Here is a 118,058-nt window from a genome sequence, read left to right on the forward strand (position 1 = left end):
TTTGACAGTCACCAGAAACTGCTTTCAGACAGATTTGCAGGTCTTCAATAGGCCAGTATGGATACTTCTCCTTGTCCAGTTTGGTTTCAGGGAAGACCTCATTCAAGTCCTCAAAAGTCATCTGATCAAATGGAATCATGGTTCTGAACTTCTCAAGCTTGGAGTGGGAGGAGAGACAAGAAAATCTTAAAGTCAGATGTAAGCCAGCATTCAAATTAAACTAGATGTACAATTAGAAATTAAAACAAGGTTTCATACCAAACTGCCTTAAACATGAAATTCACAGGGTAGAACCCGTCAAACCTACCTGTTTCTCATGCTGGACAATACGGGATTTAGAAGCCTGCACATATTCAGCAGCACTCTTAGTCTGCAAGAGAACAAAGGGTTTGGTGAGCCCATTAATTCTAGATTGTTTAATGCAGTGAAGCTGTGACTCTCATCCTGTTTCACTTTAACCATTCTCATCTTACTTCTTCCTTAAAGAGGCACTGACCTTAAAATAGCATCTGTTTTAAATAAAACAGGTACAAGCTCTTGACGTCTTTAGCCAGAGAATTTGCCAGCCTCAATAACCTGAGTACAACCCCTGGAGTTTATGTTACACCCACCCTCCTCTTTTGCACAGAGGAGGAGCCCATAGAATAGAATTCACACTATGCAATGCTCCATCTTGACCCATGCAATCTCCAAGAACTCCAGCTCCACATTAAAAAGGAGTCAGGCCTATTTTATGCAACTTAGGTGCATCCTTTGGGCTGCTGACAAGATGCCAGTAAGATCCTCAGTGGATCGGTTTGGCAGCCTTTGTCTTACACTAATTTCAAGTTTATTACACCAGAAGAGCAAGCTGAACTGCAATCAAGTCCCAGACCCTAAATCCCCAAGTGTGGTCATGTATAGGTAGAGAGAACCTATTCTTGCTCAAAAGCTGCCTGTATGCACAAACCCAGACTTTGCAGCTCTTGTACTTCAGCACAATTAATTACCCACCAGCAGACTCCAAGTCAGAATTATTCTATTCCACTACAAAGATCAAAGAGAAACCATGTGGCAGGGAAGAGTTTTTAAATACTTACAGCTTCCTGTTCCTGGGCATTTATCTTGTCTGTTTGTGTGTCCACAGGCTCAGGAACCTCTAGAGCATTGTACTGTAAATTCAAAAAATAAATTCTAAACATGTTGCCGCTCAATTCTGTTGAAGCCCTGCATGCTCCCAGAGCGAATATTTCCCCAGTAGCCAGACTAGTGCTCTTTGGATATTGGGAATCAGGAGAGAATAGGAAAGCTCTGACCATATACTCTTTCCTCACCTAGCAGCCTGCTCGAGGAAAAGTTCACAGTTCTGGGTCTTTGACATCAGACATGAGCAGCCTCCACTTGGATTTCAAATCAGCAGCAACATCTAATTGAGGACGAGAATCTCACCTTCTTTTCAAACTCATCCACCATGCCAGCCTTAGCAACTGCAGCCTTGTAATAAACCCAGTCAATAGCGGGGGGCTTCTCTGGCAAGGAGGTCAACCTGTACAGGTGGAGCAGAACAGCTGATAGCGAGTTCCACACCGAGCAACTCTGCAGTCTCCATTGCCCCGCCCATCATCAGGCCCCAGGGTAGCAACTATGCTCATTTTAGTTGCCAGTATTTTCAGTCTCCTCATTAAGGGGGAAATGGCAATAAAGCAGCCACACAAAATTCTACACGCCTACATTTGGTTCTCTCTTTTTTTGGCTGGATGGGCAAGTGCAATACTCAGTTTTTTCATCATGAACACTGGTAGGCGCAGACAACGAGAGTTTGTGAATGTGGTGGTTAGTTTTCATTACAGTTTTGCAAGCCTGACAAAGGGTTTAAAAAAAAAAAGAAAGATAATAACCATGGAAACCACTTCAAGCCAGGGGGTGTAGGAGCACCCCTAGTTCCAGCACCGGTGTACCAGACATCCAGAAGCTCTGAAAGCCAATCTGCCCTTTTAGCCACATGGCTGAGGGTTTGTTCACCATACAGCTGTTGGGAGCTGGGGGTCGGTATTCAACACATGCACCCTGGGAGGTTTGATTCTTCTGGGTGAGGTTGCACCATCCTAGCCCAGCGAATTCATGCCTTGGTTGTTACCACACTGACTCCCTGAAGGGGGGGAGGGGAATGCACTGGGGTGGAATTTGGCCCATGATGTACCAGTTTATGGTGCTCCTGGGACTCACCCTCCTTTCCATCTGCTCTCAGTTTAAGCTCAGCCATGCATGGGCTGTTTGGCTAGTTTCATTTTTCCAAGGCACACAGGCCATGGGGGAGAGTAGAAAAGGCTAGTCCCAGCTCCCATTCCTTTAGATCAGCCTCCATGGGGGAAAGACCCCTGGCTGGGCACCAAGGCTCATCCCCACACTGGCTGGCCATGCAGCATAGTGAGGGGCTGAGACGTGGAACCCTTCCCCCCCACCCCCCTGCTGGTCTGGGCTGAGCGAGGGAGTTCAGCATCTAAGATCTAGCTGGGTTAGAGACATGGTCATTCTGGGGGTGGAGTCCCCGCCCTTGGGGAGCTCTGCCAGGACCTAACAGGAGCAGGATTTGGCTCCATAGGCTACAGAAGCAAAGGATTGCGTGGTGGGCAATGCTACAGAGGCTGCCGTAGAGCCTGGCTCCACTGTGGTGGCCCTTACTCTCTCTATATACACCGGTTGTTGGATCGTATTAAAGTTCTGTATTAAAATCACAAATGAGTTTGATTCCCCATAGTTTAAATTCCAGGGAATTACTAATTAAGAGGTCTCTTGGTTTTTGATACTGTTTCTCTCCCTCTATGTGTGAAACTTGCAGAGTCTGTTCTCAAAGCAATTCACAGAGAGAGAGAGACCCAAAGCAATACTCTAACAACAGAAACAGCACCCAGAGACTCCCCCCCCTTTTGTTGTATTAACAATTGTGATTAAAATAGAGATAGAGGATGTATGTGGATGGATGCTTGGTGTGGATAATAACTGAATGATCAGGGAGGTGCCGCCTAAGAATCCAGTGTCCATCGGCTGAAGAAGGCGTCAAGTGGAAATAACCAGAGGACCCCAGGGGGCAGATTGGAATCCACCCAGCAGCCTCAAGAATGGGAGAACCAAAGAACAAGATAACATCTAGCAGCACGGAGCCGTCAGGAATGTGCTATCTGCTGATTGATTCAGCAACAGCATGAAGCAGCAATTCCCATAGACTGGCATAGGAAGAAATTCCTATGAAAATAGACTCTAAAAAGTGAGAACTTTGGGGTCTGATTCTGCAAACCAACTTCCAGGAGCATCAGATGAGCATCTGACAAGGCCCTGCTCCCTCCTCATGTCCAGGCCACCTGGCCAGTGGTTTGGCATGAGCAACTCTGAGGCTGGTAACTATGATAACAACCTTGCAGAACCTGTGTGTGTGTGTTTGTATAAATGAATGTGTGAATGAATATGAGATTGAATGGAATGTTATAGCTATAACTAACTGCTTACTATGATTCTTTCTGTATTCACAATAAATGTGGTATTTTGCCTTTTTCTCTTTAATAAGATCCTGCTGGTTTTTAATTTATTGGTATAACACAGTGTGGGGTATGAGCCTATTTACATACATATAGACACACATCCCCAGTTGAACCTCAGACATACACCTCAGACATACAGGCATAAGAGCCAGCTGTGTTTGCCGGCCAATAAACAAGTGAAGGAACAGCCGTGTCCAGCATGGAAGGATCGTCCACATCAAACAACAAACCAGAGAATGCAGAGACAGTCAGGGGGACCATGGCAGGCACATGAGAGCTTTGCAAAGTCTCACTAACGACCAGTCTATCCTCTCCCTCCACAGCCCCTAAGGAAGAGCTCCCCTCCACAGGCCTTTTTAGTATTGGATGGGTGTGTTTTATAAGAGGGATCTGGGGTCATGAGCCTCTGGGGTTTCTAAGCTTTGCTTAGCCTGCAAAGCACAAGCATTGGGGATGCAGAGAATCGTACGTCAGGAAGGGTGTGTTAGAGCAGCACCGAGTGAAGCAGGGCCGGGCAGTTGTGAAGGCACAAAGCCTCTGGAATCTAAACAGTGCAGGGAGCGGACGGGTGGTGAAGAATGTACGTCAGGACGCATCTGGCACTTTAAGCAGAGGCAGCTAAGGTGGATAAACTGCCAGCACTGAGAGACCATGTAACTTTCTTACCAGGAGGGTAGTCTGTTAACTTCATACTACTTTAGAGCTAGGTGATGTTGTTACAGCAAGAGATTGGGGGATGGGGGTGGAAAACACGTTATCTTTTCAGCACTTTATCTTTTCACAACAAAATCCAAAAGTCATGAAAAATGTCAGTGAATCAAAAAATTTTATTTCAGTTCAAACAAAACATGTTTAACCCAGAACATTTTGTTCCCAAGTGTTTTCAAAGAGCTACAGTCACAAGACTGCCAAAAGACAGCCATCCTTAGTTCTTGGGGCACTTACCGGAGATATGGAAGACCAGGGGTCAATTCCCCTGTGGCAGCGTGCAGCAGCAAGACCAACTTTGGACAAATTTAAAAACAAAAAAGCCTGGATTTATTTTAAATAAATAAATCCCACCAGCAAGGAATACCTTCTATGACACACCTCCAACAAGCCTAGAGTGCACCACCAGATCTTCCCTCCTGCAATTCTCTCACTCTCAACTGGAAGCTGATTTATAAAGGGCTTCCCTACCCAGGACGCTTTGTAGGGAAAGAAAGTCCCTCAAGTGTCTCTTTGTGCGATTGACAGCCCAGGCGGCCAGCCAGCTCTCTTTCCCCTGCTCCTGGTTTGAAAAGAGCTTCACAACATTACATCCTCTGTACTTTCACACCCCATACATTTTGGGGTGCTCCACTTTTCATAGGTTGCCCCCTTTGTCTCATTAGCATCTCCTTAGTATCTAGGTAAACGTGTTTACCTAGATACTTTCAGTAAGAGAAGAACTTTCCATAATGCTACAGTCAGGTGTCTTGTGGTCTAGACAGGTACAGGCAGCATATTTCCCTGACCGTCACCTATTGGCACATTCTTTACATAATCTTGTAACTTGACTGGCAAAGGGTTAGTCCTAGGTCACCTTTATATCATGCCTCCTTAAGTCTGAGGCCTAGCATGGTTAAGCTAAACTCTTACAAACCTTAGCCTGTAGGCCTTGCATATTACAGCCTTGCTTTACTTATATACGCAATACACACTCATCCAGGCCTACCAACAGAAATTCCGGGCCCCAGGGCCAGAGCCGTACCTAGGTGGGGCGGGGCCCAAGTCACTTCCGGGACCACCACGCAGGTCCGTGGGGCCCCCCAAAACATGGGGCCCGGAGTGGTCTCACATACCTATGTGCCCTGCGGCCCACCTAGGTGACTTAAAAGGGCCTGGGGCTACCACAGCAGCAGCCAGGGACCTCTGAGCCCTTTTAAATCACCTGGGCCCCTGGCCAATAGCCCCCTTTGCCCCCCCCCCCATATCGATGGGCCTGCACTTATCACACTTAACTGCTTATCAGTCTCACACTCCTATGATGCTATCTTACTTGTATCTCTACCTATACCTACAACCTATATCTGTTTATCACACATTGATTACGTAGGGACTAACAGAAGAGTTTGCCATGACAATAGATAACACAGTTAAATGATACAATGAACTAATTGGTTACATAATGCATCGGCCAAATCACCCCTAATGTAACTCCATGGACTTAAACGCTTTTGGAGATGAAACTATATCCTGCTGTTGCTTCTCCAGCTCTTGCCAAAGTCTCCCAGGGGTCAACCACAGTAGACATGTAGAAGTTAGATGGATTTTTTAAATAAAGAAAGTGACATAAAGGGAAGTGACAAACCCGCACTGGGAATTAGGGCTAGGAAGTTTTAGGGAATGATGTCTAGGTGCTGAAATTGTCTGTTCACCCCACAAAATGTAAAAGAGATAAGGGTGGAGTGAATGTGTAAAAGGACTGATGGTTTAGAAAATGGAGAATTTCTACCACAGGGTCACTCATTCCCCCCCACCCCGACCCGAGCAGCCTACATATGGGGACAGGAATGCAGAGAGATAAAAGAGAATCTCAACTGGGCTGTGTAGCCCCAAACGATGCTCTGTCAGACCAGTGAAAACTTAGAGGGACTCCATTTCCAGAGAAAACCCATGCAGGTCAGTGGAGGGGGATCAGATTTAAACCTGACACATAAAAATGCACAACATTTGGCCCTTAAAGGACTAAAGCTTTTAGCATTACACTTTGTGAGGCTGAATCCTTCCTTTTTTCTCTCTGCATAAGGGTTTTTTGCTTTTTGCCTGGGGGCTATGGGATTAGTGGTGAAAGTCGAAAGGAAGCCACTAGCATGAAGACTGAAGTGCTCAACACCAAGACAAAAACCAGACTTGGGTTTTGGAACTTACGGACATTGTATGAAACAGGGAAGCTAGCTCAGGTCACAGCAAGATGAGACTCTACAGCTGACACATCTACAGCTGTCAGCAAGAGCAGATAGACGGGATCAGGAAGATTAACAACAGCCTCCGGAGAAACTTTGCTGTATTCTGGATGGGATGATAGACAACGCCATGAGGGTGTTGCCATCCTTTTGAAGAAGAGAGTGAAGCAGTCCCTGCTTGAGTGGAAGTCCATCAGTAGCAGACTTATGAGAGCCAAACTGAAAGGGAAACACAATAATATTGCCCTGATTCAGTGCTATGCTCTGACAAATGACAGTGTTGAAGAAGCAAAGACAAATTCTACCTTACATTACAGGCAGAGTTAGAGAGAGTACCATGCCACAACCTAACTAGCATCATGGCGGACCTGAGTGCCAAGGTCGATAAGGACAACACAAACAACAACAGAGCAATGGGAAGACATGGGTGTGGCACCATGAATGAAAACAGAGAGAGGCAATATGAACAACCTAGTCATCAGCAGAACCCTAATTCAACATCGTGAAATTCACAAGCTGACATGGTGTTCCCCAAATGGCAGACATAAGAGACCATATGATGATCAATGACAAATGGCGACGCTCACTGACAGATGTGAAAGTGAAAAGGGGAGCAGATGTTGGCAGTGACCACCACCTTGTGACAGATTCCATCAAGCTAAAACTGAGATGTGTGGGTCCACCAGAAGAAGGACATAGCTGTTATGATGTTGTCAAGCTCAAGCCCCCCAAAATACAGAAAGCCTTCATTCTGTAGTTAAAGAACAGGTCTCAGGTGTTTGCAGACCTTGATGAAGAGGAGGGGAATGCAGATGAGGAGGGTGACGGGTTAGACTCCCCCTTTTTGGGGTGCCATCTGATGTGCTGGGGTCTCACTGAGCCTGCCCTTTCCATCAGCCTGGGTTTCCTCACCCTGTTCTTGCTGTGCTAGGCTCTCAAGCCTTCTCCAGCACACACACAGGTAAGGCCACACCCAGCTGCCGACACAGACTGAAATCAGCTGTGTGTGGGAGGGCTTAGCTAGGGGAATGGCCAGCACTCACGTGCACACCTCCTTTGGGGTATAAAACCCAAAATAATATTGTCTTGCTCTGTATAGAAAGATCTGCACAGTGCAAGCTCATAAAAGTTTGCCCTCTCCCTCAATGTGGAAAGAGATATGCACAGCTTTTTGTCTCCCCATGATATGAATTGCACAAAATGGGTTTTGAACTAAACAAGAAATAAGTTTATTAACTACAAAAGGTAAATTTTAAGTGATTATAAGGGATAGCAAACAGAACAAAGCAGATTACTGAGCAAATAAAACAAAACACAGAAACTAAGCTTAATACACTCAAGAAACAGGTTACAAAATGTAATATCTCACCCTAAATGTTGTTTTAGGCAGGTTGCAGAGTTTCTGTAGCTTAGAGTTCCAGTTATTTGTCTTTACAGACTGGACCCCTATCTCAGCCTGGACTTAATCCTGCCTTTCCCTTCAGGTGTTTTTAGCAATCTTCCTTCTTGGATGGGGAGGCAATGGAGAAGAGTCCTGATTGACTTACTCCCCAGCCTTAAACATAAGGTGGGAATCTTTCGTTTCCCAGTCTGATCCCCCATCCCATCTTAATGGAAAAACACTGAAAGCCCAAGATGGGTGTCTAGTACCTGGTGGCACAATCACCTGACCCTGTACAGTCAAAGCAGCAACCCCGGGGAACTGCCAAGTCTTATTGTTCTTCTTAATGGCCCATTGAGGCTGCTGTCTGGTGGGCGTTCCCCCAAATACACACACAGTTGTAATTGTTACATAGTCAATATTCAGATACAGACATGATACATGTATACAAATTGGATAGGTTTCAGAGTAACAGCTGTGTTAGTCTGTATTCGCAAAAAGAAAAGGAGTACTTGTGGCACCTTAGAGACTAACCAATTTATTTGAGCATGAGCTTTCGTGACCTACAGCTCACTTCATCGGATACATACTGTGGAAAGTGTAGAAGATCTTTTTATATACACATAAAGCATGAAAAAATACCTCCTCCCACACCACTCTCCTGCTGCTAATAGCTTATCTAAAGTGATTACTCTCCTTACAATGTGTATGATAATCAAGCTGGGCCATTTCCAGCACAAATCCAGGTTTTCTCACACACACACACACCCCCTACACACACACAAACCCACTCTCCTGCTGGTAATAGCTTATCTAAAGTCTGGGGGGGGAGTAGGAAAAAAACAAGGGGAAATAGGTTACCTATTTCCCCTTGTTTTTTTCCTACCCCCCCACAGACATTCTTGTTAAACCCTGGATTTGTGCTGGAAATGGCCCACCTTGATTATCATACACATTGTAAGGAGAGTGGTCACTTTAGATAAGCTATTACCAGCAGGAGAGTGGGTTTGTGTGGGGGGGGGGGTGTGAGAAAACCTGGATTTGTGCTGAAAATGGCCCAACTTGATTATCATACACATTGTAAGGAGAGTAATCACTTTAGATAAGCTATTAGCAGCAAGAGAGTGGGGTGGGAGGAGGTATTTTTTCATGCTTTGTGTGTATATAAAAAGATCTTCTACACTTTCCACAGTAGGCATCCGATGAAGTGAGCTGTAGCTCATGAAAGCTTATGCTCAAATAAATTGGTTAGTCTCTAAGGTGCCACAAGTACTCCTTTTCTTTTTACAAATTGGATAATCACATTCAGCAAATCATAACCTTTCCAAAGATACCTTACATGACCCATCGTGCATAAAACATATCTCAGTTATGCCATGTTCATATCACAACAATATTTCCATGAAGAAATGGGATGTAAAATCACAAGGAGGTCAGCAAGAACTGGGACAAAGTAACAACAATCTATAAACAGAGTAGTGAAGCCTGTCTAGGCAACAGGCAGAAGAGAAGAAAGGAGTGGATTACACCCAGCACTTGGAATGCCATAGAAACCAGATGAGCTCTGAAGAAAAAAGTTTTAGACACAAAATCCCAGAAGCTAAAGGATAAATACCACAAGCAGTATAGCCAGGCACACTGGGAGGTCAAAGGCCTTGTGGGAGCAGAGAAATGACATTATATTGATCAGCTGGCAACACAAGCAGAGGATGCAGCTTCTCATGGTGAACAAGGAACTGTCTCCAAAATGATGCAGCTTATCAGTGGTAAATGATAGAGACCAACAAACACTCTCATCAGGGACAAACAAGGCCACCTACTGACAACAGAAAAAGAACAAGAAATGCGCTGGACAGAACATTTCAGAGAATTGCTGAACAGGGAGCCACCTAAAGAGGAAACAAACATCCGGGGGGCAGAAGAAGTTCTTGATATCAACACAACACCACAACTAAGGAAGAGATCATTCAAGCCATCAAATCCTTAAAAAATGGGAAAGCTCCTGGCAAGGATAACTTGAATGCAGAAGTGTTCAAGGTAAATCCTGAGGGCTTGGCTACACTTATATTTTATAGCGCTATAACTTGCTGGCTCAGGGGTGTGAAAAATCACCCCCCTGAGCGCAGCAAGTCAGAGTACTTTAAAGCGCTAGTGTAAACAGGCTCCGAGAGCTCGGAGCTAATCCCCTCGTGGAGGTGGAGTACCAGGGGCGCTGGGAGAGCTCTCTCCTAGCGCTCGCGTGCGATCACACTTGCACTTCAAAGCGCTGCTGGGAAGCATTCCCGTGACAGCGCTTTGAAGTTTCCAGTATAGCCATGCCCTGAGTTAGCAGCATCTATCCTGGCCCCTCTATTTACATCAGAAAGGGGGAAAAGTGCCAGATGTGTGGACCAGTGGGGTTATAGTGAAGATACCAAAGGAAGGAATTCTCAGTGATTGTAATAACTGGCTTGGTATCACACTTATCTGTGCCAAGCAAGATATTGTGCAAGATCATAGTCCAGTGTATATCAGAGGCAATTGATAGCATTCTAAGAAAAAAGCAAGCTGGTTTTCGGAAAGGGCGTGGATGCACAGAGCAGATCTTCACTCTATGAAACATAATAGAACAATGCTTAGAATGGCAACGGCAACTCTACATAAACTTCATAGACTGAGTGGGCTTTTGACAGCATTCACAGGTCTAGCCTATGGTACATTCTGTGGGCATATGGGAGCCCTCTCTGTAAACTCAACTTAATCAAAAGCTTCTATTCCAACTTTACATACAGTGTTGATCAGTTCTGAAGTCAAAACAGGAGTACATCAAGGGTGTATCATGTCTACAAGCCTCTCCAACATTGCCATTGACTGGATAAGGTGGCATACAACAGTAATATGACAAGAGGTATTAAATGGACACCCTTCTCATCCCCTGAAGACCTGGACTTTGCAGATGATCTCGCTCTCCTAACACATACCCAACACCCTATACAAGAAAAAACAACTCGATTCAACATGTTCAGCCAGCAAATTGGATTGAAAATCAACCGCAATAAGACAGCTGTCATGACCTTTAACATTACCTCACTATCACCAGTACAGATAGAGGATCATGTTCTCACCAGCGTAGAAACATTCACATACTTGGATAGCGCCATCAGCCAGGATGGTGGAACAAGCGATGACATCCAAAACAAAATCAATAAAGTCAGGAACACCTTCAGGAGCTTAAATACAGTCTGGAAATCATCAAAATACAACACCAAAACCAAACTCAAGATTTATCAGAGCTGTGTACTTTCAACACTACTTTATAGTGCAGAATGCTAGGGAATGAGAAAGCATGACATGTCCAAACTATCTTCATTCCATACAACCCGCCTCAGAAAAATCCGTCGTATCTTTTGGCCCCAAACAATCTCAAACCAAGACCTGTTCACTCAGTGCAGCCAAGGGGATCTGAGCACCATCATTGCTAGGAGTCATTGGAGATGGATCGGTCATGTGCTTCGGATGGAAACTGATTGCATCACCAGAATAGCATTAAGATGGACACCTGAAGGAAAGCGAAAACGAGGCCTCCCGAAAACAACATGGCAGAGAGCTGTGGCAGTTGGACTGAGAAACCTGGGGCACAACTGAGGAACCACTGAAAGACTTGCCAGAAACAGACAGGAGTGGAGGAGCTTCGTTGCTGCCCTAAATGCCAGAGACATAATGGGAACACGATGTGATATGATGGGGTTAAAGCAAATTATTCCTACCACAGCATTGGCCCCATAACATCAATTCATTAACAATAATTTGACGAGCTGATCCCAAGAGCCAGCTGAGTACATTGTGCCATTATCACTGAATTTTTCATAAAAAAAACAAGGCTTCAATTACATAAGCTTCCTCCCTACATCGATTAATATCAAACCACCAGCTGCATATCAGCCGATAGCCACTGGCAACTAGCTGTAGCATCAACTTCACCATTTGCCTCATTAGGAAAAGGGGAACAATGTGGGAAGCATTCTTAGCTATTCTCACGTTGCCTTTGGCAACAGGTAAGTCTGTTAGGGAAAAAGGGTTCCCCTCCCGTCTAGGGTTAGGAGGGTAGCCTTCCCTGGACTTCTGTATTAGCCAAACAAAACACAGAGTCTTGGCTCTTTGATAAAGTGAGGCACTTTATTGCTAGCAAATACGACAGCTGAAGGGCTCACCAATTCCTTTTCAGAGGAAAATGGTGAAGCCCCGAACAAAGAACAGGGATGAGCTTTTATAGCTTGGTTCAACATACATTGTGATATCTCTTCCAGTTCGAACCGGTTAACCCAGTCTGTTTGAAGTTCTGGGGTAGGTAAGAGCATGGAGGCTTATCTGTATAAGGAATTCTCTCCCCAAAAGCAGGGAGTGCAGGTTACACACAGTTCACATTCTTTCTATCCATAAACAAAGTAGAAAGGACAGATAAGCATAGAAAAAAGACAGCAGCGTAGCTTTACATGATTATAGGGTCGTTTTCTGGGTTTTTTTCCCTATCAGTTCCCCCCTTTGAGCCTGAAGATAATTATCTTACATGGCTCATTATTCATTGTTTAACATGTTCATATGTTTCTCATCTTGGTTAACACCACCCTTCTTTACATATAGTATCTTTGCTGGGCTCATGGTTTTGGTACATACCCGGTGGAAGAGGGCACAACAACTGGACGCACAGCAAAACAGCAGACCCACAATCATAAGGAATCCCACTCCATACACAAACAAGGTTTTTAGCCATCCAAAGTTAGGCAACCAGCTGGTGAGCCAGCCCCACAAGTCAAAGCCCACACTGGGAGAAATAGAGGCCTGCTTATGAAAGAAGGCTGACACGTTTGCAATTATGTTAGTATCTGTGACTATGCGTCCGCTTTGATTTACATAAAGGCAGCATGTGGCATTGAGAAATGTGCACACCCCTCCCTGTGCACTTAAAAGCTGATCCAGGGCCAACCTGTTTTGCATACTGTAGCGAGCTAGTGAGCTTATTTCTTCTTGCAAAGCTTGGATTGCATCTCGAGTGGCGTTAGTAAATATTTCCATTTCGGCTGACATATTTTTTAGCGCGTATTCAAGTTGGCCCACCCCCACCCACGGAAACAGAATACGGAAGGCGTGCATACCTGTACTGCCTTCCTCGACAATAGGATTATAACTGGTATCTCGACGGGTTCGTCGGGTTGTGTCTCTGATTTCTATTAAGTCTCTACGATGCATCCCTCCTGGCCAGGCAAAGGCCACCGTGCATCTTCCCAACCACCTTGGGGGCAAGGTCTTTCCTGCCCAAGTGCCACATACCCACCATAAGTGATGATCTCCTAATACTATGCTATAGTTGCCTTTATTGCCCCCTGAGTTCTGAGATACTTCCTGCAATCGTCCCACCAGGGATGCAGCATTATCAGGATTGGGTCCTATTCCCCCCCATTTCCATAATGTAAGGCCGGCAAATTGAGTCGCATTTTCTCTGAGAATGTACCCCACATAGCCTCCAGCACAGGCATAGTTGGCTACCTCAGTACCATTGGGATACAGCAAAAGAGTAGTACTTGCATTGTTTCCCAAAATTAGAATTTTCTCACAGTGGGTTTTCGGGTATTTTCCCAGAGTAGTTTTGCCTCGGGTGCATAGCGACCTTTTTTCTACGCACAAGGGGGCCTTAACGAGCAAGTCTGGGCGATGGTTCGGGATCCAGGTCCTAAAATCTATGGGTCCCCTTCCCCTTTTTCCCTTTTGGCCGTACCACGCCAAACCATTTTGCCAAGAATTGAGGAGCGCTGGAACCGGCAAAATGGGGAACCCTTGCAGTGAATGGGAAGAGAAGTGGGAACACACCCAACAGTCACTAACATTCCATGCGTTGGTTAAATTTTGGGCTAATTGTAGAAACGTATTTTTATCCCAACCCCCCAGGGCAGAGGTCCAGGTTAACGCCCATAGCCATACATACATTATAAACACTACCAGCTACTAACAACTCTAAAAAAAAATAATATTAATACAATATTTGTAACAGTATACTAATACTCCAGAGTTCTGTAACTGCTTCTGATTCCGCTGATTGACCGGTACCCAGTTCATGTAGAAGCGGCGGTCGTGATGGGAGTCGTTGGGGATGTTGGAGCAGGAACCTTTTTACAGTGGCTGCAGTGCACCCATCTATCGATGCCCTCGACCTTCACTGCAGTTGGAGTAGTCAGAAAGACTTGGGCCGGGGCCGACCACCTTGGTTCCAGGCAATGCTTCCTTCGATGGATTTTAACACAGACAAAGTCTCCTGGAAAAAGAGAGTGCGCACAAGTATCAAGCGGTAAAGGTTGGGCATCTTTTACTCTGGCCCATGCATCACTCAAGGCATCTTGCAACATGCGACAATAACCCGCCAACTTATCTTGCCCAGCCATTAATGAAGTTTTTGCTGGGGCAAACCCGTCTACACTGGTTAGAGGAATCGGCAAGGGTCGGCCAAATAGAATTTCGAACGGTGTCAACGAATGCTTCCTATGGGGTGTATTACGAAGATTGGTTAACACTATGGGTAACACTTCAGGCCACTTTAATCCAGTCTGCTCGCATAGCTTTGCCAATTGGGTTTTTATCAGGCCATTCACCCTTTCTACTTTTCCTGAACTTTGTGGATGATAGGGGGTATGCAAGGCTTGTTTTATGCCGAGGGCCTTTGCTAAGTGTTGAATAATTTGGGAAGTGAAATGGGGGCCTTGGTCACTTTCCAAACGAGTCATTATCCCGAAGCGGGGCACTATCTCCTTGAGGAGACACTTCGCTACGGATACTGCATCTGCCCTTCGAGTGGGGAAAGCCTCAACCCACCCTGAAAAAAGATCAACCAGGACAAGCAAGTGTTTTAGTCCTGTCACTGGTGGTAAGTCCATGAAGTCCATCTGGACCACAGCAAATGGGTACTCAGGCAGTTTGCAATGTCCCATAGCTTGTGGTTTGACTGCTCCTTGGTGATTGTACCGTTGACACAATTCACACTGTGCAGTGACGGTCTTCGCAGCTGCATGGACCCCCGGAGCAAAAAACAACTTCTCCATTTGAGCCACTAATCCCCCCTTTCCCAGGTTCGAGGCCAGGTGGAGTGCCTGGGAAACCTGAGGGAGGAGTTGTCTTGGGAGAACCGGACGACCGTCCGGGCTGACGTAGAGGTTGTCCTCATTTAGGTGGCATCCAATGGATTTCCAACGGCTAACTTCGGCCGGGGGCGTCGTCTGCTGGGCAGAGAGCAAAACGGCTGGCGTCACTGGTTGCAGTAGCAGGGGTGCCAAAAAAGGAAAAGGGGCTGGAGCCCCACAGAGGGCAGCATGACGGGCCGCCGAATCGGCTGCAGCATTTCCCTTGGAAACCTCGTCCGAGGCGCGGGAGTGGCCCTTACAGTGTGTAACCGAAACAGCTGCAGGAAGTTGAATAGCCTCTAACAAGGCAGAAATCAAGGCAACATGGGAGATCTGAGAGCCACTGGAGGTAAGGAACCCACGATGCTTCCAAAGTTGTCCAGTAGAGTGGCATACCGAAAAGGCATATTTGGAGTCAGTATAGATGGCCACAGTTTTGTTTTCAGCTAATTGACAGGCCCTAACAAGCGCCACAAGTTCTGCTGCTTGCGCTGACTTTTGTGTAGGTAAGGCATGCGCTTCAAGCGTTGCCATCAGGGTAACAATTGCATAGCCAACTCGTAAGGCCCCAAACTCGTCCCGACAGGCGGAACCATCACAAAATAATTGGAGGTCAGGATTCTGCAATGGAATATCAGAGAGGTCAGGACGAGGCGTGGAGATCAAATCCACCACGTGGAGGCAATTATGAGGTTCCCCATCCTCAGGCAGAGGCAAAAGGGTTGCAGGATTCAGGACTTCGCAGCGGCGTAGGGTAACAGCCTGATTGGCGAGCAAGGCCAATTCGTACCTGGTCAGTCTGGCTGCTGTGAGGTGCTGCGTGGATCCACGATTAAGAAGTGCTGCAACGGCATGAGGCACTTGAACTAGAAGAGGGTGGCCCAAGGTAAGCCCCGAAGCTTTCTCGACCAACACAGCAGCAGCCGCAACAGCGCGGAGACAGGGCGGAAGACCCTGAGCCACTGGGTCAAGAAGGACCGAAAAATAAGCCACTGGTCGCTGGCCAGGCCCAAAGGGCTGAGTTAGTACACCAGACGCCGTGCCAGATTGTTCATGGCAAAATAAGGTGAAAGGCTTTGCGTAATCCGGTCTGCCCAGGGCTGGTGCAGAAGTTAATGCTTGTTTGAGGGCGGTAAGGGCATTGTTGTGTAGAGTCGTCCATGGTAAGGGTTCGGGAACGGAATCCAGCAGCAAATCGGTGAGGGGGTGCACTAACTCCGCATAAGCCGGAATCCAGGCTCTACAATAGCCACTTGCTCCCAGTAACTGGCGGAGTTGCTTTTTAGTGGTAGGCCTTGGCATACTCAGAACGCTTTCAATCCTGTCCTGAGTAAGTGCAGTAGAAGCATATGAAATACGATGCCCCAAATATTCCACCTCGGGTTGGGCAAACTGTAGCTTGGAGAGTGCCACCTTGTGACCTTTTTCGGCCAATGCAAAAAGAAGGATTCGAGTGTCCTGTACACAGGCAGCCTTGGCTGTAGAGCACAATAACAGATCATCAACGTATTGAATCAAAGTAGAACCCATAGTCAACGAAATAGAGTCCAGATCTCGCTTTAAATACTGGCTGAAGATGGTAGGGCTCTCCCTGTAGCCCTGAGGGAGGCGGGTCCATACGTATTGACATCCGTCAAAGGTAAAGGCAAATAGGAACTGTGAGTCTGGGTGCACAGGGATGCTGAAAAATGCTGAAGACAGATCAATCACAGTAAAATAAGTAGCCCCTGGGGGAATAGCAGTTAAAATAGTTGCTGGATTGGGAACAACCGGAGCTCTCGGGATCACAATAGCATTAATTAGTCGGAGGTCATGCACGAAACGGTAAACAGGTTTGCCATCGGGGCCAGGCTTGGGTTTCTTAACAGGAAGAATAGGTGTATTGCAAGGGCTGGTAGCCTCCTTAATGATTCCTTGAATTAAAAGCTGTTGTAGGACTGGCCGAATGCCCTCTATGACCTCTTTAGGCAATGGATATTGCATTTTTCGGGGCAGAGGGACATCTGTATGGTAATTGATATACACCGGTTCTGCTGACTTTAAAAGTCCAGTTTCAGTGGATGCCGAGGCCCACAATGCTTCAGGAATATCAGATAACTCAGCAGGGACAAAGGGGGCGGTGGGTGTAGTGGCTAACAATGCCATTACCGTAGCTTCAGGGACCGAAGTAGGGACTGAGAGATATAGCCCCTCCGGGCTGCAAGTTATAGTTGCTCGTAGTTTACATAACAGATCTCTACCTAATAAATTTGCAGGACAGGAAGTTGCAATTAAAAAGCTATGATCCTCTGATAACGGGCCAAGCTGGACCGTTTGCTCCGCAGTTAGAGGAAGGGCGCACACGGTGCCACCAACGCCTATAGCTTTTACGGTTGCAGAAGTGGTAGGAAGGGTGGGGTCCTGTAGAGTACTTCTATCTGCCCCGGTGTCGATTAACATTGAATAAGTTTTTCCTCCCACCACAACTGGAAGCTCCGGATGGTTTGCATCCAACTGCACTGTCCAAGAAGTGGAGGGGGTTCCTGGCGAGGGGGACGAAGCATTGTGGGCGGCTAGCTTTCAATCAGTACTTCCTTTTTCTTCCCCCCTTTCCTGTACCCTCTGGTAGGCTTGCATAAGAGGGTCAGCTGGCTGGAGGGGGTAATTTGGGCACTGGGCAGCCCAGTGTCCTTTTTGTCGGCACCGCCGGCACTCATCTGGCCCTGCCCTCCCGGGCCGTGGCTGGAAGTTCTGACCTTGTGGTCCCCATCCCTGGGTAGAGCTGCCTCCTCTTCCGCCTCGTCCCCGAAAGCCTCCCCTCCTGCGGCTTGCATCCCGTCCCCAAGAGCCGTCTTGGAAACCTTGCAACTGCAGATTAAGGAGCTTTTCGGACCTCCTAGTGTCTAATTCCTTCCTATTCCTCCAGGCATGGGCTGCTAACCCCACCACCTCCTCCAGCGTTTTGTTTTCATAAGCTGGTTGACTACACACATACTTCCGAGCGAATGGTAATAAATTTTTTACATACTGGCCGATCACTTGTGTTTTCGCTACAGGGGAGGTTGGATCTAAGCCGCCGTGGTTTTTCAAAACCTTACAAAGGCGGTGGAAGAATTCCCCTGGGTGCTCATCGTGCTTTTGAACACATGCATCTACCTTTCCCCAATCATACACAGGCTTAGACATATCCTCTAATGCTTCTAAGATTCGCTTTCTCATTTTATCCCACTCTTGAACGGTCTCTGGAACATCCCAATCCATTTCAGGTTTCTCTTGCGGATAAGCCGCCCTGCCTTGCACCGTCTCTCTAGCTTTCTTATACACCGTTTCCTTCTCACCCTCGCTTAGCACTTGATTTAAAATCATTTCCACATCGTCATAATTACAATTATACATTGTGAAAATACCCTTTAACTTTTTAATAAATTCTTCCGGACACTGTCGAAATGAGGGAAAAGTAGATGACCAATTCATTAGATCCGTGCTGGTAAAAGGGACATACACCATCTGTGTCCCCCCCTACCGCTCGGCAGTTGTCGCATAGGCATTTGGACTGCACTAGCTATTGCAGCTCCAAAAACTTTTGCCTTAGGGGTGCCTAGAGAACCGTGAGACCGGGTCTTTGCAGGGGTTGCATCACTGGGGTGTCGCGGATCAGGACGTGTCAACCCCCTGGTAGAGGTGCCAGCCTCCGGATCGCCCCCCCGCTCTGCGTTAATTGTGGGGGTATCGGTAGCTAGTGGGAGAGTGGGACCGCTCCTTTCCCCGGTTGGGGGCGTGGGTGCATCAGGGTCAGGCTGCGGTACCCCACCCCATAGCCAGCTACATTCTTCCAATGGTATAGGATCCCCCGCTTCTTTCAATGGGAGTTGGGGATAAATAGACTTTGACGTTTTTAGCTTCTGGTCAGCATGACTAGATTCTGGATTGTATGGTGGGGGCCGCATGGCTTTAAGTTTTTCTACCTCAGCACGTAAACTAGTAGTTACACTGGCACTTTTGCGCCGTTCGGCCTCCCTTATCCATACATCAGAATACTTAAGTTGCCGCGGTTGTAAATCATACAATACTTTTCGTAATTGAACAATGTTATGTAACTCAAATGTTCCTTCCCCCGGCCAGCGATTTCCTGGTTCCGGGTCGTCTTGCGTCATTCCCACCCAGGGACCTTGACACAAAAATATAAACTTATACAAAGCTTTGTTGCCATCCGATTGTAAGGCCTTGATATCCCTATCATAATGTTTTAACATATAGCCCAGAGGCGTAGAAGGATCAACAGTTCTACTGGACCCCCCCCCATCTTTTCCCAAAGACGGGACCCCCGGCTGTTGTCTAGACAATCACAAAGGAAAAATTCAGAACTCACCAAGTTCCCACCGGCCGGTGTTCACCAATAGGTCCGGACCCTAGTGCCTTCGGGATGCCTTATTTCGCCGAAGCGGCGGGTGGAAGCGAGACGGGAAGCCTTCAGGGTTAAAGCAACCCGGGTGCCGGCAAGAAGGATTCAGAGTCCCGACCGTCCACCGGTCCGGAGAAGAGGCGATCCCGGACGAGCCCCCAAATTGTTAGGGAAAAAGGGTTCCCCTCCCGTCTAGGGTTAGGAGGGTAGCCTTCCCTGGACTTCTGTATTAGCCAAACAAAACACAGAGTCTTGGCTCTTTGATAAAGTGAGGCACTTTATTGCTAGCAAATACGACAGCTGAAGGGCTCACCAATTCCTTTTCAGAGGAAAATGGTGAAGCCCCGAACAAAGAACAGGGATGAGCTTTTATAGCTTGGTTCAACATACATTGTGATATCTCTTCCAGTTCGAACCGGTTAACCCAGTCTGTTTGAAGTTCTGGGGTAGGTAAGAGCATGGAGGCTTATCTGTATAAGGAATTCTCTCCCCAAAAGCAGGGAGTGCAGGTTACACACAGTTCACATTCTTTCTATCCATAAACAAAGTAGAAAGGACAGATAAGCATAGAAAAAAGACAGCAGCGTAGCTTTACATGATTATAGGGTCGCTTTCTGGGTTTTTTTCCCTATCAAGTCAAATTATAGTAGGACCAGGGGAAAACCCCTGAGTAATTTATATTCTCATACATGTATGAGGAAGATTAAAACGGGCACCCTAGTCCTGCCAGTGTGAAAGGGGACAAAGATCTGACAGTGGTTTTCTAGCAGCTACAGCCCAATGTCTTTTAATCCTCTGATGCATTCCTATTCCATAAGCTGGCTGTGTGGTGTATGCTGAGATCCTGCCCAGTATTGCTCTGATAAAATGATTTGGACATAACCAGACTCATTTTATTTCCACAGGTGCTGCCCCAGAACAGCTCTGTAAATACGACGACGTTCTTCAGTACCTGAATATCTCCTCTGAAAAGGCACCCGCACTACATACAATACCCAAGGAAAATTGGGAAGAGCCGTTGAAAGTGGAGGTACAATTTATATTGATGTCCATCCTCTCAGTGGTAAGGAAACAAACTCTTTATTATTCTGTATAGTAGGAAATATTGTGGAGATTGAAAAGCTGAGGCAGCTGATGATCCTAAAGTGAGTGAATGACTTCTCTCATTCATACCAGCACAAATCAGGAGTAACCCCAGTTACTGTCACTGATCTGAAAAGGTAGAACCCGAACCTTAGGTCTTCTTCTGACCTTCTCCAGACTTCATGGCTGTGGTTTGAAAGTAGAATCCAGAGCAATGTTTGGAGGTGCCAGGTGTAAAATAGTTTGTCACATCCGCACAAATGTGAGAGTTGTTTAAAACTGTTTTAGTGATCACATGTTGAACAGGTGTCACATTAAAATGAGCTCTAAAAGATCAAAGTCCAGGGCAAGATTCATTTCTATAGCAGCCTCTTATCCACTTTTTAATTGACCTGTTAAGCTACACTGTGTTGCCAAAGTAATGCAAAGTTGTCCAAAAATACTCAGGAACTTGATCCTTGATTTGGATTTCATCAAAATGTCTTTCTTTTTCTGTTTCCTGCACACGCATAAAAAGCACCTCTTACAAGGGAAACACCGCCCTCTGCTTAGCCTGGGTGAAGGAAACACACATTATTATCTGATGTTACAGCAAAGTGGAGTTGGGGGGAGCGGGGAGAGTCAGTAAGGACTTGTGCAGTTCTTGTTTGGTTTTTCCCTCCTTATATACCAAGAACCTGTTTGTCAGAAGCTGGGAATGAGCAACAGGGGATGGATCACTTGATGATTACCTGCTCTGTTCATTCCCTCTGGGGCACCTGGCACTGGCCACTGTTGGAAGACAGGATACTGGGCTAGATGGACCTTTGGTCTGACCCAGTAGGGTCATTCTTATGTTCTTATGATCAGAGTCTGAAGACTATTTCCCTGAGCCATGTTGTAATTTTTCTCCCATTCTACTGCTCTGGATCCTCTCCTAGCGCAGATTTGCATAGAGAGGTGTACTCTATCAGGCAACTATTTTTTCCAAACATTGAATCTTACCGTCCCAATCTACTCCCCAGTTTGTAAGACCAACAACAGTAAGTTATTGGCTTGACCTGATTTTCTCATATCTCTGACACCCTTCTGAACAGCCCCCAAGCTCCGTACCTACCTTAGTTAAGGAAATCATGATAATCACTTTCCCATTTCGTTTCTCTAGACTGAAAAGCTACAAACTGTCACTGTCTATTTCTTAGTGACCATGGTAAGAGATTTTTTTTCTGTAAAATCAAAGCTATTTCCTGTGTGCTGTGAGTCCAGAAATTGTTTCCATTCCGTGATTTTTCTTTCCTCTAGAAGTGGAAAAATGTCTTTGTGACTTGGAATCCTCAGGATTTCTGTAACATTTCCAACCTCGTTCTGCCAGTGGATACATTTTGGTCCCCATATATCATCATTTATGAACAGTAAGACTCTCCTTGGCCAATTTCAACTTGCTTCTGTAAGAAGGGTAATTATGAGGGACATGATGGGAGCCACTGAAATCAATGCGACTAACTCATCTGAGTGAGGATTATTCACACAAGGAAAGGTTTTGCTGGGTGAATTGTATGTGTGTGGGGGTGTGCGAAATAGCTAAGAATCAATTAACTGATCTCATGCTACAGTAAGAAAACATTCATTACATAAAACGGGGATTTTTAGTCCCGAAGCAAGGGGGCACTAGTAGAGAAAGTTTTCCCATAGGCTGCACAATCTGACAGACAGGGAAGCCAATCAAAAGGAGACAGACTCCAACAGTATATCTTAGAGGCTCCTGTTACTTTTTATTCTGGAAGTCCAGGAGATGCCCACTGTACTATGATATTTGGTATTGTCCCTAAATGGTTAATTATTCATGATTATTTGTTAAGAAGCAGCTGTGTGCTCAGCACTGCACAAGATACAAATAAAGACATAGGGCCTGATTCTGCTCTTACTTACATGGTGGAAATCAGGAGTAATTCAGCTGAAGTCAATAGTTAGGGGGTGGAAGCTGTGTGAGATCAGAATTAGGCCAACAGTGCCTGGTCCAATGGGGCAAGAGGTTCATATATGCTTGAATGTATTTTCTGTCTCATCTAGCCCGCTAATGGGGTGCACTACAAATCTTGGTGTAGATTGGGGTTATCAGCCCTTCTCTTCGCCCCAGACTTTCTCTGTTTGTTTTCTCTCTTCCCGTCTCTCCTATCTCCTCCCACAGCTTTTTTGTCCTCTCCTGTTTATTTTAAATCTCTTATCCCTTGTTACTCGCTGTCACTCATCCTTTCTCTTCTGTTTCCTGTTGTGTGTGTAGTAAGGTTCACTGACCATTCAAAGTCAGACTAACAGCGAGTTTGCAAATAAAATATTGTCTTCGATCTGCAACAAGTGTTTCGTCATTTTACTTTTCATTGTTGTTCAATCATTGGTTCCTTCAGAGTGGATGAAGAGAAATCGCTCAGCAGGCCCTTTCTGTCCATCACTCACAACGGCATCGTTAGCAAAACCCAACAGCAACAGGTCACCATAACGTGCAGCTTGGAGATGCACCAGTTTCCATTTGACACCCAAACGTGCAACATGAGCATATTCTCATTTATGAATTCAGGTATGTCCATTCTTATTCACTTTTTTACAACTAGACTGGATTGGCTGGTGCTGGCCCCTGGCCCCAGTTAGACAATGGACTAGATGGATCACAGGTCTGAGCTACTATTGACATTTTTATGTTCACTACTCAATAGTGTACATTGTGTTAAAAAAAATTATGGCGCAAGGTGAAAACAGGGCCATAGCATGATCTCCCACTATGGAGTCTCCTATATATATATATATGTCTGGAAGAATCCAGGACCTGCCCCTGCAAACCCTTTATTCCCAGGAGTGGTCATCCTAGTCAAATGATTAGTCCCACTGACTGCAGTAGGGATTACTTGTATAAGAGTTTGCAAGGTCTAGTCCTTAAAATGTGCATGAGGGTCTAGATTAAAAATAGAACTCCAGCAGCTGAAGTTGAGAGGACTAATCACATGACTGAGAAAGGGCTGCAGGATGGGACCCAGACTTAGAGCTCTGAGCTCCAGGCTAGAGATCTAGGGTCTGGACTGCTGCATTCTTTCTTATTTTATCCCCATGGTAGTCGCAGAAATGGAGAGGCAAGACTTATTTTCAGGCATGATCTTTTATTGTTTGCATAGCACAGGTTTCTATTTAGCTACAAATATTCTAATAACTCAGTTTCATTTGAAAAGCAATTGGCTTAGTTAAAGTAAGGTATCAAATGTTTCATGACATTCCTAGACTTTAAAGCCAGAAGGGATCATTAGATCATCTAATCTGACCTTCTGTGTATCACAGGCCATTAAATGTCACCCGGTTACCCCTGAATTGAGCCCAATAACTTGTGTTTGGCTAAAGCAGCTCTTCCAGAAAGTCAGCCAGTCGCAATTGGAAGAGAAAATTCTTTGCTAGGAATGCAAGTAGTAAACACGCCCAGTTCACATCTGGGAGTAAAACATTCCAGGGAAGGGGGCTAGTCATGTCGGTATCGAGACCTCGATATTTTTCCCAAGAAAATGCTCCATTTGCACAATTGCCACCTTAAGGATCATCCTTCTGTAGCTAAAGGAATGTGCTTGCAATAGTGAGTCTGTGCAGAAGAGGGCCAGATAGTAGCTACTCCTAAGTATTTATGGAAGCACAGGGAAGAGACAGACACTGCCAACTGCTCCTCCAAATGCTTGATCTAAAGCTCACTGAAGTCAGTGGAAAGACTCCCACTGACTTCAATAGGATTTGGATCCAGGCCATAAGATGGGAGACAGAATTCAACCAAGTATCCAAGACCAATGGAGTTATGAAACTCCTACTGTCAGCAGACATTTGTTCCCATTTAAGCAGTGACCACTGGGCCAGATTCTGATCTCAGACTGATATAAGTCCATTGATTTCAATGAAGTTATTGCCAGTTTATCCTGGAGTAAGAATCAAGCTCCAAGTACATGACTAGTTCTGTTTTGGGCAAGAGATATAATTTTCCCACCAGGGGGATCTTAACCTTCTCTTCCCTTCTTCTGAATACACACCTGGACTATGGCAGCAGATCTGAACTCCCTGCACTGAGAAAGGAACCACCTTTAAACCACTCTGTCCTCATTTTCTTTCTTCAAACAGAAACAGACATTATACTCCTGTCCAGTCAGACAACAGAAGAGGCGAATAAACAAAGCCAACTTTATCACCTGACCAATGGAGAATGGAAGTTCATGAACATAAACATCATACAACACACAGAGTCATTGGAGGAGGAGGAGTTTGCTGTGATCACCTATGAGGTATTGCATCATCAGTGTCTTTCACACACTATATATTTCATTCATTCATTGACTTATCAAAAACACACCCTTCAGAACATCAGGGCTCACCTACAAAAACTAAAAACACAACCCAAGCAAAATCTAGTCATCTTTAAAGGACTAACCCCCACAATTACAAATGCACATTTCCCTCACCAGGCAAAGAGCTTTATAAACTATAGGTATTTTAACAAAAGGTCCAGCAAGATACAGATTATTTACTTATGTCCAAGGCTTAGTATTGCTACGTTAGCAACTTTGTGAGAGTTTAAAATCTCAAAACACAATGATCTGATAAAAATGAAAGTTACTTACTGTACCTCTAAATGGAGGTCTCGGAATGTGGCACCTCTGCAGGGTCAGAGTATTGTGCCAGGCCTGCCTGAACCCTACAATGTAGATCTGTTGAGCTAAATCAAGAAAGAGCTCAATTTGCTGCTCATGCCAAGTGCTGCATTCTACAAGGAGTTCATGGGGGAAATACATAACTCCCATGTCTAAATGGGAGAACTACAGCAGTCTCACAAATCCAGAAGCACATGTGCCCAAGACAACTCATGCTAGTTCCACTGCCACATTCCTAGCATCTCTCACCTAACAGTGCAGGAGACAATGCCAAAAAGAGTGTGGAACCAAAGCCAGATCATGCTTTACAGTACAGCTCTCATAGGAGCATATGGGGTCAGACACTAATGCTGGCAAGTCACTGGATTCCTTCATAGCTGGTAACAAAAACATATTTTCATGCTATAGAACACCACAATCCTGGGGCCAGATCCTCAGTAGGTACAAACTGCTATAGCTCCACTGACATCAATGGAGCTACCCTGATTTATACCAGCTGAGGATGTGGTCTAAGGCAGTTTCCTCTTCCTGTGAGATCTACTATAGGCCACTCTAAGACAGCTCACTGCACTAGATGGACCTTTTTGTCCGCTCCAGTTTTAGCGTGTGTGTTTAGGGGAGTAGAAGAAAAAAAACAGACATGTGAGGGCATAGGTATTCAATGGGCACATGTGCATGAATATTCATACAGAGAATACCAGCAGGAAAATAGCAAGAGTGGAGCAAGAGAAGAACAAAGGGCTCGACCCAAAATGAGGGCAAAGGGGGTTAGGTGAAGTGGCTGGAAGTAGGTGGTAGAAAGAGATGGGCAGGTAAGGAAGAGCTAACAGGACAGGTGGAAGAAGGGTCAGACTATGAGCGGAGGGGAAGTTGGGGTTAGCAAGGAGGAAATGAAGGTAAGCAAGGAAGGAAAGAAAGCCGGGGACAGGATGAGGGCAAGTGTTTAAAGGCTGGCATTTGAAACTTGGGCTGCGCTAGAGGGTGGGAAGCCCACTGGGGCCTGTTCCCTCCTTTGAGTTGATAGTGGTAGCCTGGATTCCAACCACAGTTAGAGAGTTAAGCTGTCATGGGATAAGAGGGAAGGTCCCCTCATGGACTAGTAACTGGTTAAAAGATAGGACACAAAGGTTAGGAATAAAGGGTCAGTTTTCAGAATGGAGAGAGGTAAATTGAGGTGTCCCCCAGGAATCTGTACTGAGACCAGTCCTATTCAACATATTCATATATGATCTGAAAAAAGGGGTAAACAGTGAGGTGGCAAAATTTGCAGATGATACCAACTACTCAAGATAGTTAAGTTCCAAGCAGAGTTCAAAGAACTAGAAAAGGATCTCACAAAACAGGGTGACTGGGCAACAAAATGGCAGATGAAATTCAATGTTGATAAATGCAAAGTAATGCACATTGGAAAACAATCCCAATTATACATATAAAATGATGGGGTCTAAATTAGCTGTTACCACTCAAGAAAGATCTTGGAGTCATTGTGGATAGTTCTCTGAAAACATCCATTCAATGGGCATCAGCAGTTCAAAAAGCGAACAGAATGTTGGGAAATCATTAAGCGAGGGATAGATAAGACAAGACAGAAAATATCATATTGCCTCTATATAAATCCATGGTTTGCCCACATCTTAAATCAGGAGTGGGCAAACTTTTTGGCCTGAGGGCCACATCGGGGTTCCAAAACGGTATAGAGGGCCGGGTAGGGAAGGCTGTGCCTCCCCAAACCCTAACCCTATCCATCCTGTCCCACTTCCCACCCCCTGACTGCCCCCCTCAGAACCCTGACCCATCCAACCCCCCCAACTCCTTGTCCCCTGACCACCAACTCCTGGGACCCCCTGCCCCTAACCACTCCCCCAGGACCCCACCCCCATCCAACCCCCCTTGCTCCATCCCCTGACTTCCCTGACCCCGATCCACACCCCCACCCCCTGACAGGCCCCCCTCTAAAGCCCCTTTCAGAACGCAGCCCTGCAAACATGGGCGGAGGACTCAGGAGGAGCAGGGGCAGCCACACAGTCGGAGAGAAGTGGCAGTTGGCCCAGATGCTTCGCCCTCGCCACCCGCCTGCTCCCCTGTGGCTGCAGGTGAGCCTCCCTTCCTGCTCTCCCCTGCAGTGCAGCCCCCTCCCACGCTGGCAGCACTGCGAGCTGAGACTGCGGGGGAAGAGGGGCGAGCCGGAGAGGGGCCAGGAACTAGCCTCCCCGGCTGGGAGCTCAAGGGCCGGGCAGGATTGTCCCATGGGCCGTAGTTTGCTCACCTCTGTCTTAAATACTGCATGAAGATGTGGTCGCTCCATCTCAAAAAAGATATATTGGAATTGGAAAAGGTTCAGAGGAGGGCAACAAAATGATTAGGGGCATGGAACGGCTTCCATGTGGGGAGAGATTAATAAGGCTGGGACTTTCCAGTTTGGAAAAGAGACGACTAAGGGGGGAATATGATACAGGTCTATAAAACCATGACTGGTGTGGAGAAAGTAAATTAGGAAGTGTTCTTTACTCCTTCTCATAACAAGAACTAGGGGTCACCCAATGAAACAGCAGGTTTAAAACAAACAAGAGGAAGTATTTTTTCACACAGCGCACAGTCAACCTGTGAAAAACTCCTTGCCAGGGGATGTTGTGAAGGCCAAGACCATAACACAGTTAAAAAAAATAGATAAGTTAATGTAGAATAGGTCCATCAATGGCTATTAGCCAGGATGGGCAGGGATGGTGTCCCTAGCCTCTGTTTGCCAGAAGCTGGGAATGGGCAACAGGGGATGGATCACTTGATTACCTGTTCTGTTCATTCCCTCTGGGGCACCTGGCACTGGTCACTGTCAGAAGACAGGATATGGGGGGCTAGATGGTCCTTTGGTCTGACCCACTACGACCATTCTTATCTTCACAGTTAGAGGCATCTGTCTTATCCCATCAAAACCAGCACTAATCCAGGCCATTCTGTTATTTCATGTTTGCCTTGTTCCCTCCAGATCTCCATGAAAAGACGACCCATTTTATACGTTTTGAACCTTATCTTCCCAACATGTGCTCTCTACTTACTGGATATGATTATTTTGTTCAGTGCCAGCTCTTTTGGGGACAAGATCAGCTTCCAGCTGTCACTCATCATTGGAGAGTCTATGTTAGCTCTGATTCTTAAGGACATTCTTCCCACTTCTTCTGATGACCCACCCATAATAGGTACTTGTCTTTATTGAGTAAAAGTCACTTTATATTCGACATGCACTGGATGTAAGGAAGAGAGCAGAATACAAACATGCCACCTATTCAGAGATAGTAAGAAGAGGAACACGTAGCCACTGCAGTAGAGCTGTAATACTATAAGTCCCTATTCAGAGCAGTTTCTGGAATTGGGGCACTATATTTCTTCTATGAACAGAAGCCCACAGTAGAAAGAACCATGGATCTAGAGGAAGGAAAGGCAGAGAGTTTATCAAGCACATTGTCTTTGTCTTGTTTTGCAGTGATGTTTTTCATAGGTGTCTTTGTCCTAATGATTATGGGTGTATTGGAGACCTGCCTATTAATGCAGCTGAAGAAGAAACCCCTCCACCCTTTCCTCAAGGCTATGAAACTGCTGAGATGCCACGAGCAAGATAGAACATCATCCAGAAAGCTCCTAAGCAAGCAGGGTTGGTGTTTGGTTACCTGCATTTGAATATCCGTATCCAGTGTCAGGGTTCTGTCAGTATGGAGCCCCTTATCTCTGGAAATCAATCATGCTAGCAGGCTTAGAACCCAAGTCCATTGTGTTTCAGGCCACATTTGATTATACATTCACACACAGTTAAGACACTTACCTCTCAATGTCATCAAGGTGCATATATTATACTAATGAAATATATTTACATACACACACACACAAAAGAGCTGCACATTTGTTATTTATGAAGGCTCAGCTGTAAACCTAGCCCCACGCAGAGTCCTCCAACTCTGGCCAGCCCCACAAGCCCATTCAGCAAGAACAGTCCCTGAGATTTTCTGATGGAAAAATGTATGAAATTTTAATAAAAACTATCAAGCAAATAAGGTGAAGTTTAGCATCATGCAGGCCTCAGCTCTTGTCCACAATTTACCCTTATGTATATTTACTTTTGGCTGCTGTTCTGCCCATTGTAGGAGATTCGCTGACTGAGATGGCCGTGGGACAAGAGGAGAGGAGGGATTCAAACCCACTTGGAAAGGGAAATATAGAACTACCCATGCTTACGGGAAGAATCAATGAGGAAGGGCAGCGAATTGGGACCCAGGCAGAGCTACAGGCATATGAGTCAGCTCTGGAGAAGATGTTTTTCTGCAGTCATTTGCTTTTATCACGACTGTTTATCATCATTATTATTGTACAATGGAGTGGTTAAATGTGGGCTAATTGCCTTTTCTAATACTTGCTTCAACCACCTCCCTAAGAAGGTTTTCCTGCTATTTATGCTTGAATTAAGCTGTATACTGCATGTCTGAATAACAGTGCAAGCTCTGCAGGGCAGGATCCTTGTTCTTGCATGTGCTTTGTAAAGCAATGTGTACACCTAGGGCATCCCATCAGCAAATAAGTTACGTGAATAAAATACATTCATGGAACTAATGTTCCAGCTGACAGGGAATTTTTGGAGTAGGTGTAAGTCATCTTAGCTGTACCTCTCAAAAGTGCTGAACTACACATGGAGATCTGGGGGGAACAAAGCAAAGATGAAATAACACAATGGACTAGATTAGTGCTGGTCTTGATGGGATGAGACAGGCTCCTCCAACTGTGACAGGAGTCCAGGCTACCATTAACCAGGTCCAATGAGCGTATCATGGACAGGTTACAGAGAAATGCTTGTTTCAGAGTAACAGCCGAGTTAGTCTGTATTCGCAAAAAGAAAAGGAGGACTTGTGGCACCTTAGAGACTAACCAATTTATTTGAGCATGAGCTTTCGTGAGCTACAGCCCACTTCATCGGATGCATACTGAGCTGTAGCTCACGAAAGCTGATGCTCAAATAAATTGGTTAGTCTCTAAGGTGCCACAAGTCCTCCTTTTCTTTTTAGAGAAATGCTTGTGCTTGTAATACAGAAAAACGATGAAATTTATAATGGGCTGCTCATTTGGTTCGCTGAACTGTTATCTCAGTCACCCGAACAACCTTAAGTTTAATCTGAACGGCAAGAACAGGGAGAGTATTCTACAAACACTAAGCTTGGCATCCTGCTTGGAAGACTCAATCCTGTCCTCCTTCAGGAACTATCCCCACCCTGTAAAGAGTGCAGAGCCTCCAAAACCAATTGCCTGCTTACTTCACAGCATTCATCACCCACTTAAAAAAATCCAAAAACTCCTAGTGGATTTAATGTTTAGTTTTGAGATCAAGACAAAGACACTTTTGTGAAGCCCTCTACAATTACTTTATTTAAAAGATTCTAGAGACTTTGACAGTCACTAGAAACTGCTTTTGGACAGATTTACAGGTCTTCAATAGGTTTGTGTGGCCAGTATGGATATTTCTCCTTGTCCAATTTGGTTTCAGGGAAGACCTCATTCAAGTCCTCAAATGTCATCTGATCAAATGGAATCATGGTTCTGAACTTCTCAAGCTTGAAGTGGGAGGAGAGACAAGAAAATGTTAAAGTCAGATGTAAGCCAGCATTCAAATTAAACTAGATGTACAATTAGAAAATTAAAACAAGGTTTCATACCAAGCTGCCTTAAACATGAAATTCACAGGGTAGAACCCATCAAACTTACCTGTTTCTCATACTGGACAATGCGGGATTTAGAGGCCTGCACATACTCAGCAGCACTCTTAGCCTGCAAGACAACAAAGGATTTGGTGAGCACATTAATCCTAGATTGTTTCCTGCAGTGAAGCTGTGACTCTCATCCCATTTCACTTTAGCCAGGGAAAGGGAGTCACCATTCTCGTCTTATCTCTTCCTTAAAGAGACACTGACTTTAAAATAGCATCTGCTTTAAATAAAACAGGTAAAAGTAATGTCAAGCCCTTTATCTGCCCCTGATTCTCCTTGCCATTTTTGTGGGTTTACAATAACTGTTTGTTTTCTAATACAAGTTCTCTGTCCCCTGTTGCTATGTGAGATATAAGAGAGAAATTGACTAAGTGCATAAGCAGTTTAATCATTTCCCCAAAGTATTTTCAAAAGCACAAAAGAAACTGAAGAAATAGATTGTTTTTTTATTACAACAGAAAAAAGCTAGTTATCAGTAGTTGTTACAAGTAACACTTACTAAGTAATTTTCTAGACAAGTGATTTTGCCCCCCCAAAGCCTGCAAAGATGGAGAGAGGTTTGAAGTTACCATTCTTTGTTGCACTGATCGGTTAGGATGTAGATTCAAACACTTTTTAAAGGGATTGCAGTGAGAATCTGAAGTCAGGTAAACTCCCAAAGCCATAGGCTTCAGCCTCTGCTGCTAAGTGTTAAAAAAATTAATATAAGCCACTTTGTTCAAACTTGTTTTGAACAGCGGGTTTACAAGACTCTAGTGATCTAGAAGTTTTTAAGCAGACACATTCTGTAACAGAGGAAGCCACAAGGAGCTTGAGGCTGACAAATTCTCTGGCTAAAGACAACATCAATGACCTGAGTACAACCCCTGGAGTTTGTTACACCCACCCTCCTCTTTCAGACAGAGGAGGAACCCACAGAATTGAAGTGACACTGTGCAATGCTCCATCTTGACCGCTGCAGTCTCCAAGAACTCCAACTGCACATTAAAAAGGAGTCAGGCCTATTTTATGCAATTTAGGTGCATCCTTTGGGCTGCTGACAAGATGCCAATATGCTCCTCAGTTGATCAGAGTTTGGCTGCCTTTGTCTTACACTAATTTCAAGTTTATTACACCAGAAGAGCAAGCTGAACTGCAATCCAGTTCCAGACTCTAAATCCCCAAGTGTGGCCATGTATAGGTAGAGAGAACCTATTCATGCTCAAAAGATGCCTATATGCACAAACCCAGACTTGCAGCTCCTGTACCTCAGCACAACTATCCACCAGCAGACTCCAAGTCAGAATTATTCTACACCACTACAAAGATTAAAGAGAAACTATGTGGCAGGGAAGATTTTTTAAATACTTACAGCTTCCTGTTCCTGGGCAGTTATCTTGTCTGTTTGTGTGTCCACAGGCTCAGGAACCTTTAGTGCACTGTACTGTAAATTCAAAAAATAAATTCTAAACGTGTTGCCTCTCAATACTATTAAAAGCTCTGCATGCTCCCAGAGCTAATATTTCCCCAGTAGCCAGACTAGTGCTCTTTGGTCTCCCCAAAAACACTCTCAGACCCTTCCAAGTGAACTGGCTTCCTGTAGTAGGTCACCAATCAACTCAACTTGATGCCAGCTTCACAAATAGCGTTAGCTGGCTCTCATATGTACATAACATACTCAGCACTGCATTGTCACTGTCGTAGTCTTGTACAAAGCCAAAACATGTTAATGCTTCCATACAGCACCAACAATCTAATGCCAAAGGGTTACTATCTTGTCCCACAAACCAAGTCATGTTATACAGATGTAAAAGAAGCTCCCGAATTCCTCTAAAGGTCAGTGGGTCCTTATGGACTGAGCATAGGACCAGGAGCGAAGAACTGCTACATTCTAATTCCAGCTCGGACACCAATCCCCTGTGTGATTATTGATTATTTACCCAATGCCCATTTATAAAAAAAGGTTAACATCCACTTCAAAGGATTATTGTTATTACCACGCCACTTCGGGGTGTTAACAGTGCTTTTTACTTCCTGCCCTTCAGTGGCAAGGGTTGAAGGGATGTTTGAACAGTCTCTCCCCAGACAGCACAGAGTTATTTCTCAAGCCATCACACGTGATTCAATAGTATTTGCAAAATTTTACTCCAGTAGGCTTCTGGACCAGGTCCTTGGCTACAGCCAAGGAGAACACAGCACAGCTCAGAATGTAATGGAGGTGTACAAAGGTGGCCCTTTTCACTCCTGATACTGGACCAGCTGCATGCAGGCAAGTATCAGAGCATACATCACACTGCTCTAAATTATGCAGACTACTAAAAGTCTCAAGAGGCTAATACAGCAGTTGGGAATCAGCAGAGAATAGGGAAATTCTGACCATATACTCTTTCCTCTGGCCACTTCTACACCTACAGCCAGGAAAACCTATGCAGGCTGCAAGAGAAAAAGCATTAGCTTTATACCACTGGAGGATCCCCCTCCTCTAAAATGACCCTTCCTATTTTTAGTTATGCTAGCTTTTGGGCTGCTTTGTGCTAGCAGTGTGATGCAAAGCAGCTGCACACCACAGCACAGGATCTGGGCCAATACCTCCTAATAATCTCACCTACCAGCCTGCTAGAGCAAAAGTTCAGAGTTCTGTGTCTTGTACATCAGATATGAGCAGTCTCCACTTGGATTTCAAATCAGCAGCAACATCTAATTGAGGACGAGAATCTCACCTTCTTTTCAAACTCATCCACCATGCCAGCCTTAGCAACTGCAGTCTTGTAATAAACCCAGTCAATAGCGGGGGGCTTCTCTGGCAAGGAGGTCAACCTGTACAGGTGGAGCAGAACAGCTGATAGCGAGTTCCACACCGAGCAACTCTGCAGTCTCCATTGCCCCGCCCATCATCAGGCCCCAGGGTAGCAACTATGCTAATTTTAGTTGCCAATATTTTCAGACTCATCATTAACATGGAAAGGCAATAAAGCAGCCACACAAAATTCTACATGCCTACATTTGCTTCCCCCCACACACACACACACGCGCGCACTTTGGTGGATTGGCAAGTACAATACTCTCAGTTTTTTCATCATGAACAAGCAGGCAAGGAGAGTTTGTGAATGGGATGGTTAGTTTTCATTATAGTTTTGTAAGGCCGACAAAGGGTTTAAAAAAAAAAAAAAAGCAATGGTATTTTAGCTGTATCTACACTACAGAGAGGGGCAGCAGTTTGTAGAAATGTTGGTGGTGCCCAGAACACCCAGAGCCTGCCCCCCCAAACTCTGCCCCCCATCTGCCTAAGGCTCTGGGAGGCAGTTTGGGGGCTGGAGAGGGTGTGTGGGAACGGGGCGGGGGTGCAAGTTCTAGGATGGAGTTTGGGTGCTGGGTGCAGGCTCCGGGCTGGAATAGGGGGTGGGTGTGCAGGAGGGGGTGGGGGCTGCAGGCTCTGGGATGAAGTTTGGGGACAGGAAGGGGTGCGGAGGGAGGGGGACCATAGAACTCGCCACCTAGCACTACAGAACCTGTGTGGGCACAACACTTCTGGCATAGCCCAGTGTAAACACAATGTACACAAACAAAAGAAGGTTTTTTTGCCAGCGTAGGAACACACCTCCCACAGCGATGCTAGCAATGCTGACAAAAGGCCTCTTCAGTCAGCATAGCTGTATCTACACTGAGAGTTTTGTCAGCCTAGCTATGTCATTGGGGGTGGTGTATTTTTCACATGCCTGAATGACACAGCAATGCAGGTATAAATTTTAAGTGTAGGCCAAAGTCTTAGCTGCCATGGCAAACAACATGTGCATCAAGCAATAGCAAATCTAATGTCCAATAGGATTCACTATTGTTTATTGCTGCCAAATCTTGCTAATCGAACACTTTTTAAAAGACTTTTTTGATCAGACCAAATGTAACCTCTCTCAGAACTCCCACTAACATTATAGTTGACTGTAGCACTATGGAGAAGATCAAGAAAGAGCAGAATTTGGCTGTAAAAAAAAAAAAAAAAAGGCAGGCTTTATCGTGAGGAATTAAGACTCATTTTAACATCCTTATGGCAGGCACACAGTTATGAGAATGCCACTTTACACACCGACTGCCAGTGATGAATTGCTAATGCCACTGCCTTCTCACCAGAGCAACCTTTTCACACTGAAATATACTCACTTGGCTGAAAGTGCATCGCTGCGTGTTTTCAGGGCATTAAACATAGCTCTCTGATTGGGAGGCACTCTCTCTGCAAATGCCATCCAGTCAATCGCTTTCAGAGTAGCCCTTCGACCTGCCATTTTTGTGTTCTAGAAAAATAAAACAGCAGAGAAACTTAAATTTTAAGAGGAATTCTGAAGAACAGGCACGTTTATTTTTATCAATGTAAAAGTCTGGGTATTTCATCAACTGAAACTTCACTTCAGCTATCTCTTTGTTGCAATTGCACTCATTCTACTAACTAGCATACCAAGAGTAATGCTTATAACAACACTTCACATTCCTTATGTTGCTGAGAAGAGGGAAGCACTTTACAAGCAATAACTGAGCACCTCAGTACTTCGCTTACCTAGATAAGATATACAGAGTTCATTTCAACAGGACTCAAATGCATTCATCCCCAGAGTGGATCATGGCAGCACCCAGCAACGCTATCAAACTGTTTAAGACGAAGTAAAGGCTACTCCACCCAGTTACTGGAATTATAACCACCCATGTGTGGTTACCTAGCCACAGAGTCAGGCTCCAGACATCACCCTGCTCTTGGTATGGGAACTTGGATTGTTCCTGATCCCTACATTGATTTAACAGAATTATTATACAGACCAAGGGCTGGAAGGGGCCACAACAGACCACCAAGTCCAGCCCCACGAAGTCACCTCTAACGCCAAGCTAGGACATCATCGGAGGTTAGACTCGGGGGAGAAATTGCTCCTCGACTCACCCCTCCCCCCCAGGCACGCGTCCCCCATAACCCGGCATAGCACGGGGGAGGTGACGGGATGCGAGCGCCCGCTGCGAGGAGGAGGATGCCGCCCCCACCGTTAGCGGACCATAGGGATCCCCGCCCGCCTCACCACTCCCCTCCCCGCGCAAGGCCAGCTGGAGACATCACCTTGCTGGGCTGAGCCCGCCCGCGGCGGGGTCTCCGTCCCAACCCAAACCACCCGGGTTGGTCTCACCTTCAGCGACCGCAACCACCAGCACCCTCCTGCTAGGCAACCTCCGGAAACCCCGTCCGACGCCAACCAATCATAGCCCAGTGGCCCCGGAAGGACTCTCCCGCACTCTCCTCCCACCCCGCCTTAGACAACCCGGAAATGATTATCAACGGCTCTTTCAACACCAATGCAATTTAAAAAATTCTTCCCCTCCTGTTTACTCTTCATTTCAACCGCCAGCCTCCAAAATTCCCCGTTTTCCAGGGACATGTTCCCCCATTCACTTCCGGTTGCTCCGGAAGTAATATTCCACCGTTCCTCATAGGTTGCCCAGTATATTGTATTCCTGTGTTTTTCTTTACTGCCTTGCGCCTGGGGACTCCCCCCTCAGCACAGAATCGCCGTTGGGTTACGTGCGACGCGTGAGGAATTTGGTGTGACTCGGAGGCCGCTGGTGACCCGGAAGTCAAGTCCGGCCCTTCCTGGGAGGGGGAGAGGGGCAGTTGTGAGGGGAGCGATGGCTGCCGGGTGCCGGACCCAACTCTCCCCCCAGCGCTGAGCGAGGGTGGCCGCCCTCGCCTGGGACTCCCCAGGAAGTCACGGTCCAGGATGGCAGAGCTGATGGCGGCGGGGGATGGGCCGGCCCGGGGCCGTACGCCCAGCCCGGTGCTGGGGGGCATCCCGGTTCCTCCTGGGCCGCCGAGCCCTCGCCTCACCGGGCCTGCCTGTTCCGCAGGGGGGCTGTCTCCGCGTAGCTCCGAGCCGCCCGTCCCGGACAAGCCTGGGTCCGGCTCCAAGTGGGTCCGGCTCAATGTGGGCGGCACATACTTCGTGAGCACCCGGCAGACCCTGTGTCGGGAGCCCAAGTCCTTCCTGTGCCGCCTCTGCTGCCAGGACGGGCCCGAGCTGAGCTCGGACAAGGTGAGGGGCTGCGCGGGGCGGGCAACGGGCGCCGTAGAAACCCCTGACGCCGTGTAAACTCATATGGAGACTACACTCCCCATCGCACCCTCACGGAAGCTTCATCCCTCCCCCGACCCGACTCACCTGCCCCCCGCTAGAGATCCAGAGCGGTCCGTGCCTCCCCTTCCGCCAGGAAATAGCAGGACAAAACTACATACAAAACCACACTTAACCCGTGTGAGCCATAACCACCAGCAGGCCCAAATAGTGGGGGGCAGCGTCTCCCTACAGACTCTAACGCCCCTTCCATTCACAGCAGGCTTCTCTCAGGCACACACACCAGTCTAGGCTTTGTGCTACTTCTGCTGGTGGGAGGGGACCTAGCTCTGATCAGACAGTTTAAGGGGGTTGAAGCTGTGGGCATTTATTCACCCAGCATAAACACCAACCGTACCCCTCTCATCCAGATCAACTGCTGTGAGCATAAATCTTTCCTCTGCTACATCTCCTGTCATAAAAGGAGATAGACATAGACACAACCTATTACTGTCCCCTGTACTATTCCACTGCAGCTATACCCACATCACAAAGCTAACTACCAGCTTTTTTTCCCCACACCCTCCTATACTCAGCACAGATAAGTTTGTATCACATGCCCCCAAATCCTTTAGGCTGCCACCTAAACAATGACTTATTTATAAGGACTAATGAGTTTAGGTAAGTCCTCATCTATTATAAAACACTTGTCTGTTCTCTGGATCAAGTATTTAGTAACTTTTCTCAGCCTAGGAATATATTTGTCATTTCTCCTTTTCTTTATATTCATCTGTGGTTTGCTTTATTACTTACTAAGTGTATTATATATCTATTTACTTTGGTCTGTGGCTTTGAAAACTCAGATTTCAACCTCTCACCCCTGCTGGGAATTTCACAAATAATTCACAAATTTCATTATGTTGGGAACCGCAATCTTTATTTTCTATCATATTCTTTATATAATTCTCACAAAACACTTTAGAGAGAGATTAGATACAGAATTAAAAAACACTCCTTCCCAACTACAAGATTAATCAGGAGTTAAAATTCCTGCCTGTCAAATAATCTGTTTATTAATTGTTATATTTATTATAATTATAATAGCTCCCATTACCTTAGTATCTCAGTACAGAGTAAGAAGGTTAAATTTGTTAGTCTCTAAGATGCCACAAGTACTCCTTTTCTTTTTGAGAGTAAGAAGGAGCTTTGGGGGTGGGGGGACACACATTTATTCTGCTGTAAAGCAGACTGCCCCAATCTCAGTAGCGCCTAATTTGCTCAATGAACAAAATAAGTTGAACCAGTCTGTGGTGTTTAAAAACAGGACTGTGCCCTACTTGTAATGATCATGAATGCTTGCTGCATCAAAGTGTATTTCAAAAAGGTCTGTGCTGTTATTGTGTGTCAACACGTTAAGCTTGGTTCAAGAAATGTTTTTTTCACCTGTTAATTGTTGATAATTTTATAATGTTGGCAACTGGGAAAGGCCCAACATAGATCTAACTTATTATTGCAATGTTGATTTTAAGAAGTGGAAAAATAAGGAGATGCTCGAAGCGTCTGTTGCATAGTTTAGAAATCAACGTGTCCAGAGGAGATGCAAACCATTAATAATTTTCAGTGAAGCCTGGGTTGTATGTGTCTTTTATTTTTCTTTAATTTCCTCAGAAACATTGTTTTGTTTTCTGATTGAACAAGTCACAGAAACAAAAAGCAGACTGACATAAAAAGACTGCAGTTTTTGTAGGAGCAATAACGTTTGTCCCTGTTGTCACAGTGCTGCGTAAGTGCTAATCTGACCTATATTTTTATTTATTTTGACTTACAGGAAAAAACATTTGTCCTTTAAGGTGCCTAGGTTTCATGCCTGCTGCATGGATCCAATTATAGGATTTGGGGCTTAGTACATAAACAGTCAAATATTTTTAAAATTTCAACATCAATAAATATTGGAACCACCAAGACAAACATGTTACCTTATTGTAACCCTTTCCCGAATCCTACTAATTGTTTATTGCTGTCTGTTATCACATTATGTCTAATTATTGGGCCCACTCCAGCAAATATTCATAAGAGTAGTCCCCATTGCCTCCCTTGAGATAGAGTTTGCAAGATTATGTTCTAAAGTTGTAATATATTCAGGTCACAGACTATCTTATTTGTCTGTAAAGGACAGTAGAAATATTATTTATTTCTAAACCTCATCAGTAGCATTTGGTGCTTTAGGAGAAGATATCTGTGCCAGTAGTTGCATCTAAGAGATTAATTGGTACATACAGACATGCTGAATCCAGCATGGTATGTAAAGATAGAGATTTGAAATAAAGATTAACAAGGACTGTCTGTCTATGGAAATATGATTTAGAGAGAGAAATGAGTAAAATGTTAAATCTGTATCTTGAGTGATAAGCTGAGATTTGGACTGTGTTCAAGGAAGTTTTGTTCAAAAGATATATTTTATGGAACAAGAGCCATTTCAGAGTAGTTGAATTTTAGAGCTGATGCTAATTTGCATTGTGGAGATTGCCTGATTCCCAAAGCGTCCTTTGGCCTTGGTGTAATTTTCAGATAAATGAAATGGCATTTAGGAGTTAGTATAAGGTTTTGAGATTGGTATTTACATATAAACAGAAGGATATTAAAAAAAAAATTGGAGTTGCCTCTTTTTACATGAAAGAAAACCCAATTCCTGTGATCAGGATGATCTATTTCATGCTAAAAGAAAAGGAGTACTTGTGGCACCTTAGAGACTAACCAATTTATTAGAGCATAAGCTTTCGTGAGCTACAGCTCACTTCCTCAGATGCATATCGTGGAAACTGCAGCAGGCTTTATATATACACAGAGAATATGAAACAATACCTCCTCCCACCCCACTGTCCTGCTGGTAATAGCTTATCTAAAGTGATCATCAGGTGGGCCATTTCCAGCACAAATCCAGGTTTTCTCACCCTCCACCCCCCCACACAAATTCACTCTCCTGCTGGTGATAGCCCATCCAAAGTGACAACTCTTTACACAATGTGCATGACAATCAAGTTGGGCTATTTCCTGCACAAATCCAGGTTTTCTCACATCCCCCCCACCCCCATACACACACAAACTCACTCTCCTGCTGGTAATAGCTCATCCAAACTGACCACTCTTCAAGTTTAAATCCAAGTTAAACCAGAACATCTGGGGGGGGGGGGTAGGAAAAAACAAGAGGAAACAGGCTACCTTGCATAATGACTTAGCCACTCCCAGTCTCTATTTAAGCCTAAATTAATAGTATCCAATTTGCAAATGAATTCCAATTCAGCAGTTTCTCGCTGGAGTCTGGATTTGAAGTTTTTTTGTTTTAAGATAGCGACCTTCATGTCTGTGATTGCGTGACCAGAGAGATTGAAGTGTTCTCCGACTGGTTTATGAATGTTATAATTCTTGACATCTGATTTGTGTCCATTTATTCTTTTACGTAGAGACTGTCCAGTTTGACCAATGTACATGGCAGAGGGGCATTGCTGGCACATGATGGCATATATCACATTGGTGGATGTGCAGGTGAACGAGCCTCTGATAGTGTGGCTGATGTTATTAGGCCCTGTGATGGTGTCCCCTGAATAGATATGTGGGCACAGTTGGCAACGGGCTTTGTTGCAAGGATAAGTTCCTGGGTTAGTGGTTCTGTTGTGTGGTATGTGGTTGTTGGTGAGTATTTGCTTCAGGTTGCGGGGCTGTCTGTAGGCAAGGACTGGCCTGTCTCCCAAGATTTGTGAGAGTGTTGGGTCATCCTTTAGGATAGGTTGTAGATCCTTAATAATGCGTTGGAGGGGTTTTAGTTGGGGGCTGAAGGTGACGGCTAGTGGCGTTCTGTTATTTTCTTTGTTAGGCCTGTCCTGTAGTAGGTAACTTCTGGGAACTCTTCTGGCTCTATCAATCTGTTTCTTTACTTCTGCAGGTGGGTATTGTAGTTGTAAGAAAGCTTGACAGAGATCTTGTAGGTGTTTGTCTCTGTCTGAGGGGTTGGAGCAAATGCAGTTGTATCGCAGAGCTTGGCTGTAGACGATGGATCGTGTGGTGTGGTCAGGGTGAAAGCTGGAGGCATGCAGGTAGGAATAGCGGTCAGTAGGTTTCCGGTATAGGGTGGTGTTTATGTGACCATTGTTTATTAGCACTGTAGTGTCCAGGAAGTGGATCTCTTGTGTGGACTGGACCAGGCTGAGGTTGGTGGTGGGATGGAAATTGTTGAAATCATGGTGGAATTCCTCAAGGGCTTCTTTTCCATGGGTCCAGATGATGAAGATGTCATCAATGTAGCGCAAGTAGAGTAGGGGCTTTAGGAGCATGCTGTTGCTCCCACACACCAACTTCTCTGGTTCACTTTAACAGGTACTCATGCTGCATCAGAAGTTGCAGAAAGAAAATTAGTATAGACAGGCTCACTTGCCATACTGTACATTCAGACCTTCTCCACCCTGAACACTACTCAATATTGCAAACATGGGCCTGTCTACACTACAGACATTTTGCAAAGTTTTCTCATCATTAACATCAATACAGCTTCAGGGGGTTAGTAATTTTAGGAGTCCCAGTGTAGGGGGGCATCTAGCTTGACTCCCATGTGTGTTTCACAGGATGAGACCGGGGCATATCTCATCGACAGGGATCCCACTTATTTTGGTCCGATCCTGAACTACCTCCGACATGGAAAACTCATAATAAACAAGGAATTGGCAGAAGAAGGTAAGAAAATTTATTGCAGAGCGAACAACTGTAAATGCCCCATTGGCATTGTTTGACTTGCCAGTCATTACCTAGAGCTAGTCTGGGTGTGGAGGCTTCCTAATACATTAACATGGTGCCTTGTGCGTAAGCTCCATTTTGCAATAATACTGTGTTTTCTTTTAGATTCCCACTAAGACGCTCATGAATAAGATGAAGCCGATATATACTGGAAGCAGAAACCTCTAGATCGTAATGCAGGCTATCCTTGCTATGCTTAACTCATTGGCTTTGAACAGCAAATTGTACTTTTTGAGAAAGAGGAGACATTCTCTAAGAGTGATCTCTCCTGTTCTCTCTTTTCAAAAACTGCAGTCCTCTGTGTCCAGAGACATTAATGGCTTTTTGTAATATGCTGAGATAATGAAACAGGTTGATTTGAGATGGCTAAACCTATTTTGCCAAAAGCCTCCAATAAAAGAGTAGTATTTCCCTATTACAGGCTGGTGGATTACTATAATCCTAGAGAAGGGGGAGTATGCTTCTGTTAGATAGCATATGCTTTCACATAAGGAGGCTATAACCATCTGAGTACAGCATTTTCTTCCAGACTTTGATCAATACCACTATCTATTCTGCATCCATTTATTGTACCACATGCAGGCTAGATTGCAAATATAAAGTTAACTACAAATCGATACCATGCACCGCATCCTTTTGATAAAATTGTCCTTATTCTGTTGATTAACAGAATTCCTTCCTCTGCTTTGGATTTTTGTAGGGGTACTGGAAGAAGCAGAGTTTTACAATATTGCATCCCTGGTGCGTCTGGTGAAGGAGCGGATACGGGACAATGAAAACAGAACCTCTCAAGTAATGCATGTTAAAACTTAAGTAGAAAAACTCAGTCATCAGGATTCAGTCATTTATAAAGGTGTGACAGAGGGACAATGCACTGCAGGGCGAGACATATGGCAGCAGACTTGGTGTTTAGTCTCTCAAGTAGTTGTGTGTCCCTACTTTCTGATGGATCCAACATATCATCGAGAGCGCACATCCTTCATGGCTACTGGCACAGGCTCTCAAATCTACTCCGCAATATTTGCAGGTAGAGGTCAGGAGCAATTGAATAGAAGGGGGCTGGAAATAGGGTCAGTTGAAACAAGGCATGAAAATGAGGACTCAAAGGCAGTAGATGGGACTTTGGGATCCAAAAAGCAGAATAGCTACCTGACCTACTAGAAGATCTTATGAGTATGTGGGCCATGCATCCCATTTAGAGAATGGGAGTTGCTTTAATATGTTTTATTACATTGGCAGTTAATACAAGTGCAGTGATACTATTTTGGCAGAAATTGTTAAGTTGCATAAACAGTTTGTGTGAGTGCCTAGTATAGTCTATCTCCCTTTCCTTGGTATGGGACGTTACTGAATTGGGGGTGGCTCTTTCCCTAAAGCCAACCCTAAGAAAGGAAACTTGGGTGATTTTCTCTCCCATTACAAAATGGGCTCTATGGGTATGCTTTTCTTGTCCTTCCCAGACAATTTTAATATTTCCATCAAATATAAGCCTTTTCAGAACAGCATCTTCTCTCAGCATTTCTTTATTGCAATTCTTTTTGCTGCTGAACTGTTATTTTTAATTTGTAGACTCAATACTAGAAGAGTAAAATTTTCAAAAACACACCTGGAGGACTTGGGCTCCTATCATTTACATGCTTTTGACAATGTCACCTCAAAATCCTCACTACGCTCAGCAGGAAAAAAAATTCAACTATATAATGTAGACTAGCTTGGGAAAGTCTATGCAACTCACTCTTCCTCTTCTATTATAATCCTCAAGGCACAAAAGAGATCAGGTTTCCTTACAAGAAGACACTAAAGCCTCAGCTGTATTTGTTTGAAAGCAAACACAGCTAAGCCAACTCCCTCTCCTGATTTTAAAATTCCTGCTTTTTGGTTTTTTTCCCCCCCTTGGTGCTTTAGGGACCTGTGAAACATGTGTACAGAGTTCTGCAGTGCCAAGAGGAAGAGCTTACACAGATGGTGTCCACTATGTCTGATGGATGGAAATTTGAACAGGTACTGTTGCTAATGATTGCCATTCCTATATCCAAAGAAAGGGATCCCCATGTGGGAACAGCATATGGAATGAGTTTAGATTTCTGTTTAACTACCCCTCTTAGGACTCCTCCCTTTTGGGGGCGGGGAGTCTGTATCCAGGATCAGTCCACCTTATATGGAATAACTGGTAGGGGAACAACAGTAGCTTACTGAACCCAGAACAGGAAATAATGTTTCCTTGAGATCTGTTGTATCCTTGCCAGACTCTTGAGTAATTCTTCTCTCCTCCCACTTTTCCTGGCCCCACTGTGGAGCTTTTATCCAAGGAGAATGAATGGGATCCAGGAGAAGTAAAAACTACTTTCTTCAGAGCCCACCAGCACAACCCCTTCACAGAGAAGTGTTGAGAGACATGAGAAATACCTTTCCCTGCAAATGCAAAACATGCTGCATTTACAACACAAGTTTGCTGGCCATGTTTCAAGGGAGTTGCCGAGGGCATAAATCAGCTGATACCAACTTTGGTATCAGAAATCACAAACAGTTCTCTTGTGTGGATGTACAAAGGACTTAAGCCACCAAGCTAGTCTATATATCATGACAGTTCCTGAACTGTAGCCAAGATAGATCTGCAACATTGGCTTGCAATGAAATATGATGACACCAAATGGCTCATAGGACTAATAGGTTACAGCCTTCACTTCTAGATCTGTTCAAATCCTGCCCAGTTTAATAGTGACCAAAAGCTGTAACTGGACATTGCACAGCTAGCAGACTGTGAAATGTGATGGTCCAGTGTCCATTTTCCAGTGGACAAGCATCCATATCACATTTGGCACTATTTACTCTTTGTTAGCAGTCTTAACACAGACACCAAGGATTGACTAGGGTGAGGAATTCAATTCCCCTGTCATCCCTTGACAGGTTCTCTCTATGGCTATGAGCTAGGGCTGTGATTCCTCTGCTTATGCACACATACTCCACTAGTGCAGTGAGAGCTAGGGCGAGTATAAATAGCAGTGTAGCTGAGGTAGGACAGATAGCAGCGATATATCTTTCCTAGTTAACATGCATTCTATGTAGCCACAGTGATTTGTGGTCTGAAGTGCAGCTGTTTAAGTTCATTATAGTTTAGACAATCAAGTGGTAAAATACAAAGGGAAAACACAATCCATTGACATCCTAAAACCAAGTCTTTTGTCCTCAGTAGTGAATCAATGCCACCATTCATTGTACAAGCCATTTCCATTATTATAGTTTGGCTAATCCTCCTTCAGACCTGCAGAATAATGAATATGATTATTATATTAAGGGGACAGTGATCTGCATCTATCCCTTGTTATAAGTGTGAGGTTCTCTTTTCTAAAATCCTTTGTGCAGAACTAGTGTATCCATTAAAATACACATAAGATTCATGCTGTTTTTCTTCAGGATGTGAAATCCAAGGCTGGTCTGAAGAGCAGGGCTGAGAAATACAAATTACTGCTATGCTGTTTACTCCAGGCTGTCACTTTAATGTAATAATTATAAAGGAATTGTGCTGGTTTACCAGGTGTCCTTTAGTTGTTGGAATATGCTGTTCTACCTTTGTGACAAATAAATTGCCTGTCCTGTGTTTCTGCATCAAAAAGTCAGAAGCTGTATTCCTAGAATTTCGTTAAATAGGTGTATTGTCTGGATGGAGTGACTCCTTCTTGAGAGCCTACGTTGCCTGGCATATCCATTCTCTGAAGTATTTGGCTAAGGGTTTGTATTGCAAAATGTGATCAATATTTTCAATTTTTTCATGAATTGGAAAATTGATCATAGCTTTCCATGTTACCTTTTCATGGAATTTTCTCCAAGTTCAGCCACCACCAGGGGGCTCTGTAGCACTTCCAGTCATGGACCAAGAATGTACATACTATTTGACGGGAAAGCTTATTACACAAGTTCATACCCCAGAGATTTGTCCTGTTGAAACTTTAGTTCTGACTGGGTTCAACCAGCCACTCACAAGGTGATAACAAGGACAAAGCAAAATCCATTGGCTATTGCTGCATTAATCCTTACATCCTCTCTGTTATTTTCCTATTCTTCAGTTAATCAGTATTGGATCTTCCTATAACTATGGAAACGAGGACCAGGCAGAATTCCTCTGTGTCGTCTCAAGGGAGCTCAATAATTCTACCAATGGCATTGTCATCGAACCTAGTGAGAAGGCAAAGGTGAGGAGCCTAGTTAAGAGAGTTGTCTTTAAATGCCCCTGTACACAGAAAAAAAAAATTCCTCTGTGCTCTAATGATGCCATGAGGATGATAGTAGTAATTCATTGCACACACTTATTTTCTTCCACTTTTCCCTCCGCCCCCACATCCTCCAGTGAGATTTGCAGTTTTACTAGATGACATTACAGCAAATCTATCCAGATCCAAAGCTCTTTGTACATTTCACCTTGAGCCATAGATATATGGGAAAAAGGGATGAACTTTGGGTTTTTTTAAATGTGTAAAAAGGAGGGAAGAAAGAGTTAGCACAACAGGATCTTAAAAATATGAAACTATCCTTCTGAACTTCCTGCATGCAACTGACCTGTCTCTAGAAGAGGCTTTATCATCTCTTATCTCCAGTTTCTCTAAAGGCTCTGAGGGAGGCTCAAAGGTTATAGTGGTCTTGAGTACAGACCTTAGAACTAGTGACTCCACTCTGAGCTCTGCCATACACACTCTGTAGCAGGTCATTTAAAATCTGTGCCTCTGTTTTCCCAGCTGTAAAATGGTTATAATGCTTACCTCACAGAGGTGACTAGGATTAGAGTCTTAACATTTGTGCAGTACAATATATACTTTTTAAAAATCCTTCTACAGTTCATGCTTTTGAATTTGAGTGGATGAGGTATCTGGGTAGAAAAATTGAAAATTGCATTGTGGACCAAGACTATGCATCTTTAAACATGCACAGATCACACAGCCTCAAACAATACAAGATTTTGTCAAGGTGCAGCAGAATTTTATGCCTTGCTGTGACCAAAAGCCAAATGTTTTTATCACAGGCCTGTCTTTTCCAAGGAAATCAGTCATTCATAAAAGTTATGTAAAAACCAGCAGCCACTCTGGATGATTCTTTGTACATTCCCCTCCTCCATCAATTTTTCCTTCCCCTATTGACACAAATAGCATTTTTCAAAACATGAGAACTAATATCCAAATTTGTCCAAGTTCAACCTTTATTACACCGGTCCTTCTCTTTTCAGATTCTTCAGGAGAGAGGATCCCGGATGTGATCCACGTGTCTGATTCTGTTATACTCCAAGATGTCAAAAGGGCAATCTAGCTGGGCAGAGCGTTTCTTCGCAGTTCAGCCTTGTTCTTGTACAATAACCAAGCTAACGCAAAGCAAAGCTGAGCCTGTCCTGCCAACAGAGAATAATTCTGGTCAAAACCAAAGGCTTCCCCCTAATCCCAGGAAACAAAGGAAAGAAGAGACTCTTCCAGTTGGATAGTCCCTTTTTCAAATGTTTATTTTTGTTTTCTTGGCTGGCGCTGTATTGAATTTTTCCAACAATGGCTGGGCCGGATTCCCAGTCAGAGCCTTTGGGAGGGTTGCTCAGGTCCATGAGCCCATGTAGTCCGCCCAATCTCCCGTGGGGTGGAGTGGGTGAAAGAGGATTTGTATTAGAGCTGTGCCATTTTGTGCACCCAGGTTTATCAAGTAGAAAACTTGGAGATATCCTGCAGCGTTCCTCCCCACCAGTTGGCCCCACACACAAATCAGGTGAAAAGGGTTTAGAAGTGAGGGACAAAAACAAGAACTTCTGTTGTTTTTTTTTATACTGAAACTTTTTTCATTCTTGCTTTGTATTTGTTACTTGTCAGGTTCCTGAGAGCTGAGTTAGATACAAAATAAGCCTAGTGGGGAGAGGAATTGTGTTTCTGTCTAATGTGGGCCTTGGGAGGGGTTTACTGCTAGCACTATTATATATGGGATCTTGGCATATCCCAAAGCCCAGTGCTCTTCGCGCATATTTAAAAATCTACATTGGCCCATGCTAGTGACACAGTAAATGGTTCTGTCCTTTATTCTCTCCAGGTTGGATGAGAGTGGTGACAGGGATCCTGTCCCACTTCCCCTCCAGTCCCTTGCCACAGCTCTATCTTAGCCTGGCATGATGTTGTTACTTGATTTACCCAGGTTAGGGACTTGTTGCTGCCACGTTCAGCTTTGCCTTGTTTGTCTCCAGCAGCATGGACTCCCTTGATCTCCAGCTGTCTTCTCCCAGCAGGAGGAGTTAGGGGAGGCTTTAATTTTGTACTGTAGCAAGCAGGTAGGTTTGTTTTAAATCCAGACAGTTTGGGGAGGAGAGCCCCTATTTACATATGGCGATTCCACATCTGCAGCCCTCTCAGTTTTCCACCTTCAGTAGGTCAGCCTAAAGTACCAAGGGGCATTGCAGAGACTTCAGAGGGCTTGGTGAAAGTTGCCAAAGTGTTGTAATGTTTCTTGTCCAAAGTGACGTGTCGACTTTTGTGACTTTTTTTGGAATGCCTTGAATGGACGTGCAAATGTTCGTTTGTGCCTCTCTCTTTAATTCTAATCTTAGCCAAACTGGACTCACTGGTCCCTTCAATGAATGGGTGCCATCCCTAAGCAGTGACATGTCCCTCCTATCTGGTAAATGGAATTTCGTAGGAGTTTGCTGCATGTTTTTCCCTTCGTCCTGGCTTTGTCCTTTGTAGCCCAGTGATCTGGCACCTGGGCTGTTGAGTAGAGTCCCAAACTGCTGTTGAACCAAAGTTCCAGGTACATTGGAATTCACTGGCATTGGCAAGGCCATCATGGAAGTTCCTGGATTAGGCTCATGAGCACAGAATTCCTTGTTTGGATTGTTGCGTGTGGGATTCTCCCTGAAGGAATTGGGCTCACTGTGGTCTTGTCAGTGTTTTGTGCATAGGGAAGTTTCCCATCCGGTCTTCTTGTTGATTTGGGGCAGAGGGCAGCAAGCAGTGGCTTCTGAGGGTATGGATGACCTTTTCAATGAACAAGGTGCAGGAAAGAAATTCAGAGGGATACCCCTCTATGCTCTCCAGTCCGGCTTTTCCCCACACTGCTGCCAGTGTACCTCCTCCAGCGGGGTCTTCACCTCTTTCTCAGGAAGGAGGGTTGATTATCTGTAGTACCTAGTCTTGGTAACAGACTGTGCCAAATGTCTTTGAACTCACATTGTGTCAGTTTTGAACTGTTGAAATTCAGTTGGTGTGGCACCATACTCAATAATCCAGCTCTCCTACTCCCCCATTTTCCCGGTCTGTCATGTGATGAAATGGTGTCAGTGTGATGGGACTGGATGCCTTGGCTGGGCCTAAACAACACTGTGATGTGTACATATAGCTCTTATCTATGGGTAGCTTGTAGCCCCAGCCTTTGTCAGTTTGTGGTCACAGCTGAGAAATAAAAAAATGCATTATGCAGTTTAGCAGCATAAAAGCCACATATCACACTAGCCTTCAGACCATCATCTATCTTCCTCTCCCCCACCCCCCACCCCCCCAGGGAGAAGGGGAAGTTGGGAAAGTCAAGGAAGATCAGATTAATGATAGCAGGAGTAACTTAGCTGCCCTGTCAGACACAGTCAATACAAGCCCAATTGACTTGCTGTTCAAGCTGGTGGGTACGAAGCAGTGCTAGGTTTGCTTGGAGGGTGATGTTTTATCCAGTACAGTGGGAGCTGACAGAATGATACCTCATTGCTTTTTTTTTTTTGGGTCATCAAAACACCATGCCTCATGAAGCCCATTTGAGGGGTGCCTGCTGTCAGAATAGCAGTTTGAAAAATATTACCGCCCTACCTTCTCCACACCAGAACGGCTCCAGTAAAACAAACCAGAAGAAGAACCTGATAGTTACAACAGGCCAAGACCAGTTCAGTGTGTCCTGTATAAGTTGCAATGGACTGAACATTTCTGCCAGATACCTGGGGAACAGACTATAAAAGTTAAATCCTGTTCTCTCCCCAACTTCCCTCTCCAATGAGAATTGTTAGAGCTTGTCAGTGGATTTAATGCCCCACTGGAACCCAAATTGCCTTTTCTTCTTCTTAAATCCAATGGAATGAGTTATCTTGTAGAAAATGATTCCTGTCATTTGCATCCTCACTGGATCTCAAGTTCTTTGGTGATACAAAGGGACTGTTCTAGTCTCCTGGGAGGCTATGGACTCCTGTAGGTACAAGGACTTGCAGTCCATCTAGAGCAGGATGCTTTCCCAGATCACCTAGCTGGGAGTTTCTCCTCTTTACTGTCTGTCATAGGTCACCTTTAGCCCTATGAAAGTCTGAAGAACTGGTCTCGCTTGGTCTCCACATTCCAAACTAGTTGCATCACTGCACTGCTGGAGACAGGGCTTTTCATTCCAGTTCCTTTTGCTCAGTCGCAACTATCTCCTCAAACTAAAACTGGCCGGGGGTGGGGGGGGATCACATCGAATCACTCCTGTTGACCCTAGAGGGCAGTATATTATGGTGAGTGGGAGGGGGGAAGCAGTGGTAGGAGGTCTGATAGATAGCTGTGGGGTTTTGTATCTCTTGGGAAGGTTCACTTAAAGCATTAGCACTGGGAACGGATAGTGAGTTTTATCTAATTTCCCAGTGGCCTAAATCGTTCCATTATGGGGAGACTGGAATTAACCTTCTCTGAAAGTGTCTTTGTTTCTGCACATTTTTAAATCAATCTTCTCAGGGGTGACTGAGTGGTCCGAGGGGAAGTGGGGGGGTTAGCCACAGGGGTGGGGGCCCAGCTCCTCAGACCTCTGCAGCTTGGCCATGGGCTCCTCACCCTCAGGTTTTGCCTGCAAACCCAGAGGTTTTGTACAGTTTGTCACATGTCAGTGCCCTTTGCTACTGTTTCTCTTTGTTTATTAAATGTGTTTGAATAATGATTCAGATGCTGTGATTAATTTTTTTTTCAATAAAGATTCTGAAATGGGTTGGAAGTTTGAACTAATGTCTTGTGTCCTGCTGCGTTGTTTGTATGGACTTTTCAAATTGGGCTGTCGTCTTTTCATAGAACTTTCTGAACACCTGTTTTACTCCACTGCCTAACACACACTTGGAAGGAAGGATGCTTTGGTGTAAACTCACAGTACACAGCTGTAGAGGTTACATGGTAAAAAGCAAAGGGGAAGAATGACCAAAAAACCCTCAAACACCACCACCTCTGTACATCATGAAGCAGGACCCACTGACCTCTGTACATCATGAAGCACAAAAGACTAAAAACACTTTCTCTCCCCCCCCACATAAAAGTGGTGATCTACAAGTGTCCATTTGGAAAGAGATTACACATCAGTGTTTAACAGTAAAAATGGTCTTCATTACTTCTTGAAGGTATTTTAAATAGTTATTACATTACCCCTATCATAATGCACCCAGCATTTTCCTGATTTGTCTCTTAAGCAGGATTGATGGATTAGCAGAGATTCAATTTGTTTCCTGTTTACAGGGATTGATTTTCAGAAAGGCTTGAAACACAGAGGAACCAACAGATGGACAATCTGAGTGGTGGAGAGAGCAGGGAAGGAACTAAATTAGTTTTAAAAATTCAGTCCGCCTGTAGTGAGCCTGAAAGCCAGTGTGTGTTTTGTCTCAGGTTTCCAAACAGAAACTGCCCCTCAGAAAATAAATGTCTGAATTTTGGAGCCAAGCTGTTGCTGCCTCCTACATCTGTTCCAGATGCTGCTCTGGCTCTCTGCTTAGCACTAATACCTCTGCTCTGGTGACAGCCTACCTCCAAGAGCAAGGTCACTATCCCCTTTTTTCCTTTCATGGCTTTTGCTTCAGGAGATCAGCATGTGGGAGTTCGGGGCCGTCTTAAAACTTCTGTCTATGTTCATTCTTGTGCTGGGATCTCAAAGTACTAAATGTAAAATAAGCCTCCCATCAGTACCAGAACGGAGAAGTGATTTGCTCAAGATCATGCAGAGAATCAGCAAAGCTGGGAAAAGAAACTAGGAACAGGGAACTGCTAGGCTCTTGCTCTAACCACAAAACTATATTCCTTCTTAAAGTCCATTTCTGAGCATGTTTGTAATCTGCCACCAACTCTGTTCCTGCAGCTGGCAAAGCCTTGACCACAGTAGGGACTCCCCCCAAGTTTGCCTCCACTGGTGCATGTTTGGAGCCTTAGAGGGAGGAGGACTGCTGGAGTTTTGAACGCTTACCTAACAGTGTCTAATCACCATAACATTAGCAGCATCTATCAGGTCATCTATGTTGGGGTTCTGGTTATGAAGATCTCTTTAAACTAGACGTCTTAAATTATTTCGATTATGGTCCAGGAGCTGTTGGCAAACTGAACTCAAAAGCTTTTCCCAAGCCCCTGACCTGCCTCGGAAGGTGACAGACCACAGCTAGCAATAGTTTCAGGTTCAAAATGCCAACTGCTTTGGCAGAATAGGAAGTTGGGTTGTGTCTGCATGTACATTCATTGTATGCAGTGTTGCTCCCAGGATGAGCGATGGAATATCTTTTATTGGACCAACTTCTGTTGGTGAGAGAGACAAGCTTTCGAGCTACCTGCAGAAGAGCTCTGTGTATGCTCAAAAGCTTATGTGTCTCACCAACAGAAGTTGGCCCAGTAAAAGATACTACCTCACGCACCCTGTCTCTGCACATTCATTGGCATTCACAACAAAGCAAGCCCTGTAAGCAGCATTTCAAAATAGGAAGTCCATTTATAACTGCACCTCAGTTGCTCAGCTTTTGCCCGCTTAACCTGTCAAAGCGTTTACGGATTCTGACTCGTGTGAGTACAGTATCAGAAAAATAGTTCAGAATCTTTGTCAGCCAGGTAGATGGTTTTCTACAACTAACAGTTTAATACGGCTGCATCAGACTGAAAATACATGGTCACTAGGTGGGTTGCTGTGGAGACCACAACTTGGTGGAATCTGGGGAAGAAATCTGTCCCTTATGATATTAACTATCCTCAAACTTGAGCTATTCCAAATATTTATCTCTGTGTTTTCAAGCCATTTCTTTGCTCCCCACAGCAGGCATGTTACAAGATCTATTGTGAGCTATTTTTTAACCACAAGATGAAAGTGAACCCATGTGAAGAAACCCGCTCTTACTACTACATACATACAGCTCTTACTATTTCTGCATGGGCATAGGCTCTGAAGTTTTCTAACATTCAGGAGTGTTCGGATCCAGTGCAGTAGGGGAGGGAGAACGTAAGAGCAGCCACACTGAGTCAGACCAAAGATTCATCTAGCCCAGTATCCTGTCTTCCGACAGTGGCCAATGCCAGGTGCTTCAGAGGGAATGAACAGAACAGGTAATCATCAAGTGATCCATCCTGTCGCCCACTCCCTGATTCTGGCAAACAGAGGTTAGGGACACCATCCCTGCCCATCCTGGCTAATAGCCATTGATGGACCTATCCTCCATGAATGTATCTAGTTCTTTTTTGAAGCCTGAAGGAGGGAGTATAGTTGGGCTGCATGTTGCAACATAGCTGGCCTCCAGTTACAGTCTGGAGCTTTGCCCAAGAGCTTTTAAGAAGCAGAACTCTTAAGAAAGGAACACTGCCACATTTCTGTGCCTGCTGCTAGTCTAGTGTCTCCACTCCCTGTGCAGCTCCTCTGAGGTTCATTCCAGCACCCTTCTTCCAAGGAAATGGACAAGTAAATTCAGCCTCTCCAGTGGATCACGCTGTCTGATGGCATCATAATTGGAATATTCAGTGAAGCTTGAGTTTGGATTATGAGGTCATCCAGAAGACTTAGCTGTCTCATGAAGGGCTGCCTACTGGAAGGGAGTCCTCAGGGGGGCTGCTAAAGGGCCAGGGAGAACAAAAACCAATCAGTGACTTGTCATTGGAAGGGGCGCCAGGCTGTCTAAGTGGCAACTGTCAGGGAATATCCTTTGGTATTGCCATGTAACTGCTTCCTCATTGGCATGGGGAGGCATGAGTGACCTCATATCCAAATAGATCAGGTAAGTATGGGGCATTTGACACAGTCTGGTTTTGCGATAGAATGATCACTGACCCAGAATTGGTAGGCCCATAAAATCCGTTCACTTTGTAAATCTTTGGATTGGTCACCACCTACCACCCACTGGAATATTCTATAGGAAATTAACAAGATTTCATGTCTTTAGTAATGACATGATGAACTATCATCTTCTACAGGCAGTTTTTGCCATGTCAAGAGAATGGCCCAAATTCAGCCCTGCCATAAGCCAGTCACTATTGATTGCAATGGGAGATGAGCTCATTTAGTCCAAAACTGAATTTGTCCGGAAAAATAGTTCTTCCCTGAGAGTCTTTCAGCCCAATGAATTTGAGTATCTCAGCTGAATGAGGAGGGTTGTCTCTTGCCCTCTCCAAAGTAGCCTGTTTGTGGTCCTTCAGACTTTCCAAAGGGACATACGGTCTCTGCACCTGCTCAACTGTGCTAGAGAACAGTCCACACCTGGGTTGGGGTCCTGCATTTCCTCATGTTCCCCTTGCTCTGATCCCTTGTGTCTTTTTGGTGGGCTGCCAATACCCCAAAAAGATAGACTTGTAGTAGCCAACCTCTATGTGGCGCTACTGGGAAAAACTCCAACTATGACTGTTCATGCTGATCTTAGTGTCTCTGGTCTTGTTATTGTGACCATCCTTCTCCTAGCTAACAAAGACTCAACATTATGAGTTCTTGTACTATTCCCTCACTATTATCACACAGCAATAGAGTATGCTGTCCCCACAGGCACTCCAAGCTAGGAAGCAAGGAAAGAGCCATGGAGGCAGATTGATCCACAGAAAGGAACTGCTCAAGCAGAAGCGTATTTGCCTAGATACAGAGAAGTACATCTATCGACAGTGTAGGACATGGGACCTAGGACTCCCGATTATCATTCCCAGCTCATATGTCTACACTGTGATAAAAAAAAAAAAAACCCTGCAGCACTGATTTCAGAGCCCAGGTGAGCTGATGCAGGCTCAGGTTATAAAGTAGCAATGTTGATGTTCACATTTGGGTTAGAGCCCAGGCTCTGAGACCCTCCCCCCTCACATGGTCTCAGAGCCCAGACTCCAGCCCAAATATCTACACTGAGCCCTGCAGTGTGGGCCAGCTGCTGTGTAGACGTACTCTCAGTGACTGTGAGAAAGTCACTCGACTGTTCTGTGCTTCAGTGTCCACTTCTGTAAGCTGGAGACAATGACAAATACTTTATTTAGTGATTGTGAAGCTTAATTAACATCTGGGAAGTGCATGGAGATCTTTAAATGAAAGGGACTAGAGAAGGGCCACATGGTTGGTTTGTTTGTTGTTTAAAAAAAAAAAGAATACACACCCATGTGGGGGGGTGCAAGATAACTGAAAGGAGAGGACTCTAACCTAGCAGATAAAGGAGTAATGAGATCCAGCAGCTGGAAGCTGCAGCTACACACATTCACACTGGAAATAAGGTGCACATTTTTGACAGTAACGGTAATGGAACTATCGGAAGAACTTACCTACGGGGCGCTGGAACAATTTGTATAGTGGGAGTGCTGAGAGCCATTGAACCAGGGGGCTTATTCCTTCACCCACTTACTTCCCTGGTCCTTCTCGCATGAGCAGAGAGCAACAATACCCGAAGTCCAAAGGTGCAAACAATTCCATGTTTATTGGGGTGAACTTCCAGCAAGCATGATTCCAGTTTCCTTCCTTAGTGTCCCCCTTCCCAGCTCTGACACCACAGAGCCTTACACCTGTGTCCCTGTTCCCATTCCTACCCTTAGCCAAACATGATTCCAATTTCCCCACCCCCATTCCCTGTTCCCATTTCCCCCACACACATCCACACACCTTGATTGACTGCAGACTATATAGTAAAACTTGAGTTCTGCTTAGCTATATCTTAACCAATCGTTTTACTGAAATTTAACTAACCAATCCTAACATATTGTAACATGATTATTTAACCAATTATAACCCACCACCTTAATTAGTTTACACCCAGCAAAATTAATTATACAGCAGACAGAAACAATCACAGAACCAGACAGAGATTATACAGACAAACAATGGGGAAATGGAGACTACAGTGATAGAACAAACACAGAAATGAGGATTTCACATCCCAACTATTGATAAGTGAGTTCTTGCCAGACAGGATGCTATCAAACTAAGTTTCCTTTTACATCTTCTAGGCACTTCCCTTTCTCTGGAGGCGATAGGAATACAATCCTGTCCTGATAATGCCTAACAGCCCATTAGCACCTTATTTCAATGTGACTAGTTTGGAATGTGAGGATGTGACCGGTCGCTTCCCAGCTTATGGCTGCCTCTGTTGCTTAGCCAAAGGCCTTAGCCTAAGCACAGGGCCTCAGACTGTCACAGTAAGAGAAGGCCCTTACACCGGCCGACAGTGATTTTGATTCTCTTTTTTATACCTCTAGAACTAGCCAAGTGATAAGAATACACCTAAATTCTTAGCATATAGGCCTTTACAGACAGGCCTGAATATCTATATCCTAACGCCCTGTATACGATGGAAACTACTTCAAGCCAAGGGGTGTGGCAGAACCCCCAGCACTCCTAGTTCCAGCACCTGTTACCGACGGATGTTATGGATTCTCCATCAATTGATATGCCCGAGTTCCACCAGAAGTACTGACCTCCTGAATTATCCAGGCCATACTAGAAAATCAGAACGGTCCCTTCTTGCCTTAAAAATCTATTAATGATCTCTCACATCAGAATATCTAGCTTCATAAAAATGATACAAATCTATTAATCACTTTCCACAGAGTGTCTTGAAAGATGAATACAATGAGTAAACCTGTGTCTGTTCATGTTTCCCAGAACTCTAGATACCCAGATCTGGGAGGGAGCATCCCAGCTGAGGCTTCTGTCACCATGAGCAACACAAATTTTTTTTTCCTTGAGGACAACATCGTGTGCCCGATCTGCTTGGAGGTGTTCACAGACCCAGTCACCACCGCCTGTGGGCACAACTTCTGCATGGACTGCTTGCAGGATTACTGGGACCACCAAGCTGTGATTGGGGAATGTCCCTACTGTCCACAGTGCCGAGAACCCTTCAGCTCACGGCCTCGACTCCGCAAAAATATAAGCCTTGGAGAAATAGCAGAAAAGTTCACCCGGGAGGAGGCTCAGGCGACAGCCAAGCTTCCCATAGCGGGTCCAAATGACGTCCCTTGTGATCTTTGCTCCTCTAGGAAAGTGAAGTCCATCAAGTCCTGCCTGCAGTGCATGGCTTCCTTGTGTGAAAACCATACCCAGCTGCACTATGAAGACAAAACTTTTAGGAACCACCAGCTGCTGGAACCCATGGGTGACCTGAAAGCCAGATTATGCCAGAAACACCACAAGCTGCAGGAGCTGTACTGTAGGACGGAGGGTGGGTTAGTTTGCTACACCTGCATCCGAGAGGAACACAAGAACCATGATGCAATCCCACTACAAGAGGAGAGAGCCAGGAAAGTGGTAAGTATGGATGTCTCTCTTCCTCTGAGCCCAGACTAAGGGGGTAGGGGGTGGGGGGTTAATAAGGAAGAAGAGTGGGGTTATCTAGAAAAGCAGCTATCTAGATCTGAAATAAAGCCCTGCCTACACTGCATAAAAAGCATGGGAAGGAACCATTCTTTGGAACTCCTTGTGCTTGCAACACCTGTGCAAAGACTTGCACCCACACAAACCAGCCACCCCAGACCTCTGGTCATAATAATTAGTTACAACACCTATGTCAGATCTTTAGCAGAAGTCTGGTTGAACCAGTACGAATGGGAAGCTGTCCTGGTTCAGAGAGTTCTAACACCAGCCTACAGTGGAGTACTTCACTTTTGAAAATTACCCAGAAGCTCTTGTTTTCAGCCACAGTGCTGTGCATTATGGGATAGGCGTTTCAGGAATCCCCCAGAATGCACTGGTACAACCACTGTTGTAAGGTGCCCTGTGCATGTAATGCACCAAAATAATCAAACACATCACCGTGCAGATGTGTGACCATCGCAAGGACAACCAACCCGGCAGTTAATGACTTTGCAATAGTTTCTTCACTCACAGAGTGATACAACACCCACTACAACAATGGTCACATAAACACCACCCTATACCGGAAACCTACTGACCGCTATTCCTACCTGCATGCCTCCAGCTTTCACCCTGACCACACCACACGATCCATCGTCTACAGCCAAGCTCTGCGATACAACCGCATTTGCTCCAACCCCTCAGACAGAGACAAACACCTACAAGATCTCTGTCAAGCTTTCTTACAACTACAATACCCACCTGCAGAAGTAAAGAAACAGATTGATAGAGCCAGAAGAGTTCCCAGAAGTTACCTACTACAGGACAGGCCTAACAAAGAAAATAACAGAACGCCACTAGCCGTCACCTTCAGCCCCCAACTAAAACCCCTCCAACGCATTATTAAGGATCTACAACCTATCCTAAAGGATGACCCAACACTCTCACAAATCTTGGGAGACAGGCCAGTCCTTGCCTACAGACAGCCCCGCAACCTGAAGCAAATACTCACCAACAACCACATACCACACAACAGAACCACTAACCCAGGAACTTATCCTTGCAACAAAGCCCGTTGCCAACTGTGCCCACATATCTATTCAGGGGACACCATCACAGGGCCTAATAACATCAGCCACACTATCAGAGGCTCGTTCACCTGCACATCCACCAATGTGATATATGCCATCATGTGCCAGCAGTGCCCCTCTGCCATGTACATTGGTCAAACTGGACAGTCTCTACGTAAAAGAATAAATGGACACAAATCAGATGTCAAGAATTATAACATTCATAAACCAGTCGGAGAACACTTCAATCTCTCTGGTCACGCGATCACAGACATGAAGGTCGCTATCTTAAAACAAAAAAACTTCAAATCCAGACTCCAGCGAGAAACTGCTGAATTGGAATTCATTTGCAAATTGGATACTATTAATTTAGGCTTAAATAGAGACTGGGAGTGGCTAAGTCATTATGCAAGGTAGCCTGTTTCCTCTTGTTTTTTCCTCCCCCCCCTCCCCCCCAGATGTTCTGGTTTAACTTGGATTTTAACTTGAAGAGTGGTCAGTTTGGATGAGCTATTACCAGCAGGAGAGTGAGTTTGTGTGTGTATGGGGGTGGGGGGGATGTGAGAACCTGGATTTATGCAGGAAATAGCCCAGCTTGATTGTCATGCACATTGTGTAAAGAGTTGTCACTTTGGATGGGCTATCACCAGCAGGAGAGTGAATTTGTGTGGGGGGGTGGAGGGTGAGAAAACCTGGATTTGTGCTGGAAATCACTTTAGATAAGCTATTACCAGCAGGACAGTGGGGTGGGAATAGGTATTGTTTCATATTCTCTGTGTATATATAAAGCCTGCTGCAGTTTCCACGATATGCATCTGAGGAAGTGAGCTGTAGCTCACGAAAGCTTATGCTCTAATAAATTGGTTAGTCTCTAAGGTGCCACAAGTCCTCCTTTTCTTTTTACAACACCCACTGGAATCCATGGGATGACTATGGGTGTAATCATCAGCTATCAATGATGCTATGCTGATTTTCCACATGTGAGGGTCTGGTCCATTGATTTCAAGGAGAATTAGATCAGGCCTTTAGTGGAGACACACCCTCTGTATAGTCAATTCACAGTCTCCTTCCAGGGCAGGCAATTCCAGGGATATTAAAGTAGGTGGCTCTCTTGAGAGAACAAGTAAATTTGTACCTAACTCCAGAGCAGCTTGTCTAAAATGCCTGCAACAAGTTGCTAACTGCTTGGATCTGTCCCAAGATTTAAAAAAAAAAAAAAAAATCTGGGATGCAGAGACCTGAAATATTCCCTAGGAAAAACTGATCTAATCAATCCATGCCTCTGTCTACTGGGGAACATGTATGCCCGGCTACACCACCAACCAGATGTGAGGAAAATGCTTTTTTCCCCAGCCTTATTGAAGGGGACGTAATGCTTCTTACTAAATTGGATCAAAGCACTCCACCTCCACTTGGCCTCCAACATCTTTATCCTCTGAACAAATGAAGACCTCTGAGACAATTGAACTTGATGAGGGTGGAAGCTAAACTCTTTGGGGGTGGGGGGAGGGGAGGGAACCCTAAAGACAGGCCCATCTGCAAGTGAACATAAGAAGTGTCGAGGAGGAAACCGTTGAATGGAATTTTGCATTCTTGGTGGTGATGTAACACTGACAGACCCCAGTCATCGGTGGGCTGGATCAAACCTGGGACCTCTGGAGCTAAATGCGTGAGCCTCCACGGCATGAGCTAAAAGCCACATGGCCATTAGCTAAGGCTGTAGAGCAAACTCATTAATCTCTCTCTAAGTGGTCTCAGTACCACTTGATGGGACAGAGCACCACACCCAGGAGGTGTATGGGTTACAGTGGGAGGTAATCCCATTGGGTTCTCCAACAGCCGTGTCACTTCCTGATTAGTTTGGAGTAGAGAATAGGGAAAAGGGAGGGGGCAGGGATTGGAAGGAATAAATCTTTTCCGTACTTCAGAATACTATAAAGAGGGGAAATAATCATAAAAAGGCACCTGGTTAAGATTCAGCAGCCTGGTATAAATATGCTGAATAGGATTTTCAGAAGTACCCCCTGATGGCCTCTCTCTTTGCTCCCATTGAAGTCCATGGTAAAATTTCCATTGAGTTCAATCAGAGCAGAATTAGGCCATTGCTGAGAGCTTTGGAAAAGAGCTCACAGAAGCATCCTTTCTTTTCAACAGTGTGTGCTTAAAGCTCTCCCATATGCCGGTTGTCATGTGCCCATTTCTTTTACCCTTTATTGCTTCCTGCCTGCTGTATCCATGTCTTCAATGCCAAGTTTTAATTTTAAAAAAATAACATCTAACTATAATGTCCTGAGACATGATACACATTTAGGAACAGAGATTTTCAAAGGCTCTGAAAGTCGATGGGAATCGGGCATCTACATGCCCTTGAACAACTCCCCATAAGGTCCTGTCTCTGGCAGTGGCCACACCTGATGCTTCAGAGGAAGGAAAAAACCTCTCTTTAGTGGACCTGGCCAACCAGGCAGAGACACAGGGATGGAGGCTGTTGAACTGGCCTTCCTGGGTTCAGCAAGGAGTTCAGCTGCCATGCTGAAGCACAAGATTTGAGCATGCTTATCTTGTCATGGAACAACGGCAACCGCGCACAGCGGATTCCTGACAGTCGTTGCCTTCTCTGCGGAAATCGGATAGTGCTGGAGGGAAGGGTTAATAGAACTGATGCCCACGTAGCACTGTTATGGGCGCCAGGAAGAGCCCATAGAATAGGAAAGAGCTTTTGCTCAGCTATAAATATGTGGCAGAAACCGATTGTAACTCCAGATATCATGCCTTTGCTCTTTTATATCTGTATCGTGGGCCAAGAGCCTCAGCTAGTGTAAATTAGCCCAGCTCCACTGACATCTGAGAAGCTCTGCTGACTTGCAGCAGACGAGGAGCTGGTCCTGAGCGCTTAGCAATGAATAGCCCAGTATTCCCTGAGATGCAGGTATTCTTCTGTCTGTTCTATTTCTGGTTGTTTAGAAGTCAATCAGTGCAGAAACAGACAGAATGAAACTGCTGAAGCCAAAGCAGGGCCATTTGTTGATCTGCTCCTTTGGAATAAAGTTAATTTGCAGTGGATCTGTCATTTGTAATAGTGTCCTAGGAGAGGCTTGGCTGATGCGCCAGTTGGAACATTGGGTTTTTGATAGTCTGCGTTTTGATAGTCTGCAGGGAGCTGAGCCGAGAAATTGCCAGATGCTTTTCTGCGGTCATGCTCCTCAGGGCTGGGAGCTTGTTAGAGCTCAGACTAAGAAGGGTGAGGCCTGGGCAATACGTTCTTGAAGGCAGGGAACATCTCTTACTGTAGAGCACCTTTTGAATTCAAGGCCCTATGGGGGAGTGAAGAGGTCTGTGTACAAGGAGCTTTTTGCAGGACGAGACCATGTTCTGTAAAGCACAGTGTGAATTTATGGTACATTTATTATACTATTACTGTTAATCACACTTGGATGTGAGACCACCCAGGAAACACAGGCTGCTACCAGAAGCTGTGAAGCTGGCATTCCTTCATGGTTACTACTGAACCAACATCCCAGGAAGGTGTTTGTGTGTAGGACTGTGCTGTTGAAAGTACCACCTCTCTGATGAGATGTAAATTCAAGGATCACTTGTGGTCATGAAAGGCCTCTTTTGATAAGAGTTAGGGACATTAGCCCGTCTCCTGGGCAGGTTTTTTCTTTGACCAAAAAGAAAAGGAGTACTTGTGGCACCTTAGAGACTAACCAATTTATTTGAGCATGAGCTTTCGTGAGCTACAGCTCACTTCATCAGATGTTTACCGTGGAAACTGCAGCAGACTTTATATACACACAGAAATCATGAAACAATACCTCCTCCCACCCCACTGTCCTGCTGGTAATAGCTTATCTAAAGTGATCAACAGGTGGGACATTTCCAGCACAAATCCAGGTTTTCTCACCCTCCACCCCCCCACACAAATTCACTCTCCTGCTGGTGCTAGCCCATCCAAAGTGACAACTCTTTACATAATCAAGTCGGGCTATTTCCTGCATAGATCAAGGTTTTCTCACATCCCCCCCACCCCCATGTGAGAAAACCTTGATCTATGCAGGAAATAGCCCGACTTGATTATGTAAAGAGTTGTCACTTTGGATGGGCTAGCACCAGCAGGAGAGTGAATTTGTGTGGGGGGGTGGAGGGTGAGAAAACCTGGATTTGTGCTGGAAATGTCCCACCTGTTGATCACTTTAGATAAGCTATTACCAGCAGGACAGTGGGGTGGGAGGAGGTATTGTTTCATGATTTCTGTGTGTATATAAAGTCTGCTGCAGTTTCCACGGTAAACATCTGATGAAGTGAGCTGTAGCTCACGAAAGCTCATGCTCAAATAAATTGGTTAGTCTCTAAGGTGCCACAAGTACTCCTTTTCTTTTTGCGAATACAGACTAACACGGCTGTTCCTCTGAAACCTTTCTTTGACCAGTTACATTCAGCCAATCTAAATACCCTTTCCAGTTTCAAGTGGATCTGGTAATTTTCACTTTCCTACCTGACCTGTTGTGTAGTGTTAGCTGTGCACTGTTAAACAGCTGCCCTATTCCACTATACAAGGCACTTAAATGATCCTTCAAGCTGGCCAGAAAATGGGCTTCCCCAGGAAATTTCAACTTTTCCGTGAAAAAAATCAAAATCCAAAATATTTCAATTTGGAAATTCTGCAATGCTTCATGGGAGTTGTAGTCTGGTTACTTCATGTCTGAATTCTCTTCTATGGGCTAGGCTCCCAAGCAGACTACATTTCCCTTAATGCATCACAGTCTTCCCAATGTTGAGGAGAAGGCAGTGCATCGTGGGAGTCCTGGGCCCTGGTGCATAATGGCAGCATGAGGCACCTAAACCACCTCTTCCTTGAGGCATGGCTGGAGCATATCTGAATCAAAATATTTCAGTTTTCAAGCATTGATTTTTTTAAAATTGAAAAATCAATTTTTCCCATGGAAAGCTGGCTTTTTTTTTTTTTTTAAGTCAAAAACCCCATTTCACTCTATAAAAAAAAATTAATGGAAGATTTTTGATGAGCCCTACTGATTCCTGCTTCTAAAATGCTTTGAAATGGAAGCACTATGTAAATGGAAAATATGTATTAATAGACTTATGCTGCTTTACATTTGTTGAGGGACTGGCCAATTAGCTGGATATTTTTATTAGTGATTAGCAGATAACTCACTGACAATATGGATATGTAAATTATCCTCTTTAGGTTTCAGATTGAACACTCCCTTGATGAATGGGAGTAGCTGACAACTCAGAACTATTGTTACAGGCTGTCTCAGGTTCAGGACAACACTGCATCAGATTTCCAAGTCTTCCCAACCATCGGAACTTGATTTTTTTTTTTTGTTAAGTGAAAGCTGAGATTCGGGAGCACAATTCTTCAGTGACCAGTGGCTTCTGCAGAGAATTTTGCATTTGTGTAGTCATGGAATGCTACATGTAGGGTGAGAATATATTTACAGTGAATGTAAATATGTTCACGGGGGGGGGGGAGGGATAGCTCAGTGGTTTGAGCATTGGCCTGCTAAACCCAGGGTTGTGAGTTCAATCCTTGAGGGGGCCATTTAGAGATCTGGGGCAAAAATTAGGGATTGGGCCTGCTTTGAGCAAGGGGTTGGACTAGATGACCTCATGAGGTCCCTTCCAACCCTGATATTCTATGATCCTATGTTTCTTCCTTTCCCAGGTGGAGGCCAAGAGAATACAAGCCAATGTGGAAAACCAGATCCTGATGATGGCATCAGACAGTCACAAACACAAAGGGAGGGTGATCTATCTCACGGTAAAACTGCTGCTTCCACTCTGAATACGTTAGACTCAGCATGAACCAAATTATTTCCCAAACGGCAAACTGTCAGAGGGTCTTTAATATGGTGGATCTTAAAACAAGAGCCACTGTATCACATGAGATCCAGAGATTTGGGGGGCGGGTCTCTACCCTCAGAGGTACCTAGTATTAGGGACTCTCCCTGTAACTGAGCAAGCAAAGAGACCCTCAATTCAATGGCATTTGTGTACATTACAGAAAATATTGGAAGATTTTCCAAGGAAGGAACAAAGTTACTCTTTTTTTATTATTGTTCATTTGTATCACCCCGTAGCCCCAACAGTAGCCCATGATCCACTGTACTAGGGCCTGTACAAACACAACCAAAAGACCGTCCCCGTCCCAAGGAGCTTACAAGGCAGGATCCTCAAGAGGGTCAGATTCCGATCCCCTAACATGCTGAGGAGCTGTGGGAGCGATCCCCTTGCAGAGTGAGCTACTACTCAGCATGAGCTAGGGTCAGCAGAATCTGCCCAAAGGTACTTTAACTATCCTTGTAGGGCAGAGGCCTTTTCCTCTTGTTATCCTATTTACTGAGCCAATAGCCCAGAACCTGCTCAGAGAGAGTGAGGGAGGCCCTTTTTGGGAGAGCATCAGCACATCAAGTCTTGAATCCATGTGCGTTACAAAGAGCAGTGACTGGAGTGCGTGTGTGTGTGTGTGTGTGTGTGTGTCTCCTTCCCACCCAGAAAGTGGTCAAGAATTCAAGAGACGAGGTGAACCAAAGCTTTGCAGAGATTATAAAGGAGATCAAGCGAATGCAGGTGAAGGTGTTGGAGTTTTTGGACAAGGAGGAGAGAGCAGCCCTGATCCATCTGGGGAATTCCGTTCAGCAAAAGCAAGGGAAGCTTGCTGACCTCAACAAGCAGAACCTCTGGCTGACAGACCTCCTTGACAATGCAAGTGACCAACAGTTCCTGCAGGTAGAGTTCACCCCTCCAACCTGTGACCACAGTAAACTGCACCCATCAGTATGGCCCAGTTGTCCTTGTGTAAGAGGTCTGGCCTGATGCTCAGCATCCACATCATCAACCACTGCCCCCTGCAGTTATTTCAGCTACAGGCAAGAAGTACAGTAGTGAATTTCCTATACCAACTTTTGGTGAGTAGAGGCTATGGCTGGAGTAGCTGAGAAGGGTCTCACAGACCGCTTTTCTGGATCATTCCTTACAGCACCTTCTGCAGGGAGAAGCTGGGGTGGGATTCCCAGCTTGAGGATACACAGGGCAGCTTGAAGAGCGCTGGCATGCTAATAAAGCCCCACCACCTTGAGTACACACCTAGAGTCGCAGATGGGCACGTACACAGAACGCCCATCCCTGCCACTCATGCTGCCCCAACTACGCTCTAGTTGTAGCGTGCTAGATCAAGGAGAGCTAGCACAAGTACACCTCTGAGCTGAGAATCACACCCCCACCTCCAGGTGCAGATGTACTCTCAGATTAGAGTAGTTATGAACACCCTGTAGCCATCACTACTGCACCGATTTTTATTGATCATTTTCACTTTATCAGCCAAGGAAACAGAACCATGGGGACTAGGAACATAAGGGGGAATATTATGGCATGCAACCGTTATTCATTATAATCACAAACTAACAGTTACAGTATCATCTTTGCCCTCTGATTGATGTGAAGGGGTAAAATAAACTTCAAATGCGAAGATCGTCTATTTGCATTTGCTTTATTTTAGCTAAAGGCTGACAGATTATTATACTGAGAGTCTTTAAATCAAGACTGGGATAGCTTTCTAGAAGAGAAAAGGAGTACTTGTGGCACCTTAGAGACTAACCAATTTATTTGAGCAGGAGCTTTCGTGAGCTACAGCTCACTTCATCGGATGCATACTGTGGAAACACATCCGATGAAGTGAGCTGTAGCTCACGAAAGCTCATGCTCAAATAAATTGGTTAGTCTCTAAGGTGCCACAAGTACTCCTTTTCTTTTTGCGAATACAGACTAACACGGCTGTTACTCTGAAACCTTTCTAGAAGAGATGCTGTTGCTCAAACAGAAGGTGGGGGCATGAGGCAGAAATTACTGGGCAAAGTTCTATGGCCTGTGTTATGCAAGAGGTCAGACTAGACACCAGAGATGCCCCTTAATCATAGAATATCAGGGTTGGAAGGGACCTCAGGAGGTCTAGTCCAACCCCCTGCTCAAATCAGGACCAATCCCAATTTTTGCCCCAGATCACTAAGTGGCCCCCTCAAGGATTGAACTCAGAATCCTGGGTTTAGCAGGCTAATGCTCAGACCACTAAGCTATCCCTCCCCCACTTCTGACTTTAATCTGTGAATCTATTATTAGAGAAGCACCTAGAAGCCCTAGCCAAGATGGGAGTCATCGTACAGGACCTAGCACCCCAGACACATAGAAAGTGACAGCCCCTGCCACAGAAAACTTACAGTCCAAATAGTCTCGGAGTTATCCCCATTTTACAGATGGGAAACCAAGGCATGGAGAGTGTAAATGACTTGACCAAGTTCACACAGAGGCTGTGGTACAGCAGAGATTGAACCCAAAACTCTGGAGTCCAAGGATGCAAAATATTTAATTCATTACTAAACGTGTTTAAGATTAGCAGGTTCTGGTCTGGCCAAGAGAAAGACAGGAAACCAATACAAATCATCCCAGTTGCTCTGCAAAAACCTGGTTCTGTCTGACTGATGAAGGTAGGGACAAGAGAAACACACTGAATATATTTTACTGCAGGCTTTATATGGAAATCAACAGATGGGAATCCTCTAATTCAAACATTTATGAGGAATATTATGCACTCAAAAGCTAAGCCACGTCATGCTGGGTAAACATCTGCCTGGTTCTGAATTTAATAGGGTACAAAGTAGGGGGAATTTTTTCCCACAACTCCATTTGAAGTTTTGGAACCCTCCTACAATCAAAGCAACAGGACCATAACCACCTTGAGACTGAATGAGCCAAAAAGCCAGCCCCGTGGCTAGTGTAAATCAACATAGCCCCCCCACCCCCACCCCCCTCGGAAGCTAACAGTGAGGCCAAATTTCCCAAATCGAAAGAGGCTTAAAACTCACTTTGTTTTTAAAAAACCTCTTTAGCTTTGGAAATAAATCGTCCAGTGAGATGGTAACAAATTGGACCATCACAGTAGCCACATAGAGCTGTTAAATGTTCTTTCTTGCATATGCTACTAATCCTTGCTTTAAGCGCAACTGTTTGTTTTTTCTGGACTGCATGCTTCTGTTCTGAGGCAGCGGGGAACTTTTCTTAACACCAAAAAAAGAAGTCAATGTTTCAGTGAAATCCAAGAGGATTTACTTGGATAACAAAGACTCCAGCAAAATGGAGGAAAGGATCTTGTCTGGCCGTTCGAGTGGCTATAAAGTCTGTTATTTCATCCAAACAAGTCCTTCAGAAAGGGGCAATTCCACCCTGTGCCACGGCCTGTGCACTACTTAAACCCTATTTTGAGGGCATAAGTGGAACTTAAATGGTGCATAGGCTGCAGAGTAGGTCTCTGCACTGAGGCAGGGTGCTGGAACAATGTGTATAGTGGGGGTGCCGAGAGCCATTGAACCAAACTGTAAACCCTGTATATGATGGAAACCACGTCAAGCCAGGGGGTCCTCTTGACATGTACCCCTTCATACATACACTCTGGATCCTTCCTCTGAGCAGATTGGTGAGAGGGCTGAGTTAGAAAAATTCATTATGGGTCAGATTCCAGTGTGCTTACCCCAGTTTAGGGTCTCCTTACTCTCCAAGAAGTCCCTTTCACGCTGTGGAGTCCATGGAAGGAAGGGGATCAGATCTCGTCCCGTGGCCTGGTTTCCATGAACGCTGAGGAGGTTTCTTTTAAAAAAAAAAAAAAAAAAAAGTTTCTGTCCTGCTAGGAATTCCCAAAGCTCAAGAAGTTGGGAGCCTGCACTGAACCCGTCGTCAGTCTGAAGTGCGAGGAGAGCTCGAGCTTTGTCAGCCTTAGACAGACTCTGGGTGACCTGAAGGCTCAGCTAGCGATGGTTGGCCTCTGCTTCATCAATAAAATCCTCATGAAAGGTGAGTGAGCTTCTTCCTTTGAGATCTGAATGTTTTTCCCCCAAAGGGGGCATTTTCTGTGCAATGCATTCCCAGGTTCCAGTTCCTTTGGATGGCTAGGAAAGCATCCTGCTTACTGATCTCCCTGTACAGAATTCTGGCCATGGCATATACATTTTTAGTGGCTCAAACAGGGAATACCCCACCCTCACCAGGTTTTCAGTGGGGAATTCTGTTTTGCCATGGACTATAGACCAGGTCGGGACTCCAAAATATCCCCTGCCTCTCCGGTCTAGGGTGGTCACCATTTCCTCCCTTGAACTCCTCCTCCTCTCACGAATGACTGTGAACTTATATCTGGCTGGTCTAGACAATAGGTCGGTTGACTCCCTCGATGCTGCTTTGCAGAGCATTCAGAGATTGCATCTATGGATCTAGCGCCACCAGCCTTCTATTGGGAGCCCAAGTAGAGACCCTTTATGGAGCAAGAGACTGGAAGATACATCTGATGAATAGTTTCTTGAATTGCTTAGCTACCTAGTCACCCACTGGCTTTGAACAACTTTGTTCCTCATAATTTCATGTATCCAGTTTCAGGGGTACTAACCTCCCACTTCCGTCACAGGGTTTTATTGAGGAACCTCCGAGCCTGTGAAGTCTCATCTCTGGGCTCTTGTTCCTACACTGAGTCCTATTGTCTCCTCCAGCTCACTTTCCCATTTAGTGCTCATGCTTTTGCCCGTAGAATGTGCTATCAGCCACCAGCGTCTTCCCATTAACTTCTCGATTGGGGCACTAGAAAAGGGGGCTGGAGTCCACGGTGGGGACTCCCTCCTCTAGCTCCAGTCAGAACAGACTGTCCCTCCAGTTCAGTCACCAAGGACCAGACCCTTGACTGGCATAGGTCAGAAGAGCTCCATTCACTTCAATGGGTCTATGACAATTTCCACCACTACCTCTACATACCATCCTCCAGTGGCTATCAGCTAACCTGGGGGTAGCTGGTGTTTTCTCCAGCCTGGCCAGCCCTAGCTTTATCGATGCTTTGCTGGTATTCACTCCTGCTTATGCTTTACTGTTTCTAGTTCCCTTACCTGAAATATGCAAACAGAAAACAACAAAACTAACCTTTGACTGTTCCCAGCCACTTAAAACTGTGACCCGGGTACTTAAAGTATGAATCTCATTTCAGATAGCGAGCAGTGTATAAATCCTGCTGACTATGCCACTATGGCATTTTGAGATGCAATCAGACTGGGGAGGGGCTGTGTCACCCCTGCCCTGCAACTTTAGAGGCCTCTTAATGCTTTACTTCTGTAGCTCCCACCTGGGTAGCTCACCAACAGCCTGCCAGCATGCAGGTAAAACTCTGAGGATGTGTGTGTGGCTACAGCCTCTCTTCAGTCACATGCTGGCTTCCACCAGGCTTAATTACCACTTGTAGGGGGACTCTACCACACTCCCAATCTCAGCCCTTCCCCAAAAATGTGTATTTTGTTCTGCATTGTCCAGTCCTCTCCTGGACAGTTCAGATAACAAAGGTTGGTTGTCCCTGTAAGGGACTAATATACAACAACTTGCCCCTTTTAAATGGAATTACCCACACTGGATTAATTTTGATTAAAGAACAAAAATGTTTCTTTAACTACAAAGAGGTAGACTTTGAGTACAAGTAATAAGGCATTAAAGGCAAAAATGGTTACAAGAAACAGATAAAACACTTCCTAGTACTAAACAGACTAGATGTGGTTCAAGGTGAAGTTCTTACCACAGGTTCCCAGTATCACTGCTGACCAAATTTCAGGTCAGGATCTGCCCCCAAAGTCCATAGGCTGTTTCTTTTGCAGTCTTAGGTTGAAAAGAGATGGATAGGGAGAGAACTTGGGGTATTTCTGCCCCTCATTTTTAGAGTACAGTCACCCTTTGAAATGCATTTCCCTGAGTGTGACCCCTAGATAAAGTTCTTTCCAGCTGAGCAAGGAGACATGGAGTCTTGGGGGTGGGAAGAGGTTCATGTGGTTCCTTCTGTCCCCTCTGTTTGCTGAGATTCAGATTTTCTTTGTGGTCTTCCTTTTTCCTCTCACTGTCTGAGGACTGTATACAGCATACATGCAAATTGAGGTAAATACACACCCCTGTGATTAAGACCTGCTTGACCAGTTTTATCTAATCATAGAATCATAGAATATCAGGGTTGGAAGGGACCCCTGAAGGTCATCTAGTCCAACCCCCTGCTCGAAGCAGGACCAATTCCCAGTTAAATCATCCCAGCCAGGGCTTTGTCAAGCCTGACCTTAAAAACCTCTAAGGAAGGAGATTCTACCACCTCCCTAGGTAACGCATTCCAGTGTTTCACCACCCTCTTAGTGAAAAAGTTTTTCCTAATATCCAATCTAAACCTCCCCCACTGCAACTTGAGACCATTACTCCTCGTTCTGTCATCTGCTACCATTGAGAACAGTCTAGAGCCATCCTCTTTGGAACCCCCTTTCAGGTAGTTGAAAGCAGCTATCAAAACCCCCCCCCATTCTTCTCTTCTGCAGACTAAACAATCCCAGCTCCCTCAGCCTCTCCTCATAAGTCATGTGTTCTAGGCCCCTAATCATTTTTGTTGCCCTTCGCTGGACTCTCCAATTTATCCACTTCCTTCTTGTAGTGTGGGGCCCAAAACTGGACACAGTACTCCAGATGAGGCCTCACCAATGTCGAATAGAGGGGAACGATCACGTCCCTCGATCTGCTCGCTATGCCCCTACTTATACGTCCCAAAATGCCATTGGCCTTCTTGGCAACAAGGGCACACTGCTGACTTATATCCAGCTTCTCGTCCACTGTCACCCCTAGGTCCTTTTCCGCAGAACTGCTGCCTAGCCATTTGCCCCTAGTCTGTAGCGGTGCATTGGATTCTTCCATCCTAAGTGCAGGACCCTGCACTTATCCTTATTGAACCTCATCAGATTTCTTTTGGCCCAATCCTCCAATTTGTCTAGGTCCTTCTGTATCCTATCCCTCCCCTCCAGCGTATCTACCACTCCTCCCAGCTTAGTATCATCCGCAAATTTGCTGAGAGTGCAATCCACACCATCCTCCAGATCATTTATGAAGATATTGAACAAAACTGGCCCCAGGACCGACCCTTGGGGCACTCCACTTGATACCAGCTGCCAACTAGACATGGAGCCATTGATCACTACCCGTTGAGCCCGACAATCTAGCCAGCTTTCTACCCACCTTATAGTGCATTCATCCAGCCCATACTTCCTTAACTTGCTGACAAGAATACTGTGGGAGACCGTGTCAAAAGCTTTGCTAAAGTCAAGAAACTATACATCCACTGCTTTCCCTTCATCCACAGAACCAGTAATCTCATCATAAAAGGCGATTAGATTAGTCAGACATGACCTTCCCTTGGTGAATCCATGCTGGCTGTTCCTGATCACTTTCCTCTCATGCAAGTGCTTCAGGATTGATTCTTTGAGGACCTGCTCCATGATTTTTCCAGGGACTGAGGTGAGGCTGACTGGCCTGTAGTTCCCTGGATCCTCCTTCTTCCCTTTTTTAAAGATTGGCACTACATTAGCCTTTTTCCAGTCATCCGGGACTTCCCCCGTTCGCCACGAGTTTTCAAAGATAATGGCCAATGGCTCTGCAATCACAGCCGCCAATTCCTTCAGCACTCTCGGATGCAACTCGTCCGGCCCCATGGACTTGTGCACGTCCAGCTTTTCTAAATAGTCCCTAACCACCTCTATCTCCACAGAGGGCTGGCCATCTCTTCCCCATTTTGTGATGCCCAGCGCAGCAGTCTGGGAGCTGACCATTGAGTACATTAGCTTTTTCCACATCCTCTGTCACTAGGTTGCCTCCCTCATTCAGTAAGGGGCCCACACTTTCCTTGGCTTTCTTCTTGTTGCCAACATACCTGAAGAAACCCTTCTTGTTACTCTTGACATCTCTTGCTAGCTGCAGCTCCAGGTGCGATTTGGCCCTCCTGATATCATTCCTACATGCCCGAGCAATATTTTTATACTCTTCCCTGGTCATATGTCCAACCTTCCACTTCTTGTAAGCTTCTTTTTTATGTTTAAGATCCGCTAGGATTTCACCATTAAGCCAAGCTGGTCGCCTGCCATATTTACTATTCTTTCGACTCATCGGGATGGTTTGTCCCTGTAACCTCAACAGGGATTCCTTGAAATACAGCCAGCTCTCCTGGACTCCTTTCCCCTTCAAGTTAGTCCCCCAGGGGATCCTGGCCATCTGTTCCCTGAGGGAGTCGAAGTCTGCTTTCCTGAAGTCCAGGGTCCGTATCCTGCTGCTTACCTTTCTTCCCTGCGTCAGGATCCTGAACTCAACCAACTCATGGTCACTGCCTCCCAGATTCCCATCCACTTTTGCTTCCCCCACTAATTCTACCCGGTTTGTGAGCAGCAGGTCAAGAAAAGCGCCCCCCCTAGTTGGCTCCTCTAGCACTTGCGCCAGGAAATTGTCCCCTACGCTTTCCAAAAACTTCCTGGATTGTCTATGCACCGCTGTATTGCTCTCCCAGCAGATATCAGGAAAATTAAAGTCACCCATGAGAATCAGGGCATGCGATCTAGTAGCTTCCGTGAGCTGCCGGAAGAAAGCCTCATCTACCTCATCCCCCTGGTCCGGTGGTCTATAGCAGACTCCCACCACTACATCACTCTTGTTGCACACACTTCTAAACTTAATCCAGAGACACTCAGGTTTTTCTACAGTTTCGTACCGGAGCTCTGAGCAGTCATACTGCTCCCTTACATACAGTGCTACTCCCCCACCTTTTCTGCCCCGCCTGTCCTTCCTGAACAGTTTATAACCATCCATGACAGTACTCCAGTCATGTGAGTTATCCCACCACGTCTCTGTTATTCCAATCACGTCATAGTTCTTTGACATCACCAGGACCTCCAGTTCTCCCTGCTTGTTACCAAGGCTTTGTGCCTTGGTAATCAGGGCTATGTGAGTTTGAACACGTGCTTTAACATTATACAGGGGAGATTTCATACTTTTACACGCAATGTTGCTGCATACATTTCACCATGAGGTTATTGAGCATTGAGTGATTAGTTTTCAAATGATACCTCAAGGCATATTTTGTGCAAAGATTTTTATAGTACTGTGTAGGATATGAATACAGAGGCGCACCCAGTCAGGGTCACACATGATAGGGATGGATTAATTTCACAAGGCTTCAGTTTGAATACACATCCAAAGTCAGGTACTTTGTCCAAACTCCTATTGCTAGAAATCTTAGGAGAACAGACTTAAAAGGTTTCTGACCAGGCTGGGAAATACTGTAAGAACAGCTTCTCTTGTGGTATTTCAGGGTTTCTGGGTCCAGCTCTGGCCAGGAGCACACAAATGCAGAGATGTGTCAAAATGGGCCAGTTACCTTAACTGAACATTTTCCAGCCTGTAGCACACTTCACTTTGGGAGAGGGATAAAGGTCCCCAGTGAAAGGTGGTGGCTTTTTGCCCCCACCCCACCCATCTAATTCAGAGCTCACACATCCACCTGCACTTCCCAAGCAGCGTAAGCCCCTGCTGTGTCTCTTTCATCTTACAGGAATAACAATGCAACCCTATGAGGTGATACCAGCAGATATGGACAGGAAGAGCCTCCTGAAATGTAGGTGTTGGTACCACATTTGTCCTTTTCACCAGTCTTCTTTTTCTGGCTTCTGGGGAGGGTGCAGGGTAACTGCTCGAGTTGAGAGTGTCCTCAACTGAGGGAGCTCAACAAGCTGAAGTTGTCACAGTTTGACACAAGACTGGGCAGACCAGCCAAAGATGCAGCAAAATGTTTATTGCGAGAACAATGTGAGTTGTGCGGAGCAGACATGGGCCACTTTGGCTAGTGCAGCAGAACTGTAGACACAACGGTCATCTGCAGGGCAACAGACTAGTGGCCGTGTGTCATGTGATCTCCATATGTAACTGGTGCCGTACAAACGGGACTGAAAAGTCCCTGCCCCAAAGAGCTTGTAATCGAAGGGCCTGAACCCGGCACTGCTGGAAATGGGAGTTTTGCTGTTATTTAAACAAGGGTAGGATTGGCCCTTAATGGAGAGAACGCTTCCCGTTGAAAAGGAAGCATTGTTTCGTGGGAAGAGAATGGGAGTCAGGAGGTCGGGGGTTTGTTCCCAGCTCTGACACCGACTCTTTGGGGTGACCCTGGGAAGACCCCAGTGTCAGCTTCACCCATTTGGACCATGGCCATTACCTACTTCACAGGGAGGTTTTCAGGCTTCTTTAGTGAAGATTTCGTGAAGTGCTTGGGGCTCTTCAGATGAAAGGCTCTATAGAAGTGCCAAGTAATATTAAAGTGACACTTTGGATAGATAGTAGGGAGATAGGCTATGTGTGTGTGTATGAACTTCATAGACATGAGGCTTTTGATTTGGATGAAAGCCTCATGTCTATGAAGTTCATACACACACACACATATAGCCCATCCCCCTACTATCTATCCAAAGTGCCACTTTTAATATGGGCGAAAGTCATGGTGTGCCATTCAGTCTAATGAGAACAGAGGATCTCTAACCACTTAACTTGAACACAGTACGATGCCTGGTACCTGCTTCCACACAGTTCCTACGGGAAATTCATTGGCAAACCAGCAATAAAGAACCCCTCTATGTAGGGAGCTTTACTAGCAGGCACATGACCAAAATATCTGCCTCTATGCAGCCACCCCCTACCTGCAGAACCTCCAAGACATCAGGTGGTGCTGGGGTGTTTCGAAGCCCAGCTATACTACAGGGGTGCAATAATCCACAGAGGTTGTTGCAGCTAGAGTTTAGAGATGCCTTGGCTCATACTATGACAGGGGCCAAAGAAGCCCTCACCATGGACCTTATGTCCGTCAAAGCAGGAAATGCATAGGCGTCTTTCCAATCAGTTTACTAGTTGCATCTTGTTTAAACAATTTCAGACTAAAGCAAAGGTTGCCTGACCTGTAGTTTTACTGTTGATATCAGGAGAGATTTCAGTATAGACCCAGAGGATGCCATCAGGTCAGGTTTAACCCAAAATTTAGGTTTAGTAAAAAAATTAAGAAAAATTAGTTTTACAGAAACTCAAGACCAAAAGCCATGTTTCTATGGATTTGTTTTGAAATTCTAATGGAAACAGGTTCCCTGGTTCTTGAAACCTAAGTGCCAAGGCATTCTGGGATAAAACCCAGCTTGAAGTAGACTAGGAGCTGACTGAACAAAAGTGAAATTGACAACTATCTAAGCTGAGAGAAATGCAAAAAATAAAATGAATATAGTAACAGGTGAGTTAGATTTTTTAAATTATTTCAGTTGTAATAATCTAAAGTTTGTGTAATATAAATTAGGGGTATTATTAAAAAAACTAACAATGTTCCTTTAATCATTAGTGTATTTTTGATGAGATATCATGTTGTTAACAGTATGGGTCTGCTTTTGAAATATTATCTCTAATTTTGCAGACACAATTGTCTGTTTGTGGTTTTTTTCAATTGCAACTAATTGCAGGCACAAGTGATAAAATTGAGTAGCCTAAGTACTTGATTTGTGGGCACAATGAAGTAACTGGATCTAGTCTAACATTTGCAACTGCAATTAATTGTAGGTCTAAACTGTGCTTGCAGAATTAAGGCTGGATTCAGGCTCATAAAAAAAAAAGTATTCCTTTATATTCAGAATAGAGCAAAGCCAGGTAGCTCTGCCTAGTTTTAAGAATACCTGAGAAAGTACTTTAAAAAAAACACAATTCATTTCTACTTAGTACTAGGATTTTGTGTTCTGTATCTGTCCCGAATTGGATCTACCATGTCTTAATAGAAAGGAGTTAAGAGGAAAAGTGATATGAAGTAATCTTAGTATTGGTTACAAATTTAAAGTTAGCTATTGCACAAAAGAGAATTTAAGACTAAAGTTAGTTTTGAGACCAATTATTTTTCCTATACAAACCCTAAAGTGAAGGGAAATGTTTTAAGTTTCTTAATTATCAAAAGGGTTTTGTTTGAATTAAAATTTTCTCCAACAACCCAAACCCTGCAGCACTATCCTGGAGAGTGAAACTGACTAGAATTATTTTCATTGGCTGAATTATAAGCAAAAAGTTAGCCCACAGCATAAATAATGAAAAGTTCTGGGTGGGAGTTGTCTTTGGAGGGAAAAGAAAAAAAAAACCTAAGCCCAATTTTGCATCTGGCTTCAGAGAAGGACTGGGCCCTATATGCATAACTTCTTGATTAGAGAGACAAGGTAGAAGGGGGTCTTATCTTACAGGACTTTTAAATTATTTTGTTATGAAGAGACAACTGCGATACTTAAAGCTGCTGTATCCATTCTACACCCCTATTTATATAGTTATTCAGAACTTCTTGAAACACTCTCCTTTCTAGCTAAATTAAATTTAGAAAAAAGATTGTTTTGGCTTCAAGATCCATTTTGTTCCAAAAAATCAGATTGGCTTGTTGGCGTACCAGGAGAGTGGGGAAAATATACTTATTAAAAATAATCTTGCAGGTTTTTGAAGCCACTCTACAGCCAAAATAGCTCAGGATAGAAACTGAGCTTTGCTGTGTCAACAGTCCTCAATGAGAAGAGTCCAAGTGCTTCAGTGAAAACTGGGCTTATTTTGACTGAAAAATAAAAAAAAATAAAAAATGTACTGTGCATGTGAGCCAGGACATCTTACAGAGGGGGGTTAACTAGGCTAATGATGGACATGACCATATCCCCATTGACTTGAATGGGAGCAGGATCAGACCTTGAGTGATGTTCTGGAAGGCCGCAAGCCCCGTGTACATCATGTGGGGCTAAACTAGCAGAAGAGTGAACAGCATGCTGAAGGTGTGGCAAGCTCAGGGAGAGCTGCCACTCACCTTTTAAGGGTCACAGGTGGGACACCTGCTGTAACTCACTCTAGGAATTGGAAGGAGAAGTGTTGTTGTCTCCCATACACCAGTTAAGTTGCACAGTAGAGAAGCTTCCCCCTAAATTACCTGGGATAGAGTGTTCCTAGAGGTGTCTAGCCAAATAATTTCATATTATGGAATTTACACTTGTTACAACCAATTTGTCGGCCAACAGAGAGTTTCAAACGTTCTGGAGAGGAAAGTGGCTTTGTTTTACTGGGGGGTTTCCTCTTCCCTCTCTTTTCCCCCTCACTGTTTTTTTTTATTTTAATAAAAGCCAAGGAGGAGACAATTAAGGCTGCACAGTTAAATATTTGGAAGATAGGACAGGCCAGTTGTAGACGCAATTTTGACTCCTCTCCCTTGCAGTGTACTACACGTATGTGATCATATGTTATTTCTCAGATACAATATTACACCATGTGGGTTTTTTCCTTTAACTTTAGATACATATGACATTTTCTTGCAAAAAAGCACACTTTTACCTACACAGCATATTACATTTTCAGAGCACAGGACAGAAGAGTAATAAAAAATGTTCATGGTATTATTTGTATGATTATAGCACCTAGGAGCCCTAGTCATGGGCCAGGTCCCCATTGTGTTTCCCACTGTATGAACCAAACAAAAAGAACAGACATACCTCTTTGGAGCTTACAATCTAAGCATAAGGTAAGAAGAGGTGGATACAGACGGGGGAGCACAAGGAAAAGAGACCATACACTATGACCTACATGGACCACTTGAATTTGCAGCTAAGGCTCTGATCTGGAGCTCCATATGGTGCTTGCTCTTTCAGGCTACTTCTGTGCCAGAAGGGAAGCTTGCACGTGTCTCAAGCAGTAGTATGTTTTTAAATACTGACAGGATGCTCAGTGCTGTCTAGGACACGAGCAGCAGCCCTTGTGGCTTTCTCTCAGTCACACCAGGGAAAACTCAGGCGTTAACAGCACTGAAGTCAGAATAACCTTGGGGTAATGCCAGTGTAGGCGGGACGAAATCTGCCATAGTCCTTCCCAGAGTAAATTGGGCATGTATTGGATTTTTTTTAGTGCATTACATGACCACCACTTCTCTTGCCACTAGCTGCAAATCCTCTCTGTGGAGAGAGGAAACAGCCACTTGCCACTTTCATGGTAGGAATGGCTAATATCAGTCCCTTCATCATAGTGTTCCCCACCCTCCTGGTCTGGGAATGGAACTAGACTGAGCAGAACACAGTTTGACGCCTCCCTCCCCACACCTGTCAGGAGTGGATTCACTTTGGCTGTATCTCCTTTTGCCTCCTGTGAAACAGACTACTGCAATCTGAACTTCGATCCCAACACCGCCAGCGAGGAGCTCTTGCTGTTCAAGGAGACCCACTCCGTGCTGAACATGGGCATCCTGATGGAGTCTTTCTTTGGGTCCTGCCAGGGATTCAACCACTGGCCACAGGTCTTGTGTACCCGCAGCTTGTGTGAGAGCTGCCATTACTGGGAAGTCGAGGTCTCAGACTCATGGGTCTGCTTGGGAGCAACCTACAGTTATATGCACAAGACTGGGAAGAGCTGTATCTTTTACCTGATTGGCCGGAACAATACCTCCTGGTGCTTGGAGTGGGATTCCTTGAAGTTCTCCGTCTGGCACAACAACATCCAAACCGTGGTGAAGGGCAGCTATTACAAGACCATCGGCATCTTCCTGGACTATGCTGCTGGCTCCCTGACTTTCTATGGTGTCACCAACACCATGAACCTCATCTACCGCTTCCTGACCACGTTCACAGAGCCACTGTATCCTGCAGTCATGGTGAGCAGCGGCGGCTCCATTACCTTGAAGCAGCATCCATTACCTTGAAGCAGTAAGGGCAGACTTGCTCCCTGTAGCCCACAAGGGCTCTTTGTTGCTAATAAAATTCACTTCTACCTTATGGCTGCAGAGGTAGGTTTTTTTAATTGCTTGGCTACAGGTAAAAAAGCAGGTGATGCAAAATGGTGTTTACACTTGATATTCCCCTGGGAGAAGTTTTTTCACTACTCAGGGTCATCTGGAGGTGACAGGGGACTATCATCCACCTGTTTACACCAGCCTTTCCTTTATGCACCATTTCTCCCTGGTGTTCCATTACCTTTGTAATTCTGAAGAGGCTGGGAACCAAGACTCCTGGATTTTATTGCTTGTTCTACCACTGACTCACTGTGTGACATTGAGCAAGTCATGTAACCTTTCTGTGCCTCATTTCTCCCCTGCCCTCCCATCTGTAAAAACAGTGACACATGTGTGTTTTGCAAGGAGGTAGCAAGGCTTCTTCAGGTAGGCCAAGATTTTCAAGTGACTAGTGATTTTGGGTGCCACAACAAGTGACACCTTAATGAGGCCTGATTTTCAGAAAGTGCTGTGCACCCACCTTAACAAAACCAGGTGTAACACCGACAGACCCTGGTGGGTGGGATTGAACCAGGGATCTCTGGAGCTTAGTGCATGAGCCTCTACAGCATGAGCTAAAAGAGAGCTGGCTGTTAGCTGAGGCTGTAGAGCAGACTCATTTTATCTCTCTCAGTGGTCTCGGTGCCACTAGATGGGACAGAACACCGCACCCACAAGATATGTGGGTTACACTGGCTCCTTTTAGGGGCCTAAAGTTGAGTGTGCTAAAAATTGAGGCAGGTGAAATTTTGGTACTTTTGAAAACCTTAGCCCAGGGCTTACGAAGGCTTTTCAGATGCAAGATGCTCCAGAAGAGTCATTTTATCTTCATAAATTTTTCCTCCCGTTACATTGATTCAGCAAAATACCAGATTCAACAAAAGATGTCAGTTAAGTACAAGCTTGCAAGGCAGCATGGAGCAAACCACTTGACAGCAAATACCGCAAGTCAGAACAAAGAAAGACAGGGACCAAAATCCATTTGTGAAGCCTCTTCCTGTGTAATTTACCTGCTGTATTGTTCCCAAACTCACTGTTACTTAACTCTGGTATATATTCAGTGCCTTGCAGTATGGGTTTATCATCTGGCGTCAAACGTGCCGACCACACTGGGTGAAATCCTAACCCCAAGTGGCAAAACTCCTGGTGACTTCAGTGGAACCAGGATTTCACTCAATTTCCAGGTTGCATTCAACATGTCTGAACAGAGGTTGTCCAAGTCAGGAGTGGGGTGGGGTCTGGGGGCCCTAAGGCATGTGTCCCCTTTCAAACACAACAGATTTTTTTCCAATAAAACGATATCCTTCATTTTGACAACTCATTTCTGAAGAACTCTCATCCAAATCTCTCGGGGGTTGGACTCGATGACCTCCTGAGGTCCCTTCCAACTCGGATATTCTATGATTCTATGAAATGTCCAGGAGTACCAATGGGCCATATCCTCAGCTGCTATAAATTTGAGTTAGTTCCACTGAAGTCAATAGACCTACACAGATTTACACCAGCTATGGATCAGACCCAGAATCTTTTGCTTTTCGTTCAAGTAACTGTGAATGAATATTGTGTACTGGTAATGACGTTGCCTTCTGCATACAAGGTGATTTTACATTTTCCACTTCTGTGGTCTCTCCCTGGTATTCCAGGGTTCCCTCTAATCTTGTGTGCCAGAAGTTTTATCACCAGGACAAATAACAGGGCAAGACAGATCCTGCTGTACCCCTTTGAACTGGTGTCAGGTGTCAGTGAGAGTGCTGGTGTCATCTGTTTGCGTGCTGACTAAAGAGCCTAGGAAATCTAGTCTACCTTCCAGCCAATGCAAAATTGTTCCCTACTTGACATTTAATGTTTTTGTTAAGCCAAGATTGAAATATCCCAAGGGGCAGCATTTCCAGCACCATCACATCTCTTGGGAAATTATTCCATATGCCAACTGATCTATCAAAGTATTTCCCAATGTTCACCCTAGATTTTCCCTTTCTTAATATTAACCCATTATTCCAAGTTGTGCTCCCTTTTTACTAGCCTGCACAATTTCTCTCCCTCCTTGTGGCTGGATTCTGTGTTCCATTAAGGCTTCTCTGCACTCATCTGGAGATATAAATGTAGCCTTAGACCTGGCCACTGGAGGATTGCTGGTTCTGCACCTAAGCTACTTGCCCACTCTGTCTTAAGTGACAGAGGTTCCTCTCAACCTGGTCAAATGCCTTCTTTAGCATCTAAAAATAGAATGAGGGCTTGAGTGAGATTCAAGGGGACTGAACAGATAGATAAAACATATCAAGTGATCAGAAGAGCTTCTTCCTCCAAAGAACCTCACTTAGGTCCCTAACCACAGCCTCAGTGAGAAGGCCATCTTATCTCATGGCCAAAATTTGTGTTCATGTTTTTTTGCATCTATATTCAGCAGGAAAAGTCAGCCATTAGGAAGCACGCTCAAGCCAGGTTTTCCTCTCTGTACTGTGGTAGTAGTTCAGTTTGCCCTGCAGTCTTTGGCAATCTTCCACCAATGTGTGTCTCATTAAAAACCTCAAGAGAAATGGAGAAAACAGCATGTCACAGTTTGTTTCTTCCCAAAAGCAGCGGGTTGAATCCTTCAGTCAGTTGTCCCCAGGTGGTCCCGCTGACTTCAGTGGGGATTGAACTAGTGTAACATACAGCAGAATGAAGTTCCACATCTTTTGGCTAGCTTTAAAGGCTCCTCTGTGGTCTTTAACCAACAGTCAGGTGGCCCCTGTACTGGTTAAATTAGCTTTTCACCAGACCTATGTCACCATGGCCTCCTAACAGGCACATTCAAGTTAACTTCAAAGATCTTTTGAATGTTAATTGTTCCTTTGTTGGCAGCGAGTGCAGGCAGTTTGCTTCGGATGACAGCACTGGCTGCATCCCAGTGAAGCTCTGTGGCTGTCTCCCAAGGCAGTTCTATGGCTGCTTTGCAAAGCGGGCCTGAGTTAATAGTCTCATTATCCCGGGCGTAGTCTTCAGGCACTTTAAAAGAAAATGTTTTCTCATTTCTCTCTGCACCCCCATCCCACCTACCTCAGGCTATTTTGCCTCCCATTTTCACAAGCCAAGTAGGACATGGTCTAATCAGTACTTGGAAGGAAGTTCCAGCACTGCAGGAAATGAGGCTGGGAATTCAGTGGGCAGCATTCTGCATTGGTACTGAGCCTGGCTACAGGAGAGCGCTGTGTTACTGGAGGGGGTAGTCTTGCGGGTGCAGCATTGCACCGAATAGCACTAGATACATTTGTGAGAGTCGCTTTTCTTAGTGTCCCATCTGCTGGCATCATGCGATTAGGAGAGAATCTCAGCTGTCGTTTTTAAATGAAAAGTAAGTTTCCAACCCTCATTGTCATGGAGAAAAGCTGGAAAATGTGATTTTAAGGCATGTAAAGGCTCAGAAACCAGAAGGGAAAATTGTAGTTTAAGGAGCTGTCATGATCTTTAAACCAATCATGATTTTGGGGAGCCTGACTCATGGTTTTTGAATGCTTGGGGTGGGCGCAAATGCAGAGAAAACTCTCCTTCACAACATTGCTTCTACAGATCCTTCAGAGTGACGTCTGCTACTCAGTCACAAAACCCTTTCAAGTCAGTTAGAATTGCTGTATTAATTTAGATGGAATATATGGACCCGGAGAGCCAAAAGGTGTTAACATAACCCAGTCACTGTCCAACATCCAAACAGTTTTAAACAAGGTTCAGGATTTGATATACGAAGACCTCAGCCTGCTTAGTGTCATGGCAAATATCATGAAAAGTCCCTTTAACCTTTCATTAAAGATACAGAAAAGGGGTGTGTGGGGGGGAACTGTTAAAGCATTTGAAATGTAAAGTATTAAGTAAGGCTTTCATTTGAACAACGTCCCTTGTTCCCTTTAGCTGGAGGGAGTCTTTAGAAGGAAACCCCCCTTATTTGACCCTCTTTTACATGATATTAAAGGTGGTAATAACTAAATGTCTTTTGGGAGAAAAGAGAAATTAGTGAAAGATGGGCTGGAGCAGTCATTGTTATTAACATCCAATCTCATTTCCTAGGAGGCAAAACAAGACACACAGAAAGGGGGAAAAAAAACAGCAAAGACAGAAAATGCAGTTTCTCTCTTTGGTGTTGACTTTCACTTGCAATCTCACCTCTGGACAAACACAGGCACAGCACGCAGGGCTGGATTACCCAATAGGCAGACTAAGCACGTGCTTAGGGCACCAGCAAAGCAGGGGGCACCAAAAAAAGATTTTTCTGAAAAAAATTGGATATTTGATATTTCAAAAAAAGCATTGAAGTAGTCATCATGGGAAAAACCAGAACTTTGTTAGACTTCCTTACACTCCACTACACACTCTTCCCCCATTTTTCTGTTCTCTTTTTATTATTTATCCCCACCTAAACCATGGGGCATTCTACTAACATAGATCGAAATAATATGAGGAAATCAGATCCTGTCATGTATTGCAATAAATTTGTTTTATTATTGATAAATTTTGAAATTGATAAATAATGTTTTATTATTCTCCTGAGTTATACGTACTTGATTAGTTTTCTTTCATATTATATTATACACACACACAAAAATAGTGTACATTGTGTAATTTCACGTATCTACATACTATGCTATAATTGATACACTTGAAGCTCATATGAAGAGGAGAGGTGAAGTGTACAAAGTAGTATCAAGTAGATTTTCTTTTCTAAACCATATGGACTTATCTGACGAACAGTATTCACAAGGTTCCCAAAAGCTAGTTGACTCATACTCTGTTGACTTGAACATGAATCTCTGTGGAGAAGTACAGCAGTTCCACTGTTATATGCACGCAAAGTTTAATCAAACAGGAAAAATGAAATTCAGGCACATTGATCTTCATGACACAATATTGAAAGACGGAATACAATGTGTATTTCCAAATGTAGAGATCGCACTACGTATTTTTCTAACACTGATGATTACTAACTGCTCCACAGAATGCTCTTTTTCTCAGCTGAAAAGAATAAAAAACCCTCAGAGAACAACAATGTGTCAGGACAGACTTGATTCACTTTCCCTATTGTGTATGGAAGCGGACATGGTTCGTCGAGTCAGCTTCAATTAACTTATCCAGAATTTTGCAATCAGAAAATCTAGAAAGAAGCTATTTTAATTTCAGCATACATATAAGTTTTATGTCATTTTGAAAAATAAAATTTTACGGTATAGTTATTGTTTTTATTTTGAATTACATATGGGGGGGCACCATAATCTTTTCAGTGCTTAGGGCCTCTAAAGGTCTTAATCCGACCCTGACAGCACACGGTCTTGTCAGCTCGAGACCTGGCAAACTTGTACCAGCGTTGGGCGGTTTAGTGTATTGCTTTTAGCTGCAGGCTTACTGCAATGTTGCAAATATGCAGTCTTGGCCAGCTAAGCCATACTTATTAAACAGAAGCAAAAGGAGAGAGATAGGAAAAAGAAATAAGGTGGGGAAGGAAAAGAACACGCTGGGGAGTGGGGAGAGCTGACAAAGCCTGGCATCCCAGAGTGCATTTGGGATTCAGCTGAAGCCAGTGGAGGTGGTGATGGCCAGAGAGAGGGACTCAGATGACCAATCTGGTCTGGACAGCTCAGAATCAGGATGAAGTAGTCTTAAGGTTGCAAGAGATGGGTGGCGGGTGAAACTCACTCCAGGAGCCACTTTTTCGCCATATCTTTCTTTAAGGACCCCAAAAGGGAGCGATAGGTGGAATTATTTTATCCACCACCAATTAGGCCTTATTTCCAATGGCCATAACCTATAACAAATGTTGAGGGGGTATGATGACATTTTTATGAACTTTCACTCAAACTCACAATTAGGGTAAATGTGTAGGCCCAGTTATCACAACAGAAGCCAGGGGTGCACACAGGTATCCTTTGTATCCAGCATTCTGCAGATTGGAATCTAGAAGCCTCCTTCCCTCCACTTATCACTTAGTTCTTCTCTAACGCCAGCTACACACATACAGTGGTAAAAAAGTGGACCTTCCTTTCCAACCACCTGTGCTTGTCAAATATCCCATGGCACTTTTGATAGGAGTACAGGTATCTTAACTAAAATTGCAACTGGGATAATTCTGCTAAGCAGTTTCATTAGGATATCGCATCCTCCACTTCCTGTCCAGAAGTGTTGTGTGGTTTTTGCTGTGCCCTGTTAAACAGCTGCCTTATTCCACCCCAGAGGAGACTGCATTTCAATGGTCGGTTGATATGATGCTTGTGTACACGCAGTTCATAAAGTGATTTTGGAATCAGAAGGATGAGGTATGATTTATTTCCTTGATTTTTTTAAAAAATAAGTAATTGAACAAATTGTTTCATCACTGGATTCCATTTCTCCAAGGAGAGTTTACTAATGTAGGCCACTGACACAATTTCACTAGTTTCTCTCTAAAGCCATCTGTGATTAGACTACACATCAGTTCTGGAATAGGCACTATCTCAAAATAAACTATTGATCCTAAATGGGGGTTCCTCTAAGCCCCAAAGTAGTTGTTTAATCATGCCTCTTGCTAGGAGTGGTTAAGTAGGTTCAGAACAGGATTTAACGACTCTATAAATCACATACTCCAACCATATTTTAATCAGGTTGCCATCTACATGTGCACAGCAAAATGTTTCAGTAATAACTCGGTCACTCACACACAAATCAAGTTAGTTTAAGGTGTGATTTGTGTACAGCACTGTACAGCAGGCCCCAGTGATCACAACACAGGACTGGGAGTGAGGAGAGCTGGGTTCTATACTTGGCTTCACCACCGACTCACTGGGTGAGGTTGCACAAGCCAGTTGACGATAATAATACATATCTATTAATAATACCAGTGTTGTACTGTTTCATTAGTGTTTGTGAAGTGTTTTGAGAGCTCAGAATGGGAAGGCATCAGAGAAGGGCAGAGCATTATTACACGGTGATTTAACGCTCACCCTCAAAGCTAGCCACTCCTTCAGCCAACTTTACAGTTCTTCTCAGTTTACACACACTTGAGTGTGCATGCAGCATATTTTACACATATGGATGTGTCAAGGTTCCTTCCCTACTCTGAACTCTAGGGCACAGATGTGGGGACCCGCATGAAAGACCCCCTAAGCTTATTTCTACCAGCTTAGGTTAAAAGCTTCCTCAAGGCACAAACACTTTGCCCTTGGACTAGGGTATGCTGCCACCACCAAGTGCTTTAACAAAGAACCAGGGAAAAGGACCACTTGGAGTTCCTCTTCCCCCAACTATCCCCCCAAGCCCTTATACCCCCTTTCCTGGGGAGGCTTGAGAATAAACAAATTGAGCACAGACCAGCTTGGGTTTCTTAGGACCCTAAAAACCCAATCAGATTCTTAAAAAAAAACAGAACTTTATTAGAAGAACAAAACAAAGATAAGAGAAACACTCTGTAAGATTAGAATGGAAGATAATCTCACAGGCAGGCAGATTCAAAAAAGAGAATCCCTCTAGGTAAAACCTTAAGTTACAAAAAGACACAAACAGGAATACACATTCTCTCCAGCACAGTAAATTTACAAGCCAAAACAAAGAAAACCTAACACATTTTCTAGCTAGAATGCATACTAACTTTACAGGAGTTGGAGGGCTTGCATCATTGATCTATTCCCAGCAAAGGTATCACACAGACAGACAAAAGCCTCCCCCACACACACCCTTCCAGATTTGAAAGTATCTTGTCCCCTCATTGGTCATTTTGGTCAGGTGCCAGCGTGGTTACCTTAGCTTCTTAACCCTTTACTGGAGAAAGGATTTTGCCTCTGGCCAGGAGGGATTTTATAGCACTGTATACAGAAAGGTGGTTACTCTTCCCTTTATATTTATGACAGGTTGTATAAAATATCCTTTCATTACACACATGCTTAGAGGCACGGTTATGGCAGAATGTTGTGAGGTGTATGGCCAGACAGGTTTACACACTTGTATGTTTGTGTTTTGTAACATAATATCCCTCCCTCTACTGTTTAACTGGGTGTCTTCTGCTTTCTTTTTAATGTCTCTCCTTCCATACCTCTCCCCTTCCTCTCCTTACATTATGTTCTTTCCTCTCACAAATGTTCTCTCCATAGCTACCCTGCCCCAGTCTTTCCTTCCCTCACCTTCCCCTGTTCCATCAATTGCTTTCCACCTTCCTGCAATTTCACCCTTCTCTAGCAGAAGACTTCAGTTTCTCCCTCAAGGTCTCCTACCTGTCTTCCTCTCCCACACACTCTCCTCCCACCCCACATCCCAAGTTTCATGTTTGACTCATTTCTAGCTATCCACTTGCAGTAGACAGACGCTGAAGCACCCCACAGTCCCATATGCCTCTCCCCACATCAGCGCCAGGTTTCCAAGTGCCCTGTGTGACCACATGGGTCAAGCTTCCCCTAAAACCAGCTCTGCCAGAACTCTTTGCTACAGCAACTCCTGCTGGGGGGGGTTAGGACTGGAGTATTTGGGGATGGAGTGGGGTGGGGCATCCATTGGGCATTCATGTGAGAAAAACTACTACATGCCACAGTAGTTCCCTTAACCCACCCAGCAATATTGTTAATCTATCCAGCTATACTCTTAGCCCAGAAGAAGAATCTGTCCTATCTTGGGGCCTTTCCTTCTGCCCCTCCACCCCCATGAACATGATACAGTTCTGTGGTGACCTAGAATCCTATTTTCGACATCTCTGACTCAAGGAATATTTCCAACACACCTCTGAACAGCATACTAACCCACAGAGACCTTCCTACCAACACTACAAAAAGAAGGATTCTGGGTGGACTCCTCCTGAAGGTCGAAACAACAGACTGGACTTCTACATAGAGTGCTTCCGCCGACGTGCATGGGCTGAAATTGTGGAAAAGCAACATCACTTACCCCATAACCTCAGCCATGCAGAACACAATGCCATCCACAGCCTCAGAAACAACTCTGACATCATAATCAAAGAGGCTGACAAAGAAGGGGCTGTCATCATCATGAATAGGTCAGAATATGAACAAGAGGCTGCTAGGCAGCTCTCCAACACCACTTTCTACAAGCCATATTCTGATCCCACTGAGGGTTACCAAAAGAAACTACACCATCTGCTCAAGAAACTCCCTGAAAAAGCACAAGAACAAATCCGCACAGACACACCCCTAGAATCCCGAGAAGGGGTATTCTGTCTGCTACCCAAGATCCATAAACCTGGAAATCTTGGATGCCCCATCATCTCAGGCACTGGCACCCTGACAGCAGGATTGTCTGGCTATGTAGACTCCCTCCTCAGGCCCTACACTACCAGCACTCCCAGCTACCTTCGAGACACCATCCACTTCCTGAGGAAACTACAATCCATTGGTGATCTTCCTGAAAACGCCATCCTAGCCACTATGGATGTAGAAGCCCTCTACACCAACATTCCACAAAAAGATGGACTACAAGCCATCAGGAACAGTATTCCTGATAATGTCATGGCAAACCTGGTGGCTGAACTTTGTGACTTTGTCCTAACCCATAACTATTTCACATTTGGGGACAATGTATACCTTCAAATCAGCAGCACTGCTATGGGTACCCACATGGCCCCACAGTACGCCAACATTTTTATGGCTGACTTAGAACAACGCTTCCTCAGCTCTCGTCCCCTAATACCCCTACTCTACTTGCGCTACATTGAAGACATCTTCATCATCTGGACCCGAGGAAAAGAAGTCCTTGAGGAATTCCACCATGATTTCAACAATTTTCATCCCACCATCAACCTCAGCCTGGACCAGTCCACACAAGAGATCCACTTCCTGGACACTACAGTGCTAATAAGCAACGGTCACAACCACCACCCTATACCGGAAACCTACTGACTGCTATACTTACCTACATGCCTCCAGCTTTCATCTAGACCACTTCACATGATCATTTGTCCACAGCCAAGCTCTATGATACAACTGCATTTGCTCCAACCCCTCAGACAGAGACAAACACCTATAAGATCTCTATCAAGCATTCTTACAACTACAATACCCACCTGCTGAAGTGAATAAACAGATTGACAGACCCAGAAGAGTACCCAGAAGTTACCTACTACAGGATAGGCCCAACAAAGAAAGTAACAGAACGCCACTAGCCGTCACCTTCAGCCCCCAACTAAAACCTCTCTAGCGGATCATCAAGGATCTACAACCTATCCTGAAGGACGACCCATCACTCTCACAGATCTTGGGAAACAGGCCAGTCCTTGCTTACAGAAAGCCCCCCAGCCTGAAGCAAATACTCACCAGCAACCACACACCACACAACAAAAACACTAACCCAGGAACCTATCCTTGCAACAAAGCCCGTTGCCAACTGTGCCCACATATCTATTCAGGGGACACCATCATAGGGCCTAATCACATCAGCCACACTATCGGAGGCTCGTTCACCTGCACATCTACCAATGTGATATATGCCATCATGTGCCAGCAATGCCCCTCTGCCATGTACCTTGGCCAAACTGGACAGTCTCTACGTAAAAGAATAAATGGACACAAATCAGACGTCAGGAATTATAATATTCAAAAACCAGTTGGAGAACACTTCAGTCTCTCTGGTCACTCGACTACAGACCTAAAAGTTGCCATTCTTCAACAAAAAAACTTCAAAAACAGACTCCAGTGGGAGACTGCTGAATTGGAATTAATTTGCAAACTGGACACCATTAAATTAGGCTTGAATAAAGACTGGGAGTGGATGTGTCTTTACACAAAGTAAAACTATTTCCCCATGTTTATTCCCCCCACACACACTGTTCCTCACATGTTCTTGTCAACTGCTGGAAATGGCCCACCTTGATTATCACTACAAAAGGGTTTTTTTTTCTCTCCTGTTGGTAATAGCTCACCTTACGTGATCACTCTTGTTACAGTATGTATGGTAACACCCATCATTTCATGTTCTCTGTGTATATAAAATCTACCCACTGTATTTTCCACTGCATGCATCCGACGAAGTGAGCTGTAGCTCACAAAAGCTTATGTTCAAATAAATTTGTTAGCCTCTAAGGTGCCACAAGTCCTCCTTTTCTTTTTGCGGATACAGACTAGCACGGCTGCTACTCTGAAACTTGTTTTGAGGAGAGGTGTCTAGTTACTGCAGGCCAGGAGCAGCCAGAAGTCATATCAGATTATACATCCAATTAGTGTTCTGTTGAGGAGTAAACAGATCAGTCCCAGGGGTGAGGACACGTAATTACAATGAATACCATGGTATCAAACTTCATCTCCCTTCAGTGCCATATCACCTCTGTGTCAGATAACCTGCAGCTCTGGCTTAGCACCTGGGGCCAGATCCTCAAAAATATTTAGGCACCTAACTTCCAGTGATTGCACAAATTATTTTAATGCAAACTAGGCACCAAAATAGTTTTGAGGACCTTGGTCTTGGTTTCTTCCTGACTCCCACCACCCCCACACTGCGATACTCTGCTGTAGGAGAAGGAGCAAGACTTTTTTTTTTCTACCCAACATAAAGGTGTAAGCATTGGAACTAACTGCCACATGATATTACTGAAGAGTTTCAGACACATATGAATGAATTCAGCATCTGCAGCTGACGTAAAGTGAAATAGGCTGTCGATCCTCATGCTTCAGGGCATAAACGAGTATCACCTGGGATCAGGAAGAAGTTTCTACTGATGACAGCATAGGGATTTTATATTCTCCTTTGAAACATACAGAAGCGGCTACTCTCAGAGACAGAGCACTGAAGTAGATTATCCCTTGATCAGATGCACGGTGTTGTGCAATACCATTTCATAATGGGTAGTTCATACAAATCTCACCATGCACAGCAGAGTAAACAATAGAATAAGATTGCAAAAGAGGGGACTCACCCCTGGCACCTCCTGGTTTTCCTGCTCTAGCACCCTCGGCCAGCAGTTGTTTTGGTCCTGCGGGAGTCTCTCTTCTCACAACTTCTTCCTCCCACCCAGTCACTTGTAGTTCCACGCCCTTCTGGGGTAACAGAACATCCAACAACAAAAATCCAAAGTCGTTACATCTGGTTCTCAGCTCCAACTCTTGGCTGCATGGGCCTGCTACCCTTTCCTCAAGGTTTAAATCATCCTCAGCCCTGTATTTTGGGGGGCTTCAGGCCACCTCGCTGGTGGGGAAACACAAACACACGCTCTACACTGGGTCCCAGTTCATGGGTCCTAGGATGGGCAGCCAAGGTCTGCTTTATCAGACACTGTCTCTTTGGACACTTTTCCACTATCGGCCTTTCTTCAGTCTTTTTCCCAGCTCCTTCCTAGACTCTTTGTAATAAGCAGCACCTCCCAAGGCTTCGCACCAGATGTCTGGCTCTTACCCTTGTGTCAGGGTCAGTCACAGGAGCATGCTCTAATCCAACATCTTCCTCCCTAGGCTTCTTCCTTTCCCTGCAGGAGCCTTTCTGTTCCCCACAGGCTGCTCTGTTACCAAAAGAATGGCTACAGAGTTTACCACTCTCTTCCTATAGCCCTGGTCTGCTCCAGGCTTCCTCTCTTTATAGCTGCACCCAGCTCTAACCCAGCTGGGGTTCATCTTTAATTAGGCCTGGCCCACCCTCCATGTGCAACAGGTGGATAAATTGGCCCCCCAAGCCCACCTCTGTTAAGTAGACACCCCATCACAGAGGTGCTAGAGTAGGGGATTGGTTCTAAGGGACTTGTTTAGAGATATGGGAGCTGTATGGAGAGTTAGAAGCCTGGGATTTGGGAAAGAGGACACCTGGATCTTCAGATCACTTGAACACGCTCTAGTGAATGTTTTTGGGGAGACAGTCTCCAAAGTTCTCACTAAACACTGTTATTCCTGCTTCAAAGTAATCCTGAACAGGACCTCTGAATTCACAGCTCCTGCGACTGTAGCTTGTGGTTCCGGTCCTACTAGATCCAATGAGGTAGGTTGAAGAAATGTAAATAATTTGATCCCCTTCCAAGCAGATCTCAAGACTACCAAAAGATGCCTGTGAAAATCCCTACCAGATCTCAACATCCATCCCCCACTCAGTTCCCTCAGCTGGTTCTGTGAAATCCTCAACAGATCTGGACTTCTCCCACTGGATTCAGTCATCCTGCTTTGACCATCCCATTCCCCCCCAACCTGTGACACTATTGCTTGGATCGATGAACATGACATTGGTCCAGTAGTATCTCCTGCAGATCTTGTACAACCCGTTGTGAATCAAAACAGCTCCGGATTGTTCCAGTTCGCACCCTCCACTAGATGCTGTGTGAGCACACGGCGGATCTAATAATTTCCCAAAAACAGCCAGTTAATTTCCACCGGATCCCATGATATTCCTGGTCGATGGAACCTTTTCCCAACAAAACAATGTCATCCCCCACTGGCTCCCATGTGGTGCCCTGTGGATCTACCCTCTTCCCCAGAGCATCTGTGATCCTGATGAGATGAAATTACTTCTCACAACATCTGGTGTTCCCCTCCCCCCACTTAGTGATACCTACTGGATCTAACAATTTCCCAATTCTACCTCCACTCCGCCCACAGTGGATCTAACCTTTCACCAAGAGACCCAGTGCCCCTCTACCCCCAGATGCTGTGTAATCCCCAGTGGATCCAGTCCTCTCCCACTGGATGAACTCACCCGCCCCTGAACTTCCCCCTCTAGCCAGAGATGTGCCTGCCCTGAGCTGCTCCGTTGGCTTGCAACCGCCGCGTCTCCTCCCTAGCAGGGAGAAGGAGAGAAGCCAGGACGGCCCTTCCAGGAAGAGGACCGGGGGAAGGAGCAGGAGAGCCGCGGGTGCCCTCGGAGCGCTCCCCTCCTTCTTTCTCTCCCTCCCCGGGCTCTGGGTGGGAGTCACTCCGGATGGAGGGGCCCGTGTGAACAGGTAAGCGGAGCGGGCCGGGGAGGAAGGGGGCGGCCAGCCGCAGGAGAGCTCTGGGTCCTGCACAGCCAGAGAGCGGAAGGGAGCCCGGCTCGCAGGGCTGGGCGCTCCCCGAGGGGGCGGGGGGTCTCACGGTTACCGTCCCGCCAACAAGCGGGCAGGGGCCCCGGCTGGGATCCCACTCCCCGGCGGGAGCCGGGCGGCTCAGCCCCAGCGCTCTGCGGTGCCTCGCTCCGGGGTGCCCCGGGCTGCGCTCAGTGACCCAGCCGGAGAGGGAAGGCGGAGGGGTCGGGGGCTGTTTGCCGGCAGTGCCACCCCTTGCTGCCGGGCCCGGGGGGAGGCAGGCTGGGCTCAGCCCAGGGCGCTGCTCCCCCGGGGTATCCCCCGCAGCAGGCTGAAGGAGGGAGCCCTGTCCGCCTGCTGCCTTGGAACTGGGCCAGGGCACTGCCCCCCGCGAGGTGCGGGACAGTCAGCGGGGACTGCGGCCAGGGCTTTGGGCAGGGACTGCCTGGGTGGAGGTAAACAGCCTCCTGCCAGAGTTTGGACCCCTCTGGCCCAAAGCCCCTGTGGGCCCTTTGGGCAGAGTCCCAAACAGATCTGCCACTGGGCTCCAAAGTCTCCCCGGAAACTCTCCTCTTCCACACCCGACTGCCCTGATCCCCTCCCATGCCCCCTCAGCAAGGGAACCAGAAACACCCCTGGCACTGGAGATCTTGAGTAGAATTACCCAAGGGCGCCACATCTGCTCCTCCAGCCAGGTTTGAGTAATGCCCACAAGGTGGGGGCCTCATCCCTCCTAACCAAATCATGGATGGGACACTCTTCTAATCACTGACCTAACATTAATGACTGCGGAGAGAAGGCTGGATCCTTGTCTGCTGACAGCCCAGCCTTCCCAGGGATAACTAAAGGCAAAAGCACTGGAACTAGCCATCTCGACTCTGGGTTTCACCTTACACCAAATCTTTTCCTGCCTCGTCTCTCCCTTGCCCATTAGCACAGAGAACAAGGGACTCAAAACTTCACCCCCAATGCTGCTCTCCCCACCCCACCCCGGTCCTCCTGTTCCCAAGGAAGTGGCAGCACTGTTCCACCATCTTCACTGCCATAAACTGCTCATGAAAGGGCCACAGCTGAGCACCTAAAAAAAGACCTCCAGGTGTGTACATAGACTTAAGCCCATTTTACAGGTGGGGAAACTGAGGCACAGCGAGGCCAACTGGTAGGATCATAGGGTCAGCAAAGTGGCAGAGCTGGGCCTGAAACCCGTGTCTCTTGATGTTCAGTCATGAGCACTAACAACTAGGGCCTGCTGTCTCCTACCTAAGAAAATCAAGTAATGAGCGGCTTGATCCTGCTCCTGTTAATGCCCCTGGCAAAACTCTCATTGACTTTAATGGGATCAGAATCAGGCCCTACAGGACAAAAGAACTTTGTCAAATGAGTGGACAATATTCTAACCGTGGGAGTAAAACAATGAAGTTTGCACAAGCTTTTCAGTCATCCTTGGAGGATGTGTTAGGCAATAACACAAAAGAGTATCTGAGAATGCAACGTTCCCCACAGGGGAAGAGGCGCTGGATTTCAGTAGCTACAATTCCAGCCATTTTGGTTACAAAGAAAACAAGCTGTGCTCTACTGAACTCCACTCCCTTGGGACTCTTGGCATTTGACCCTTCAATTGGCTGTCAGCTCACCTTCCAGTCTGGCTAAGAGTTCAGTCCATTTCAGAAAAGGAGCAGACAAGGGATTGGATGGCATGGGGAATTAGCAATGGGGAGAAAGGTTCAAATTCAGTAAGGATGAGCAATCCATCCGTGACTGACAGCTGGTCTCCTCTGATGGCTGTTCAGTAGTTTATGTGAAAGGTGTTTGCTGGATCTCAGTTCAAGCCCCAATGGAGAGGTATCCAGAGTACATTTTCAAAAATCACTAATATTGGTAACCTTGACTGACCCAAGATTGACTCAGCCATGGAGACCAACTAGCCTCAGTAGTGGTCCCAACCTTGAACCATAACCGAGAGGCAATGTGAAAGAACAGCTGCCTCTGGTGTCAATGCAGAAAGGCATAGTCAATGTCCAGGACTGTTAATCCAGCATCTTCCAGGAGCACTAAATTAACACACTAAGAAACACCTTTAACAAAGCATGAGACAGACACACTGCTAAAACCAGATTCTGCTCTTACACAAGGCTAGTAATATTTCAGGGGATAGCTGCCCTTTGTGCCTCAGAGGGGCTTAAGATGAACCTCAGATGTGGTCAGAAGAGATTACCGCCACCTGCTGTAGCATTCCACAAGCGACCAGGTGAATTACAAAGGGTTTCTTGCACTTTTCTCTAATGAGACACAGGCTACTGGACTAGATGGATTTCTAGTACAGCAATTCACATGGTCCTAATGTGCTCATACTTACTGCTGTGATCACTTAATTACCACAGGGAGAGTTAATACCAGGCTTTGTACAGCTGCGTTTCTTTTGTTGTTCCACTTGGCAGAGCCAGGTAAATTGGCACCAGAATGACCTTGTTTCCATTTACTTTTGTTCAGGCAGAAAGCAGCTGGCATGACACTCTGATCACTGGCATTCCTTGCATTAGTCAGTATATTATAAGCAGAATGTCTCAGCATTTATTTCAGGGAGTGGCACATGGGCAGACAAACTAGTGAATCAGATTGCTGAGGAGGGAAACTTGGCCTGTAACGATATACAGTAGATGGAGAAATTGGTTGAAAGCTACAGCAGGTGTGCATTGTAATGAGAGATTAATTAGTAGGCAGTGAGTGAGTATAAATAGGAAACCTGGTGGAACTGGGAGTGGCAGGGATCATTAGCTGGACAAAACAGTCTGAGCCGTGCAATCGAGAACAAAGACAAGTTGAACTGCAATGTTCTGGGTTGCTGTCTTTGGGTCTGTGACTACTGGGGACAGACTTTAGACCATGAGCCAGCTAATACAGAACAATCTGATCACACCAAAGGGAAAGACCATGAACCAGTCAGTAGCATTATCTCTGCCCAGCCACAGCATACAAAGAATTAAACAGTGCCAATCATCCCCAGGTTCGGTTGTATGTTATGTCTCCACACCAAAGCCTTCATCTGTTTGTGTCTCTTTTAGACTGTCTGGGCTCCAGAGCAAGGACTATCTGTTTGTGGACACACTACCTAGCACAATTAGGGCCTGAGATTCAAGCAGGGCTTTTGGTTGCTACTGTAATATATATGTTTAATAATAGAGTGAACTTGCCTACCCAGTATATGTGTACACACACACACACACACACACACGTTAATCATATTCATTTATAGAATGGCTATTCTGGTACCAGCCTGCTGTTTAATATGGACTCCCAGTTAACTAAAGTAAAGGGTGGGGCCTTTGAAATGCTGAGCTAGCGTAGATTATTCCATGAACGGATATAAGAGAGTTTACTTTACAGGAATACAAATAAATCAAAATTTTAAAACCCAGACAAATCCTCAACCAACTGCTAAACCAAATCACTATTTATTACAAGGCGGCACTAGGGGCCCGTGGCTGGGGCCTGTGGCTAGAGCCTCAGGCTCGGAGTCGGGAGACCTACATTACATTCCTAGTTTTGCCAACGTCTCCCTGTCAGACCCTGGGTAAAGTCACACACATTCCCTCTCTTTGTCTCAGTTTCCTCAGCTGTGATATGAGGATAGGGACAGTGACCATCCTTTGAACAGTGCTTTGAGATCCACAGGTGAAAAGCCCTGTATCAGTGTTCAGCATTGCACTGTGCCCTGAAGGTCACGGCCCATGCAGCCCAGCAGGCAGCCAAAGAGGAACACTTTTTGCAGGGGAGGAGGGGCTCTCAGCTGAACGTTTCATGCTGCAGGACCCAGAGAGATCAACCCTGGGAACCGCCGCAGAGAGTCTCCCATGGCCGAGACAGGGTGGAATGAGACACGTCACTGAGATTACCAAATCCCAAGCTGTAAAAGACTTTAAAGATCATGGTTTGCAGCTTGAATTGTACCCAGGAGCAGACAGAGGCTGCACAGAGGTGCCCAGCTCTGCTTGTCCTACTCAGCAGCGCTATATATAATTTTTACTACTGTTGGTATTTGCATGAGCTTCCTTCCCTCCTTAGCATGAGGATTTTATGACCTTAGCTACCCTCAGCAAGGGGACTGTGTGCTGGAAGCAGGTGAAAGGGAAAACAAGCTCTGGGAGGGAGCTGGGCAAGACCAATTCATACCTCAAAGGGGGTGTGTTCAGGACTGTACCTGAACATGTTCAGCCTCTTTTGAAATAAAAGGGAAAGGTGGCTTGTTTCCCAGGCACTTTGGTGCCAGGATCCCGTGGTGAGAGACGGGAAGGTGTTTTGAGCAAGGCTTAGCAGGCATTGGTTCTCCTGGCCAGAGAGCAGGTGTCTGTGCTGTGACTCTCCTTGCATTGCTCCAAGTGCTACCGTCTGACAGCTGAGCTGATTTTTCAAACAGGTTGGCTTGGAAGGAGGTAAAAGTGGAAATGTCCCGAGGAGCAGCAGCACATGGGATTTCCAACGCTCAGGACCGGGGATGGGCCTGGATGGTCTTGTTGGCCACTGTGCTGCTTCAGGGGCTAACGCTGAGCTTCCCCTCTTCCACTGGGGTCTTCTTCACAGACCTGCAGCGTGAGTTCCAAGCCACCAACAGTGAGACGTCATGGTTCCCATCCATCGTGACAGCAGTGCTGCACGCAGGTGGTGAGTAAAATGCCAAGTAGCTGCCTTCAGCTTCCTCTCCTGGCTAAGCCAGTACACAGGCTTCATTTAGTTAATGAGCCTTTAAAATGTCATTAAGGTAGCTATATACTGGCAGTTTGATGGCTATGGGGACGGGGACAACACCCAAACATGAATCGTGACCAAACATTGGCTGTTCAGTGGCCTGCATGAAAGGAGTCTGGTGGGTCTCTCCAGCACTATTGGCCTTTTCTGAGCATCAAAGTAGAGAGGTCACAGGTTGAATGGGACATAGATGCTGAGCTCCCTCATCTCTCCAGCTCAGCCTTGAGGCACCTTGGCAGGGTAAGCCAGATGCCAGAGAGACAAAAGCCTAAGACAATCTTCTTCTCACGCTGTCTTCTCCAGAATGGGAAAAATGCATTTCCTCTTCCATGACAGTCCTTTGAATAGCCTGATACACCTGTCCCTTCCCTCTCTCTGTCCCCAGAGAGCAAGTCTCCTAGCATGTGCAATGGGACAACTTTGCCCTCCATGTTTAAAGGGATGCTGAGATGTTTTTGCTAGACCCATATAGTCTAGATCCTCAAATACAAAACAATGGTGTTAAATGCAACTCTTCGGGCTGTGACACAAAACCCAGGCAGCTGCCAGTTACATCAGGGAAAGAGTTTCATGGAGCTGGGCTGATTCAGAGCTTCACAGAACCAAAGAAGTTTGTGGTCTTCTCCAGCTCTCTCAGACTCAGTTCATAGTGGTCAGGGGACTTTTATCTCTGAATTATGCGAGTCACGCTGAGCTACAGAGTTTGGGCCAGTTTCATCCCTGCACGGAAGGGAGGTATAAGGGGTGTTTGGGTATCTTTTCTAAGTGAAGGCTGCTTTAGTTTCTGCCATGTACTTCCTAGGAGCCACACCAACGGAGGCTGGAGCAGGGGCGCTTACTGGACATGATTTCCCAGCCAGTTTGTTGCCCACTTTCGGGGTTCCCCTGCTGTCGGGGGTGGGGGGCCCTCCTAGTGGAGGGGAAGTTGTGACCATCTTGTGCCACCACAGGCTGGCAGACTTTCCATGGCTAGGGGCCCAGCAGCCTGGGACACATTAGTGGAAGCCCACATAAACCAGGGATGACTGAGCCATATATGAGAATGCGAGTTCTGGCTGATATTTGGCACCCCAGAGCCAATGCTCCATTTCCTCTAGCTCACTGGTTTGGCTCCTTAGCCCCTAAAATGCTCTTTGGTCTCAGCCTTTTGCTTTGCCAGAGCTGCTGCCTCAGCAGAGCTCCAGGGCTTGAAACCTCTGGGGACTCTGAACTCTGCCCCTGTAGCAGGGGTGCAGATTCCACTGTGGCTGTGTGTGTGACCAAATGCCTGAGCATTGTCACTGGGAGTCTCTTCTGAAACAGAGATGTGATGCTGTGAAACGATCACCAGGCAGGCAGCTGTGCCACATATGGCCCCAGTCACAACCCTCGCTACTTACTTGTGTATCTCCAGGCCTGAAAGCTGATCTCCTTTGCAGGAATGCGCTTTGTATTAAAATGCTTATTCCCAGGTTGTGCAAGGAGTACAGCCATCCACACATGATCCAGGGTTGGGAGGCCAGGGAGGGTGAGGAGCCATGGTGAAAAAGAAAGCTACAAGATTAACAACAGTTAGCAGCACTTAACATGATCAAAGAGCTATGTGGTTAGTAATTAATTAATCCTCACAGTCCACGGGGGAGGTATTAGCAGCCCCATTTTACCGATGGAGGGACTGAGATCCCAAAAGTTTGAGCGACTTGCCCAACATCATGTAGCGAGTCAGTAATAAAGCTGGGATTAGACGTACTGTTTACTGAGTGCAGGGCTAGGAGTTCTTTGCTCAAGGCTTGTTAGAGTTACATCTTATGGGGCCAGAACAGTCCTCCCACCCATTAACTCCCTCCCAAAGACTCACTTCTACCCTGACATGCACAAGAAGGGACTCAACAAAGTGACTATTATGTCTATATGTGCATACTTATCCTATAACCCCTTCCCAACTACGTTGCTCACATGCCCTTACATCTTATTGCCATGACCTCTGCCCATCTTCCTCCACCCCCAGCCTATTGTTCTGTTGCCCTTGTTACGTCATGTCTAGATACAACGGTAAGCTCTCTGGGGCAGGGACTTTGTCCTTTTAGCTGTGCTGCGAGGTACTGAGCTGACCTGTAGCCACTATAAAATAAGAAATAGTATTCTATATCCCATGTAGTATAATGCACACAGATATGCCTTTATCAATGTGTATCTATAATTATGTAACAGTGATACATGTACACCCAGAAATACTACACAGGTAAAGCTGATCTATATAGGCCATGGGAAAAAAAAAACCTCTCTCTCTGTTGAATCATGGTAACTAGGTAACTACAAGACCAAAGTTTGAGTGTTTACGATCTCATTAGCACTCTGAGGACATGTGCTAGCTTTATTCCTCTGTTTTACCTAGCTGAAGAATATCATGAGATAGCATACTAAAATCATATGCAGAACAGCCTTCCATCTAGTGACAGAAAACCAGGGACACTTTAGATGTTTAAGAATCAAAAATAAATCCTTGGTCTTACTTTTGGAGTCCATCAGTGCAACAAGTCTCCCTAAGGGCCTGAGGAAACTGACCTGTAAGAAGAAGCTAAAAGAACAGGTGTAGCGAGGTGATGACTCACTGGTCCGGCACCTCCTGCTGGTAGTCTCAGGAATTAGCTCTTTCCAGCCTTCGGAGCACCCTCCGCAGGCCTGTGTCTCGCCTGCCGCTGGTCCCCTTGTCCCTCCCGGACCCCGGTGCCTCTTTACCTTGGGGTGCTGCCCTGTGGCAGAACACCCACACTCTGGGTCTCCCCATCCAGAGGAACCCCCAACCCTCTATCCCCACCTTGCCTCAGTGGCTACTGCCAGTCACCATCTAGCCCCCCACTCACTGGGGCAGACTGCAGTCTGTAAACCACTCATCATTGGCAAAGGGGTTTGGACCTGCTGCCTTTGCCTATTCCCAGGCTACCCCTCTGTAGCCCCAGTACCTTTCCTGGCCTTTAGCTAGGCCTGCAGCCTGCGTATTTTCCAGGCTAGAGCTCCCCAGCTCCTCTGGCCTTCCCCCAGTCCTGCTCCACTCTAGGTACCCTGCTCAGCTCCCAGGCAGCCAGGTCCTTCTCTCTCCACTGCTAGAGAGAGAGACTCTTTCTCAGCTCCTTTTATAGGGCCAGTTGTGGCCCGATTGGGGCATGGCCCAAGCTGTGGCTGTTTCCCCAATCAGCCAAGGCTTTTCACCACTTCAGAGGCAGAGCAGGGTGACTGCCCGCTACAACGGGGCTTGGTGTGATCCTAATGGAGTTGCACCCATAAAACATCTGGCCCATTCTGGCAGATCTTGGCTACAGAAGTGCCTCGGAGTATTAAATAACTCAAAGAGAAATTAAAATGGTTTAAGCTGAGTCACGGATTCATAATTACATAAAAGGGTGAAATGGTGCAAGGGAAATGTAGGCTGGATGTCAGGAAAGATTTCCCAACAGTAAGATCACAATGACTGATCAATTCGCAGTGGCAGCCCCTGCAGCTGAACTCGATAAACAAAACCCTCAGGGATGTTCTGGAGAGAACAATCTGTCACTGGTAGGGCTGGAAGGGGAGTAACTCTGGTCAGCTATTAATAGGTTTTTCCATCTTACTTTTAGATTCTGGTATTAGTAAGTACACATACTTTTTCAAGAGGGGAAAGCGAGCCGTCTGATTATTTGGATTGCTCCTAGAAAGGCTTAAGTCCTGGTGAGAGAACGCTACGCCTGAAAAACACAAGGAGTTAGGAAGGCTGGCCTAGTGGTTAAGGTGCAACCGTAGGACTTGGAAAACGTGGCTCCAATCCCTGGCTCTGCCACTGACTCCTTGTGTGACCTTGAGACAATCACTTAGGTTTTCTGTGCCTCGGTTCCTCCCCTGTAAAACATGGATAATAGCACTGCTCTACCTTACCAGAGTGTTGGGAGGTGCTCAGATATCTCAGCAAGGGGGCCATAAAAGTACTATAGACAGAAGAGGAATAGGAGGCTTCCAGTAGCACAATCCTGAAGAGCCGTGCCTTACACCTCCTGTGCAGAGCATGCTCCCTGAGCTAGCTGTAGCCTCTCACGGCCAGCACTGCAACTCCCCTGCCTGTGTAACCAGAGATCAGAGTAATACAGGTGTGCAAGGAAAACCCACTCCACCCCCCCCCCGGCCTCTGCACACTCAGGGGGTGACAACTAAAATGGGGCCCATCGTGTTGGATTTCAAGACTCTTATGACCAGGAGAGGAAAAAAATAAAATAAAAATCCAGCTGGCTCCAGAACTCCCCCTGGAATGGAGTGTGTTTTGCTCAGCTCTCTGTGTATCTCTCTCCATCTGTCTCTCCTGTGATTGTTCTGTAAACAGACTATCTGAGCTGGTACTAGGGGAAAGGAGAAGAGCATGTTGCCTAGGGTTCAACATCTGAACTGTTTTCCTGGTTACACATGCATACCGCCACACCCCGTTCTGGTTAGAGGTAACGCTTTAAAAAAATTAAAAAAAAAAAAAAAAAAAAACACTGAGTCATGCTGATGCTAAGGCCTCGTCAGAAGCAACCAGTTGCTGTCTGATTTGTCCCAAATGGGGTGAAAAATACATGGCAGCTGACAACCAGGTGAGGCATTCAAAGGAGGTTGCACCTCAGTAGAAACAGCTGGACGCAAAAATGTAAGGCATAGGTGCAGAAGAAGCCTCATGGGAAACTATTTCATTTAAAGGGTATTGCAATTAAAGCCCTGTGGAGATGGAGCAGTTCACACTGGTATCTAGCAGAGTAATACGTGCACAGAGGCCTAAATATTCCAAAGCGACTAGAGATTTTGGGTGCCCAACGTGAGACACATGATTTCCAGAGGACAGGTACTTAGCACTTTCTGAAAGTCAGGCCCCGTCAAAGTGTCTCACCCAAAATCACTATAGTCACTTCTAAAAATTTAGGCCATAGCATTTTAAACATCCTTGAGTGTTAGTTCTAGTTATAACATCTTAGTACAGGAAATGCCTATTAAATTACCATACGCAGAAGCTGGGTTCTTGGAAAGTGACATGAACCATGTTGGATCATTAGCAGCAAATCTCAAAATCTTTCCTTATTAAAATTAATCCCCTTTGTGTACAATATGGCCCAGAACTAAATGATCATCCTTTGGAATAGCACTAAATAATCAAGTCTTCATATATCAAAAACAACCACCCTACTAGAATTAGCAGATTCCAACTAGGGTCAGTGGTTTTCAACCTTTTTTCATTTGCGAACCCCTAAAAAATTTCAAATGGAGGTAATCTTAGACAGTCTGCAGACACCCAGGGGTCTGCAGCCCACAGTTGAAAACCACTAACCTAGGTAACTGATACTTTGTCCTTGCTGGAATCAGAGATGTGCTAACTAGAGCCATGTTTAAACATATTCGTTAGCATGCAAGCATGGTTTCCCTACCCATTGGGGATGTAGGGATTATTGATTTGAGACTCATGTTATAATCATGTTATAAAACCATGGTAAAAATGATCTCTGGGGACAGTCTAAAATTTACCATGTTGGAAGGCAGCAGGGACTGCATTATAATACAATTTGATCTTGTTTGTGTAGGTGTGATCAGATTGGGTTATGGAATTATCTGTTATTTACAGGACAGAAACATGATTATACATTTCAGGCATGTTTATCCAGAGAATGCCAACCCATCTTACAACATCTTGTCCCCTGACATCTTGCTGTATGGATGGAACTTTAGGTCTATCCTGGTTCTCAAAAAATAACTGCTCTCATCAATAGTCAATTGGTGTTAGAATGCTGCTAGCAGAAACTGCATTTGAACAAGGTTGTAGTTAGCATGGATGGGGCCTTAAGGGTCAAATATATCATGAGACACATTTACAATGTAAATCCACATTGTGATGTAGATAGGGACTTAACTGCACTTAGCTCTGTTCCATGTACCCAGCCAAAACAAGCCAGACTGTAATGGAGTCCAGGGGCTGACCACGTTATATCCAGGTTCCCAGCATGGCTGAGGTCGGTGGGTGGAATTTTCAGCTCCCACTGAAATCTCTATCCCTGACTTCAACTGGAGCAGAGCACAGCCCAATTTAGAAGCCTAACCCAAACCTGAGTAGACTACAGCCAATCCCAAACCCAACCCAAGCCTGAGTGTGTGGAGTTGTTTTGTACCCGTCCTCCCGAAATATAATAATCCAAAATATACACACTTCAAACTAAGGGCTGTCTACATGAATAATTAGTTTGCAGCAAGCTGGGCTGTAAATCTACCCCTCACTAATCTGCCATGGTCTAAGTATCCATTTGCATCTTTGAAATGGGACTAGATCAAAGCCTGTTAACAAATTGTTCAAAAGCGCTTCACCAGGGTGTATATGCACATGGACAGTTAGACCCTGGCAAGCTAGTGTAGGGTGGTTTCTTGCCCCAACTCGCCCCATACTAATTGTTCACCTAAACAAGCCCTCAGTGATAAGAGGCTACTTAACCTGACCCAAGCCTGAATATATTCTCTGCAAATTACATCTGACTGACCCCAACACTTGTAACTGGGTCAGGTTGCACAGCAGAAGTAGGCCAATGCTGAGTGCTTTTGAAAATCAACCCCTTGTAACAGAGATGAGGCCTAAGAAAAGGCAAACGAGGGGCCAGAGGCATCAGGAGTTGGCAGGAGAAGCAACCCTCCGGCAGAGTTGTTCCAAAAAGAAAATAAAGACAGGACCATAGAGCTCACCAAGGGTTTCTCCTGACACAGATGGATACCTTCTCCTCTCACATCTGGAAACAGCTGAGCATTCCATGCGCTGCCCTCCATCTGTGCACACAGCATCTCCTAATATCAGTGGGAAAGAGCACAGGGCCCACTGGCTTTAAAAGGCTCTCTTAGACCAGGCACAGCACTAATGTCAATCTCTATCCAGATCCTGTTGGGAACATCTTACTTGGTGCACATCAGGATGGAAATACCATTGCTCTTATTTTCCTGACTACAAACAACTGTTTCATGGGAGCTCAGGGCTACAGTGCAAAGTCACATACAAAGACATTAAGTTGATCAGAAAGCCATCCAACTGATAAGGAAAGTCCAGCCTCATGCTAATTAAAGCTCTTAACAGTTTGGCTCATGCTAATTAAATTTACTCTCCGAAGACTAACTCCGGTGCACTTTATAGGACATTATGTAACCAGTAAATTACAAGCCAGTTGTAGTTACTCTGCATACCAGTCAGTATTTCTCCATTTCAGCCTGGGGTCAGCTACAGTACAGAGGGACTGGCTTTTGCCTTCCTTACACTGGTGTGAAGCAGGAGTAACGCAACTGTATTCAGTGGAGTCAAAGTGGTGTGAAATCAACATGCGAAGAGAATCAGGCTCAGAGTGAGTGTGTGTGGCTTTTGTTGTGCCTTTCCACCCTTGTTGCACTGATTAAGCCCTGCTCTACCCCTACAATATAGGACAACCTGAATTCTATGCTGGTCAGCAGAGTGAAAAAGCCAAACCCTAAACACCGGACCTATGCCAGCATAACCCCCCAGTGTAGACACAGCGAGGTTGACAGAAACAGTCTTCCATCAACTTAGCTACCATTGTTTGGGGAGGCAGGATTCCTACAGCGAGGGAAAAAACACTTTGTCACTGTAGGCTGCATCTGCACTGCAGGGTTACAGCAGCATAGCTATGTTGATATCATTCCCATAGCGTAGACATAGCCTTAGAACCTCAGGGTATGTCGGAGCACTTTCCAGAGGTGCTCGTGAACAGCCTGGCCACCTCCACAGCACCCCCTCATGACCTCAGGTCGCTCTGCCTCGTTTTCCCCACTTTACAGGACTCTCTCAATCAAGCTACTAAAACTTTTTTTGGTTCAGCTACAACTCCTCCTTGGGACTAGATTTATTAAAACAAAATCATTCCCAAAATAGAGTTTTAAGTTGCCCATCAAGTCCATACTCCCAGCCTTTCACTACCTTAAGCCCTTTCCCTGAAGGCTCAGCATTCCCTCCTGGGGCGTACTCCCTCCCAGAAGTCTCTGTAGTCCCTCACTACCACTTCCCTCTCATTGTCTCTCTCCCCCCAAGCAACACCCCCCACCCAGCTTCCAGCTGCTCTTTATAGGGGGAAATCAGCTCCTCCATAGTCAGCTGATTCTACTAATTAAACCACACACCCCACCCCAGGTGCAGCAGGCAGGGCTAATTGGATAGAGCTGGCTGACTTTAGGCCTCCAGCCCTTAAAGCAGGAGGCCACCTGATTACAGTGCTTCAAGCATCTGTTACAGCTTGTTCTTTCTCCCTTCCTTGTTCTGCCCAGCTCATACTAATGGGGGAATTCTACTCCAGTATGTTTACTGCAAAAGAAGGAAACAAAATCATGAGGGAACCAATCGACCCCTAGATATTCCTTGCCATCCACTGGCTTTGTTAAGAAAATTCATGCTCAGGAGAGTTGTATGAAATTAAGTCCTCCCCAGTAATAAATCCTCATAACCTGTTGGTCATGTCGGTTACTCCTCAGCAGACTTGCATAAGAATTTTTAACACTTCCTGTATGCGTTGTGACCTTCCATCAATGCCACTTCAGTAGCCACAATGGTCTTCAATGGATGACCAGATGGAGGAAGGTGGAAGCAGTACAGAGGCTGCAGCTTATGTAGGATGCTATGGGCTGCCTCTTTAGCAGGACGGGCTGCCATGAGCACACCACCATTGTACTGTTGCATCTTCCAAGTCTCCTCGTCCGATACTGGTCCAGATACAAGGCCTTGATCTGCAACACCACCAACAGGCAAGGACTTAGCTATATCAGTGATTTCCAGCATCTCCATCCATGGCCTGACAGGACAGCTGCGCTGCCTTGAGCAATGCAGGATGAAGTGGGTAGGAACTGATGGTAGGTTGTCCTCATTTGAGCACAGCTGTGGAATGAGCTACCAGAGGAAATTTCTGATAAAAAAATCTGATATTTAAAAACCTGCAGTAAGACTCACCTTTTTTATAGTTTACTTACCATAACTGGAAGGATGCAAATATGCATTGGCTGTGGCTTTCAAAGCTGAACATGGAATGGGGCATCTAAGACTGCTAGGCAGCTCTGCAAAAACGCTGCTAACATATATACACCCACAAGCAGAACATTCGAGAAACCGGGAAGAGCAGAAGACTCACTAATGTTCACAACAGACCTTGGCACACAGATCTATTTCACCCATGCAATGCTTCAATGGACCACCAATGGGCACTATAGAAACCTCTATGGGAGAGAGATCAATAGATATGAATATTGTTTGAGATCTCTAAAATGATCCTTCTATCACCCAAGTTTGTCCCTGTGTTTGAAAACTCTTAACAGTTTGGCTCTGCCCAGATTTGCTGTTCCTCAAGGTTTGTTGGTTTAAGCAAACATAACCTTGCCTGCACTCTGGTCTGCTCTCACCCCACTGTAGGGCTGCAAAACTCCACTGACTTCAAAAGAACTACGCCCAGCTTTGCACCGCTGTAAGCAAAAGTAGAATTTGACTCACAGTCTCCATCAGTATTGCCCAGCACAGCAGATTGTCTTGAGCAGCCTCTACGCACTAATCACTAATCGTGTGATTTTTTTTTTAAACTGTTTTCTTCAAGCCCTTCCTTACTACTGGGTTCATGAGCCTTTATGAGATTCTCAGTTTTCATTTAAAAAAAATTAATAATCTCTAGTTTTTATGGTTGCAGAGAAAAGCTTGAAAACATGAAGAACACACATTCTAAAGGCTCAGACTCCAAAAGGCAACAACAACAAAAAAACATCTAATGTGCTTTTTTTGTTTTTAATCTCATGATTTTTAAGCCAGTCTCGTGGTTTTAGAGGGCTGGACTTGTTAATTCTACATGTTTGGGGTTGGCTAACCTACATCACCATCCTGTAAGTTCCCCCACTCAGAAATAAAATTCCACCCTCAGTTTGCTGAGCTGGCCAATGACCTTTTCAAAGGCTGATTCAGCCATGAACAGGTGAAGTTTCTCAAGCAGATCAAAATATAGGCAGCTGCAGCCTTCATTTTAATCAAACTCAGCTGTTTGCTTGACAATTGTGGATTTTGTTTCAAATAGCGAATTGTCTTAGGCCACAAACATGAGCCAGGCTATTTTCCCACTCTGATCAGTTGCTGATGCTGAAGCTTGTGACCATTTTAGATTCACGTATGTAACATTATATTAAAAAAAAAAAAAAACAATTGAAAATCCTTGGGCCTCCTCTTAGGAACAAAAGGGAAACTCTAGCATCTCTCCTCTTCCACTAGAACACAGGTCCTTTAAACAGAGGAGCATGTTCCTCCCCAGCAACTTGCCGGCATGTCACTGCTATTCTTACCCAGCCCTAAAGAGAAGTGACCCAAATTTGCAATGCCAAGGGGTAGATTAGCAATTTACCAGGAGCCTATGAGATGCCCCAAAACTGCATAAGTTTACATGTACTTAACTGACCATATACGCACACATCCAAACTTGCTTGTGCACAGAGGTAGCTCAAGACAATTGGCCACCCTGGGTGAAACTTCAGTGTTCTGCCCCCCCACCGACCCTCTTGGGAGTTCATGGCAGATGCCCCAGTGCCTCCCTTGCTGCTGTGACCCCCACCCCTGAACCTCATGCAGCCGAGTTGGAGGCTGATGGGCCAGATCCTGGCCCGGGGCTGCAGAGATTGCTGGGCACTGGTGACAGACCCCGTGGTATGGGAACAGTCTGAAACCAGGGCACCGGCAGAGGGCAGCTCCCAGCCTGTAGAGCCTTGGCCCCTGGATAATGAGCAACACATATTCCCCTCCCCCCCGCCCCGCAAAAAGCCACCCAGGCTGGGGGCATTGATCCCCCTCACAAAAGGGGTGGCAGACTCCTTCCCACTGGATAGAGTGGGGGTCCCTGTATCCCCAGTCTGGCCCCACACCCAGCTCCACACCTTGGCCCCCCATATCACCAGGCCATCAGCCGGACCCCTGTACCCCACCCCCTGCACTGTGCATTCCCAGCAACCCCCACACCTTTCCAGATGAGCTCCTTGCTATGGGGCTCAGAGCCTGCATGGTAGCAGCGCCTCCAGAGCATAGACGTGGTCGGGTTGAAGCAGCGGCTGAGGCAGGAGCTGGGGGCCGCCTAGGCAGCAGAACCACATGGGCTGGGCGCTGACATAGGGCCAGGCGTGTCGCTGCACTTGTGGGGGAAGCCCTGCAGCGACACCAGAAGCAGCCCTGACTCTAAGCACTCAGTGGCTGTGGTCTTTCCATGCTAGGGGTAGGGAGCTATTGGGGAGGGGGCAGAAATGCTGCCCAGGCAGCCTGGCTGCTTCCCATTCCCCAGAGCCCCAGCTGGTAGCTGCCCCTCCATGGGCAGCCTCATCCCCTACCACCCTTACAACTGCCTATACTGCCTAAAGCTAGAGTGGCCACTGCTTGTGCATTATATTTTTCCTTGCTAGATGAATAGAAATCGCTTGTTAGCAGAACAATGTAATGTTCACCAGCAATGTAAACAATAAAACCCAGCCCTCCCACTGGAGACCTACAGCAGACACGGGCTCTGGCCTCTTTGAAGCATTATACTCTGTGACTACATCTCTCACTGTATCACTGCACTGCTCAGTTTCTCCCTCCTCAAAGGGGAGCTGATGACACTCCCTCTCCCCCCCCGCCATTTTCCAGTGTGTTGGGACTGATGGACATAAGGAGTTGCATCAGCAACACAGCATTAGTTTTGTCCGGGGCAGAGCAATTGCAAGGCAGATGCACAACTCCACAGGCCACAGCTTAAATGCCTGTAAGCCTAACAGGTTTGACTTTAATGCAGACAAAAATGTGTCCCTCATTCTGTTACTACATGATCATCTGCAAGGACACTTCCTATCTCTCTCCCATCCTTGACTTGTTTCGGGACTGATCTGTCTTTTCTTTAGTGCGAAATCTCAGCCCTGGCTGAATGTTGCCCAGTTCTAGACTTCAGAAACACTGGATACTCTGTTACTTCGCTATAAACTGCTGAGAGCTCGGAATGCCGTTCCATCTCTTTGGCTCGGTGCCTCCGGGTTAGCCCTGCAGTTGTTTTCAGCTCCTTTCCCAGGAAGCAGAGCACTGAGCTGGCTCTTAGAGATAGCTCTGGGACTGCCAGTGTTTTAGAGTCACTTACTGAAATGTTTTCAAGCAGGAACCCAAAGAGATAGGACCTGGAAGCTGCTTAGGTTCCAGTGGGACCCATCAGCAAAGCACTCACAGGGAACTGTCAGCAGGCACTGGCTCCATAACGGATGCTGAAGAAAGTGGAGCTGGAGAGAGAGGAAGGAACAGTATAAAGAGGGTTTTGTTGGAGGCTCAGAGTCAGATGGGAGGAGTCATTACATCCAGCAAGGGAAACTTCTGACCAGCTGCTGTGATCTTTTAATCAGAATTTGAACCCACACTGCAGAGTTTGAACCCAGCTCTAAACTCTCACTAGCCTTATGTACAAGCATTTTAAGGCCTCCAGCCGTGAAGCATCTGGGCACTTCACATATATTAACAAATTAACCCCCACAGCATTCCTGTAGGAGAGGAAATAAGCACTATCCCCTTTTCCATGTAGGGAAACTGAGGTCTCAAGCAATTAAATGACTTGCCAGGGTTACACAAGAATTCTGTGTCAGAGCTGGGCTCAAATCTTCCTTTTCCCAGGCTGGTGCCCGATGAGCCAGTTTGGGTCTCTCAGAGTTTACAGCCAGTACTCTACTGGACTTCCTGAGGCTTGAACTGGCTCTCCTTGAGCCAGCACCTCCCAGCTGTGATTGGCAGGGACTCCAGGCCAAAGTCAGCCTGGGCAAAGTGGGAAGTCTCTGGGAACTGAGCCCACTTGCACAAGAATTCATCTGTTTCTGGTTGGGTGGATTTTCTCCATATTTTGCTCCTCTTGTTTCTGTCTCTTGGGTGCTGCATTCCACCATTTTCTCTCTTTTTTTATACTGGAGTAGCATCTGGAGTATCTGCCCATCCTACTCATCCTCTTCTCTTCTTCCTCCATCCCTTCTTCTCCTCATATCCCCCTCACCCTAATATGTCCCTCCCCCCTGCAGTACGGGAGCCCTCCCCAGCCATTGCTCTGCTTTTATAGGGGATCAGAGTGCTGCAGGGAGCCAACTGGAAGCTCTTTGGACTTGGCGCAAACCTGGCCATGGGAGTGGAAAGGGGGCTAGGAGTATCACTGTGGACTGCTCCAGCCCCTGTGTACCCAGGGAGCTTGCGGGGGAGCCCTGACACGGAACTGGAGGCTGAGAGATGTTTGTAAGATTTAATTGCAAAACATATAAAAAGCCACACTCTTCCATCCCCCTTCCTAGAGACCGGTAAATGGAGCTAGAGCTCTTCCCAGAATCTATTCCCGGTGGGCACAGAAATCCAGGTCACGTTCTTCTCCTCTTCCAGAATGTGCGCAGAATCTATACCATGTGCACACAGAATTCCATTTGAAGAACCTCCCTTCTGCCCCCATTCAACCCAGAATCCACCCCACAGAATAATGGAAATCCTTTTTTTGTTCGTACCCTAATCAACGGCCAGTGGATGATCAGATCAAAGGAGTCTTCTCCCTTACTGACGTAAGTGAAGCAGAAGATGAGGGAGGGGCCGGGGGGGGTGTATCAGGAGACTTGGGTTTTATTCCTGTATGACCAGGGACAATCACAGGGGAATTCCAAACTAAATCATATTGTGCACTCAGAACAAGTGGAGCTTTGTTCCTGCAGCCACTAGTGTAAAACCCAAGACAGAACTTGTCCATCCTTGATTCCTGCCCTGATGCTTGTTTGGTTGCTTTATAGGTCCCCTCTGCAGCATCTTGGTGGAGCGATTTGGCTGCAGGTTCACTGTGATGCTGGGTGGCGTACTCAGTGGAGTGGGCATGGTTGCCAGCTCCTTCTCTAAGTCCATCAGCCAGCTTTACGTAACAGCCGGCTTCATTACTGGTGAGTACCAAGTTCGGACGTGAAAAATAAATCACTGTGGTTGGTATTTGGATGTAGCTAGTGTCCAGGGAAGAATGAGTGCATAGGTTCCTTCCCTCATCTGACAAACAGGAAAGATCAGAACTGCAGCGCAGTAGGATTCATATCCTGAATAGCCAGTACCCTTCTCCACTCCCCTTTACTCCACCCCTTGTTCAGCTGGGATCCCTAGGAACTGCTTCTCCTGTGAGCCCCACAGGGCTAAGGGTCCCAAATGGGGACAATCAGTAAATAAAGACTACCACTTTTAGAAGCTGGCTGGTGATTTATTTTTGAGGAGGAGAGAGGGAGCATATATCCCATACAGTGCAACACATTTTTCGGACCCTAATTTCCCTGGAACTGAAATGGGGTGTGTGGGGGGAATGTTATCCAGATGGATTGTGTGTATCCATATTTCACTCCTCCCAATTTACAGAGGGATGGAGACACCTTTTTTCTAAGAACAAACATAAAAATGTGGTGGGGTTTTGTACAGAAGTAATAAAAATGGAAACTTGCCAGAAGCTGGGAATGAGCGACAGGGGACGGATCACTTGATGATTACCTGTTCTGATCATTCCCTCTGAAGCACCTGGCATTGGTCACTGTCGGAAGACAGGATACTGGGCTAGAGTCCAGAGAAGAGCAACACAGATGATTAAAGGTCTAGAAAACATGACCTATGAGGGAAGATTGAAAAAACTGGGTTTGTTTAGTCTGGAAAACAGAAGACAGAGGGGACATGAGAACAGTTTTCAAGTACAAGTATGTAAAAGGCTGTTACAAGGAGGAGGAAGAAAAATTGCTTTTCTTAACCTCTGAGAATAGGACAAGAAGCAATGGGCTTAAATTGCAGCAAGGGAGGTTTAGGTTGGACATTAGGAAGTGGTTAAGCACTGGAATAAACTGGCTAGGGAGGTTGTGGAATCTTCATCACTGGAGATTTTTAAAAGCAGGTTAGACAAACACCTGCCAGGGATGGTCTAGACAATTTGTCCTGCCACAAGTGCAGGGGACTGGACTAGATGACCTCTCAAGGTCCCCTCCAGTTCTATGATTCTAGATGGACCTTTGGTCTGACCCAGTATGGCCATTCTTATGTTAACTTCTCCCCTTCTCAATAGCTCTTATGGAGGTGGTGTTGGACTCTTGCTCTCTAGTAACATAAAACAATGAATGTCTGCAGCCAGATCACCTTGGGATTTGATCCCATGGGATCTTACAAGCAAAGCAAAGTTAGAATTGGTCAACGTTTGGATGGGAGACCTACAAACAACGCCCTAGTACTGTTGAGGATTCAATAAGCATCACTCTTCTCTCTGAACCCCTAGTGAACGAATGCCTCAAAATGGTGTTGTGTATGGCACAGAGCTGCTGCTGCATGAGATGTAAAATGGAAGTCATGGCCACTTCTGGTCATTTACAATCTCATAGCAATTGAAGTAAGAATAGGGTGTCCTGTTGGACACATCTCAGTTTAGATATGTATGCCAGCCGAAGGCTGCCTGCAACTTCATCTAGGTACAGCATTCAACTTCACCTCCCATCCTGAACTATCAAGTAGCATTTCTGTGTGCTGCTGTAGAGCTGACATCCTGCACTGCAGAAGGAGAAGTACTTCAGTGGTGGAAGAAGGGGTGCTTGGGTCATTGAGGTCTTTCCAGCAAAAAAAGCACTATATAGAAATAAGCTGTTGCTTTTTTTTTTTTTTTTTTTTTAAAAAGGCCTAGGATCCTGTTTTGGCTTCCAGGCGGGAGTGACTGTGCTGGGCTACTACTTTGTGCGCCGACGGGCTTTGGCCAATGCCCTAGCATCCACCGGTGCCTCCATTGGCCTCACACTGTGGCCGTTGATTTCTCAGTACTTGCTGGATGAGATGGGCTGGAGAAACACTTTCCTCATCTTTGGCGGTGTGCTGTTGAATGCTTGTGTCTGTGGGGCCGTGATGAGACCAGTCCAGTTTGGGCCTCCCAGGTCACCGCTGCAGCCCAGCCCTGGACAGGAGCCAGGCAACTCAGCTGAAGATGCACAGCTGTCCAACGGAGCCACCCCTCATCAGGTGGAGCCCCCGCAGCAGGCCAGGTTTGCTGCTTGCAAGCAGACGCTGCAGAAGTACCTGGCTTTTGATATCTTCTGCAAAAACAAAGGTTACCAGATTTACACCATTGGTGTGGCCTGGATGGTGATGGGCTTTGTGCTGCCCCTCATCTACCTGGTGCCCTATGCCATCCGGAACGGGGTGGAGGAGCGCAAGGCCGCCCTCCTTATCTCCATCATTGGCTTCATTAATATCTTCATGCGCCCCATGGCTGGGCTGCTCTCAGGACTCAATATCTTCACTGGGAAGCGGATTTACCTGTTCAGCCTGGCCATGCTGCTCAATGGGCTCAGCAATCTCATCTGCATCATCTCTGCCGACTTCAGCATGCTCATCCTCTACTGCCTCATCTATAGCATGTCCATGAGTGGCATTGCGGCACTGATCTTCCAGGTGCTGATGGATGTGGTGGAGATGGACAGGTTCTCAAGTGCCTTAGGCCTCTTCACCATCCTGGAGAGCGTCACCATCCTCCTTGGACCCCCACTCGCAGGTGAGAGCGCAAAAATGTTATTGGAGACCCGGTGACAGCAGGCTGGGGAAAGGACAGGGGGTATTATGCCTCTGATGACAGACATTGGGGAATGTAACAAGAAGGGAGTGAGGAGCTATCAAACCCCCATAGGCAATGGGGTGGGAAGCACCATTAACAGGAGAGTCAGAAGGGAGTTATCAGCCCCTATTCACAGGTGGTTTAAGGGTTGAGGAGATGATGATCTGTAAGCACCTATATTGGGAATGAAAGATTAATAATAAAGGGCTCTTAAATCTAGCAGACAAAGGTGTAACAAGATCCAATGTCCGGAAATTGAAGCTAGACAAATCAGACTGGAAAATACAGTAGAAATTAACAATGAGGGTAATTACCCATTGGAACAATTTACTCAGTCTCCTTCTTGATAGTCATCAGAGTTATTTGCTGTGTTATACTGCAACAGTCTATGCAGAAAGGACAGAAACTGACAAAGACGCTTAGTGGTGCTGAGCCCCTCCAGTAAAGTGGCAGTTCACCCTAGGTGTCTTCTCAGTATCTCTGCTCCTTCTGCGTAACGTACTGTGGTACAACCCAGCAAATAACTCAGATGGCTGACTATCAAGAGGAACATTTGGTACTGACTGTGAATCCTTGGCTTAGGGTCTGACTCCCTGACTCAGTAGGAGCTGGGTGTGCTATGGAGAGGACACTGATATGCCCCAGGGAGTGAATTTTGTGTTGTTCTGAAGTAGCCCACGCTGGATGCACAGAAGTAGCAATAACTGATTCTGAGAACACTGATATCCTCTAATGGTGCCCTAGATGCAAAGCTGCGTACAGAGTCATCAATTCAGCATGACAGCAGCCAGAACAGGCTGCTGCTTCAAGCCTGAATTTAATCTCCTGAACAGGTTGCCCCCACCTGGAAGAGCCTGAAAGGGGCCCAGCCAATGGTTAAATCAGATTAGGATCATGTAGGATCGAAGAGAGTTTGGGTGGGATATGCCAGCCACAGAAAAATCAAGAGTTGACAGCCAGTGCATTAATGCTACACTGGTATGAGCCTCATGCCATTCTGCCCCATGCCTTATAACGCACCTAACGCTGATGAAATGCCAGCCTGCCTCTCCCCAGGCTTATCAGGATGCCTTTCTCTCACTGACCTCACTTCCTTCTTCATTTTACATATATGGCACACGTCCATGCTATTTTATACTGTCTTGTACTGTATCATTCCCCACTGTACAAGGGCAGCTCCGGCTGTAAATGACAGGAACACAGCATTCAAGTGTGCATTCAGCAGGGCAGGCCTGCAAACTCTGGGGCCATTCTAATAAGGGAATGAGAATATCTCCTGTATGTCTCTATCTCCCAAGAGTGTCCTGAAACTTATGGCATCCACGTTTGTTATTTGCTTTGAGATCTTCTGATAGGAGGTGCTGCAGCAGGGCCCAGCCTTATTAATAAAACAGTAGAAATATATTTACTTTTGCTCCTATACCTATAAACAGGGCACTTGTACTGACACTTTATACCAGTACAAGGAGAAATCCTTACAAAGGGTGCCGTTAATTAAGGTGTTAGCATTTAATGCATGCAAATAATGAACGTTACTGCAGAATTCTCCCCACCACACACACACACAAGCGTATAGGAACATCTTACAGACCAGCTGAATACTGCCTGATCTAAATCTTTTTCTTTCCATCCCTAGCTTCTGGGAGGGTTAATTATTTGCACACAATAAATATCAACATTTTAATGGTCAGTATGGCCAACAACCCTTCAAGATGACTTTATATTTTTACACCACGTTAACAGCATTGGTTAGCTAATATCTGTTGCTCTGAAAAGTTTCCCCATCCTGACTGAGCCATTTAAAAGTGTTTTCAGCAGAGAGGCCAAAACAAGTTGATTTGTACAGACCGTTATCTTACTTGCTTTATCCTGGGCTCAGAGTTCGCAAGGCAACACATTCCTCTATTCGGTGACTATCAGCAGCAAGGGTTATGGGGCCCCAGTTGCAGAAACAAAACAAATAAATGAATTGCATGAGATGGAAATTGGGTTGCCCCCCACCTCTTCTTTAATGATGTGTCCTCTTGTGGAGCAGTCATGGCGACAGCAGAAAGCACAGTCAAACCACACAAAGAAGAACTTAATCCATGTGTGGACACTTTGAGCGTTGGCCTGGTTCAGACAGGAGACAGACCAAGCCTTTTTTGGGGCTATTTCAGAGCAATATTTGCTATAAGTGCTATTTCGGGCGGAGGGAGGGAATGGGGGATGACATACAACCTGCTGTAGCCATTACGCCACATCCTTATTTAGTTAATTTCTTCATTATTCTTCTCCCCGAAAGGGGAGGTCTACACTGCATCTGGGAGCATGCCTCCTAACCCGGGCATACAGACTCTCTCAGATCAGCTCAAGCTAGCACACTAAAAAATAGCAGCATGGCCGTTGCAGCACTGGCAGAGGCCTAGACTACATCCCTGAGCTTGGACCCACCTGGCCCCGAGTCAGATGGCTAGCCAGAGCCTCTGCCAATCCCATGCTGCTAAATTAAGCTGAGCTGCATGAATCTGTCTAGCCAGGGTTGCTCCCAGCTGAAGTGTAGACCTACCCTCACGGACTGTGATTACATCACATCAGCATCAATATAGTCTGGCATTCTGCTCAGAAAAGATATCACCACTTTGTCCTACCAGGCTGGGTAGCACTCCTGTGTGTTATTAAACAGCTGCTTTGTTCCATTTCAGAGGCAGCTGCATTTCAATGGTGGATGAACTGAGTGCTGTGTATGTGGCAGTTTATGAACTATATGGGTCCCTGGGGACTATATCAATGTAAGATACTGTTCTTTGGTATGCAACTTTGCTCTGACTGAACTCTGATTCTGTTTCAGGTCTTCTGGTGGATATAACTGGCCAGTTCAGTTATGTCTTCTATGCCTCCAGCTTCTTCATGGTGTCAGCTGCACTCTTCATGGGTCTCAGCTTCTGTGCTTTGGACAGAAAGAACAAACTGAAAGAGGCTCTGAAGCCAACCTCCAATAGCCCCTCCAGATACCAATACACCGAAGTGCCAACTAACCCAGGGCCTGAAAAACAAGCTGCTCCTGCCGTCATGTACGTCACAAGCATCTAAACGAAGAGGAACCCATAGAATTCTGTGACCCACACAACCGCAACATGTAGCGTAACTGGAGGAAGATGGGAGGAAATGCCTGCTTTCCACAATAACCCATCTGGGTCCTGCAGTGAGCATCTACTCAGCAGCGCTGCCTCAGATTCCAGATGGAAGATCCAGATCAGAGGCAGAGCCCAAAGCCTTGCAACAGCCAGAAAGCCAAAGAACAAGGAGCACTTCTTATACCTGGTGCAAGCCCATAAGGCAAGGATAGTAGATCTGTGACTTAATATGTGTTACTTTAAGCTAACAGAATTAAATTGACAGTGACTTTTTTTTTTTAAGGCTGTACATTTTTTGTATATTTTAATTTTTAAGACTAGAAAGATTTATTAGGTTATGCACTACAATGATCCCTGACACAGTGACAGTCAGTCAGTCCTGGAAGAGCTAAAATACCACTGAATCGCCTTGTCTGGACATGCCAACCTAGCAAAGACTAACTTTGTAGTGAAGTCATCTGGTTGCCTCCCACAAGGGGCAGGGAAAACCCCTTTCCTGGGGGATGCGTTGCTGCTTTCTCCCCCATCTCTGGATATTGCATGGAATATTACACAGGTTGTAGAACCCACGCTAGCACCTGCTATCAGTTGTGTCTAGGCCAAATTAATTTTTTACAAGCTAGTAACCAAATCATTCCTGCATTTCAAGGGCATATTCAGGAAAACAAAGGTTCAAATCCAAAGCCCCAATAAAACTGGACAGACTCAAAGTGTCTACATTTTATAGCCTGTGCCATGATGTCTTAAGCTCTCTCCTCTCCACCTTTACCAAGGTGTGCTGCAAGAAAGAATGTGACAGTTCATGGCCAGT

General features: G+C 45.6%; 5 protein-coding genes and 1 long non-coding RNA gene across 8 annotated transcripts; 4 read left to right on the plus strand and 2 right to left on the minus strand.

Annotated features, from left to right (window-relative positions):
* Positions 1 to 11,959: 11,959 nt before the first annotated feature.
* Positions 11,960 to 19,972, minus strand: LOC144929311 (uncharacterized). Its single transcript, XR_013634563.1, has 2 exons — positions 19,317 to 19,972; positions 11,960 to 14,109 (listed from the first exon to the last, which is right to left on the minus strand). It is a non-coding gene; the product is annotated as an uncharacterized LOC144929311 (long non-coding RNA).
* Positions 19,973 to 20,394: 422 nt separating this feature from the next.
* On the plus strand, positions 20,395 to 29,450 carry LOC140897848 (5-hydroxytryptamine receptor 3A). The gene is made up of 8 exons (XM_073310985.2): positions 20,395 to 20,412; positions 21,577 to 21,621; positions 21,714 to 21,823; positions 22,817 to 22,986; positions 24,552 to 24,712; positions 28,062 to 28,272; positions 28,557 to 28,724; positions 29,212 to 29,450. Exons 1-8 carry the CDS (start codon positions 20,395 to 20,397, stop codon positions 29,448 to 29,450), a joined length of 1,122 nt encoding a protein of 373 aa, XP_073167086.1.
* Positions 29,451 to 30,453: 1,003 nt separating this feature from the next.
* ATP5PD (ATP synthase peripheral stalk subunit d) lies at positions 30,454 to 36,060 on the minus strand. Of its 2 annotated transcripts, none has more exons than XM_073312047.1 (6): positions 35,958 to 36,060; positions 34,954 to 35,084; positions 33,519 to 33,615; positions 32,171 to 32,242; positions 30,818 to 30,880; positions 30,454 to 30,666 (listed from the first exon to the last, which is right to left on the minus strand). In XM_073312047.1, exons 2-6 carry the CDS (start codon positions 35,073 to 35,075, stop codon positions 30,535 to 30,537), a joined length of 486 nt encoding a protein of 161 aa, XP_073168148.1. In that variant the 5' UTR covers positions 35,076 to 35,084; positions 35,958 to 36,060; the 3' UTR covers positions 30,454 to 30,534. The 2 variants fall into 2 exon arrangements, with proteins under 2 accessions (XP_073168148.1, XP_073168147.1); XM_073312046.2 differs by having other exon boundaries at positions 35,891 to 36,023.
* A 184-nt stretch (positions 36,061 to 36,244) lies between these two features.
* KCTD2 (potassium channel tetramerization domain containing 2) lies at positions 36,245 to 50,555 on the plus strand. The gene is made up of 6 exons (XM_073312045.2): positions 36,245 to 36,857; positions 41,492 to 41,600; positions 42,361 to 42,452; positions 43,566 to 43,661; positions 45,725 to 45,850; positions 46,876 to 50,555. The coding sequence occupies exons 1-6, from the start codon at positions 36,546 to 36,548 to the stop codon at positions 46,903 to 46,905; spliced, it is 765 nt and encodes a 254-aa protein (XP_073168146.1). The 5' UTR covers positions 36,245 to 36,545; the 3' UTR covers positions 46,906 to 50,555.
* Positions 50,556 to 56,513: 5,958 nt separating this feature from the next.
* LOC140898022 (E3 ubiquitin/ISG15 ligase TRIM25) lies at positions 56,514 to 78,815 on the plus strand. Its single transcript, XM_073311396.1, has 6 exons — positions 56,514 to 57,104; positions 63,906 to 64,001; positions 64,736 to 64,969; positions 67,918 to 68,080; positions 73,650 to 73,712; positions 78,274 to 78,815. Exons 1-6 carry the CDS (start codon positions 56,514 to 56,516, stop codon positions 78,813 to 78,815), a joined length of 1,689 nt encoding a protein of 562 aa, XP_073167497.1.
* A 13,614-nt stretch (positions 78,816 to 92,429) lies between these two features.
* On the plus strand, positions 92,430 to 117,527 carry SLC16A5 (solute carrier family 16 member 5). 2 transcript variants are annotated; one of them, XM_073312030.2, is made up of 6 exons: positions 92,664 to 92,730; positions 93,725 to 93,886; positions 97,205 to 97,449; positions 111,316 to 111,459; positions 113,205 to 114,071; positions 116,962 to 117,527. In XM_073312030.2, the coding sequence occupies exons 3-6, from the start codon at positions 97,233 to 97,235 to the stop codon at positions 117,201 to 117,203; spliced, it is 1,470 nt and encodes a 489-aa protein (XP_073168131.1). In that variant the 5' UTR covers positions 92,664 to 92,730; positions 93,725 to 93,886; positions 97,205 to 97,232; the 3' UTR covers positions 117,204 to 117,527. The 2 variants fall into 2 exon arrangements, with proteins under 2 accessions (XP_073168130.1, XP_073168131.1); XM_073312029.2 differs by lacking the exon at positions 93,725 to 93,886 and having other exon boundaries at positions 92,430 to 92,730.
* Positions 117,528 to 118,058: the final 531 nt, after the last annotated feature.

This window comes from Lepidochelys kempii, chromosome 14 (assembly GCF_965140285.1).
Source record: "Lepidochelys kempii isolate rLepKem1 chromosome 14, rLepKem1.hap1, whole genome shotgun sequence".
Classification (NCBI taxonomy): domain Eukaryota; kingdom Metazoa; phylum Chordata; order Testudines; family Cheloniidae; genus Lepidochelys; species Lepidochelys kempii.

Excerpts from the sequence above, each read along its gene's own strand:
- LOC140897848 (XM_073310985.2), top strand. Across the intron at positions 24,713-28,061 it reads TTGCTGTGATCACCTATGAG|ATCTCCATGAAAAGACGACC; the intron begins GTATTGCATCAT and ends TGTTCCCTCCAG. Across the intron at positions 28,273-28,556 it reads TGATGACCCACCCATAATAG|TGATGTTTTTCATAGGTGTC; the intron begins GTACTTGTCTTT and ends CTTGTTTTGCAG.
- ATP5PD (XM_073312047.1), bottom strand. The coding sequence starts at position 35,075 with ATGGCAGGTCGAAGGGCTACTCTGAAAGCGATTGACTGGATGGCATTT. Across the intron at positions 33,616-34,953 it reads AGCGATGCACTTTCAGCCAA|GTTGACCTCCTTGCCAGAGA; the intron begins GTGAGTATATTT and ends CCACCTGTACAG. Across the intron at positions 32,243-33,518 it reads TGGATGAGTTTGAAAAGAAG|TACAGTGCACTAAAGGTTCC; the intron begins GTGAGATTCTCG and ends TTGAATTTACAG.
- KCTD2 (XM_073312045.2), top strand. The coding sequence starts at position 36,546 with ATGGCAGAGCTGATGGCGGCGGGGGATGGGCCGGCCCGGGGCCGTACG. Across the intron at positions 41,601-42,360 it reads CAAGGAATTGGCAGAAGAAG|GGGTACTGGAAGAAGCAGAG; the intron begins GTAAGAAAATTT and ends GGATTTTTGTAG. Across the intron at positions 45,851-46,875 it reads AACCTAGTGAGAAGGCAAAG|ATTCTTCAGGAGAGAGGATC; the intron begins GTGAGGAGCCTA and ends TTCTCTTTTCAG.
- LOC140898022 (XM_073311396.1), top strand. The coding sequence starts at position 56,514 with ATGAGCAACACAAATTTTTTTTTCCTTGAGGACAACATCGTGTGCCCG. Across the intron at positions 57,105-63,905 it reads AGGAGAGAGCCAGGAAAGTG|GTGGAGGCCAAGAGAATACA; the intron begins GTAAGTATGGAT and ends TTCCTTTCCCAG. Across the intron at positions 73,713-78,273 it reads CAGGAAGAGCCTCCTGAAAT|ACTACTGCAATCTGAACTTC; the intron begins GTAGGTGTTGGT and ends CCTGTGAAACAG.
- SLC16A5 (XM_073312029.2), top strand. The coding sequence starts at position 92,477 with ATGAACTCACCCGCCCCTGAACTTCCCCCTCTAGCCAGAGATGTGCCT. Across the intron at positions 92,731-97,204 it reads GGAGGGGCCCGTGTGAACAG|GTTGGCTTGGAAGGAGGTAA; the intron begins GTAAGCGGAGCG and ends TTTTTCAAACAG. Across the intron at positions 114,072-116,961 it reads CCTTGGACCCCCACTCGCAG|GTCTTCTGGTGGATATAACT; the intron begins GTGAGAGCGCAA and ends ATTCTGTTTCAG.